Genomic DNA, 144,179 nt, shown 5'->3' with positions numbered 1-144,179 from the left:
TGTTCTAAGGGAATCATCAGCTGGCAAAGCTGGACTCCCTGAGGTGGAAGTACCTCTCTGTGGGATAACTAACATTGGTGAGAAAAACAGCACCATTTTAGTTAACATGGAGCATCCCTCCAACCCTTCCAGAGAAACTTTAGTGCAGAAACCCTGCACTACCTCACAACACTTAGGACAGCATCCCTGCCCTAGTGTGGAGCTCATAGGACAGCATCCCTGCCCTGCTCCAACTCAAGAGAAACAGCATCCCTGTTCTCTCTTCCAGCCAGATGGACAAAGTTTTTGCCCAGCTATGGCTTTTCTGAGACAGCATCCCTGTCTGGCATTTCCATCACTACAAATAGGTTCAGTGGACAATTCCCACTGCTCTAAACTAAAACTTACTGATAGAAACTCTGAAAATACATCTTCACATTGTTGCTTAGCTAAAAAACTTCAAACAGGGTGGTTTACATCCCCACAGGGAAGTAACCATATAGTGGATGATAAAGGGAGTAACCAGTCTATTGCAGAGCTACTCTCTACTTATCACCACTTAGACAATAAAGTCTCAACTGGCCAAGGTTAGCCTTATTGTCCTTCGTTTGGGGGGGGGTTGTGTGAGAAGGTAGCCTCTTTCTAGCCTTGTTACCCCCACTTTTGGCCTGTTTGTGAGTGTATGTCAGGGTGTTTGTCACTGTTTTCACTGTCTCACTGGGATCCTGATAGCCAGGCCTCAGTGCTCATAGTGAAAACACCATGTTTTCAGTATGGTTGTTATGTGTCACTGGGATCCTGCTGGTCAGGACCCCAGTGCTCATAGGTTTGTGGCCTATATGTATGTGTCACTGGGACCCTGTCACACAGGGCCCCAGTGCTCATAGGTGTGCATGTGTATGTTCCCTGTGTGGTGCCTAACTGTCTCACTGAGGCTCTGCTAACCAGAACCTCAGTGGTTATGCTCTCTCATTACTTTCAAATTGTCACTAACAGGCTAGTGACCATTTTTACCAATTTACATTGGCTTACTGGAACACCCTTATAATTCCCTAGTATATGGTACTGAGGTACCCAGGGTATTGGGGTTCCAGGAGATCCCTATGGGCTGCAGCATTTCTTTTGCCACCCATAGGGAGCTCTGACAATTCTTACACAGGCCTGCCACTGCAGCCTGAGTGAAATAACGTCCACGTTATTTCACAGCCATTTTACACTGCACTTAAGTAACTTATAAGTCACCTATATGTCTAACCTTTACCTGGTAAAGGTTAGGTGCAAAGTTACTTAGTGTGAGGGCACCCTGGCACTAGCCAAGGTGCCCCCACATTGTTCAGAGCCAATTCACTGAACTTTGTGAGTGCGGGGACACCATTACACGCGTGCACTACATATAGGTCACTACCTATATGTAGCTTCACCATGGTAACTCCGAATATGGCCATGTAACATGTCTATGATCATGGAATTGCCCCCTCTATGCCATCCTGGCATTGTTGGTACAATTCCATGATCCCAGTGGTCTGTAGCACAGACCCTGGTACTGCCAGACTGCCCTTCCTGGGGTTTCACTGCAGCTGCTGCTGCCAACCCCTCAGACAGGCAGCTGCCCTCCTGGGGTCCAGCCAGGCCTGGCCCAGGATGGCAGAACAAAGAACTTCCTCTGAGAGAGGGTGTGACACCCTCTCCCTTTGGAAAATGGTGTGAAGGCAGGGGAGGAGTAGCCTCCCCCAGCCTCTGGAAATGCTTTGTTGGGCACAGAGGTGCCCAATTCTGCATAAGCCAGTCTACACCGGTTCAGGGACCCCTTAGCCCCTGCTCTGGCGCGAAACTGGACAAAGGAAAGGGGAGTGACCACTCCCCTGACCTGCACCTCCCCTGGGAGGTGTCCAGAGCTCCTCCAGTGTGCTCCAGACCTCTGCCATCTTGGAAACAGAGGTGCTGCTGGCACACTGGACTGCTCTGAGTGGCCAGTGCCACCAGGTGACGTCAGAGACTCCTGCTGATAGGCTCCTTCAGGTGTTAGTAGCCTTTCCTCTCTCCTAGGTAGCCAAACCCTCTTTTCTGGCTATTTAGGGTCTCTGTCTCTGGGGAAACTTTAGATAACGAATGCATGAGCTCAGCCGAGTTCCTCTGCATCTCCCTCTTCACCTTCTGATAAGGAATCGACCGCTGACCGCGCTGGAAGCCTGCAAACCTGCAACATAGTAGCAAAGACGACTACTGCAACTCTGTAACGCTGATCCTGCCGCCTTCTCGACTGTTTTCCTGCTTGTGCATGCTGTGGGGGTAGTCTGCCTCCTCTCTGCACCAGAAGCTCCGAAGAAATCTCCCGTGGGTCGACGGAATCTTCCCCCTGCAACCGCAGGCACCAAAAAGCTGCATCTCCGGTCCCTTGGGTCTCCTCTCAGCACGACGAGCGAGGTCCCTCGAATCCAGCGACACCGTCCAAGTGACCCCCACAGTCCAGTGACTCTTCAGCCCAAGTTTGGTGGAGGTAAGTCCTTGCCTCACCTCGCTGGGCTGCATTGCTGGGAACCGCGACTTTGCAAGCTTCTCCGGCCCCTGTGCACTTCCGGCGGAAATCCTGTGTGCACAGCCAAGCCTGGGTCCACGGCACTCTAACCTGCATTGCACGACTTTCTAAGTTGGTCTCCGGCGACGTGGGACTCCTTTGTGCAACTTCGGCGAGCACTGTTTCACGCATCCTCGTAGTGCCTGTTTCTGGCACTTCTCCGGGTGCTACCTGCTTCAGTGAGGGCTCTTTGTCTTGCTCGACGTCCCCTCTCTCTGCAGGTCCAATTTGCGACCTTCTGGTCCCTCCTGGGCCCCAGCAGCGTCCAAAAACGCCAAACGCACGATTTGCGTGTAGCAAGGCTTGTTGGCGTCCATCCGGCGGGAAAACACTTCTGCACGACTCTCCAAGGCGTGGGGGATCCATCCTCCAAAGGGGAAGTCTCTAGCCCTTGTCGTTCCTGCAGTATTCACAGTTCTTCAGCCTAGAAAGAGCTTCTTTGCACCAACCGCTGGCATTTCTTGGGCATCTGCCCATCTCCGAGCTGCTTGTGACTTTTGGACTTGGTCCCCTTGTTCCACAGGTACCTTCAGACAGGAATCCATCGTTGTTGCATTGCTGATTTGTGTTTTCCTTGCATTCTCCCTCTAACACGACTATTTTGTCCTTAGGGGAACTTTGGTGCACTTTGCACTCACTTTTCAGGGTCTTGGGGTGGGTTATTTTGCTAACTCTCACTATTTTCTAATAGTCCCAGCGACCCTCTACAAGGTCACACAGGTTTGGGGTCCATTCGTGGTTCGCATTCCACTTCTGGAGTATATGGTTTGTGTTGCCCCTATCCCTATGTTTCCCCATTGCATCCTATTGTAACTATACATTGTTTGCACTGTTTTCTAAGACTATACTGCATATTTTTGCTATTGTGTATATATATCTTGTGTATATTTCCTATCCTCTCACTGAGGGTACACTCTAAGATACTTTGGCATATTGTCATAAAAATAAAGTACCTTTATTTTTAGTATAACTGTGTATTGTGTTTTCTTATGATATTGTGCATATGACACTAAGTGGTACTGTAGTAGCTTCACACGTCTCCTAGTTCAGCCTAAGCTGCTCTGCTAAGCTACCATTATCTATCAGCCTAAGCTGCTAGACACCCTATACACTAATAAGGGATAACTGGGCCTGGTGCAAGGTGCAAGTACCCCTTGGTACTCACTACAAGCCAGTCCAGCCTCCTACACCAAGGCAGAGAGAGAACACTACCCACAATGAGATTATCTTCTGAGTAATGCGTCCTCCCTCAGAATGAGTTCCTTCTAGCCCTGGTTGCCAAGCCCCTCCCATCAAGTGAGTTGTTGTTCAAATGATGGCCGTACCAGGTAAGATGTTGAAAAGAACACACGAGAGACTGGCCAACTCTCACAGTGTTTTTCCAAGACTGAGCTGTTCCCTGCTTTACCATAAACATTCTCAGCCTGGTACATTTTATCATCTCTTCTCCCCCATGTTATGTACCCTTCCTTAGTGAGAAAGAGCAAAAACACGTTGCACAAGCTGTGCGTGGAAAAATACCTGTGCCACCAATGTGACGGTGTGTGCAGCTAAGCTGAGAACCAAAATGGAGTCCGAGGTCAAGATGGAGCTGGTGGTTAAATACAGGTATTATTACACCCACTCCCAAATGATTGAGAATAACAACCTCAAATAGCGTATGTGGTTAGCTTGGCTAGGAAAACAAGGGTGCTCCCGCAACTGAGAGGTGGTAGTAACCACAGCAAACCCAAACCATGGTAATGCTCACTCAAAATCATTGTTGTTGTTGGCCTCATTGGCTAAACAGTTGGAAAAAAATATATCTCCACCACACATGATAATGATGACGTGCAGCCACTCTGTAATAGGCCTGGTTGAAAAACTGTCTGTAAAGCCCAAAGATGGGCATCACACATAAATGTAGTGACGCGCAGACACTCACACTTTTGCCTCAGCTTTAGCAGTGTTTATCATTGCCGTAGTGACATGCAGACACTTCCACACTGACTGCAGCAGAAGACTTAGGGCCAGATGAATGTGGTGATGTTCACCTTCCAGGATGCTTGTTTTTGGTCCAGGGAGGACCTAGCCTGGCAGTTCAGGCTGGAGTGTTCACATTGGGGAACAGGGTCAAGACTGATTTGCATATGGCTGGGTTCAAAGTGGGGTGACATGGTGAGCAAAAGAACCTTGGATTAAACCCAGATCTGTGAATGGGGGTGAGTGTTTGAAAAGTTTCAACACTTCATCCATCATCCTTTTGTGTTCACCTTCTCACCTGAAGTCTGCAAAAAATGAGAGTGATCCTGTTGTCAGAGCAATGGACGCACAGGAAACTGACTTCAAATCTTTGAGGTAACAGCAATGTGCTGGTAAAACAAGTCAACAGAAGTTCAGATATTCTGAAATTGTCGCTACAACCCACCACTCCTCCAATGCTAGTACTCGGGTACTCAGCAACTATGAGATCAAGGAACCAGCATGCATTAATATGTCAGGAAAACATAATTACCATCTGTGAAAAAGCAGATTATTAGTTGTGGTGGATGGTAGTCCGCCACAAATAACAATGTCAGTATGCTTGATCGGTCCAATAAACCTTTCAGTAAATCAAACCCGAGCTCAAGTTCTGGTCACTATGGCACAGACCAGACAGGCATAACTTAAGAAAATGTGTAAGGCATTAGGAGCTACCTAAACTGTTAACAAAGTTGAAAACAACACCAAGAAAAATACAACTCTAATGTTTACAAATAGAGAATATTTTAATGAACAAAATGACACCAAAATGGCAAAATAAATAAGGTGAACCAGCAATAAGAATTTTTGAGGTTTTAAATAAAAATAGCAACGAAAAGCTACAGCTGCTGGTCACGTTTAACTGTGGCAATGCAAAAAGTTAATGCCAACAGTCATTGATCACCATTCAGATACAGGTGCTGGGCTGATCCTTGTCAAAGAGTTACCTTCTTTTTGTAGAAACAGTTCTAGAGGGATCGTTGATGGGTTCATTGGGTATAAGGTAGCAGGCTGAAAATAATGCAGGACTCAATGACAATGGGTATCAGGAGAACTGGGCCCTAATACAGTCATAAATGAAAGCGGAAAGGTTGTGAGTGGGAGATGTTCACAATTCACACCCAAAATTACCTCAGCATCGATAAGTTGTCGGTGAGGGTTGGTTCCTGTGAAGATATCAGTGTTCAGTCTTCGACCCTTCTCTGGAGCTCAGGGTTCCTTCAGCGGAACAAGGCTGCAGGCTGGAGCAGGCAAAGGATCAACATCCTTGGATGCAGCTTTGACTTTGGTCCCAGTAAAGAATGTAGTAGGAAATGTGAGAAGTTCAATCCCATCAGTGAAGCACCATTCGGCAGATCGTCTGGCATGTAGGTCCTGGTTGTACATTGGTTCTCTTGAAGAAAAATAACCAAAAACATTATAAGTCCTAACTTTTAGGCTCAGGGAGAAGGAGTGCATGCTAGCACAAGCCAAGGGTTCCAGGGCTTCAGGAAAAGCACTTGGGGGTCAGGACTCACTCCAGGGGAAATTACCAGCAGGGTCCAGGGGCAGGTCCAGTTGGAGCTGGTCAGCTGGGCTCTTCAGGAAAGTGAGCTTCTTGCAGCTTTTGTGTCTCTGAAGCTTACCAAGATGACATCAGAACCCTCCATGATCGAGGAGAAATGGCATCCCTGATCCTCCTAGACCTCTCAGCAGCTTTCAACCCCATATCCCACCAAATCCTTTTCAAGAGGCTTCATCACTTTGAACTCTAAGGGGATGCCCCCAAATGGATGTCCTCCTTCCTCACTTGAAGAAGCCAGAGAATTTTCCCATTGCCTTTCACTTTGGAACCCAAGAACACCATCTGCAATGTCCCTCAAGGGTGGTTCCACAGTCCTACACTGATCAATATCCACTTGACCCCCTTAGCCAAGATCATCAGAACCCACTGAATTAATATCATACCTATGCTGATCAAGCTCATCCTCTCACTATAAGAAGACCCGATCTATCACCAGGTCCAACTTCCACAGATGGTTGACAGGCATCACCGACTGGATGAAAAACAACTGCCTAAAACTCAATGCAGACAAAACAGAAGTGCTGATTTATGAGGAACAATACCTCCCTGTGGAACAACTCCTGGTGGGCTTCCAAACTTGGACCTGCACACACTCTGACGGGCCATGTTCTCAACTTTGGCATCATCCTGGAAAATAAGCTCACCATGAAAACCAGATCAATGCAGTCTCTTTCGCATACTTCCTCAATCTTTGCATGCTCTGTAAGTTCTTCAAATGGCTCCTTATCAACTCCAGATGACCATCACCCAAGACCTGGTCACCAGCTGGCTGCACTACAGCAACACATTCTACGTAAAAATCTCCATGCACCTCTTGAACAGACTACAGATCATACAGAATTCAGCAGCTGGACTCACCCTCAACATGGACATCATTTAGGGTTCACCAGAGGTTGCAGTTGCAACCCCTGGGTTCTTCCTTACAGCCCCTGGCATTGTTCTTGTGGCCCCTGGCCTCTGTAGTGACCAAGATGCACCAGGAAATAAATAATCTATTTCCAGGGTGCAGTTCTCTTTTTGAAAGAAGAGCAGACTGGCTTAAATTACTCTAAACAGTGGCATTTCAACTGTCACAATTTGCCCGGTGACAGAGAAACCCACTTTCCAAGCCCGGGTGCATAGAAAGCTTAAGTGCAGTGTAGACATTTGGGACGATATTGTACACAATATGTCTACTGAACAGAAATCAACTATGAGCAAAACAGCTTCATGTAACAGGCAATGCTAAAATAGGGAGTCTTTGTAGTTAAACATTTAAATATGTTGTTACATTTTCTGATTCTCTGCTTGTCTGTGAGTGTTTAAGAGGGAGTGAGAAAGATTATGGTGGTCATTACAACCTCGGCGGTCTTTTTACAAGACCGCTGAGGGACCGCCGTGCGGAAGACCGCCAGTAGTGGCGGTTTGCCGCTCGGCATATTATGACTGTTGGCTGCTCTCCGTCCTTTTTCCGACAGAGAGCCGCCAACAGCCATACTGGCGGGCGGCGGGGAAGTGGAGGTTGCTCCACCTTCACCGCCATGCCAACAGAACACCGCCCACCGAATCACGTCCTGTGATTCGGCGTGGCGGTGTTCTGTTGGCGGTGTGGTGTAGGCGGAGCAGCCGCCATGGCTCCCGTCCCCTCCCGGAGGATCAACGGAACAGGTAAGTCGATCGTCAGTTAGGGGAGGGGGGTGTTGTGTGGGTGCATGGGGGTGTGCGTCTGTGTATGTAGAGGGGGTGTGTGAGTGCGTGTATGCTTGCGGGGCTGTTGCGTGTTTTGGGAATGAGTGCGTGTATGTCTGTGGGTATGTCTGTATGGATGTGTGCGTTTATGTTTGCATGTGGGTGTGCATGTCTGACTGTGTGTGTGGATGTAGGCATGTATGTCAGTGTGTGTGCGTGTGTGTGTTGGTGGTGCCTGCGTGCGTGTCGTGTGTGTGTGAGTTCTGTGATGTTGGGGGTCGGGGTGTGGAGGGGGGCCCTGCCACCTTTGGGGCTGGCAGGGGTGGTGGGGGGTGTAGGGGAGGGAGTCGGGGTGGGGGAGCCCCCCATCAGTGCCAGGGAAGGAATTCCCTGTAGTGCTTACCGCCATGGGTTTCATGGCGGTTCCAACCACAGGAAATCCACGGCGGTAAGCTGGGTCAAAATACTGCCGGCGGTATAGTGACGGCCGCCGGGCTGGAGACCCAGGTCTCCAGCCCGGCGGGCGGAACGGAGAACCGGCGGATGACCATGGCGGTAACCGCCATGGTCATAATACAAAAAAAAAGACCGCCAGCCTGTTGGTGGTCTTACCGCCGCTTCTCCGCCTTCCACCAGGGTCATAATGACCCCCAATGTGTGCAAGCGTGTGAGTGAAAATTATAATTCTGCCACTGGTATATTACATGTAATTCTTGGCAAATGTCTGGCACTGGCATGCTGTATGCAATTCTTGGCATGAGGGAGTATACCCATTTTATATGGAGCCTAGCCATTGAAAATCAGGGGCAACCAATGTCAATTTCGCAACAAATAGAGTAAACTCCAAAGCAGCATCAGGCTACATTGATTTGGCACACCAGTAGCTGTTGAGGCAATTTGTGTGATATTTGACCACCTTTCTTTCAACACTTTCTCAGGGGAGAATCCCTGAGCCCTCCTGGCAGAAGTCCTCAAATTTGATTGAAGCCTAAACTACTACAGCTTTGTGCTTTCAGTCATAGTTGTTCTTTTTCATGTGGTGCTGTGGCAGGCATTGTGGGCAGCAATTGGACACTTGGGGCTTTAATTATGCAGCAAAGACAGCCCTATGGTAAATGATGACTGCTACTGGTACGAGTTGGCTTCATCCCTGATATGATTGCAGTGCTGCTTTAATTTTACTCTGGTGAATATGGTGTTGGCGCTACCTATGAAATCAACAGGAGCACAAGCCACATGACTTCACTTCCTGTAATGCTACCAGGGGTGATATGTGATGTCACTAACTACCATGTGGACACAGGTCAAAGGGCATGGGATGTCACTTCCAATACCCCTGGCACTTTCATGAATTGACATTCATGATCCTGGACTTCCGCAAACGGACCCACACCACCCCCCACATCAAAAAACTCCACTGGCTCCCCACCCAGAAGAGATGCCAATTCGAGATTCTGATCGACATCTACATAGCTCTTTACAATCAAGGACCTGCACACATCAACCACAGCCTGCGCTTCCACCAACCCTCCAGACACCTGTCCTCTGCCTCCCTCACACACACCCCAAGCATCCGCCCAAGCAACAGTGGAAGACGCTACTTCTTCAACCTCATGGCAAAATCCTGAAATGCCCTCCACCAACGAACCTCATCCTCTCTTCTGGAATTCAGAAAACAACTCAAAACATGGGTGTTCAACTAATCCCACTTAGAAGCTATGTTCTCAGCAACTGGTTATTCTCGCGGGTGATTTGCTGTACTCTATAAATCAAGATTGATTGACTGATTTACCAGAAGGTCATTTAACTGACCCTTGTCCTAGGTACAAGTGGAAGCAATGCAGTCCTTCTGTCTCCCACAGTTCCAGTAGTGTTTTGAAGAGGGTGCCCAGGGGTGTTACATTTATGCCTGGTACTAGCCTGTGGCTGGGAGTGACCTCTAACCCCTTCCTAACAATAAGGAAAAAGTTCCAACCCTACCCACTTTTGCAGCAGTTCCTGCAGTGTGCCCCTTGGCAAAAACTACCACAGTGCTCCTGTGTACCTAAACTCAAGATGGCAGAACCTTTCTTCCCCTGTGCAAAGGTCCTGTGCCCACCATGGAGAAGTTGCCGGTGAAATGAGCAACCCTCCTCAGTGGTCACTCAAAATTGGTTCTGGGGGCAGCTCCTTTGCCATTGGGATTGGTGTGTGGCTGGCTAGGAGGGCAAATGAGGCAGCAGATTCAGGTGTTAACTATAGCAGCCTTTGACAGGGTAGGCCTCTTCCAGTATAATTAAGATCCTGGGCACTGCAGAGATGGCCATCCTGTCAGAGGAACAGAACACTTCCCAATACCCAAGGCCTTTGTCTCAGCTCTGGGATCAAGTTTACCCATGATCAAGGGGCTATTCGTCTCCTTGGTGATAGTTAGAAATGGGCTTCTAGGGGCTTTTGGAAGGTTAAAGGTGACGTCAAAAGTAAAGTTTGCAAAATATGCATTTCAAATGCAACCATGCCAATAAATCGACATGTAATGCCTATTTTACAAAGCCCAGCTTTGCAATTGGTTTCTAGGGGGCGGTAACATAAGAGAACTGCTCTAACAACTCATAGCAGTCTCCTCTCTGGTCTAGAGTCAGGGAGTCAGGGAGAATGACACCCTCCACTGACCCATCACCTTTTGTGGCAGAGAGGGATGTCTTATATGTAGAAAATAGGGGGGGGTTTAGGCTTGGCAAGTATTTTTAAATGCCAAGTCGAGGTGGCAGTGAAACTGCACACACAGGCCTTGCAATGGCAGGCTTGAGACAAGGTTAAGGGGCTACTTAAGTGGGTGGCACAATCAATGCTGCAGGCCCACTAGTAGCATTTAATCTACAGGCCCTGGGCACAGATAGTGCACTCTACGAGGGACTCATAAGTAAATTAAACAGTCCAATTGGGTATGATCCAATGTTACCATGCTTAAAGGGAGAGAGCATATGCACTTTAGCACTGGTTAGCGGTGGTAAAGTGCACAGAGTCTTAAAACCAGCAAAAACTGTATCTAAAAAGTGGAGGGAGGCAGGCAAACAGTTAGGGGTGACCACCCTAAGGCTGCCAGGTCTAACAAGATTTCTAACAGAGTGCTTTCCTACGAAACAGGTAACCCTGCTACAGTGAAAATAGCTTTTGGGGCATTGTCACTGTAAGCACATGTTTACATTATACTTTTACATGTCCTTTTAAATGTCATGTACCCTGTCTTATGCACATTTGAAGCTTACTTTTGGGTGACGTATGCATATTTAAAAGTAAAGTTTAGACCTGACAAAGGGGTTATTTTGACAGGTTGAATTTGCAGTTCACACCTGCTTAGCCAGGTTATTGGTGGCAGAGGTGCAGCCATGTTTTGCACGGTCACTACAGTGGTGGTACAATGTGTGCTGCAGTCCACTAGTGACATTTGACTTACATGCCATTGGCACATTTTGTACCATGTACTAGTAATGAATAAGTAACTTAAATATGTTAATTAGCAGGGTAGCAAATTTCAACACATTTTAGGGGTCAAAGCACATACACTGGGGGCTGTTTAGCGGTGTCCCGGTGCATGGAGTTAAACAAAACAATAGAAGCCACTAATTGCCAAAATTAAGATTAGGAACAACAGATGTTCAAATAAAGGATATCTGTTTATTGAGGTAACAGTGAAATTGCATAGCCCTGATATCTAGAACTCAGTCTCAACTCTCACATAGTTTTCATTTGTACACATTCCTTAGAACACTAATATATTCCGTACAGCATAACAATTAAAATACCACATTCAAAGACATATTTACACGTATGGCCAATATTATGAAAGAGCTACTTTTCATTACATAGGGGGTCATTACAACCCTGGCGGACGGCGGAGAACCGGCGGTAAGACCGCCAACAGGCTGGCGGTCTTACCCCAGCGTATTATGACCATGGCGGTTACCGCCATGGTCATCCGCCGGTTCTCCGTTCCGCCCGTCGGGCTGGAGACCTGGGTCTCCAGCCCGGCGTCCGTCACTATACCGCAGGCGGTATTTTGACCCGGCTTACCGCCGGGGTTTTCCAGCGGTCTGAACCGCCATGAAAACCATGGCGGTAAGCACTATCAGTGCCACGGAATTCCTTCCCTGGCACTGATAGGGGTCTCCAACCACCCCCCACCCCCACCCATCACTCCTTCCCCTAAACCCCCCACCACCCCTGCAACCCCCCAAAGGTGGCAGGGCCACCCTCCCCACCCGGACCCCCAACATCACTTCACCCATACCCACACGACACGCACGCAGGCACCACCTACACACTCACACGCACACACGCCAACATACATGCCTACATACACACACACAGGCAGACACGCACACCCACATTCAAACATACACGCACACATCCATACAGACATACCCACATACATACACGCACTCATTCCCATACACAGAACACCCCCGCAAGCATCCATGCACTCACACATCCCCTCTACATACACAGACGCACACCCCCATGCACCCACACAACACACAAGCCCCCCCACCCCCCTCCCCTCATGGACGATCGACTTACCTGGTCCGATGATCCTCCGGGAGGGGACGGGAGCCATGGGGGCTGCTCCACCAACACCACACCACCAACAGAACACCGCCACGCCGAATCACAGGACGTGATTCGGTGGGCGGTGTTCTGTTGGCGTGGCGGTGAAGGTGGAGCAACCTCCACTTCCCCGCCGCCCGCCAGTATGGCTGTTGGCGGCTCTCTGTTGGAAAAAGGACGGAGAGCAGCCAACAGTCATAATACGCCGAGCGGCAAACCGCCACTACTGGCGGTCTTCTGCACGGCGGTCCCTCGGCAGTCTTGTAAAAAGACCGCCGAGGTTGTAATGACCCCCATAATAGAATTCTTCAGCTAGTGGGGAGTAAAGACCATCATAGGTTTAGAATTCAGAAATATATTTGATATAAAAATCACAATTAGTATTTCCTTCCTCCATTGTTCTTTTGTGAATTCCGGCAGTTTTTTTCTAGGTGTTTCCCAATATGTAAAATTCAGCATTTATCAGTGTTTGGCAAAATAAAAATTAACACTAGAGTGTAGTGGTTTCCAGTGCAACGCATTTAGATAACATTTGAGTAGAATTAGGTATACTCCTGTTTTAAAACATTTCTTTGAAGAGCATCATTCTACCTTGGACACTAAGGGCCTCATTATGACCCTGGCGGTACAGAACCGCCAGGGCCAACGGGGGCGGGAGCACCGCCGACAGGCCGGCGGTGCTCCCTTGGGCATTCCGACCGCGGCGGTAACGCCGCGGTCGGACCGGGACAACTGCCGGGCTCCCGCCAGTTTCCTGCTGCCCAAATGAATCCTCCAAGGCGGCGCAGCATGCTGCGCCGCCTTGGGGATTCTGACACCCCCTACCGCCATCCTGTTCCTGGCGGTTCGCCCGCCAGGAACAGGATGGCGGTAGGGGGTGTCGCGGGGCCCCTGGGGGCCCCTGCAGTGCCCATGCCAATGGCATGGCACTGCAGGGGCCCCCGTAAGAGGGCCCCGCTAGTATTTCACTGTCTGCATAGCAGACAGTGAAATACGCGACGGGTGCAGTAGCACCCGTCGCACCTTCCCACTCTGCCGGCTCGATTACGAGCCGGCTTCATGGTGGGAAGGTCGTTTTCCCCTGGGCTGGCGGGCGGCCTTTCGGCGGCCGCCCGTCAGCCCAGGGGAAAAGTCAAAATACCCGCAGCGGTCTTGCGACCGCGGTACGGTATTTTGACGGCGGGACTTTGGCGGGCGGCCTCCGCCGCCCGCCAAGGTCCGAATGAGGGCCTAAATTGTTGGCAAATGAAGTACTGCCATGACCACACAGAGGAAGAGACATTTTAGCATGATTTACATTCAAATCATTCACAGAAATTCACTACATAAATATATCATCTCGCTACTCCACAAAAACAAAACATACACATACACAACTTCATTATATATTCCATAACAAAGTAGAAACAAGCACCCACTCCCACCCTCATGACTACACAAATAATGCAGATTCCAAACCATCTTTACCCCCAAATATTCTTTCTTCACCAACACCTACCACAAACACCCCAACAAAATAACACTCCGCCATTGCACACTTTAGAGCCTTAAAACATGATGCACATGCACCACCACCATCCCTAACCCATACACCTTCCAAACTAAACAGATGCAAACAAACTAAACAAAATGTTACTCTTCACATATTTACATCTCCATGTCTATTACACAACAGGGCTACCTTACATAAACAACACAGCTTACCAACTCACTCTCAAGCACCATCTCCAACGCCTACACAAGCAGACCAAACATAAATGCCTTCTAAACCTCCTGGATGAGATTGCAATACAGACAAACATTATGGTTATCTTCATACAGCTACTACGAACACTAAAAACGTACTTGCTACAAGTTCAAAGAATACTACTCACTCCTCTAGCAAACAAAGTCACACCACCACCAAAACACAATCTCTTGAATGCCAACCAATAAATTCTCAATCACTCTCTGAAAACAAGTACTACATCTGCGACGTGTTCACTGGCATACAACATGACTTACTCTTCATAACTGAATTATGGTTGAGAGATGACATGACTCCAGTGTTCCATGAAGTTGTTCATCCAGGCTAACAACCTGTCACACAAAGTGCATATGCAAAAGAGGAGATGGACTAGCTTTTAAATTCAAGGAAACAAAAAATCTCACCAAAGCTGACAACATTTCGACACAAGGTTGTGAGGTTCTTATGACCAGATCTAACCCCATGTCAACTTCCTCTTGTAACTTTCTCTTTCTTTACAGACCACCTAACAATCTAACTTCCCCAGACAGGTTTCTTAACACAGTTTCAAACCTTATGACACTAAACACCGACCTATGCATCCTTGTGACCAAAAAATATGGTTTGACAAACCCAATATACCGCATCCAAGAAATATCATCAGTGGACCTACACCAGATTGTCCAAAAACCCATACACATCACTGGATGCATCCAAGATATCATTTCCACAATCCAGAATTAGTTACCTTTAAAGAAATTACTCCAGTCACATGATCAGACCACCATCAGGTCGCTTTCTAACTTAAGACATCACAAATCAACATACCTAAGGCCACCATACATGCATCCACCTATCAATCATGGAAAAAGCTAAATTTTGAACACTTAGACACACAACTAACTTCCACATTTATGAGTGGCTTCAGGAAGCATTTAATATCCTAACAACACTAAAAACAACTAAACAGGACAAAAGAAAACAAGCAACTAGAGGAATGCAGAACAAAAAAAGATAAAACAACAAATTACAAAGATGCAACACACCTATCTCAAAACAAATAGCAATCAAGACAAACTTCACCGAAATAAGCTTATCCTAATATACAAGTAAACAGTCAAAAAAGCAAAAAAAGGTACTATGCAGACAGAATTAAAAATGCTAAATGTATAAAAAAATAATGTTATAATATTCTCACTGAATTTCGTAAACCTAAGTGCATAGAAGAAACTCATCCCATGACTCAAGATTTTACTAACAAACTGGAAAAACATTAGCCAACCAAAGCAGGCGTGATGGACTCCTATTTAAAACATTGGAAAATCACCATCACCAACCCATTTGCAACAATCTCCTCCTCCTCCGGCCTCTGAATTTTTTCAAACAACTATCACAAAGCTAATTTATGGACCTTAGCAAAACAAGCAGACCAGCTGGCTGCCCTTCTGATCCATGTCCACCACAAGTATTCAAGAACATTCTTCTAACTACCTCTGCTGCCAGACCAGTAAGAAGAATCATCAATAACTAATGGGGTCACTAGTTGGCAGAGGCATGTACCCTGTCCAAGTAGGGATGACAATCCTAGTCAGGGAAAGTCAGATATACACCTTAAATTAACCTTTGCTCATCCTCTGGTAGCTTGGAACAGAGCAGTCAGGCTTAACTTATGAGGTAATGTATAAAGTATTTGTGCAGCACTTAATACAGTAAAACAGTGAAAACACCACACACAATTAAGCCACAGCAAGATAGAAAAATCTAATGAACAAAATAAGACCTAAACAACAAAAATTAAATAAGTAGCATTCAAGATACACATTTTTAAAGAATCCATGCAAATGTAGTGCTTAAAAGCTTAAAACACCAACAGGGACAATCTTGTTGGGCTGGGTGGGGTAAATCCAAAGTTCAGGCTGACCGCAATGGAGTGCAAGCTGGCTACAGGGATCAACCTTCCTGCTGAAAGAGTGCCTTGTACTGAGGGTTGTTTCGACATCGAAGATCCGATGCATGAAGCGCCAGAGCCGATGCAAAAACAATGCGTTGGTTCCAAGCCAGGCAGTTGGGGGAGCCATCATTGGCAAGATGCGCAGTTTTTGATACAATGTCCCCTGTGCGGTGTTAAGCGTTTTGCAACGAAGGCGAAGCGCCATGGTTCAGCCATGCCACCGGCGATGCAAAAGTGAGGTGCTGGGGCCAATGGCAATGCGTCGACCCTGAGCCCCGTAATCGTCGATGTGATGTCATCATTCTAAGCAGCAGCTGCGATGTGCAGAGGAGCGATGTGATGGTTGCGAATGGCACAGTGATAGCAATGCTTGGATTTTCTCATGACATAGCTGCATAACTCACTTCCAATGGCCCAGGAGTGGATTGGCCCCACTTGGCAGGGCAGGACTCACAGATGGTAGATTTCTGGTGTTGTTGGAGGGTTCCAGGCAGAATTTAATGTCCCCGAAACAACAGAAGAATAGGAGGAAAGCAAGCAAGCCCTTAGAGTCACTTGGTTTTGGGGATGTGGAGATTCAGGTCCAGTATTTCTCACTACCAGGCAAAAAGAGCAGCAGGGCAGGCACAGCAAAGCAGGAGTCCAGCAAATCCAGAAGAGTACAGCAGAGTGACAGTCCTTTCAGCAGTACAACAGTTCTTCTTTATGGCAGAATGTCCTCAGGTCCAGAAATGTACTGATTTGGTGGGGTTTCGGTTCCAGTATGTATACCCTGTTATGCCTTTGAAGTGGGGGAGCCTTCAAGGAGTAACCGTTGAAGTGCACAACTTCCCTGCCCTTCCTTTCTTTCCTGGCTCCAGACACACTACATGGAGTTATGACGCTCTTTTTGTGGGGACAGGGGCAGCCCTATTTAGGTGCAAGTGTCAGCTCCTCCCTCCCATCTAGCTCAGGAAGACCCATCATCCTGGTGATGAGACATCAGCATGTGAACAACACACCTCAGCTTCCTTTGTGTTTGGCAGTCTAGAGGGAATGCGCAAGGCCACTGTCACCTACCACAGACATTTATTCAGGGACAGGCAGAAGGCACAGAATGGTTAATGTAAGAAACCTAAAATCAGACTTTACCATAAGTTGTGATTCTAAATTGTGAGTCCGGAGAACACCAAACTCGAAATAGCTATCTTGTACCATTTGGAAATGACACCGACGGGACAGATAGTTTTTCACTACCTGGACATGGAAAACCTACAAGTATCTGTCCAACATTTTAAATACACTGCATGCTTAATTTGGGGCTGTCCACGACCTACTTTATGGGTGACTTATATGTATTAAGAAGGATGGTTTGGGCCTGGCAATGGCACGCTTGCGACATGTGTAAAGGGCTACTGAAGTTGGTGGCACAATCAGTGCTGCACACCCACTAAGAGCATTTCATTTATAGGCCCTGGGCACAGGCAGTTCACTTTACTAAGAGCTTACAAGTAAATTAAATATGCCCATTGTGGATAGGCCAATGTTACCATGTTTTAGGAAAAGCACTTTTTTAATGAGATCATTTCACTGTCAGTAATTTAGCCACATTAGTTATGTCGTCTATCTGGATGCACCCCACGAGACTGATATATGTATTACTGAACGGATGTTACTACCCTCAGTGCTACAATGGTGTAATCATTTTATATTGGTGCACATTTCCAACTCACTAGGCTCGCCCAGAGAGTTTCTGCCCTCCTCTAACTAACTTCAAAGTACATCTGGGGGACCTGTGTTACTGCTCTAACCCAAAGGGCCCCACGCGTAGGATCAGCTCTCCTCCAACTAAAATCCACGCTAATCTGAAAGACCTTTTTTACTGCTCTAACGCAGAGAGCCCCACAGAAGGAACTGGCAATACCCATTTTTTTACAGATTTCCCTGAGTGCTAGAAAGATCAGGTAAAACTGCAGCTGCTTCTCTGTTTTATTTAGTCTCCCACCAAGCTCAGGATCAATGCCAACTAGGATTAGGGTATCCGTTACCTCCACCACGCTGCTTGAAGACCTCAGACAAAAAATTACTTAAATAGTTCCAGAATAAAGAGAGCTTTGGTCATGTGCTAAAAGATGCTTATCATCCTCCTCAGGAATCTCACACTTTGAACATACTCATGATTGTTTTACAATACCAGTGTGCTACTTCTTTCCTGAGTGATAACTTGGAAATAATCTTATCTTCAATTTTCTCACTCCTCTGTCCTCACCATACTTGAACTCGTTAGCAGTCATAAAGTGCCCAAAAAGCACCCAGAAACCTAAAGCCAGCAAAAACGAAGTCAGCAAAACAAGAGGTCAGTAAACAAAAGGCCAGGGGGGAACTACACCAAGGATGCCAGGTCTAACACTCTTTAACTACAAACATTGTTCCAGAAGACTTTAAAAAAAGGCATATATATGCCCACTATTAAAGAAAACAAACCTGTACCCACTTGAACCCCAACAACTACAGAACGATTACAAATGGACCTTTCCTGGGGAAACTGATAAAGAGCAGGATTTGCCCAGATGTCACAGTTCAATGAAGATAACTCTATACTTTCCGACTTGCAAACAGGAATCCGTCCAGGAAGAAGCACAAAATCTACCCTCATCGCCATCTGGGATGACCTTAAAAATACAGTAGACAGTAACTGGGTCACTGCACTACTTCTCTTTGATCTTTCAGTTGCCTTTGACACAGTTGACCATGACATCCTAATCCAAAGACTCTATTAAGCCGGCATATAGGGGACTGCTCTCAAATGGATCAGATCCTACCTTCAAAACAGGACAAATGTCATTCACACTTCTCCTTTCTCATCTCACAAAAGCAGGGGTCCCTCAAGGCTCTATCATCTCACCCGTGCTTTTCCACATCTACATGAAGTCATTACCAGAAATTATCAATGAATTTCAGCTTTCGTGCTATAACTATGCAGACGACACAGAACTACTTCTTAAATTAGAAATCCCCAAAGACATTGGAAATCAAAAAGTCTTCAGTTGCCTCATAGCTACTGATCAGTGAATGACATGGGGCTACCTCAAATTGTATGCTTCAAAACAGAAATTCTGACATGATGACTGAAAAAATTGTGGCCCACCCTGAGCCTGGCAGTGCCTAAGGAAGTAAGAAACCTTGGAATTATAATACAGTACAAATTATCAATGAATGCCCAAGTTAGCTAGATCAAGCTTCATTACTATGAAAACTCTGTGAAGCATCTTCCCCCACTTAGGATTTCCACACAAGATCCAAACTTCTATCTCTCTTGTACTGTCTATAGGCCAATGGACTCTACCATGCATCATCTTTATCAACTATGAAAAGACTACAATGGATTCAGAACTCTACTGTCAGACGACTCTTACATGTAAAGCCACAAACACACATCTTCCTTAGGGCCCTACAATGGCTGCCAGTTGCCAGAAGATCCCCTTTCAAGCTGCTTTGTATCATCCACAAAGCAGTGTATGGAACAGGACCACTTTCTATCAGTAATACAATCACAAAATATATACAAAAAATTATTCTCTACTCAAGACTGGCACCTTGATTCAAAATCCAAACATATAAGAAAAAAACAGGGGTAGTACATCTTTCTCTGTATTCAAGTAGCCACACTATGGAATTCATTAGTCCCAAACATAAGAGCCTCATAACTATATTTTCTTCAGAAGACTACTCCGAATTGTCTCTTTCCTGCATGACCACCACACTCAAACACAAATGTAGAGCATGTTCCTATGCATGTAAATGTGTATAATTACATGTATGTATTTAGATATGTAGCATTTCTTTGTACAAATACATATCAAATGCATATACTACTTATGGGTAATGTATATAAATATATATGTGTGTGTGTGTGTGTGTGTGTGTGTACGTACATTATTTTGTGCCCAACATTTATATAGGTCACTCATAGTTCTCATGTAAGTTTTTTATTGCTTTTACATACAGCAACACCTGAAAGTCTGAATTTCTAACGGTCTATCCACACTTGAACATATGGAACTTTATGTAGAACAATTTCATATCTCTTTATTATTTTCCTTATAAATGTACACCCTTTCTATGTAGGTATACATCTATATATTTATTACTTTATTCCTACTGTAGAAAGAAAGGAACAAAAATCTATCAACTCCCTCCCATGTACTACTCCACGTCTCATCATATACCTCACCCAATATATCCTCTACCTCCACTCTTTGACTCATCCCAAACCTTATTCTATTACTATGATCTCCCTAAGACCCTTCCTTGACTTCCCTCCTCTATCCCTTCCTGACTCACCCAAATGCCGTCCTACCACTATCATCGTCCATATAACCCTTTCTAGATCTTCTCTCCTCTAGCCCTTCTTGACCCACCCCAACCCTCAATTTACTCCAATAACCCTAATAACCCTTTCTAAACTCATGAATTCAATCTACAACCTGAACCACTTTACATTCAAGCAAACACAGGTCTTGCACAAACCATGGATGCCTCTACTTGCAACCTCTGTGGCTTTGTCTTTAAGACAAAAGGCCTGATTTAGATCTTGGTCATAATGGTCTTGCCGCAGGTTTTCCACTAGAAAAACCATCTGCCGCCTTAGTGGTCCATCCACCCTATTTAGATGGTAATGGAACCATAAGCGAAACACTGTCTGAGACTTGCCGACTCCATGAAGTATCTTCAGCTGTTGCCACAGAAGCATTGGGAATAAGGGCTGATGGTGGGACTCCACCCACCTTCACCTCCGATCAGATTTGGATGTGCCTTACCACCAAGCTAACTGTGGCAGTCCAACCTCCACACCTGAGTTGGTGGATTGGAAAGGAAAAGGACACAAACCTTACCTTTTCTATGTTTCTGCTTCCATTTTGGAATGGAACCCGACTGGTCATCACCTGCCATTGCTGCTGTAACTGGACAATGGAGGACACATAACCCTGCCATCGCCGGACTAAAACGTAGGGGCACAGCATGTACTTTGTACATTGTGTGGGCAGTACAAAAGAGCTCTGAACCTCTGCAGAAATATACGTGCCAGAGGTCTATTTTGAAAATACCTCTGACATGCATATGTCAGGACCACATTTGTGTCAGTGATTGATGGGGACACACTGGTACAGGACACAGGACACATATCACAAATATACACAATTGATATTGTGGAGTCAGTATGCATTGCCAAATTAATGCTGGCATCACAATAACAATGGTATCACACTTGTCAACATGTCTACGTGTGCACATTGCAATTGATTCTGTACCTGAGAGATTGTGAGTCCAGTTGTGTATGTGAGTCAGGACGTGTATGTGAGATAGGATTGGCTTGTTGAGGTGGAGGGAGCTGAAGTGGGCAATGTGGTTGTGTCTATATTTGTGCATGTGCATTCAATGTTGTTGTGTATTTTTGGGTGTGTGTTGTGTTGCTGTGTGCAACATTCAGGTGATTGTTGTGTAGTGGTCAATGTTGTGATTGGTGTAGTTGTGCTTGTGTGAGTCTGTTTGTGCAGCTTAGTGTGCAGTTGTGCTGGTTGTTGAGGTTGTGTCATGTGTGGATGCAGTGTCAATAATGTGTGTGTGTTGTGTCATGGGTGTATGGCATTGTGTGTTTTTGGCATTTCCGTGTTGAGTGGTATGGAATGGCAATGGATTATTGTGTGTATGTGGTGTGTTGGCCAAGATACAGTGTGTTTGTGTGTGTGACTTACCCCTATTCCATTGCCCCTGCCATTGTACAATGTCCATGGGCCAGCGATGGGTTCCCTCCATCAGCAAATCCTTGTCAGTACACTGCCTGTGACCTGTAACATCTAAATATGGTCGACGGGAACCAGCCAGCCTAACGACTAAGAAGAGCACTCTATCGTGTGGTGTACGGCTCAACCACAATACATCTAAATAAGGTGGTCGGAACTTAGTCGACTTGAAGGTTATTCCAGTCCGTCCACTGCAGTGGATTGGCAGTAATACCGCCACGATCTAAGTCAGGCCTAAAGTCACTTACTACAATAGAAGACTCACTTTAAATCCCCCCTACTAAGGGTAAAGGACATATTAAATCAGTTCTTATTAACATGCGCTTCCTTCAAAAGCACGCAGTTGTTATGCATGTCCTCCTTAGTGATGAGAGACCGGATTTGCTATTTATTACAAAGGTGGTCATTATGACATTGGTGGTGACTGTTAAAGAGGCAGTAATACCGCCAACAGGCTGGCGGTAATCACCATGGTGGTGATAACTCCCATAGACAGCCAATGTACCACACCAAGTGCCAGGGTGCTCACACCACTGACCACGGCGGTAGCCATCCACAGCCAGGCGGAAGACAAGGTACTGCCCCCCATATTAAGACATAGCAAACTGCCCGGATTTCCGGGGCACTACTAACGCCATCAAAAGCCTGGCGGAAACAGAACACAGAAGACAAAAGACTTACCATCAGAGACACAGAGAAGACCATCACCGCCATGGAACCAGAACTTCAAGTCTTCCTGATGCAATTCCACGCCATGCTCCACCTGGAAGACGACGAAGACGATGACGGTGAATATAGCCGCCTAGCATACAAGGGAGGGAGGGAGGAAAAGGAGAGTGACAAACACATGCACAACACACACCATTCACACACACACCATACACACAACCAGCTGCAGAGGAAATCCAGTCTCACAGGACACACGTCATAATAATGCAAGGACAACATTTTGCCAGAACTGATAGTGTAATTTGATGCTAACAGCCACCATATTGTCCACGTGACAAGAAATGTATGAGTCACTGTTCAGAAAGGGCCAATGGCCAGTCCAAAGTGCAAAAGGGCCACATTGCTACAGGGCACAGTCCAAGACCCAACTCCTTCCCTGATGTAATCCGCACTACACTGTGCAGGGGAATCATGTTGGGAATGGCCAGGCACCTCAGGGTGAAGGGGGGTAGGGGCACCTCAGATGAACTGGGAACTTGCCCACTGGTTCTGGGGGGAGGCATGCCCATTTCATATTGCTGTGGAGTGCAAGCTCACAGTCTCTGAGGTGGGGAACTTGCCCACTGGTTATGGAGGGGGTTCCATGCCCATTTCACATTGCTGGGGAGTGCAAGGTCACAGTCTCTGAGGTGGGGAACTTGCTCACTGGTTCTGAAGGGGGCTCCTTGTAGAACAGTCCCTGGAGGGTGGACTACATGCCCTCTGTTGGAGGTGAGGGCTGCTGTGTTCTAACTGGAGGTGAGGGCTGCTGTGTCCCAGGTGGAGGTGAGGGCTGATGTGTCCCAGCTGGAGGTGAGGGCTCTTTGCCCACTGCTGTTGGAGGGGAAACCCTGCTAACCTCTGCTGAAATTCCCTGCAGTTTCCTCAACCATCACCCCATTTCATTATATTTTTCAGTCAATTATTTGCACTACAATAAATACCCTTGAACACAACCTGAGTGAAAGTCTTTTATGTGATAAAAATTTGCATATATGGAAATAGTCACATCATGTGCAAATGATCGGAACACTGTGATAGCATACATTTAATGACCTGTATGTGTCTGCAGTCATCACATCAGTACACAGTTGTTATATCACCATCTGCAAAATGAGAAGCCATAGGTGACAGTAAGTAGAGATGCAAAGGAAGTGAATGCCATCCTGTTACAGCCACACAGAAAACATAAATAATCAGAGGAATGGTCAGTTCCACTGTCTCATCTGTGTGTCATTGGAAGTGTTGACGGATAACTGATGTTCTGTTGTCCACATCCTTATCCTCTGCCTCCTCATCCTCACTGTCCTTAGGGTCCACTGATGCCACTGGGTCCTTTCCAGTCTCCTCCTCCTGCAGCTAAGGCACATGTAGCCGGAGGACCAGGTTGTGCAACATGCAACATGCCACTATTCTTTGGCAGACCTCGGAGGCCGAAGGTCCTTTCAATAATTCTCCTGGTTCGCCCATGTGCATCATTATAATGATTCTCAGCCCCTGTCCTGGCATTCCTCACAAGGGTCATGAGCCATGATAGGTTTGGGTAGCCAGAGTCACCTGCAAGTATAGAGGGACAAACATTAGCCTTACACAATGGTATGGGTTTAACACCAGGAGGCATACACTGGCATACATTGGATGGGGAGTCAGGCTCACCTATTAGCAACACCCTGTGCCTCTGTAGTTGTGCCATCACATTTAGGATGCTGCTATTCCTCAGGACGAAGACGTCATGCACCGACCCAGGATACTTGACAGTGACGTGGGAGATATACTGCTCCGCTAGGCACACCATTTGCACATTGAGTGAGTGGAAACTCTTACGATTCCTGAACACCTGTTCATTCTGGCGGGAGAGGAGACAAACGGAACATGTGTGCCGTCAATCACCGAAATAATATTGGGTATATGTCCCATTGCATAGAATCCGGCCTTCACAGTGGCCAAATCTTCCACCTGGGGGAAAGCAATGTAGCTGCACATGTGTACACCAGGGCAGACAAAACCCTTGCCAGCACAATTGAGAACATTGGCTGTGACATTCCTGCTGCCAAGCCCACTCTCACTTGGAAAGAACCAGTTGCCAGGAAATGCAGCACTGATAGAACCTGCACAAGAGTGGGGATCCCAGTGGGATGACGGATAGATGAAATCATATCAGGCTCCAATTGAGCACACAGCTCTGTGATAGTGGCCCTGCCCAGTCTATAGGTCAGTATTGTGTGCCTGTGCTCCAGTGTAGCCAAGTCCACAAGGGGTCTGTACACGGGGTCTTGTCTCCTCTTATTCATCCGCAATGGTAGGTATCTAAGGAACACAAAAATGAGTAGGCTGTCACAATTTGAACAATGGAACCACCACCACAGTGTACATAGAGCAGTAATGTGATGGGACAATGGGAATGGCAACATATGTGCAAATTATTGAAATGACGCAGTTCTCGATTATCTGAATATTGTCCACCACCATAAAATGGCGACCACCTGTCCTGTATGTAGGGACAGGTGGAAGTGAGGTAACTCCACCGGCGTTGCGCGTCATGGCAGAAGACAGTCTTCCACCGCCATGCTATTCCTCATTGGATAACATGGGGCTCTCTGCAGTACAGTGGCCAATAAGGATCACTGCCGACGGTGACGGTGTACACCTCCGTGGACGTGACTACCATTTTCTGTCTATTACCTCACTTGGGGCCAGATGTAGCAAAGGGTTTGCGCCTCTCAAACGGCGAAAATCGCCGTTTGCGAGGCGCAAAAGCCTCTTTGCTATTCAGAAATGCATATTGCGAGTCGGGACCGACTCGCAATATGCATTTCAGAATCGCAAATAGGAAGGGGTGTTCCCTTCCTATTTGCGATTCGGAGTGGAATGCAATTCCATTTGCGACCACATATGCGGTCGCAAATGGAGTCGCAGTTACCATCCACTTGAAGTGGATGGTAACCCACTTGCAAATTGGAAGGGGTCCCCATGGGACCCCTTCCACTTTGTGAATGGACCCACAAATATTTTTTCAGGGCAGGGAGTGGTCCAAGGGACCACTCCCTGCCCTGAAAAAATACCAAAACTAAAGGTTTTTTTTTTTTTTTAAGTGCAGCTCGTTTTCCTTTAAGGAAAACGGGCTACACTTAAAACAAAAAAAACCTGCTTTATTTAAAGCAGTCACGAACATGGAGGTCTGCTGACGACAGCAGGCCTCCATGTTTGCGAGTGCCTAGACTCGCTATGGGGCCGCAATTAGCGACCCACCTCATGAATATTAATGAGGTGGGTCATTGCGACCCCATAGCGAGTCGCAGTCGGTGACACCGTACTGCATACCAATTTGCGAGTTGCAAATTGCGAGTCGCAGGGACTCGCAATTTACAAGTCGCAAATTGGCGTTTTGCTACATCTGGCCCCTAATTCCTGACTTTCCACAGGACAACACCTACCCTGTGTGTGCTGCTGTGACATTTGTCTGGACCAGCCATGGCCCGTGTGACTTCGGAGGAGTTGGAGCGTTTGGTGGATGGGGTCCTACCCCAGTATGAGTAGCTGTATGTGCCTCCAGACCAACAGGTGAGTGCAGCTTGGGCACAATGCATGTGACAAGGTTGCATGGAGATGTGTGTGCAAGCATTGTGTTTCTTTTGGGGGATCGTATGGCAGGTGGTAGTGTACATGGTGGGCCCTGGGTGATGTGTGTGCCAATGGGGATGGAAGGGAATTTGTGGGCCATATGTGTGACAGGCTGGATTGTATGCGTAATGGTGTCCTCCTGTCTGTGTTTCCTCTGCAGGTCAGTGCCCATCTGTTTAGCTTTCCTTATCTTATGACCGAGCTGACAAAACAATCTCTGGAATGCACTTCTTAGTTTAAAGAAGACATTTATTATTACTTCACCACGAGGTTCCTGAAAGACGAGATTAGTAGGTTGGAAGCACATGTTTAAAAGTAGTCACAGCAATAAAAGGAAAATATATCAAAGTACTTCTCAATTGCAATGTACACAGCAAACACATATGATTATATTATAGCATAACTTCAAAGCAAAGAATAAAAGCCAAAATTCATCACCGTAGGGCCTATCTCTGTTCATCATCTTTCTCATGCCTGCAAGTTGATGACTCCTGTTCAACTGCGAGAAAGAGATTTTCCACCCAAACGGGAGGTCAGGCAGCTGACATCCGCTCCTGACTGAAGTCTTGGAAAATTCCCCCTTGCTGCTGCCCAGGGAATATAATGAAAAAGCCTGCTAACCGGCCCTTTCCTTTAATAGTCAAAACATGCAGAGTTGGGAAGAAAACAAGCCATTGGAGATTGGCCAGATCTCCTAAACCTCGCTCCTTCCCAAGGCTGAGTAGAGAGGAAAACACAAAATATACACTCTCTTATCACGCTAGGGTTCGGTGTGAACACAATACGAAAAACACAGCTTGGTCTACTATGTGGAAAAACACAGCTCATCTGCAATGTCGAACTCCACGATAAAGCCAATAGGCAGCTAAACTGAATACAGAATGTAATGTCAAATGCCACGTTAAAGCCAATAAGCAGCTAACCTAAATACCAAATGTAATGTCTAATGCCACGTTAAAGCCAATAGGCAGCTAAACCGAATACAGAATGTAATGTCTAATGCCACGTTAAAGCCAACAGGCAGCTAAACTGAATACAACATGTAATGTGCTACAGATGAACATTGAACAACTAATATGCGCAGTGGTGAAACACAAAGTCAGTGGTCAAACACAATTAATAACATAACACCATCAGAAGAAAGGATTGTGGCATGCCATCGCCAAGGACGTGTGGACCTTGGAGGTCTACACCAGGCGGAGCACCCACTGTAGGAAGAGGTGGGAGGACCTGACACGCTGGGCCTGGAAGACGTTGGCGAACCAGCTGGGTATGGCCTCCCAATGAGGGCGGGGTGCCCATCAGAACCTGACCCCCCTGATGGCACTGCATACTGGCAGTCACCTACCCAGAGCTGGATGGGTGCTTGAGGGCATCACAGCAGCCACAAGGGGTGAGTACAGTGGGTGTTACATCTATATTTGGTAGGTGGCATGAGATCCTGGTGGTGGGTGTCAGTTAGTGGGTGCCCCTTAATGCCAGGTCAGAGATCACAGCATGATCCAGTTCGAGGTTAATGGTTGTATTGCTAAATCTGGTAACCTAGCTAGGTTGCATTCCATGTCAGAAAGGGCTTAGTGACTCCCAGGAGGGAGTCAGGAGGGGTGCAGTTGGCGGGGGTTGTCTCATATCTTGCTGTGGTACCTAGCCAATGGAATGCAAGTGCGATGCATGGTGCTCAATCCTGATCCCTGTGTGTGACAGTAATGTGTATGTCATCTGTGGTATTGGTGCTGCAATTGACCCAGTGCTCCCTTTCTCTCTCTCCCCTTGTTACAGACGCCACCACCTGTACCAGCACTGCCCTTCTTTACCGCAGCACCTCAGGCCCTGCCCCAGTGACCCCTTCTGCCCTCAGTGAGGAGGCTATGGGCCTTCTGAGATCCATCTTTGTAGGGCAGTCAACCATTGTGAATGCGATCCAGGGGCTGGCATCCCAGATGCAGCAATGCAAAGCATTCCTGGAGGGCATTCACTGTGTATTTGTGGCCCAACAGAGAATGTGCCAGGCTCTGGCCTCCTCTCTGATGGCAGCCATTATCCCTGTTCCTACCGCCCCCTCCAACTACCACTTCCCAGTCCTAATCTCCTCAACCCCAACCCATCCCATGCACACATACAGACAGGCATGCACACAAAACATAAGACAAAAGTGGCACAGACAAACACATGGAGCACACTTCAGGCCACAAGCACTCACACAAACAACAGACAGTTGCACACAACAACATTGACTGCCTCCACTGCCTCCCCCTCCTCCTCCTCCCTCACTGTCACATCTGCACTCAGACCCGCATGCACTGCATCAACAGCCACCACCACCATCACCACACCAAACAGCACAAACACCTTACTTGCAGACACCTCCACAACATCCATCCACGCGTCCCCTGTGTCCTCTCCCACCCTGTCTGCCCCCTCCTAAGAGACACCAACATATGCACTCAGACACCAAACAGCCATAGACCCCACATCAGCACACTGTCCATGCACCTGCACCCAAGTCCAGCAGATATACACCTACAACAACCACTCCCTCAACCTCCACTCCCATCCCTCCTCCCTCATCCCACCCCACCGTCCCTAAGAAGCTTTTCCGTGCCCAACTGGACCTCTTACCCTCCCTCCACCCCACCGACCTGCCCGTAAGAGCAGGTCACCGCAACCCAGCCCAGAACCTCAGCTAAACAGTCCACGGGGACAGTGGAGGCACCTCCTAGTCATGGAGGCAAGAAAGGAAAGGATCCCATTCCACCACCCAAAAGGGGGAAGAATCCTACTCCACCAACCAAGAGGGGGAAGGATCCCATTCCACCACCCAAGAGAGGGAAGGGTCTGACTCCACCACCCCACTCCACCACCCAAGAGGTGGAAGGATCCCACTCCACCACCCAAGAGAGGGAAGAAACCCACCCCACCATACAGGAGAGGGAAGGATCCCACTCCACCACCCAGGAAAGGGAAGGTTCCCACTCTACCAACTAAGAGAGGCAAGAGGCTCCCTCCAACAGCAGTGGGCAAGGATCCCTCACCTCCAGCAGAGGCTGGCAGGGTTTCCCCTCCAACAGCATTGGGCAAGGAGCCCTCACCTCTAGCTGAGACACAGCAGCCCTCACCTCCAGTTGGGATATGCAGCCCTCACCTCCAGCTGGGACACAGCAGCCCTCACCTCCAGTCGAAGGCATGTAGGCCACCTTCCAGGGACTGTTGTACAAAGAGCCACCTTAAGAACCAGTGGGCAAGTTCCTCACCTCAGAGACTGTGACCTTGCACTCCCCAGCAATGTGAAATGGGCATAGAGCCCCCTCCAGAACCAGTAAGCAAGTTCCTCAACTCAGAGATTGTAACCTTGCACTCCCCAGCAAAGGAAAATGGCATTGGAGTCCCCTCCAGAACCAGTGGGCAAGTTCCCCACTTCGGCTGAGGTGCCCCCCACCCCCCTTCTCCCTGAGGTGCCTTGCCATTCCCAACATGATGCCCCTGCACAGTGTAGTGTTGTAGGAAAGTACCATCTTGCCTGGCATGTTACCCCCATTTTTACTGTATGTATGTTTGTTTTTGCCTGTGTCACTGGGATCCTGCTAGCCAGGACCCCAGTGCTCATAAAGTGTGCCCTGTATGTGTTCCCTGTGTGGTGCTTATCTGTATCACTGAAGGTCTGCTAACCAGAACCTCAGTGTTTATGCTCTATCTGCTTTTAAAATTGTCACTGCAAGCCAGTGACTAATTTTACCAATTCTTATTGGCACACTGGAACACCCTTATATTTCCCTAGTATATGGTACCTAGGTACCCAGGCTATTGGGGTTCCAGGAGATCCCTATGGGCTGCAGCATTTCTTTTGCCACCCTTAGGGAGCTCAGACAATTCTTACACAGGACTGCCACTGCAGCCTGAGTAAAATAACGTCCACGTTATTTCACAGCCCTTATTCACTGCACTTAAGTAACTTATAAGTCACCTATATGTCGAACCCTCACTTAGTGAAGGATAGGTGCAAAGTTACTTAGTGTGAGGGCACTCTGGCACTAGCCAAGGTGCCCCCACATTGTTCAGGTCAATTTCCCCAGACTTTGTGAGTGCGGGGACACCATTACACGTGTGAACTACATATAGGTCAATACCTATATGTAGTGTCACCATGGTAACTCCGAACATGGCCATGTAACATGTCTAGGATCATGGAATTGTCCCCCAATACCATTCTAGAATTGGGGACAATTCCATGTATCCCCGGGTCTCCAGCATAGAGCCCGGGTACTGCCAAACTGACTTTCCAGGGTTTTCTCTGCAGCTACCGCTGCTGCCAACCCTCAGACAGGTTTCTGCCCCCCTGGAGCCTGGGCAGCCCAGTCCCAGGAAGGCAGAACAAAGGATTTCCTCTGAGAGAGGGTGTTACACCCTTGCCCTTTGGAAATAGGTGTGAAGGGCCTGAGAGGAGTAGCCCTCCTGGCCTCTGGAAATGCTTTGAAGGGCGCAGATGGTGCCCTCCTTGCATAAGCCAGCCTACACCAGTTCAGGGATCCCCCCCCCAGACCTGCTCTGGCGCGAAACTGGACAAAGGAAAGGGGAGTGATCACTCCCATGACCAGTACCTCCCAGGGGAGGTGTCCAGAGCCCCTCCAGTGTGTCCCAGACCTCTGCCATCTTGGATGCAGAGGTGTGAGGGCACAATGGACAGCTCTGAGTGGCCAGTGCTAGCAGGTGACGTCAGAGACCCCTCCTGATAGGTGCTTACCTTTCTCTGTAGCCAATCCTCCTCCGAGGGCTATTTAGGGTCTCTCCTGTGGGTATCTCACCAGATAACGAATGCAAGAGCTCACCAGAGTTCCTCTGCACTTCCCGCTTCAACTTCTGCCAAGGATCGACCGCTGACTGCTCCAGGACGCCTGCAAAACCACAACAAAGTGCAAGAAGACTACCAGCAACATTGTAGCGCCTCATCCTGCCGGCTTTCTCAACTGTTTCCTGGTGGTGCATGCTCTGAGGGCTGTCTGCCTTCACCCTGCACTAGAAGCCAAGAAGAAATCTCCTGTAGGTCGACGGACTCTTCCCCCTGCCAACGCAGGCACCAAACTTCTGCATCACCGGTCCTTTGGGTCCCCTCTCATCTTGACGAGCGTGGTCCCTGGAACACAGGAGCTGGATCCAAGTGTCCCCGACAGTCCAGTGGCCCTTCTGTCCAAATTTGGTGGAGGTAAGTCATTGCCTCCCCACACCAGACCAGTAATCCTGTGTACTGCATGAACTGCAGCTGCTCGGCTTCTGTGCACTTTTGCAAGACTTCCTTTGTGCACAGCTTAGCCCAGGTCCCCAGCTCTCTGTCCTGCATTGCCCAACTTGCTGAGTTGGACTCCAACTTCGTGGGACCTTCTTTTGTTGTGCTGAGTCAACCATCGTGCTCAGATCTTCTGAACGCCTGTTCAGGTGCTTCTGCGGGTGCTGCCTGCTTCTGCGTGCACTCTCCATGTGGCTGAGCTCCCTCTCTGTCTCCTCCTCCAACGGGCGACCTCCTGGTCCTTCCTGGGTCCTGGAAGCACCCATAACCTTCAACCACAACTCTTGCAGCTAGCAAGGCTTATTTGTGGTCTTTCTGCATGGAAACAACTCTGCATCCTCCAGCACACCGTGGGACATAGTCTGACCAAAGGAGAAGTTCCTGGCACCTTCTGTTGTTGCAGAATCTTTGGCTTCTTCCACCCGGAGGCAGCCCTTTTGCACCTTCATCCGGGGTTTAGTGGGCTCCTGCCCCCCTGGACACTTGCGTGACTCTTGGACTTGGTCCCCTTCCTTTGCACGTCCTCAGGCCCACGAATACATCTTCAGTGCTTTGCAGTCAGTTGTTGTCCTTGCAGAATTCCCTATCTCGACTTTACTGTCTTTCTGGGGTATTAGGGTAAATTTACTCCTACTTTTCAGGGTCTTGGGGTGGGGTATCTTGGACACCCTTAATGTTTTCTTACACTCCCAGAGACCCTCTACACACTACACTAGGCCTGGGGTCCATTCATGGTTCGCATTCCACTTTTGCAGTATATGGTTTGTGTTGCCCCTAGGCCTATTTTCGCCTATTGGATTCTATTGTGTTCTACAGTGTTTGCACTACTTTTCTAACTGTTTACTTACCTGATTTTGGTTGTGTGTGTATATTTTGTGTATATTACTTACCTCCTAAAGGAGTATATCCTCTGAGATACTTTTGGCATATTGTCACCAAAAATAAAGTACTCTGAGTATCGTGTTTTCTTGTGATATAGTACTAAGTGATATAAGTGGTATAGTAGGAGCTTTGCGTGTCTCCAAGTTCAGCCTAAGCTCCTCTGCTATAGCTACCTCTATCAGCCTAAGCTGCCAGAACACCTCTAATCTACTAATAAGGGATAACTGGACCTGGCACAAGGTGTAAGTACCACAAGGTACCCACTATAAGCAAGGCCAGCCTCTTGCAAGTGTGGATTACATCGGGGAATGAGTTGGGTCTTGGACTGTGCCCTGTGGCCATGTGGGCTTTTTGTACTTTGGACTTGCCATTTGCCTTTTTTGAACAGTGACTCATGTATTTTTTATCACATTGACAATATGGTAGCTGTTAGCATCAAATGACACTATCAGTTCTAGCTAAATGTTATCCTTGCACTATAATGAAGTGTGCCTTGTGAGACTGGTTTTCCTCTGCAGCAGGTTGTGTGTATGGTGTGTGTGTGAATGGTGTGTGTTGTGCTTGTGTATGTGTCACTCTTCTTTTCCTCTCTCCCTCTCTTGTGTGCTAGGCGGCTGTACTCACTGTTATCATCTTTGTCAGCGTTGGTGTTCCAGGTGGAGAATGGCGTGGAAGAGCATTGGGAAGATCTACCCCACTCTAACCTGCTCGCACTCCAAACTATTCCACTCAAGTCCAATCCAATCTTCCCCATTTTTGTCTGCCCCACTCCAGTCCAAATTAATCTGTTCCACTCCAGTCCACCCCACTCCAATCTGCCCCACTCCAATCCAAAACAATCTTCCCCATTCCAATCCATTTCAATCTGCCCCACTACAATCCACTTTAATACACAATAATCTGCTCCACTACAACCTGCCCCACTCCAGTCCCAAACAACCCACTCCAATCCGAAACAATCTGCCCTTCTCCAATTCCCCACACTCCAATCCAATCCACCTCGCCCCAATTCAATCCACTCCACAGCAGCCAAATTCACCACACTCCAGTCCATCCCAATCCACTCCACTACAATCCAGTCCATCCCACACCAATCCAATCCATCCCACAGGAGTACAATCCACCCCAATCCAATACCCCTCACTCCAATCCAATACACCCCACCCCAAGCAACTCCAGCCCAATCCACCCTGCTTCAGTCCAATCCACCCCACTCCAGTCCGATCCAATGCACTCCAATCCAACATGCCCCACTCCAATCCATCCCACCTCACTCCAATCCAGTACACCCACACCAACCCAATCCATCCCACTCCAGTACAATCCACTTTAATCTGACCAACTCCAGTCCACATTAATCCACCTCACTCCAATCCACCCCACATAATCCAATCTACCTCACACTAATCCAATCCACCCCACTCCAATATTGTTGCAGTTTTATATAGTACAAACTCGACCCAAAGATATTGGAGCTCTTTACATGAGTACCAGATAAATTATACAAGGACACACTCATTTTTGGTAGGCAAGGGGAGATTAAGGCCCTCATTACGACCCTGGCGGTCGATGATAAAAGTAACTACCACCAAATTATGAATATGGCGGAAAGATCTCCGAAAGACAGCCAATGTACCACAGCGACCCTCACCTTTTCTGGAGCGGTACCAATGCCATCAAATGCCTGGCGGAAACACTGTACAGAAGTGAAAGAACTCACCATTGGAGGCACAGAGAAGAACCATACTGACATGGAACCAGAACTACAAGTTTTCCCGATGATATTCTATGTCATGCGCCACCGCGAACACCAACGCGGGCGAAGAGTCCGACGGTGAGTTCAGCCGCCTAGCACACATGGGAGGGGGGGAGGAAAACAACAGTGACACACACACGCATCATACACACCCCAGACACACACACCATACACATAACCAGCTGCCCAAGAAAACAAGTTAATCCACATAAATAGGCTGAATAAGGCAACAACTACAGGAATTGACTAAAGTGATTGTAATAAGACCAACACAATATTAAAAATAATTTTGCCAATGCAACAGATATGCACAAATGCCCAGTCCTAAGTTCGCATGGGCCACATGGCCACAGGGAAAAGTCCAAGGCCCCACTTGTTACCTGCATCAATACAGAGATAACACTTCAGGGGCATCAGTTGACAAATACGCAGGCACCTCAGGGGGAGGGAGGGCTCCTCAGTCTGATGTGAAAACAAGACCACTGGTTCTGGAGGGAGCAACATGCCCTGCGCTTGGTCCTGGGGAGTGCAAGGCCACAGTCTCTCGGTGGGTGTCTTGCCCACTGGTTCTGGAGGGGGCAACATGCTCTGTACTTGGTCCTGGGGAGTGCAAGGCTGTTGTAGTTTGGACTCTTGCTCTAGGCAAGACTGCTGGTTTAAGGATGACAGTACTTTTGTTTGTAGGTGACAATGCCTATCCTACAACAAGTCGCAACTGTTGTCCCAACCTTACTGGCTGACTAGCAGCACCTCACCAGAAACACAGTAGTAAGGGGTGATTTTTGGCAGCCTTTACGCATGGACTCGAGAATAAGACATCACCAGGAGTGTCGTGGTTAAACGGAGATTACCCGTTTCTGACAGATATATCATGTCTCATACAAACACAGGCAATGACAAAGATGCAGTAAAGTTTCAATAGTATTTATTTAACACAACTGTAATTTGGGATATGTTGCAGGGGCTGCAATGATTAGGATAATGAATAGTGCAAGAAACAGAACAGTGAAGACGAGAGCCATTATTACAAAGACCCCCAACATCTTGCAATGCATGTAAAAGACATACGAGGTGTTATATGCCCTAATACCCTAATGTGATATGCCTAACCTCCTACCTAAAGGAGAGCTGGGTTTGTTAAACCTAATCTGCCAATGCCATGTTCATGAGAGGAGCCCCCAACCCTCGTTACCTTGGAATGAGGTCTCTTTCTCAGACTCCGCAGGGACACAAAGACTGGGTCAGCATCAAGACGATGTGCAGCATTGATATCAGCGATGTTGGCGATGCCCTCTGGTCGGAATCCCTCTGATTATCTGTCTAAAGTGCGGTGTATTTATACAGATCTACCAGGACCCCTGACGTAGGTGTGTTCCCAAACAATAGATAACAGACATGCTTGAGACGGCAATTATTATAAACAAATCCCTCGAAAGTATAGAGAGGGAAAATCCCTAAGGGCCCGATGTAGCAAAGGTTTTTACCCATTCTGTGTCTATGGGAAAAAGTGTTCGTACGTATGGCCCTAAGTGTGAACACCTACTGTTTGTTTTTCTTTGTCACTTGATCTTGACGCCTTAGCGCGGTGGCACTGATAATGCAAAGCATAACAAGTGGCCTAACTATAAACAAGGCAGCCATCTTAGATGAATTAAATAATTAAATGGGCTAAAACAGAGCAAGCTAAGTAGGTTAAAGGTCACTAGGTGACGGGGGCACAAGTCTGCAAGCCAGAGGCTAAGCTAACTCCTGCTATCCCATTAAAACAAACTAGGATTCACTACACCCTACCCATTGCCGTAACAGGTATGACGAAGGTACAGGAACCCAAATGCTAAAATTGCTCTGAACTAAAAAGCTAAAAGCATAAAAACTGGCTAAAAAACTCTTTAAAATGTGTTAAAAAAGGAATAAAAACAGTTCAGCTAAAATGCATACAGAGATGTTAATGTCAACCATGACAAGCACAGCGTGCCAAAGCAAGTTAATTTAAATGCATATTTTTAATCGGGAATGGCTAGCCAATTCATCAAATTTATTTGCTGTATGCATTGTCTCGAAGAGCGTCATCGAAGTCACCAACAAAGGACCTAAAAAATGAGTCAACATCATCTGATGTTAAATCGAGTCATGGGCGGACAAACGGATCCACAGAGCAGTAGTGAGCAGTAGTCTCTAGTGTAAAGTCATCCGTTGCAGTGCCGTCATCCATGGTAGATCTCAAAACGGAAGGCTCATAGGTAGCCTCGCGGAGCAACCTCAGTCTCAAGGGGCATGACCGTGTATGAACCCTCATCGGGGACATCAGCAATTCGTGGTCCACAGGAGATGTCGGTGCAACAGCAAGACAGATCATAGGCAGATGTTCAAAGAGGCACCATATGCAGTGGAAAACTGGTTGCATGCACCAGAGAAGGGGCCGAAATGACAACGACCAGTCATGCTCCAGTTCCACCAGCAAGGGTGCACCGAAGATCTGAACCATGCGTTCACAGCACAGCAGAGTTGGTGGGAGCGGCTCCATTGCTCTGCGTAGCTGGAAAGAAACAACCACTGCGAATCAGAAGAAATAGCAGTAGTAGTCCGCCAATCAAAGCCAAAATAATTGGAAAGCCACCAAACACACTTGAAAAGAGCCAATGGATAGTGGACAGGATGACTTCGAAGACAGTCTGGAAGATGGACACGAAACCAGACACGACAGCCTTAAAGAAATGGACAATCCCAGTAGTGCTCGAAGCATTGAATATTCTGGATACCAGTTCTCCAAAGCGCTTGGGGAAGTTGGTATTTAATAGGGATTGTATCTTGGCTGATGAGCTCGCAATCTTGAGAGCATACGTCTCCTTTGAGGATATCAAGACGACCTGTTTTTGAAACAATAGCGCCTTTAGCCTGCTCAGTTTGTCATAGTTCACATTAATAGTATCTATGTGAGGCCACATGTCAGATACTTTTATCTCTCATGTGGGGGGAATAAAACATGTCCACAACACGTAACGGCCTTCGAGACCGAGATTGCGTAGGCGATTCCTGGTCCCATGCCGCAACAACTTTGATCGTTCAGTACCACATAACTTCCATCGGAAAGTACATGAAATACCAGGCGAATCAAAGGGACAGGAGTACCCTTCAGCAAACAGGCCAAGTTTGCGACCCCCGCAATGCAAAGACCGTGAAGAGACACCTGCTTGCATATCATTGAATGTCTAACAGCAGTCTCACATTCGCTTCCTCTAAGAAAGACCTCTGTTTCGCTGTTCAGACATTTATAATCAAAGGGAAACTCCCACTCTTCCTTAATATAGCTATCTCCTAGTTGCTTGTACCTTCCCACTGCAAGATGTTTCAGGCAGCTTGAGAAACGAAAGGTCGAAATGGGTAAATTAATTATGCCATGTGTAGGAGGCTGGACTGGCTTGTAGTGAGTACCAAGGGGTACTTGCACCAGGCCCAGTTATCCCTTATTAGTGTATAGGGTGTCTAGCAGCTTAGGCTGATAGATAATGGTAGCTTAGCAGAGCAGCTTAGGCTGAACTAGGAGACGTGTGAAGCTACTACAGTACCACTTAGTGTCATATGCACAATATCATAAGAAAACACAATACACAGTTATACTAAAAATAAAGGTACTTTATTTTTATGACAATATGCCAAAGTATCTTAGAGTGTACCCTCAGTGAGAGGATAGGAAATATACACAAGATATATATACACAATAGCAAAAATATGCAGTATAGTCTTAGAAAACAGTGCAAACAATGTATAGTTACAATAGGATGCAATGGGGAAACATAGGGATAGGGGCAACACAAACCATATACTCCAAAAGTGGAATGCGAACCACGAATGGACCCCAAACCTATGTGACCTTGTAGAGGGTCGCTGGGACTATTAGAAAATAGTGAGAGTTAGAAAAATAACCCTCCCCAAGACCCTGAAAAGTGAGTGCAAAGTGCACTAAAGTTCCCCTAAGGACAAAATAGTTGTGTTAGAGGAATAATGCAGGAAAGACACAAACCAGCAATGCAACAACTGTGGATTTCCAATCTAGGGTACCTGTGGAACAAGGGGACCAAGTCCAAAAGTCACAAGCAAGTCGGAGATGGGCAGATGCCCAGGAAATGCCAGCTGCGGGTGCAAAGAAGCTTCGACTGGACAGAAGAAGCTGAGGTTTCTGCAGGAACGAAAAGGGCTAGAGACTTCCCCTTTGGTGGACGGATTCCTCTCGCCTTGGAGAGTCGTGCAGAAGTGTTTTCCCGCCGGAAGGACGCCAACAAGCCTTGCTAGTTGCAAATCGTGCGTTTGGCGGTTTTGGACGCTGCCGGGGCCCAAGAGGAACCAGGAGGTCGCAAATTGGACCTGAAGAGAGAGAGGACGTCGAGCAAGACAAAGAGTCCTCACTGAAGCAGGTAGCACCCGGACAAGTGCCAGAAACAGGCACTACGAGGATGCGTGAAATGGTGCTTGCCGAAGTTGCACAAAGGAGTCCCACGTCGCCGGAGACCAACGTAGAAAGTTGTGCAATGCAGGTTAGAGTGCCGTGGACCCAGGCTTAGCTGTGCACAAAGGATTTCCGCCGGAAGTGCACAGGGGCCGGAGTAGCTGCAAAGTCGCGGTTCCCAGCAATGCAGCCCAGCGAGGTGAGGCAAGGACTTACCTCCACCAAACTTGGACTGAAGAGTCACTGGACTGTGGGGGTCACTTGGACAGAGTCGCTGGATTCAAGGGACCTCGCTCGTCGTGCTGAGAGGAGACCCAAGGGACCGGTAATGCAGCTTTTTGGTGCCTGCGGTTGCAGGGGGAAGATTCCGTCGACCCACGGGAGATTTCTTCGGAGCTTCTGGTGCAGAGAGGAGGCAGACTACCCCCACAGCATGCACAAGCAGGAAAACAGTCGAGAAGGCGGCAGGATCAGCATTACAGAGTTGCAGTAGTCGTCTTTGCTACTATGTTGCAGGTTGGCAGGCTTCCAGCGCGGTCAGCAGTCGATTCCTTATCAGAAGGTGAAGAGAGAGATGCAGAGGAACTCGGCTGAGCTCATGCATTCGTTATCTAAAGTTTCCCCAGAGACAGAGACCCTAAATAGCCAGAAAAGAGGGTTTGGCTACTTAGGAGAGAGGATAGGCTACTAACACCTGAAGGAGCCTATCAGAAGGAGTCTCTGACGTCACCTGGTGGCACTGGCCACTCAGAGCAGTCCAGTGTGCCAGCAGCACCTCTGTTTCCAAGATGGCAGAGGTCTGGAGCACACTGGAGGAGCTCTGGACACCTCCCAGGGGAGGTGCAGGTCAGGGGAGTGGTCACTCCCCTTTCCTTTGTCCAGTTTCGCGCCAGAGCAGGGCTAAGGTGTCCCTGAACCAGTGTAGACTGGCTTATGCAGAATTGGGCACCTCTGTGCCCAACAAAGCATTTCCAGAGGCTGGGGGAGGCTACTCCTCCCCTGCCTTCACACCATTTTCCAAAGGGAGAGGGTGTCACACCCTCTCTCAGAGGAAGTTCTTTGTTCTGCCATCCTGGGCCAGGCCCAGGAGGGCAGCTGCCTGTCTGAGGGGTTGGCAGCAGCAGCAGCTGCAGTGAAACCCCAGGAAGGGCAGTTTGGCAGTACCAGGGTCTGTGCTACAGACCACTGGGATCATGGGATTGTGCCAACTATGCCAGGATGGCATAGAGGGGGCAATTCCATGATCATAGACATGTTACATGGCCATATTCGGAGTTACCATTGTGAAGCTACATATAGGTAGTGACCTATATGTAGTGCACGCGTGTAATGGTGTCCCCGCACTCACAAAGTTCAGGGAATTGGCTCTGAACAATGTGGGGGCACCTTGGCTAGTGCCAGGGTGCCCTCACACTAAGTAACTTTGCACCTAACCTTTACCAGGTAAAGGTTAGACATATAGGTGACTTATAAGTTACTTAAGTGCAGTGTAAAATGGCTGTGAAATAACGTGGACGTTATTTCACTCAGGCTGCAGTGGCAGGCCTGTGTAAGAATTGTCAGAGCTCCCTATGGGTGGCAAAAGAAATGCTGCAGCCCATAGGGATCTCCTGGAACCCCAATACCCTGGGTACCTCAGTACCATATACTAGGGAATTATAAGGGTGTTCCAGTAAGCCAATGTAAATTGGTAAAATTGGTCACTAGCCTGTTAGTGACAATTTGAAAGTAATGAGAGAGCATAACCACTGAGGTTCTGGTTAGCAGAGCCTCAGTGAGACAGTTAGGCACCACACAGGGAACATATACATGCACACCTATGAGCACTGGGGCCCTGTGTGACAGGGTCCCAGTGACACATACATATAGGCCACAAACCTATGAGCACTGGGGTCCTGACCAGCAGGATCCCAGTGACACATAACAAACATACTGAAAACATAGTGTTTTCACTATGAGCACTGAGGCCTGGCTATCAGGATCTCAGTGAGACAGTGAAAACAGTGACAAACACTCTGACATACACTCACAAACAGGCCAAAAGTGGGGGTAACAAGGCTAGAAAGAGGCTACCTTCTCACACAACCCCCCCCCCCAAACGAAGGACAATAAGGCTAACCTTGGCCAGTTGAGACTTTATTGTCTAAGTGGTGATAAGTAGAGAGTAGCTCTGCAATAGACTGGTTACTCCCTTTATCATCCACTATATGGTTACTTCCCTGTGGGGATGTAAACCACCCTGTTTGAAGTTTTTTAGCTAAGCAACAATGTGAAGATGTATTTTCAGAGTTTCTATCAGTAAGTTTTAGTTTAGAGCAGTGGGAATTGTCCACTGAACCTATTTGTAGTGATGGAAATGCCAGACAGGGATGCTGTCTCAGAAAAGCCATAGCTGGGCAAAAACTTTGTCCATATGGCTGGAAGAGAGAACAGGGATGCTGTTTCTCTTGGGTTGGAGCAGGGCAGGGATGCTGTCCTATCAGCTCCACTCTAGGGCAGGGATGCTGTCCTAAGTGTTGTGAGGCAGTGCAGAGTTTCTGCACTAAAGTTTCTCTGGGAGGGTTGGAGGGATGCTCCATGTTAACTAAAATGGTGCTCTTTTTCTCACCAATGTTAGTTATCCCACAGAGAGGTACTTCCACCTCAGGGAGTACAGTTTTGCCAACTGATGATTCCCTTGGAACAGGTGCCACCCCAGGAGAGGTTTCTCCCACCACAGGAATGGTATCCTGAATGGTAGGGTGGTTAGGGGATACTGTGATACCCTTTTTACCTGTTGATGGAGAGGGTTCCTGAGTTTTCAGGCCTTCTCTCCTTTGCTTTTTCATTTCAGTAGAAATGAGAGGGAACAATTCCTCAGGGATGCCCAGCATGGCTGCATGGGCATAAAACTCTACATCAGCCCAACCTGAGGCCTCTAGGTCATTACCTAAGAGACAGTCTACAGGTAAGCTAGGTGATACCACCACCTGCTTAGGGCCAGTAACTCCACCCCAACTAAACTGAATTATAGCTAAGGGAAGAAACTTAGTGGAGTTATGGACATCAATAATCTTATACTGTTGTCCAATGATGTGTTGATCAGGGTGCACTAGGTTTTCAGTCACCAAAGTGAAACTGGCACCTGTGTCCCTGTAGGCCAAGGCCTCAACACCATTTATTGAAACTGTCTGCCTGTACTTATCCATTGTAAGGGGACAAGCAGCCAGTGTGGCAAGGCCAATGCCACTAGGTGTGACAGAAACTGTCTTGGGACTGACTACCCCAGTTTCTACTATGGACCCAAAAGTGAACCCAACTACACCCTTAACTTGACTGTTGCCAGCAGTCCCACCACTAGTACCACTACTGCTAGGGGCACTAGAGCTTGATGTATTAGTGGTGGTAGGCTCAGGGGGTTTACCTGGACAGGACTTATCCCCTGGCCTATGGCCTCTGTTTTTACACACAAAGCACCAAGGCTTTTTAATGTGTGCAGGTTGGGAAGAAGAGGAAGAATTTGTTTTATCCCCACCCTCTGAAGAGTGTTTAAGATTTGAAGTGGGATCTTTGGTTTTACCCTCATCCCCATGCTTATCTTGAGATTTTCCACCATCTTTCTTCTTATTGCCATCGTTGTCACCCCCTGAATGAACTTTTCTGTTCACCCTTGTTCTGACCCATTTGTCTGCCTTCTTTCCCAATTCTTGGGGAGAGGTCAGATCAGAGTCTACCAGGTACTGGTGCAACAAATCAGACACACAATTATTAAGTATATGCTCTCTCAGGATTGTGTTATACAGGCTTTCATAATCAGTAACTTTACTGCCATGTAACCACCCCTCCAAGGCCTTCACTGAATGGTCAATGAAATCAACCCAGTCTTGTGAAGACTCCTTTTTGGTCTCTCTGAACTTTATCCTGTATTGTTCAGTGGTTAAGCCATAACCATCCAGGAGTGCATTCTTAAGAACTGTAAAATTATTGGCATCACTTTCTTTCATAGTAAGGAGCCTATCCCTACCTTTTCCACTAAATGATAGCCATAGGATAGCAGCCCACTGCCTTTGAGGGACATCCTGTACAACACAGGCCCTCTCAAGTGCAGCAAACCACTTGTTAATGTCATCACCCTCCTTATAAGGGGGAACTATCTTGTGCAGATTCCTGGAATCATGCTCTTTTGCAGGATGACTATGGGGAATACTGCTGCTGCCACCATGGGTATCTAAACCCAACTTCTGTCTTTCCTTCTCTAATTCAAAAGACTGTCTATCCAAATCCAGCTGTTGCTTTTTAAGCTTCAGTCTGGTTTGTTCCACCCTCAACTTATTGAGTTCCCTCTCTAACATTCTGTCATCAGGGTTGGTGAGAGGGACATTTCTAGAAACAGAGCTATGATGGGAATGAACAGAAGGAGACCTGTCCCTTACAGAAGCCAACTTAACAGCTTGGTTTACAGAAACATTACTACCAGTATGGTGAGAATAAATGCTTTTGCTATGATGTGAGACAACACTATTTATTTGGTGTGGCTCATCATCATTACCATCTATGCTAGATTGTCTAGTAATGGGCAGGCTAGGAAGTTTTTTTCCTGAATCTTTTCCTGGGGGAGTCCCTGAATCAGATTGGGAACTATTAGGTACTTTTTCAACAGATGGGGCACCTATGGCCTTATCCTGTTCTCTAAGCATGTTAAGTAACAGTTCCAAGGAAGGATTCTTCCCTACACTCAAACCTCTCTCTATACAGAGACTCCTTGCTCTTTTCCAGCTAAGGTTGTCATATGCAAGTTTGGACAGATCAACACTTTGGCCTGTGCCAGACATTTTTAAAGAGAGTTAAAGTGATAGAAAAAGAGAAAAAAGTTTTCAGAACTTTTTGGAAAGACAGAAAAAAACTTTTTAAACTTTTAAGAACTTTTTGAAAGTTTAGAGGTACTTTTCAGCACTTAGAAAAGAGTGAAAAGAGGAAATGCAAAACTTTTTGGCTATGTGTATATACACTGACCTTGTTTTGTATATTTTTCTCTTATGAAAAGTACAATGACAAGAGTGGTAAGTAGTCTCAAGCACTTATCCCACCACTGCACAACCAATGTAGGAGGCTGGACTGGCTTGTAGTGAGTACCAAGGGGTACTTGCACCTTGCACCAGGCCCAGTTATCCCTTATTAGTGTATAGGGTGTCTAGCAGCTTAGGCTGATAGATAATGGTAGCTTAGCAGAGCAGCTTAGGCTGAACTAGGAGACGTGTGAAGCTACTACAGTACCACTTAGTGTCATATGCACAATATCATAAGAAAACACAATACACAGTTATACTAAAAATAAAGGTACTTTATTTTTATGACAATATGCCAAAGTATCTTAGAGTGTACCCTCAGTGAGAGGATAGGAAATATACACAAGATATATATACACAATAGCAAAAATATGCAGTATAGTCTTAGAAAACAGTGCAAACAATGTATAGTTACAATAGGATGCAATGGGGAAACATAGGGATAGGGGCAACACAAATCATATACTCCAAAAGTGGAATGCGAACCACGAATGGACCCCAAACCTATGTGACCTTGTAGAGGGTCGCTGGGACTATTAGAAAATAGTGAGAGTTAGAAAAATAACCCTCCCCAAGACCCTGAAAAGTGAGTGCAAAGTGCACTAAAGTTCCACTAAGGACAAAATAGTCGTGTTAGAGGAATAATGCAGGAAAGACACAAACCAGCAATGCAACAACTGTGGATTTCCAATCTAGGGTACCTGTGGAACAAGGGGACCAAGTCCAAAAGTCACAAGCAAGTCGGAGATGGGCAGATGCCCAGGAAATGCCAGCTGCGGGTGCAAAGAAGCTTCGACTGGACAGAAGAAGCTGAGGTTTCTGCAGGAACGAAAAGGGCTAGAGACTTCCCCTTTGGTGGACGGATCCCTCTTGCCTTGGAGAGTCGTGCAGAAGTGTTTTCCCGCCGGAAGGATGCCAACAAGCCTTGCTAGTTGCAAATCGTACGTTTGGCGTTTTTGGACGCTGCCGGGGCCCAGGAGGGACCAGGAGGTCGCAAATTGGACCTGAAAAGAGAGGGGACGTCGAGCAAGACAAAGAGCCCTCATTGAAGCAGGTAGCACCCGGACAAGTGCCAGAAACAGGCACTACAAGGATGCATGAAACGGTGCTCGCCGAAGTTGCACAAAGGAGTCGCCGGAGACCAACTTAGAAAGTCGTGCAATGCAGGTTAGAGTGCCGTGGACCCAGGCTTGGCTGTGCACAAAGGATTTCCGCCGGAAGTGCACAGGGGCCAGAGTAGCTGCAAAGTCGCGGTTCCCAGCAATGCAGCCCAGCGAGGTGAGGCAAGGACTTACCTCCACCAAACTTGGACTGAAGAGTCACTGGACTGTGGGGGTCACTTGGACAGAGTCGCTGGATTCGAGGGACCTCGCTCATCGTGCTGAGAGGAGACCCAAGGGACCGGTAATGCAGCTTTTTGGTGCCTGCGGTTGCAGGGGGAAGATTCCGTCGACCCACGGGAGATTTCTTCGGCGCTTCTGGTGCAGAGAGGAGGCAGACTACCCCCACAGCATGCACAAGCAGGAAAACAGTCGAGAAGGCGGCAGGATCAGCGTTACAGAGTTGCAGTAGTCGTCTTTGCTACTATGTTGCAGGTTTGCAGGCTTCCAGCGCGGTCAGCAGTCGATTCCTTATCAGAAGGTGAAGAGAGAGATGCAGAGGAACTCGGCTGAGCTCATGCATTCGTTATCTAAAGTTTCCCCAGAGAGAGAGACCCTAAATAGCCAGAAAAGAGGGTTTGGCTACTTAGGAGAGAGGATAGGCTACTAACACCTGAAGGAGCCTATCAGAAGGAGTCTCTGACGTCACCTGGTGGCACTGGCCACTCAGAGCAGTCCAGTGTGCCAGCAGCACCTCTGTTTCCAAGATGGCAGAGGTCTGGAGCACACTGGAGGAGCTCTGGACACCTCCCAGGGGAGGTGCAGGTCAGGGGAGTGGTCACTCCCCTTTCCTTCGTCCAGTTTCGCGCCAGAGCAGGGCTAAGGGGTCCCTGAACCGGTGTAGACTGGCTTATGCAGAATTGGGCACCTCTGTGCCCAACAAAGCATTTCCAGAGGCTGGGGGAGGCTACTCCTCCCCTGCCTTCACACCATTTTCCAAAGGGAGAGGGTTTCACACCCTCTCTCAGAGAAAGTTCTTTGTTCTGCCATCCTGGGCCAGGCCTGGCTGGACCCCAGGAGGGCAGCTGCCTGTTTGAGGGGTTGGCAGCAGCAGCAGCTGCAGTGAAACCCCAGGAAGGGCAGTTTGGCAGTACCAGGGTCTGTGCTACAGACCACTGGGATCATGGGATTGTGCCAACTATGCCAGGATGGCATAGAGGGGGCAATTCCATGATCATAGACATGTTACATGGCCATATTCGGAGTTACCATTGTGAAGCTACATATAGGTAGGGACCTATATGTAGTGCACGCATGTAATGGTGTCCCCGCACTCACAAAGTTCAGGGAATTGGCTCTGAACAATGTGGGGGCACCTTGGCTAGTGCCAGGGTGCCCTCACACTAAGTAACTTTGCACCTAACCTTTACCAGGTAAAGGTTAGACATATAGGTGACTTATAAGTTACTTAAGTGCAGTGTAAAATGGCTGTGAAATAACGTGGACGTTATTTCACTCAGGCTGCAGTGGCAGGCCTGTGTAAGAATTGTCAGAGCTCCCTATGGGTGGCAAAAGAAATGCTGCAGCCCATAGGGATCTCCTGGAACCCCAATACCCTGGGTATCTCAGTACCATATAGTAGGGAATTATAAGGGTGTTCCAGTAAGCCAATGTAAATTGGTAAAATTGGTCACTAGCCTGTTAGTGACAATTTGAAAGTAATGAGAGAGCATAACCACAGAGGTTCTGGTTAGCAGAGCCTCAGTGAGACAGTTAGGCACCACACAGGGAACATATACATGCACACCTATGAGCACTGGGGCCCTGTGTGACAGGGTCCCAGTGACACATACATATAGGCCACAAACCTATGAGCACTGGGGTCCTGACCAGCAGGATCCCAGTGACACATAACAAACATACTGAAAACATAGTGTTTTCACTATGAGCACTGAGGCCTGGCTATCAGGATCTCAGTGAGACAGTGAAAACAGTGACAAACACCCTGACATACACTCACAAACAGGCCAAAAGTGGGGGTAACAAGGCTAGAAAGAGGCTACCTTCTCACACCATGTAAGAGCCAGATAGTTGAAGACCTCTTTGCTACTGTGAAGGGCAACTTATCAAATTTTTCTACATGAAGCATGGTGAAACTAGCCTCCCTTTTAGCCATTATCTGTTGTTCTCTGGAAAAATTAAAAGCAGTGCAGAATTCACTCCCGTTAATATACTTCCATGGAATAAGGCCATTTTTCAGTGTCTGCAGAGTCCAACCCAGCTGCATGATGGAATGTAGCTGTGTCTGTCCATGATATAACCGGGACAAGTCTGTCTGAGTGATATCAATAGCAGATGACACTATATTTGAATAAATCTTGTTGGACAGAGTATTCATGCCGTTGTCGACAACCTCTAAAGCCTTCTCTAAATTTTCCTTATCCAATTGCCTTAAACATGCAGCAGCCTCAATCTGTGAAAGTTTCCAAATTTCATTGTACATAGCATATAGGAACCTTTTCGAGCGCTGTTTTCTAGGATCTACATCTTCAGAAAGAGTGTTCAGATGTTTCCTTACTGCAGCTAATGTGTTAGTCTGTACCCATTGCTGGCACAGTTTACCCACACTGTATGTTGTAATTATACCTGTATGTTGACCCGATACAAAGCGAGGGACTGGCCTGTTAATTGAAAAAAACCCTGAAGAGTTCAAGAAACGAGCTTGACACTCATTACTGTCAGTGGGCCATATTAACCACCCGCCGGGACTGGAAAGTGAAGAATTATAGGTACCAGCCTTAACCATTGCATCTAGCTTTTCCCCGGTGATATTAAGGAAATATTGTCAATCTTTAAACCTTGCCGGAGTGGAGATACTGGGCGTGTTCATGTCTGAAATTTTTGCTAACCTCAGACATGACGTCTGCTGAATGGTGCCATTTAAGAAAATCATTTGCACAGGAATCAGATATGCTCGAAATATAGCTTCCCTACCCTGTATCTGCCAATTTTGTGTTCCCCATACACTTTTCAAGTCAATAGTGCTCTTCCAGTATTCGTAACCTTCAACTGCGAGCCGGGAAACAAAGGGATCTGAATAAATCAGTTTTGTGTCAGTTAGCTAAATTTTGCTAATTTGTGCTGGAGGTATTTTAAAATAATACGACTCTGCTTTTTTTGTATCATGCCCAGAGAAATATGTAAATTTATCACTCTAGTATTTTGGGCTCCCCACTGGTGGTGTAGAACAGTGTTCCCACTGTGTGTAGTTTAATAATGGTCTATATCTAGTGGCACGGTGTATCCCCAATTGTAATAGCAGAACATTTCCCCATAATTCTTTGTATGTTCATATACATCATCACTTTCAAAAGCGGAATAGTCCTTCATTTCGGTTAGCATGGAATCAACTGTTTGGACATCCCAATCATCAGAGACAACATCAGGTGTAATCACATCTGTCATAGATATTTTGAACACGTATGGTATTTGAATAATCTCTATCGGCCCTTATATATCAAAGGGAACCTTGTCCCACACAATCCCATCAGAAATCGGTATTGCTGTAACATTTACAAGGGACAAGTCTCTTCAGACCTTATGCGAGGAATGATATGGAGTTAAAACTTCATCAACAGGCTCAGCAGAGGAGCGATCAGGAATATAGTGACCATTTATGAGCAAAAAGAAAACAGTCACAAAACCAATCCATAAAAATAATGCTGAAAATGTCAAACAGAACCATAAATAGTTCCACGGGTATATCAAATAGTTCTTTTTAAGCCATTGATACAGCTTACTTCTTGTTGAAATGTTGTCAATTACAGTAGTGGATGAGTCTGAAGAAAAGTCATCAATGTCAATGAAATAGCTAGCTGCAGTCTCTGCAAACACGGGAGCCGGTGCATTATCTGTACTTTGGTCCACTTCACGTGGAGGCTCTTGGTAGACAGTGTCAATAGTCTGTGAGGTGTTTGTGTAAAAAAACAGCCAAATCTTGGGTAGGAGTGGTCATCGAAGTGGTGACTGGAACTAGCAAAAGTTCATTTTCCGCCCTCCCCATGGTCGAGGAGGTGTCTGGAACAAAGTTGGACATTATTGCATAGTCCGTAGTAGTGTTGTTCATCCTACTAGATGTATGTCCTGTTGGGTAGTGACAAAGGATCGGGAACCACCCAAGGGATCGCTTGGCCTACTGTGAAGGATCGGACACATGATGTAGTCTGATGTCATCAATGGAGATAAATCTGTTCGTTCGAGAGCCAGGCAGTGGTGGTAAGATGACAGTCCTGGTACCTTGAATTCCGAAGACCGGGACAGGTGCTCTGTATGATGGACCGAATTCCTTCTTCACAGCGATCGTCTCACGAACCAGATCCCCAACTTTAGGAATCCAGCCAGTCGAAGTTTTCGCTAAATCCCTTATTCCTAAGGTGGCAGCACTGGTAGATGATTTATCATCACGAAATTGCTGAAGCTCCTGTAAGACAGTGAGACGTTCATTTGTATCAAATAGTGTTTCTGCTGCCACCGTACCAGAGGCATCAAGATCTGGGACATACATAGGTATCCCAAAGAGAACCTCATAAGGAGTGCGTCCCCCCAAGGACCGTCTTGGCAGATTATTCAGTGCTCTCTGGACCCCATATAGATGATGTAACCAACGGCGGCCTGAACCTAATATTCAAGCTGTTAAGGACTGCTTTAGATCACGATTCTGTCTCTCCACGACCAAATTTCCCTTGGGATGGTATGGTGAGGAGTAATGGAGTTCAACACCCATCGTCCCCATAGAGTCCCTGAGTGCCTTAGAGGCAAATGCAGGGCCCTGGTCCGAGTGGAATGCTGCAACCGCATATCTACCGATAAAGATCAGCAAGTCTTTAATAACAGTCAGAGCGTCAGCCGACCGCTGTGGCCATACCCACAGGAATCTAGAATAAGAATCTACAGCGACTAGAATCTATTTGTATGCACCATCTGGCTGTAAGGGACCACAATGGTCCAGGTACACACACTGTAGTGGCCTGTTGGACACTAAGAGGGATGTCTGTGGTGGGCGTTTGATATTAGAGCCCTTTATCTGCTGGCAAATGTCACAGCAAAGGACATATTTCTTTGTCCGTCTGCACAGACCAGGCCAACAGGAAAGCGTTTCTGTAAGAGTGTTATCGTGGCCGATATACCAGCATGTGCAGAAGCGACACCCTCATGCGCTGCTTTTACTAGATCTAATCTCTGTTCTTCGTTGGGGATCACTCGATCTCCAAAACCAGGAATTGTTGCGTAGGCAACATTCTGTGCACTGATATGGTAAGTATAGTTTGTAGGGTATCCCTTTGGAAGGGGCGTGCCTGCAGCCGAACCTTTCAAGGCAGTCAATATTATCCAATCTCGTTTGTGAACGAGTCACTGCAGCCACAGAAGCCGTAGCTACTGCTGCTTTGTCCGCTTCATCAGCCAATTTGTTGCCAGTAACGTGTACTCCTACACGTTGGTGGCCCAATGTATGTACTACATGGACACACGGTAGCTTATCCTTAAGATCAGCCACCCTCCCCCACAATATTTTGTGTTTAATGGTGTTCCCTTTAGAATCTCTAAACCCGTTCAGCTTCCAATGATTAAGATAATCATTGTATGACTGAACGCATTAGTATGAGTCACAGACTATTAAAGTCAGGCTTCCTGGCTCAGAATGTTCGAGCGCTAGTATAAGAGCTTTAAGTTCAGCCAACTGGGCTGTGCAGTCCCCTAAGGTCTGCGTGTAGGTATTGTGAGGGTCCATCTTCCATCACTCCGCTGACGGCTGCGCAAGCTGCTGAGTATTGATGTTTAGTACCTACAGCTGGTTGTGCTGAACCATCAGTGTATATGACAGTATGGTACCTGTCTAGTGGCAAGGTATTTAGAGGAGCGGTGTACTCTTGTTTGTACTGGAGAAACTCTTGTGTCTGAAGTTTTGGATCAAAAATATAATCGACATCAGTGGCGGTCAGAGACGTTGCCCATTGAATCCAACGTGGATGTAATGCTTTAGCATTGGGAACGCTTGATTTGGTGACAGCCTCTAAGGCTGGCACAGGGGAGACAACAATAATAAGTTTCCCCTGGGCAAGTGGCCTCCCTTTTATGACGGCCATCTGAACTGCCGTCAGAATCTTTTCTGTAGGTGCAAAACGCTGTTCTGCATTACAGGATAAATGTGATTTATATGCTGTGGGTACTGTGTCACCCTCGTTCAAGGTGACATAAGTAAATCCAATGGCACCAGCAATTATTCTGATGACCAAATTTGTTTTATTATCACGTGTGTGTAAGTGTTTAGCTTCTAGCATGTCCTGTTGCATTTCCCTAAGGATGCGTGTGTGTTCAACTGTCCAGTGTCTGCTAGAAAAATTGGGCTGAACCAAGTCATAAAGTGGCTTGATACGTTGTGCATAATTTGGAATGTATGTTCTGCCAAAGTTAAAGAAACCTAGTAATGACTGTAGTTTCTTCAGTGTGTTAGGAGGGTGCAGTTAAGCACATTTCTCTAGAAAGTGCGTGGCCAGGCTCTTTCCCTCTTTTGATAGCTCATATCCCAGGAACAGTACACTGAGAAAGGCAATCTTAATTTTCTTAAAGTTAAATTTGTAACTGAGGTCTGCTCAAATACAAAAATGATCCGATCGACCCTTGCAAGATGAATGTCGAGGTCGTCGCCTGTGAAATATATGTCATCCACGTAGGATAACACCTCGGAATCAATATCATGTAATATTGATGTTACACGGGCTGAAAATAGCCCCAGGATGTTTTTATAGTCTTGAGGTAAACGACAAAAGCGTTTCTGAGAGCTAAATGAGAGTGCACTCAGGTCCCGACTTTCGTGTGCTAAGTTCTGACAGAAAAAGCCACTAGATATGTCTTATGTTGTTTTATATTTTTTACGCACTATGTTGTTTATTAGTACTGTGCTTTGTGAGTTTTGTATAGCATATGTGCGTGTATGACTATTTAAATGTCTATAATCAATGACTATTCTGTATGAATGGTCCGGCTTTGCAACAGGGAATAACGGGTTATTCATTGCAGATGTACAGGGCTCAATTACTCCCTGGCACTCGAGCTGGGTGAGGATCTCCCACACCAGAGCTTTCACTTCATGTTTGACAGGATATTGTGGCTGCGGTTGGGGTGTAGACCTAACGGGAATAACATGACAAGGAGACTCCTTGTCCCAACCTACATGATTGCGGTATAACGCAGGTGCCTGCGCCAAAGCCCATTCAGCAGCATAGACTTCTTTTTCTGCTTCCGGAACAAGATCGGAGAAAGAAGGCAAAATGACATCTTCCCCATGCGTGAGCTTACAGATGTGCTCAGGTGGCCAGTCTCTTTCGGCCAATAGGATGTCACTTGTGAGTTCACCCCAGAATATCACACTAATGGTGCGCTCCATGTCTCTCCCTATCTGAATTTTTAAAACATAAACCCTGTTGGATGGGAGAACGCGGCCGGCCGCAGTTTCAACTGCGATAAAATCGCTAGTTGCTGTCGCATCCAGATGATCTTTCAGACTCTGGTGACACATCGTGACCTCTGCTGTGCTGTCTAACAGAGTCACTGCCCAAGTCTTGTTCCTCAACAGTGTTCTCAAGTGTACTGGCATTTTTAGCTGTCAGTGCTGCCACGTTTTTAAACTGTGGCTTTTGCAGTGGAGTCTTTTCTTCTTTTTTAATGGTAGACTGCGGCCCGTCTTTCTTTTGATTCATGTATTCAGGACGTCGATCTGGATGGCCCCCTCTCTCTCGCTACATCTATCCAGTGCATCCTGAAAGGAACGAGAGGGACGTGAATCAGTATATCTGTCTGGAGTTTTAATGTTCTCCCCATTTCTGAGATTCTATCTCCTTTCGGAGTTCTCCGGGTGTGGAGAATCAGCTGTCTTATTTCTTCTATCTTTGAAATCTTTTTGTTTGTCCCAGCGCTTCTTAGGGCCCTCTTGTGCCTGCTTTGTACCCTCCTTATGGGTGGTACCTTGTAACTCCAATTTCTTTGGCTTGGCTCCCAAACTATCCCGCCCTATACTAGTATAGGTATCGGAAATACTTGTCAGTAGCTGTCTCTCTTGTTCCTGGTGTGGAGTTTTCCAGAGACGCTGGCGTATTGCCAGTGCTACCGCTTCCCCTTTAATATTACTGAGTATTATTGAGGAAACCGCGTCAAAATTACGCATTAATTTCATCCCCAAATGCAAGGCTGGTGCAGCCCGTGCTCATTTTGTATTTGTTTTAACACCTCCGGTAAAGTGGCAAGTGTCGGGGTACCATGTGTGGTAGTGTATATAGCAGCAAAGACTGTACCCCATGTGGCACAGTCATCCGTTGAGGGAACCATCCCAAAGGGCAAGCACATAGTGAGCAGTCTATGTTTTTCCTGTGGCCCCATATGGGAAAACACACCTTCCAGCTGATTAGTTTTCTGGGCACTCCAGAACTGTATTTCTTCCCATTTCTGTGGGTACTTTACCCATGATAGTATGCACTGTTTGTGGATTAATCCCAGTAGCCAATTGGTAACCACCAGGTGCTGGCGGTGCTGGACGCGCTGGTGTGGTGTTCAATGTCCGCATTACGAACTGAACTAATCGTCTATATAATGTCACTAATTCATTATATAAATCTTGCAGATCTACTATTGTCATATTTTGTATGTCTGGGTGAGGTGTGTATGTGGCAAACATATGCCACGTTGGTCCGTCATTACTTAAGGGACCTAGCCTCAAACTTTGTAGTACATGTTGTAGGGACCAGTTCTGGTGCTCTTGGTATGTGAGCGATATTTCATGATACTGGTATGCTCTGTACTGTGGAGGTACGTTTTCAATTTCATATGTGTGAAATGTATGTGTTCTTTGGTCCACCTCAGGAAAGGTGACCCAACAATAAAAGGTTTCTGTTTGGTATGCTTCATTAGCTTCTATTGTAAGAGTAACATCCTCACCCTCATCTGTAAGGCCATGCACTAATAAGTGTTGTGTTAGTGCTTGTCTAGCATTTTCAGAAATGTCAATGGCAGCAGCCATTTTTGTTTAGAAAAACGGAACACCAAAATGGGGAGTATAAGTCCTTTTATGAGTTCGAGCTCGAACAACCTACAGCTTAATCAGGTGTCACCTTTTCAGCTGATAATGAATTTCCCAAAGACCATGGACGTCTCTGTATAATTGTACCTAGGGTACCTGTTGTCTGTGAGACAATGATAGTTGGGGTATTCATAAATTAGTGCCTAAACACCATCGTTGGGGGCGCCATGTCGTAGTTTGAACTCTTGCTCTAGGCAAGACTGCTGGTTTAAGGATGACAGTACTTTTGTTTGTAGGCGACTATGCCTATCCTACAAAAAGTTGCAACTGTTGTCCCAACCTTACCGGCTCACTTCCAGCACCTCACCAGAATCACAGTAGTAAGAGGTGATTTGTGGCAGCCTTTACGCATGGACTCGAGAATAAAACATCTCAGGGAGTGTTGGGGTTAAACGGAGATTACCCCTTTCGCACAGATATATCATGTCTCATACAAACACAGGCAATGACAAAGATGCAGTAAAGTTTCAATAGTTTTTATTTAACACAACTGCAATTTGCGATATGTTGCATGGGATGCAATGATTAGGATAATGAATAGTGCAAGAAACAGAATAGTGAAGACGAGAGTCATTATTACAAAGACCCCCACCATCTTGCAATGCATATAAAAGACATACGAGGTGTAATATGCCCTAATACCCTAATGTGATAGGCCTAACCTCCTACCTAAAGGAGAGCTGGGTTTGTTAAACCTAATCTGCCAATGCCATGTCCATGAGAGGAGCCCCCAACCCTCGTTAGCTTGGAATGAGGTCTCTATCTCAGACTCCGCAGGGACACGAAGACTGGGTCAGCATCAAGACGACGTGCAGCATCGATATCAGCGATGGTGGCAATGCCCTCTGGTCAGAATCCCTCTGATTATCTGTCTAAAGTGCGATATATTTATACAGACCTACCAGGACCCCTGACGTAGGTGTGTTCCCAAACAATAGATAACAGACATGCTTGAGACGGCAATTATTATAAACAAATCCCTTGAAAGTATAGAGAGGGAAAATCCCTAAGTGTGAACCCCTACTGTTTGTTTGTCTTTGTCGCTTGAACTTGACACCTTGGCGCGGTGGCACTGACAATGCAAAGCATAACAGGTGGCCTAACTATAAGAAGGAAGCCATCTTAGATGAATTAAATAAGTAAATGGGCTAAGACAGAGCAAGCTAAGTAGGTTAAAAGTCACTAGGTGACGGGGGCATGGTTCTGCAAGCCAGAGGCTAAGCTAACTCCTGTTATCTCATTAAAGCAAACTAGGATTCACTACAAGGCCACAGTCTTACAAGTGGGTGTCTTGCCCAGTGGTTCTGGAGGGGACAGGCCGCACAGCAGCCCATGGAGGCTGGATCACTTTGCATCCGCCGGCGGTGATGGCTGCACTGTAGTGGTGGTGGAGGTAGTGGGAGGCTCCTGCTCAGCCACTTCACCCTGCGATGGCTGCATTGTGGTGGTGGTGGAGGTAGTGGGAGTCCTGCTGAGCCCCTGCACCCTGCGATGGCTGCACTGTGGTGGTGGTGGAGGTAGTGGGAGGCTCCTGCTCAGCCTCTGCTCCCTGCGATGGCTGCACTGTGGTGGTGCCTGTGGTAGTGAGAGGCTCCTGCTCAGCCCCTGCACCCTGTGATGGCTGCACTGTGGTGGTGCCTGTGGTAGTGGGAGGCTCCTGCTCAGCTCCTGCGATGGCTGTACTGTGGTGGTAGTGGAGGTAGTGGGAGGCTCCTGCTCAGCCCCTCCACCCTGCGATAGCTGCACTGTGGTGGTGATGGTGGTAGTGGGAGGCACCTGCTGAGCCCCTGCAACCTGCGATGGCTGCACTGTGGTGGTGGTAGTGGTAGTGGGAGGCTCCTGCTCAGCCCCTGCACCCTGCAATGGCTGCACTTTGGTGGTGGTGGTAGTGGGAGGCTCCAGCTCAGCCCCTGCACCCTGCGATAGCTGCACTGTGGTGGTGATGGTGGTAGTGGGAGGCACCTGCTGAGCCCCTGCAACCTGCGATGGCTGCACTGTGGTGGTGGTAGTGGTAGTGGGAGGCTCCTGCTCAGCCCCTGCACCCTGCAATGGCTGCACTTTGGTGGTGGTGGTAGTGGGAGGCTCCAGCTCAGCCCCTGCACCCTTCAATGGCTGCACAACCACAGTTGGTGGTGGGGGCTCTGTGACAGGTGCTGGTGCAGGCACCTTCCCCTTCTTGCTTGCTGGTGCAGGCTCCTTCAAATTTCTGCTGGCTGGTGCAGACTCTTTCCCCTTTCTGCTGGCTGGTGCAGACTTCTTCCCCTTTCCGCTGGCTGGTGCAGGTTCCTTCCCCTTCAGTATTTGTGGCCTGGAGTCCTTTCCACCACAAGTAGGTGCGGATGGAAGTGGCCCCGTGGATTGTGTGGCTGAGGTGCTTGGCTGGGTTCTTGGTACCCTGCCATACGTGCAGGAAGGAGGTAGGGAAGAGGTCAATAGTCACAAGAAAATGCTTTTTAGGGATATTGGGGTGGGAAGAGGGAGAGGTAATGGGAGTGGAGGATGAGGGAGTGGTTGTTGGTGGTGTTTGTCTGCTGGACTTGGGTGCAGGTGCATGTGCTGTATGCTGTTGTGAGGTAGATGGCTTTTGGGTGTCTGAGTGCTTGCGTTTGTGTACCTTAGGAGGGGGGACAGACAGGGTGGGAGAGGACATAGGAGGCGTGTGCTTGGCTGTTGTGGAGGTGTCTGCCAGTGAGGTGTGTGTTCTGCTTGGTGTGCTGATGATGCAGGTAGTGGATGATGATGTAGTGCATGCAGGTGTGAGTGTGGACGTAACTGGGTGGGAGGTGGAGGAGGAGGAAGAGGGGGAGGAAGTGGTAATAGAGGATGTTGTTGTGTCTGGAACTGGATGGTATTTGTGTGAGTGCCTGTGGGATGAAGTGAGGTGCTTGTGTTTGCCTGTGACACTCTTGGGTGTTCTCTTGTTTGCATGTTCGTCAGGCTGTGTGATTGGGATGGGATGGGGTTGATGACAATGGGACGGGGAAGTGGAAGTTGGAGGGGGGACTGTAGAAACAGGGACAATGGCTGCCATCAGAGAGGAGGCCAGAGCCTGAATCGATCTCTGTTGGGCTGCCAATCCAGTGTGAATGCCCTCCAGGAATGCATTAGATTGTTGCATCAGGGCTGCCAGCCCCTGGATGGCATTTACAATGGTTGACTGCCCTACAGAGATGGATCTCAGGAGGTCTATAGCTCCTCACTCAGGGCAGCAGGGCTCACTGGGGCAGGGCCTGAGGTGCCTGGGGCGAAGGAGATGTCCATCCTCCTGGGTGAGCGGGCACGGGTAACTCGCTGAGGGGCTGCTGGGAGGGCGGTGCTGGTACGGGGGTAGCGGCTGTACCTGCAGCTGGGGTGATCACAGAGGTGTCTTCCACCACCAGGGAGCTCCCATTGGAGGAGGTATCTGGGTCTGTTTTGTCCCCTCCAGTGTCCGCCGTGGTGCTCATCTCGCCCTCTGTCCCACTGGTGCCCTCAGCGTCGGTGGACTCTGCGTCCTGGGTCCTGTGGGATGCAGCTCCCTCCATCACCGGTGCCTCTGCTCCTCCGCCAGATGATGCTATTGCACAGAAGGACAGGATGACAAAACAAGAAAGGGGGAGAGAGACAAAGGATACACTGGGTGAATGACTGCACCAACACTACTGTTGGCGTACACAGCACCCTCACACACAGGGAACAGGCCTACTCACTATGCATTGCACTACCAGTGATATGCTAGGCACCAAGGCATGAGGAGGGGCACACACCGCCAACTGCAGCACACCGGGGGCCCGCACAGCCCTGGCCAGTAGTGAATGCTAACAAACTAGGTAGCCATTATTTTCCCTTCAGACCCCTACCCAGCAGAGGATCTATGCTGCTATGTCTTGCCTGGCCTAGGGGCCCCCACTGACACACAACCAACACCCAGATACCACCCCACCAGATGTAAGCTGTAATGATAACCACTGTATTCACCCCCTTGTGGCTGCTGTGTTGCCCTCAAGTGCCCATCCAGCTCTGGATAGGCCATCGCCAGTATGTGGGCCATCTGGGGGTCATGGTTCGACGGGCAACCCTTCTTCATTGGGAGGCCATCCCCAGGTGGGCGTCCGCGGTCTTCCATGCCCAGCGTCTCAGGTCCTCCCACCATTTGCAACAGTGGGTGATCCGCCTGCCATAGACCACCAGGGTCCGCACTTCTTTGGTGATGGCACGCCATATGCCCTTTTTTTGATGAGCGCTGACCTGCAGAGGTAAAACATACAGGAGAAGGCCATTAGACAAACAGTCCAGCCTGTCACACACATGGTCCACCATACCCCTTTCCATCACAATTGGCACATACATTGCCCAGCTCACAACATGTACACCGCCAAAAGAGAATCTCCCCCTAACACAATGCCTTCACACACATCTCCATGCATCCACGCTACATGCATCGTGCCCACAGTGTACTCACCTGTTGGTCTGGGGTGCGGGGTGGTTCACCTTGTGCAGGAGGAGGGGTGCTGGTGGCCTGTGAGTCCTGTGGAGGGACCTCCTGGCCACTAGTGGCAGCGGAAGTGGATGGCTGTTCAGATGACTGGCTAGTGGCAGGAGCCCGCTGGTGTGAGACTGCCTCCCTCATTATGTTGGCCATGTCTGCCAGCACCCCTGCTTTGGAGATCAGGGAGTTGTTGATGGCCTGCAAGTCCTCCCTGATCCGCTGGTATTGTCCCTCCTGCGGACGCCTGTTCTTCTGCACATTGTCCAGGATGTGGCCCATCGTGTCGTGGGAATGTTGGTAGGCTCCCAGGATCTCGGAGAGTGCCTCCTGGAGAGTTGGCTCCCTAGGCCTGTTCTGCCTGGATTGCAGGGACCGTTTGCGGGGTGGTTCTCCTTCTGCAAGGGGTGGGGTGCTGGTGGCCTGTTGTTCCTGTGGCGGGGCCTCCTGTCCACTAGCGCCGGCGGAGGTCGAGGGCTGGGGCGGGGGCCCGTTGTTGTGCCACTGCCTCCCTCCAAGTGTTTCCCATGTCAGCCAGCACCCCTGCAATGGTGACCAGGATGGTGTAGATGTTTTTGAGGTGATGCCCTGATCCCCAGGTACTGTCCCTCCTGCAGCCGCTTGGTCTCCTGCAACTTGGCCAGTATCTGGCCCATCGTTTCCTGGGAATGGTGGTATGCTCCCAGGATGTTGGTGAGTGCCTCCTGGAGAGTGGGTTCCCTGGGCCTGTCCTCCCACTGGCACACAGCAGTCCTCCCAGTTTCCCTGTTGGCCTCTGCCTCTGCCCCTGAACCGTGTGCCCACTGCCACTGACCCCAGGTCCCTGATTGTCTTGGGTATGAGGTGTGGCCTGGGGTCCCTGTACAGGTGGACACACTGCTGATTGACGTGTCCTAGGAACAGAGGTGTGGGTACGCTGGGTGGGTGCTGTGGTGGTGTTTCCTGAATGGGGAGGCTCTGTGGTGGTCTGTGACTGTGCTTGGGTAACCGACTGTCCAGTGGTCCCTGATGGGCCAGGTGGATCAACCAGATCCTGAAGACCAGAGTTACTGCCATCACTGTGAGGCCCACAGTGATGACAGTAACTCTGGTCTTCAGCTGGGGGACTGGATAGTGCTGGCACCTCCTCTCCGGTGACATTGGCTGGGGTACCTGTGGGGATGTAAATTATGTGTTATGGTTGATGTGTATGACATATTGTACATCCCTGGCTTCCCCTCTATGGTTGGTTTTGCCCTGCCAGCTTTCACTTTTGTATGTTAGTGTATGGTGGGATTGTTGGTTCTCTATGTTGTGCATGCTTTAGTGATGAGTGTCCATGCATGGCTGTGAGGGGTGTTCATGCATTGGAACAGCATGCAGGGCTTGGCATTGGGATTAGTGAGATGTGATGGTGGAGTGTGTGGGATGGAATGGTGTGATGGGAGTGAGGGTATGTGATGGCATGCAGGTGGGGGGTAATAATAGTAGAGAGTTGACTTACCAGAGTCCAGTCCTCCTCCGACTCCGGCCAGGCCCTCAGGATGCAGTATTGTCAAGACTTGCTCCTCCCATGCTGTGAGTTGTGGGGGAGGAGGTGGGGTCCACCGCTTGTCCTCTGCATAGTGAGCCGGTGTCTTCCCCTGTAGGTCGTTCCACTTCTTCCTGATGTCGCCCCTTGTTCAGGGGTGCTGTCCCACGGCATTCACCCTGTCTACGTTCCTCTGCCATAGCTCCATCTTTCTAGCTATAGATATCTGCTGCACCTGTGCTCCAAATAGCTTTGACTCTGCCCTGACAATTTCCTCCACCATGGCCCTTAACTCCTCCTCTGTGAAACGGGGGTGTCTTTGTGGTGCCATGGGTGTTATGTGAGGGGTGTTGGTGAGAGTGTGTTGGGTAATGTGTTGAGGTGTGTGATGTGGAGTGCGTAAGTGGTGTATGGGTGTGAGTGGTGTGTGGCTCTGGTTCTCTCAGTGGCCTTGGTGTCTCTCTGGTGGCAATTATTTATATTTGTAAAGGGTTGTGGGGACTGTGGGTGTGTGTTTTATAGTGGTGTGGGTGTGTGGATGTGGTGTGTGTATGGGTGTCAGGTGTGTGTTGTTTGAATTGTCCAATGTGGTGTTGTTTTGTCTGTGGATGTCTATTGTGAGCGCAGTGGTATGTACCGCCAATGGTTTACCGTCGTTGAATGTCCGCCGTGGTGATTCATGGGTCATAATGTGGTGTGCGTTGTTATGTTGGCGTAACGATGTGGGTTTTGATTCCACCACTTTAGCATTGACCTTTGGTCTGGCAGATTTGTGTATGTGGCTGAATTCTGTCGGATATGTGTCATAATATGGTGAATGGATATCCACTGATGCGGCGGTAAGTTGGCGGCCGTCAGCGTGGCGGTAAGCAGCATTTACCGCCAATGTCATAATGAGGGCCTAAGTGTTGTGTTTCCTGGTCAGACAGAGCATAGATACAGCAACTTGGAACCGTAACAATTTGTCAGTCATACGGTCTATGGGGGGTCAACATTCTGCCTCTTTTTCATCATATACATCCTTGAATTTACTATACTGTGACAGGCAGTCTATGGTGGTCATTACAACCCTGGCGGTGGTAAAGCGGCGGTAAGACCGCCAACAGGCCGGCGGACAAAAAATTGAATTACGACGTGGCGGAAACCGCCAACAAAGACAGCCACTTTAACACTCAACAGACAGGCAGGAGACAATGTACCGCCCACAGTATCACAACCTACCAATCCGCCACCTTTTCCGGGGCGGATTCACCGTGAACAAAAACACGGCGGAAACAGGACTTCGAAGGGGAAATGCTCACCTCTGCACACCCCACGAGGAACCAGGACTCCATGGAACCAGAGCTCCACATTTTTCCAGGCATTATCTTCTTGCTCCTCTACCAGGAGCACGAACGGCGGCGGCGAAGACCACGGTGAGTACTGCACCTACGACACAGGGGAGGCGGGAGGGAAAAAAGAGTGGCACACACACACAACACGCAACACCCCTACCCCCATCCTCACCCACGACAACACACACACTAATATAGCATGATACGTTACAGTTACACCCCCAACCCCCCCGGAAGAATGCAAAGACAAAAGGAAATGAGCTGAACGATTGTAATATATTCAAATTCAGTAGTCAAATAATATACATACACTATTTACTAATATATACACCAAGAATATTAGTCCAGGGTATTCCACCCTTAAAGTCCGTGGACCACTGGGCCCACATTGCATGGGCGAGGCCCACACAAGATACCCGAACATGACGGAGAGAACACTGCAGGGGCATCAGATAGAAATAAAACAGGCACCTCAGGGGGAAGGAAAAGGGGGGGGCACCTCAGCCGGTTTAGTGCACGACGCCAAATCCACAAGGAGGCCCCATGCCCACTGTTCAATCCTGGGGAGTGCAAAGCCACAGTCTCACAAGTCTCTACAGTGGGTGGGTTGCCCACTGTTCAATCCTGGGGAGTGCAAAGCCACAGTCTCACAAATCTCTACAGTGGGTAGGTTGCCCACTGTTCAATCCTGGGGAGTGCAAAGCCACAGTCTCTCAAGTCTCTACAGTGGGTGGGTTGCCCACTGTTCAATCCTGGGGAGTGCAAAGCCACAATCTCACAAGCGGATAACATTCTCCACTGGTTTCTGGAGGGGGCTTGGTGCCCAGAGTGCTTCATCCTGCCAAGGACAGAGGTAGTGGATGTAAATCTCCACTGGTTCTGGAGGGGGCTTGGTGCCCAGAGTGCTTCATCCTGCCAAGGACTGAGGTAGTGGATGTAAATCTCCACTGGTTCTGGAGGGGGCTTGGTGCCCAGAGTGCTTCATCCTGCCAAGGACAGAGGTAGTGGATGCCTTTCTCCACTGGTTCTGGAGGGGGCTTAGTGCCCAGAGTGCTTCATCCTGCCAAGGACAGAGGTAGTGGATGTAAATCTCCACTGGTTCTGGAGGGGGCTTGGTGCCCAGAGTGCTTCATCCTGCTTGTGGCGGCCTCAGTAGCGTCAGTGCTTTTGGCGCTCATAGGCCTGCGGTGCTTGTGGCGGCGGTGTCTTTGGCAGCGGTGCATGTGGCGGCGGTGTCCTTGGCAGCGATGCTTGTGGCAGCGGTGTCTTTCGCAACGGCGCTTGTGGCGGCGATGTCCTTGCCAGCGGTGCTTGTGGCGGCGGTGTCCTTGGCAGCGGTGCTTGTGGCGGCGGTGTCCTTGGCAGCGCTTCAGCTGCTGGCGGTCCAGTCTTGGGCAGCGGGGCTGATGCTGGCGGTCCTGTCTGGGCCAGCGGGGCTGCTGGCGGTCGCCTCCTGGGCAGCGGTGCTGATGCTGGTGGGCTTGTCTGGGCCAGCGGGGCTGCTGCTGGCGGTCCTGTCTGGGCCAGCGGGGCTGCTGGCCGTCGCCTCCTGGGCAGTAGGGCTGATGCTGGTGGGTGTGTCTGGGCCAGCGGGGCTGCTGCTGGCGGTCCTGTCTGGGGCAGCGGGGCTGCTGCTGGCGGTCCTGTCTGGGCCAGCAGGGCTGCTGCCGGTCGCCTCCTGGGCAGCGGGGCTGATGCTGGCGGTCCTGTCTGGGGCAGTGGGGCTGCTGCTGGCGGTCCTGTCTGGGGCAGTGGGGCTGCTGGCGGTCGCCTCCTGTCCACTAGTGCTGGCGGAGGTGGTGGGCAGTTCATCATCCAGGCTAGTGTCAGGGGCCCCTTGTTGTGCCACAGTGCCCCTCCTGGTGTTGAGGACTTCCTTCAGCACCCCTACAATGGTGCCCAGGGTGGAATTGATGGATCTGAGTTCCTCCCTGAAGCCCAAATACTGTTCCTCCTGCAGCCGCTGGGTCTCCTGAAACTTGGCCAGTACCGTTGCCATCGTCTCGTGGGAATGATGGTTCGTTCCCATGATGTTGGAGAGGGCCTTGTGGAGAGTGGGTTCCCTGGGCCTGTCCTCCCCCTGTCGCACAGCAGCCCTCCCAGTTCCCCTGTTTCCCTGGGCCTCTGTCCCCTGAACGGTGTGCCCACTGCCACTGCCCCCAGGTCCCTGTTGTTTTTGGGGTGGTGGGTTAGCCTGGGCTCCCTGTAGTGGTGGACACACTGCTGATTGACGTGTCCTGAGGACAGAGGTATGGGCCCGCTGGGTGGGTGCTGTGCTGGTGTTTCCAGAGGGGGCAAGCTCTGTAGTGGCCTGTGGTTGTGTGAGGGGAACCGACTGTCCCGAGGTCCCAGATGGGCCGGGCTGGTCGTCTAGATCCAGTTGGACAGAGCTGCTGTCATCACTGTGGACCTCTTCTGTTGGTGGTGTGGACATGTGTGGACCCTCCTCTGCGGTGACGTTCGGTAGGCGTCCTGCAGGGGTGTAACAGCAGTATTATTGCATCTGGGAGTACCATGGTGTGCAATGGGTGGGTGACCGTGTACCCCAGTGCTTGCATTCCTGTGTGGGACCTTGTGTGATGATGGTTTAGGGGGGTGTATGGGTATGTGCAGTGGCCATGCATTGGTGATGGGTGTCCATGCTTTGTTGTTGCATGCAGGGCTTGGTGTTGGGATGTGTGGTTTGTGATATTGGGATATTTGTGAGGAGTAGGAGTGATGGGGGTGAGGTAGAGGGTGGGGGTATGTGATGGCATGCAGATAGGGTGGGGGATATAGTAGTTAAGGTTTGACTTACCAGAGTCCATTCCTCCAGCTACTCCTTCGAGGCCCTCAGGATGCAGAATAGCCAAGACTTGCTCCTCCCATGTTGTTAGTTGTGGGGAGGAGGTGGGAGTCCGCCGCCAGTCCTCTGAACCGCGATGTGGTGTCTTGAGACCACGAAACGCACCTTCCCCGTAGGTCATTCCACCTCTTCCTGATGTCATCCCTATTTCTTGGGTGCTGTCCCACTGCGTTGACCCTGTCCACTATTCTTCGCCATAACTCCATCTTCCTAGCTATGGAGGTGTGCTGCACCTGTGATCTGAATAGATGTGCTCTACCCGGATGATTTCCTCCACCATGAGAGGTTTATTCTTTGGTTTTATTGGACATTCCTTGACAAAGTGACCATTACGATCACAATATAAACATTGTCCGTTCTTAAAACGCTGATCTTTTTCATCCTTTGTCAATGGTTGCTGGTGAGCACCAATTTCTATAGGTTCCATTACATTATCCCTGAAGGTGTTTTGTGTCATTGGTCTCTCATACTGCTAAGTAGGTTTTTCAGGTTTTCTTTTGTCCCCTTTCCTTTCAGAGAAACAATGGTCTAATCCTAGTGTTAGATTAGTTAGTGCTGCATACAATGTCGGTTAGGGGTCAATTTGTGCCAAGATGTCTTTCAAGTCCTCTTTCAACCATTGATTAAAAAAGAGATGATCTCCTTTTCTCCAGCCATAAAGTTTCTGCTATGAGACGATTAAATTGTGCAAGGTATGAAACCAAGTCTTTGTTACCTTGTTGCAACTCTAATAGTTCACGATCAGCAGATAAAGTTATTGCCCGCCTGTCAAAAACATTCTTGAACTCTTGAATAAACTGTCTCCAGTTGTAAAGCAAAGGACTATCTTGGCGGACTAATGGTACAGCCCAGGTGGCAGCATTTCCTGATAAATACATTATTAAGAAAGCTATGCGAGATTGTGGGTCCAGGAAGGCACTAGGCCTTTATGTAAAATACAATTCAACCAGGGTAAGGAAAGTTTGCACCTTGCCTGGATCCCCTAAGTATCTTTCGGGAGCAGCTAAGGGAACTTTTGTAAGAAATGTCAGAGAAATATTGAGATGACACAGGCAGTAGCAGTCTTTTTCCACTAAGTCCTGCTGCATCAGAGTAACTACCTTCAAAAGGTTGTCTAAAGTGGCCATTATACAGAACCCTCGTGCAGAATGGAAAGATAAAAATTCTTGGGCTCACTATTTTGTCAAAATGGCCTTAAACTTGGGATCTGCACAAAGACTTCTCAAAAGACCCACCTCCAAGCAGCCCCCACTCAGAATGCTACTTAAGCACTGAGGATTAGAGTAGCCAGGTGAGGGGAAGGGAGTGGTAAGAGGACTACGGGGAAGGTGACCAGAAAGGAAGAAAGGTTAATACACCAAAAGAAACATAGACTGGTGACTGGAATCTCCAAATTACTTTTGTAGTTACTTTCTGATCTCTCAGAAGGTATTGTGATATGATATTGTATTGTGACGTGATGATATTCTCATATATGATGAAGTCTCAATCATCAGGACAAAGCCTTATGCTAGATACTCCTTGGTAAAAACTAAACAAAAAATAACAAGCACAAAACAAAAGATTTATTTTCACTTATTCTAATCTCGTTGTCACCATCAAACACTAAGAATCTCTTTATAACTTTCGCTCCTGCAAACTGCAGAGTTTAATATTACATAATCAACAAGCCCACGACCATTCTTATGAAATTAGAAATGGTTTTTCAAGATTGCGATATTCAGAATGCCGAAATCAAAGTGCCCCGTGAAGCTCAAGTAGAGGTTTCAACACACGCGTCGTCAACAAAATGGACAAATCTTATGGGAAGCCGTTCATGTCAAAATTACAGCTCCCTATATAGGACACCTTCTGGAATGCATAGCGTGTTGCAAAATGAATATGACATACACCAGAATGAATGTACTATGTGTCAAAATAAATATGATACCTGACAGAGTGAATCTGACTTGAACCAAAACAAATATGAAACCAGGCAAAGTGAATATGCTACTTAGTGATTATTATGAATAACTCACACTCAGAACTGAATAAGAGATATACTGAAATATATATTAATCATACTGAAATAAATATGGCCCTCACTGTAAATAATAAAGCAATCACTGAAAAGAATACAATATTTGCAAAAAGAATGAGACATTTCTTGAAATGACTGACATATGCCAAGAGGAATATGACACACATTGGAATTAATATGACAGCTTGAAATGAATATAAGGTACTGAAATGAAAATGCAGTATTCTGAAAGAAATATAATGTGCAATGGACATTACATTTATTAAAAAAAATTAATATGGTTTGCATTGAAAGTAATATGATACACATTGACATGATTATATTTGTTGCAATTGGTATGAGTCATGTTAAAATTAATATCATGCGTTAATATGAATGAGACATCTTTTGAAAGGAATATGACACATGCTAAGATGAATATGACATGCATTTAAATGAATTTCAGCCCTTTTGAAATTAATTCAACATGCCTTAAACTGAATATGACCAGTGCTGAAATTACAATGAAACTTGTCAGAATTAATGTTATGCTTTGAAATCAGTATGATACACATCGACATGAATATTGAATATATTGAAATGAATTTGACCTATGTTAAAATGGATATGACCCATACTGAAATTCTAATGTCAGGTGTTAAGATGAACATGACATCCACTGACATGAATATGCCATTCATTTAAAGCAATATGACACATGTTAAGATTTATATGAACTATTTTCAAATGAATATGACATCTGATGAAGTTGATATGACCCATATCAAAACTAATATGGCATTCATTAAAATTAATATGACACTTATTGAAATGGATATGAAACTATGTGAGATAAATATAACATGCTTTGAAATGAATAAAGCACATATCGAAATGAACACAAGCCATGTGTAAATTAAAATGCTCACTGTTTAACTAAATATGGCTTGCCTTGAATCAATGTTGATTTGCTCTAAAATTAACATTACATATTGAAATTAATAATACATATTCTGAAAGGATATGATATGAACACAAATTAACTAACTAAAATAAATATATGTTTTTGACTATGTGCTACACTTTTACACTGCTACACAGTTTTTGCCGGCTCTCGGACCCTGAGCACTTTACCACTGCTGGCCAGTGCTAAAGTGCAAGTGCTCTCTGTCTAAATTGACCTGATGATTTGCTTATCCATGATTGGCATATTTCTTTTACCATTAAGTCCCTAGTTTAGTGCAACATGTGTGCCCAGGACCTGTAGATCAAATGCTACTATTCGGCCTGCAGCACTGATTGTGCCACCCACACGAGTATCCCTGTAAACATGTTTCAGACCTGCTACTGCAATGTCTGTGTGTGCAGTTTAAACTGCCATTTCAACCTGGCAAGTGCACCCACTTGCCAGGACTAAACCGTCCCTTTTACTACATGTAAGGCACCCCTTAGGTAGGCCCAAGGCAGCCCCATGGGCAGGATGCAGTGTATTTAAAAGGTAGGACATATACTGGGGTATTTTACATGTCCTGATAATGAAATACTGCTGTAGGAAAGTACCATCTTCCTTGGCATGTTACCCCAATTTTTACCTGTATGTCAGTATGTTTTTGCCTGTCTCACTGGGATCCTGCTGTTCAGGACCCCAGTGCTCATAGTTTATGGCCTAATGTGTGTGTATTTATAGTGCTTGACTGTGTCACTGAGGCTCTGCTAATCAGAACCTCAGTGCTTATGCTCTCTCTGCTTTTAAATTTGTCACTGTAGACTAGTGACTTCATTTACCAATTTCAATTGGCACACTGGACCCCCCTTATAAGTCCCTAGAATATGGTACCTAGGTACCCAGGGCATTGAGGTTCCAGGAGATCCACATGGGCTGCAGCATTTCATTTGCCACCCCTAGGAAGCTCAAACAAACCTTTGCACAGGCCTGCCATTGCAGCCTAATTGAAATAGTGCACACACTATTTCACAGCCATTTTCGCTGCACTTAAGTACCTTATAAGTCACCAATATGTCTAACCTTCACTTGCTGAAGGTTAGGTGCAAAGTTACTAAGTATGAGGGCACCTTTGCACTAGCAAAGGTGCCTCCACACAGTTCAGAGCCATTTTCCGGGACTTTGTGAGTGCGGGGACGCCATTACACGTGTGCACGACATATAGGTCAATACCTATATGTAGCTTCACAATGGTAACTCCGAATATGGCCATGTAACATGTCTAAGATCATGGAATTGTCCCCCCATTCCAAATCCGGTATTGGGGAGCCAATTCCATGCATCGTGGAGGCTCCAGCATGGTCCCCCAGTATTGCCAAACCAGCTCTCTGAGGCTTGCACTGCAGCTACAGCTGCTGCCACCTCACAGACAGGGTTCTGCCCTCCTGGGGTCTGAGCAGCTCAGTCCCAGGAAGACAGAATAAAGCATTACCTCTGAGAGCAGGGTGGTATACCCTCTCCCTTTGGAAATAGGTGTTACAGTCTGGGGAGGGGTAGCCTCCCACAGCCTCTGGAAATGCTTTGAAGGGCACAGATAGTGCCCTCCTTGCATAAACCAGTCTACACCAGTTCAGGGACCTTTTGTCCCCTGTTCTGAGGTGAAACTAGACAAAGGAAAAGGGGAGTGACCACTCCCCTGTCCATCACCACCCTAGGGGTGGTGCCCAGAGCTCCTCCAGTATGTCCCAGACTTCAGTCATCTTGCTTAACAAGGTGGGGGGGCACTCTGGAGGGCTCTGAGTGGCCAGTGCCAGCAGGTGACATTAGGAGGCTGGCCTGGCTTGTAGTGGGTACCTTGGGTTCTTACACCTTATACCAGGTCCAGTTATCCCTTATTAGTGAAATGTAGCAGTGTTCTAGCAGCTTAGGCTGATAGAGGAAGCTATAGCAGAGCAGCTTAGGCTGAATAGGGGACATGCAAAGCTCCTGCAATACCACTTATAGTTACACAGTATTGATACACAGGTAAAGACAATACTCAGTGTTACCAAAAATAAAGGTATTTATTTGAGTGACACAGTACCCAAAAAATCTTAGAGACAATACACCTTCTGGAGGGAAGTATTATTCACAATCTATACACTAGACACCAAAATTAGACAAGTAAATGGTCATAGAACAATGAAAACAATAGGAAATGCTATAGATTGCAATGGGAGAAAATAGGTCTAGGGGCAACACAAACCATATACTAAGAAAGTAGAATGCGAATCACGAATTCCCCCCTAGACAAGTGTAGTGTGTGCAGAATCGCTGGAAGAGTAAGAATACAGTAAAGGTACGTAAATTACCCCCCCAAGCCCAGAAAAGCAGGAGTAAAGCACTGCAAGTTTCCTTAGAACACGCTACACCTTGTGATTGGGATTTTGCAGCAGCCAACCAAGTCTGCAAAGAACAACTGCTGGATTCCTGGACCTGAAGACCTGCAAAGGAAGGAGACCAAGTCCAGAAGTCGAAAGAAGTTCCAGGAAGGACAGGAGCCCCTGCCAACCCAGAAGAGGGTGCAAAAGAAGAGTCCATGGTTAGTCATAAGACTGTAGAAATTCACCCTAGGAAGATGCCAGCAGGTTCCTGCATGATGCAAAGGATGTTGCACGACGTGAAGATCGTTGCAGATGTGATTTCGTGTTAGAAGTCACAAACAGGCCTTGGCTACAACAAAAGTATGTTTTGTGTCACAATGGAGCTGGGTGGACCCAGGAGGGACCTGGGGGCCTCAACTCTGTGTGAGGAGGAAGAGGGGGCTCTCAGCACTTTAGAGAGCCCTCAGGATGCCAGCCAGCACCCCCGTAGATCCAAAGACACAGGGACAAAGGAGGTGCAAAATGCAGTTGATGCAGAACAACAAAGGAAGGTCCCACACCGCCAGAGAACAATTCAGTGAGTTGAGCGTTGCAGGATGGAGTGCCTGGGACCTGGGCCAGGCTGTGCATGAAGGAATTTTGCAAATAGTGCACAGAGGCCTCAGGAGGTGAAGAAGACACAGTACACAGGAGTACTGTCGCTCTCTGAGAAGGCAAGGTCTTACCTCCTCCAAATTGCGTCAGCAGGACCTCAGGACAGTCTATGTCGATGATGTCCACCCTCTGTGTCCTTAGGAGCATGCTTGTCACTGTGAGAGGAGTCCAAGGGTACCAGTCATCATCTTGGAAGGTGCCTGCTGGGGCAGGGGAGTGACTCCGTCACCCCACAGGAGATTTCTTTGGTCCTTCTGGTGCAGGATGAAGACAGGGAGTCCTCAGAGCGTGCACACCATGGAAACTGTTGCAGTTGATGACTTGGGGCTGAGGTTACTGACGAAGAGGATCTCTGGTGGATACTTTGTTGCAGTTACAGCGTTTCTTAGAACAGGCTTTGATATTGCTGGCCCCCTTGACCCAACAACAGCTTCTGGCAATAGATTTATCCTTGTGGTGGTGGACCATGCTACAAGGTACCCAGAAGCTATCCCCTTAAGGACCACTACAGCTCCTGCAGTGGCAAAGACCCTCCTGGGAATCTTTTCCAGGGTGGGCTTCCCTAAGAAAGTGGTGTCAGACAGAGGTAGTAACTTCATGTCTGCATACCTAAAAGCAATGTGGAAGGAGTGTGGTGTTACCTACAAGTTCACCACCCCTTATCATCCACAAACTAATGGACTGGTTGAGAGGTTTATTAATACTCTCAAGGGTATGATTATGGGACTCTCTGAAAATCTCAGAAGGAGATGGGATGTCCTATTACTATGCCTCCTTTTCTCCTACAGGGAGATACCCCAAAAAGGAGTGGGCTACAGCCCCTTTGAAGTCCTAGTTGGTCACCCTGTTAGGGGTCCCCTTGCTCTTGTTAAGGAGGGTTGGGAACAACCTTTAAAAGCTCCAAACAATACATTGTGGACTGTGTACTTGGCCTGAGAAGTAGAAGGGCTGAGTACATGAAAAAGGCCAGCAAAAACCTTCAGGTCAGCCAGGAGCTCCAAGAGCAATAGTTTGACCAGAAGGCTGTCCTGACAGAGTACCACCCAGGAAAGAAGGTGTGGGTATTGGAGCCTGTGGCCCCAAGAGCATTCCAGGACAAATGCAGTGGACCACATCTAAATGTAGAAAAGAAAGGTGAGGTCACCTACCTGGTGGACCTGGGCACTGCTAGAAGCCCCGTTAGGGTACTTCATGTCAATCTCCTAAAGCCTTACTATGACAGGGTTTACCTAGCCCTAGTCATGGCTACAGATGAGGGACAGGAAGAAGACAGTGACCGTCTCCCACATCACGTCTCCAACACTGAGGATGATGGCTTAGTGGAAGGAGTGGTTCTGGCAGACTGCCTTACTGCTGAGCAGAAGGAAGACTGTAAAAATCTCCTTGATCAATTTTCTGAACTCTTCTCACTCACACCTAGTACAAATACTTGGTGTGAACATACAATTTTACCTGTCAAAAGTAAAATTTACAGGCAACCTGACCATGTCAGAGATTGCATAAAAGCTGAAGTTCAGAAAACGTTAGACCTTGGAGTTATTGAGCCCTCTGATAGCCCCTGGGCGAGCCCAGTGGTGCTTGTCCCCAAACCGCATAGCAGAGAAAGAAAGAGAAAAATGTGGGTTTCTATGGACTATAGGGGTCTCAATACAGTAACCAAAACAGATGTTCACCCTATACCCAGGGCAGATGAGCTAATAGATACATTGGCATCTGCCACATATCTAAGCACTTTTGATTTGACTGCAGGGTATCGGCAGATCAAAATGTCCGAAAAAGTTAAAGCAAAAACTGCATTTTCTACCATAGGAGGGCATTATCAATTCACAGTTATGCCCTTTGGTTTGAAAAATGCACCTGACACTTTTCAGAGGCTGATGAATACAGTCCTCTAAGGTTTGGAAGCTTTTAGTGCAGTATATTTGGATGATATTGCTGTCTTTAGCTCCACCTGGGATGATCACCTGGTCCACCTCTGGAAAGTTTTGGAGGCCCTGCAAAAGGCAGGCCTAACTATCAAGGCTTCAAAGTGCCAGATAGTGCAGGGGAAAGTGGTTTATCTGGGCCACCTGGTAGGTGGAGAACAGATTGCACCACTACAGGGGAAGATTCAGGCCATTATGGACTGTGCTCCCCCCTTACTACTCAGACCTATGTCAGAGCCTTCTTAGGTCTCACTCAGTATTACAGGAGGTTCATTAAGAACTATGGCTCCATTGAATCCCCTCTTCATGACCTCACCAGCAAAAAGATGCCTAAAAAGGTATTGTGAACAGCTAGCTGTCAGAAGGCTTTTGAGGAGCTCAAGCAGGCAATGTGCTCTGCATCTATCTTAAAGAGCCCAAACTACTCCAGAAAATTCATTGTTCAGACAGATGCTTGCGATTTAGGGGTAGGGGCAGTACTATCACAACTGAACTCAGAGGGCCAGGATCAACCTGTTGCTTTCATTAGCAGAAGGTTGATCCCTAGAGAAAAGCGCTGGTCTGCCATAGAGAGGGAGGCCTTTGCTGTGGTCTGAGCACTGAAGAAGCTGAGACCCTACTTGTTTGGGACTCACTTCATTGTTCAGACAGACCACAAACCTCTATTATGGCTTAAACAAATGAAAGGTGAAAACCCTAAATTGTTGAGGTGGTCCATTTCCCTACAGGGGATGGACTATACAGTGGAACATAGACCTGGGAGTACCCACTCCAATGCAGATGGACTCTCCAGACATTTCCACTTAGACAATGAAGACTCTGGGCAAGGTTAATCTTATTGTCCCTCGATTATGTGGGGGGGGGGGGTTGTGTAGGAAGGTACCATGTCAGTATGTTTTTACCTGTCTCAGTGCTCATAGTTTATGGCCTAATGTGTGTGTCTGTATAGTGTTTGACTGTGCTAATCAGAACCTCAGTGCTTATGCTCTCTCTGCTTTTAAATTTGTCACTGTAGGCCAGTGATATCATTTACCAATTTCAATTGGCACACTGGACCCCCCTAATAAGTCCCTAGTATATGGTACCTTGGTACCCAGTACATTGAGGTTCCAGGAGATCCATATGGGCTGCAGCATTTCTTTTGCCACCCATAAGGAGCTCAGACAAACTCTTGCACTGGCCTGTCATTGCAGCCTGCGTGAAATACAGCCATTTTCACTTCACATAAGTAACTTATAAGTCACCTATATGTCTAACCTTCACTTGCTGAAGGTTTGGTGCAAAGTTACTAAGTGTGAGGGCACCCTTGCACTAGTGAAGGTGCCCCCACATAGTTCAGGGCCATTTCCCGTGACTTTGTGAGTGCGGGAACGCCATTACACATGTGCACTACATATAGGTCAATACCTATATGTAGCTTCACATTGGTAACTCCGAATATGGCCATGTAACATGTCTAAGATCTTGGAATTGTCCCCCCCCATTCAAAATCTGGTATTGGGGAGCCAATTCCATGCATCCTGGGAGCTCCAGCCTGGACCCCCAGTACTGCCAAACCAGTTCTCTGAGGCTTGCACTGCAGCTACAGCTGCTGCCACCTCACAAACAGGGTTCTGCCCTCCTGGGATCTGTGCAGCTCAGTCCCAGGAAGGCAGAACAAACCATTTTCTCTGAGAGCAGGGTGCTACACCCATCCCTTTGGAAATAGGTGTTATAGGCTGAGTAGGGGAAGCCTCCCCCAGACTCTGGAAATGCTTTGAAGGGCACAGATGGTGCCCTCCTTGCATAAACCAGTCTACACTGGTTCGGAGAACCCTTGTCTCCTGCTCTGGCGTGAAACTGGACAAAGGAAAGGGGAGTGACCACTCCCTTGTCCATCACCACCCCAGGGGTGGTGCCCAGAGCTCCTCCAGTGTGTCCCTGACTCCAGCCATCTTGCTTTGCAAGGTGTTGGGGTACTCTGGAGGGCTATGCGTGGCCAGAGCCAGCAGGTGACATCAGAGACCCCTCCTGATAGGCCCTTACCTGATAAGGTAGCCAATCCCTCTCTCAGGGCTATTTAGGGTCTCTCCTGTGGGTTCTCTTCCGATTTTGCTTGCAAGTTTCCTTCAAGAATCCTCTGCAACTACTACTTCATCCTCTGACCTCGGATCATCCGCAGCCTGCTTCAGGAAACGCTGTAACAGCAACAAAATATCCACAAGGGATACTTTTCTTCTGCAACTTGAGCTCCAGCCAGCAACTGCAATAGTTTCCACAGTGTGCATGCTCTGGGGACTCCCTGTCTTCATCCTGCACCAGAAGGACCGAAGAAATCTCCCGTGGGGTGAAGGAGTCACTCCCCTGCTCACGCCGGCACCTTCCAAGATGATGACAGGTACCCTTGGACTCCTCTCACAGCGACGAGCTTGCTCCTAAGGACACAGAGGGTGGACCCCATCGACATAGGCTGTCCTGAGGTCCTGCTGATGCAATTTGGAGGAGGTAAGACCTTGCCTTCCCTGACAGCAACGGTACCCCTGTGTACTGCGTCTTCTTCACCTCCTGAGGCCTCTGTGCACTATGTGCAAAATTCCTTCGTGTACAGCCTGGCCCAGGTCACCAGCACTACATCTTGCGACGCTCAACTCACTGAGTTGTTCTCCGACAGCGTGGGATCTTCCTTTGTTGTGCTGCACCAACCATGTTTTGCACCTCCCTTGTCCCCATGTCCTGGCGCTTCCGTGGGTGCTGCCTGGCATCCTGAGGGCTTTTTAAAGTGCTGAGAGTGCCTTCTTCCTCCTCACATAGAGTTGAGGACTCCAGGTCCCTCCTGGGTCCAGCAAGCGCCATTTTGATGAAAAATGCATCTTTTTCATAATCAAAGCTTGTTGGCGACTTCCGACTCGAAATCACATCTGCATCCATCTTCACGTCGTGGGACATCCTTTCCATCATGCAGGAACCCTCTGGCATCTTCCTAGGGTGCATTCCTGCAGTCTTGTCCAACCAGGGACTCTTCTTTTGCACCCTCTTTTGGGTTGGCATGGGCTCCTGTCCGTCCTGGAACTTCTTTCGACTTCTGGTCTTGGTCCCCTTCTTTTGCAGGTCTTCAGGTCAAGGAATCCAGCAGTTGTTGTTTGCAGACTTGTTTGGTTACTGCAATAATCCATATCACGAGGTGTAGTGTGTCCTAAGGAAACTTGCAGTACTTTACTCCTGCTTTTCTGGGCTCTGGGGTGGGGTAATTTACTTACCATTACTGTATTCTTACTCCCCCTATGATTCTGCACACAGTATACTTGTCTAGGGGGAGTTTGTGATTCATATTCCAATTTCTTAGTATATGGTTTGTGTTGCCCCTAGTCCTATTTTCTCCCATTGCATTCTATAGCATTTCCTATTGTTTGCACTCTCCTATGTCTAGTTACTTACCTTATTTTGGTGTCTAGTGTATATATTGTGTATACTACTTACCTCCAGAAGGAGTATTGTCTCTAAGATATTTTTGGTACTGTGTCACCCAAATAAATACCCTTATTTTTTGTAACACAGAGTATTGTCTTTACTTGTGTATAAGTACTGTGTAACTATATGTGGTATTGCATGAGCTTTGCATGTCTCCTAGTTCAGCCTACGCTGCTCTGCTATAGCTACCTCTATCAGCCTAAGCTGCTAGAACACTACTACTTCACTAATAAGGGATAACTGGACCTGGTATAAGGTGTAAGTACCAAGGTACCCACTACAAACCAGGCCAGCCTCCTACAACTGATAAAATTGTTTTTCACTATTGCAAGGCCTATCTCTCCCATAGGGTAAAATGGGGATTGCCTTGAAATATATTTTAACTTTAATTTCCCCTTCGGAGCAGATAGAGCCATGGAGTTTGGGGTCCCTGAACTCACAATTTAAAACTACATATTTTTGTGGAGTTGGTTTTCAAACTGTAATTTTGAAAATGCCCCTTTTAGAAACTGAGCATTTTATTGCTTAACTATTCTTTGTCTCTGCCTGGCTGTGGAATACATGCCTGGGCCAGGATGACAGTTGGACTGTTTGTGAATTCACTCTAAACAGCCAAATAAAGGGATCAGAGGTGTGCCATGCATATCCTGATGGGTCTTCCTCAGCTAGAGTGGTGGGAGGAGCTGACACGTGCACCTGAATAGGGCTGTGACTGTCTTTACACAAAGCAGACTTCAACCCCATGAAGTGTGTCTGGAGCCAAGACAGGAAAGGCAGGGTCTTGTGCACTACATACACTTCTCTTTGAAGTTGTCCTACTTCAAGGGCAGAAATGGGTAGGAGTACTGGACCTCTGACCCCACAAATTTAGAATCCTTCTGGACTGAGGACATTCTGCAAGGAAGAAGAGCTGGATGCTGTAGGAGGGACTTCCACTCTAGCCGGTTGCTTTGCTGTGCTGCCCACTGCTTTCTGCTTCTGTCCTGGGATTGAAAGAACTGGGCTTTGCTTTCTACATCCTGCTTCCGAAGGTTCTCTAAGGGCTTGGACTGAGCTTTCCTCCTGTTAGGAAGTCTTGGGGATATCAAAGACTGCATCTGCCAGCACCTGGGCTCTCTTGCTGAGAGTCATGACTTGCTAAGTGGTGCGAAATCAAGTTCCTGGACCCTTGGGAGTGAGTTCTGGTGCAACCAAGATGAAACCATGTACATTGACTCCAGAGCGACTTCAGAACAGGTGACTCTGTCTGACTCCGCTCAGCTGCCGAGACCCGAGCTGTGGTCCCCTCTGAGGGCAACAATGGAGACTGATGCTGCAGGCCTGACGCCACCGCAGTAACTGTGAATTCCCATCCACAGCGTAAGTCCCGAGTGCAGTGTCACTGACACCTGTAACACCCAACTCCAATTCCACTGTATGGTGATTACGACACCATGAAGTCGATGCCTTGTGTCTTGACCTGCTGGATTCATCAACCCCACCTTGTTGAAAGGAACCAATGCCTCGCCACTGATGCCACATTACCTCCCCTGCGACCTTGAGGAACCAATGCTTCACCTCCGCTGCCTAGCAGTAAGGAACCAATGCCTCCCTTCCACGGTAGCAGTAAGAAACCAACACTGCACCGACTCCAGTGACGCCTCACCTCCCTGACTCTATGCAAAGTCTTTGTTTCCTAATTTTCCAAGGTACTGTACCTGGGGTCCGTGCGACTCCGTGACCAGCCACACTCCCACGCAAGTGGCATCGGACTGTTGTGAATGACTCCATCAAGATATCGTGGTAGCCCCAGTTGAAGCTATTGTGTTTCTAAGTGCTATACTAAGATTTAGGGCCTGATTACGAGTTTAGCAGTCGGGCCACCAGACTGCCATGTTGTCGGTCCCAAAAAGATCATGCGGTTCCCAGACCATCGTATTTTGATTCATACAGGTAGGACCGCCAGCTGCCAAGCAAAAAAGGCAGACTGCCAGCAGCGGCTTGGATTTAGGTGGTCTGACCTCCAGTGCAATCAGTGCAGCAACAAAACAGCAAGCCTATTACAAACACACAGTTGCTGCAAACAGTCAGCCAGTGGCGGTCGACGGCCGCGGTCTGGCTTCAGCAAAGTAACAGACAAGTGCACTCTGGATGAATTAAAAAACAACACAGCTGACACACATTGGCTAAGTGGATGCACCTGTAAAGGCCGCTATAAAATAAACCCCTTCACAGACCACAATCTTTTGCATTTCCACTGCAGCATAGCAAGACAGACCACACATAATTTCGTCAATTTTTTGTCAAAGACAGCCCTTTTTTCCCCATCCCATTTTACACCTTTCACACACATCTTCTTTCTTTTCTCCCATATTCACTTATCTTGTTCAGTTAGTCACTGTCACCCTCTTTAATTTCCAGGCATGTGACGGGCCAAAAACCCATGATTTTTAGAGGATGAGTTGAGAGTCATGGTGGATGAAATCATTATAGTAGAGCCACAATTGTTAGAAGCCCAAGTCCAGCACACTCCTCTCTGTAAGGACATGAAAATATGGGACAGGATAGTTGATAGAGAGAATGCTGTAGACACCACCGTGCGCACAAAGGAGGAGATTAGGAAGAGGTGGAACGACCTCAGGGGCAAGGTCAGTTGCATGGTCTCCAGGCAGCAGGTGGAGGCCAAGAAGACTACTGGTGGCCCTCCCATTGCCATGTTAGGACTCTTTCTCTGGGAGGCCACCCTGCATCCTCAGGGCTTGACAGGAATAACTGGGGGAGTAGAGTCTGGTGAGTCACACACAAATAATGTCACACAACTGCAATGCCATGCATGCTCACAGCTTAGTTGTTGCCACTGTCTTGTTCATGTACCCCAACAAAATTCAATGCCCAGAGTATCTGAGTTGTACCACTGTCAGTCTGTATAATTGATCCAACAGCACAGCTAACAAGGCCCATCCCATGCCATATGTCAGAATGGTGTTTGGAAATCTCACAAAAACGCATTCCAGGATTCATTGTATGTCCCAAAATGTAAACGTATGCTCATTCCTAAATACAGCCTCCATACAGATATGTAATACCAAACGTTTGTCAAGTTTTGGGGAGTAGAGAGAGTGACCTGACTTCAACTCCCAGGAGGCACTGTTTCAGTAACTCTAAACACCAGTCCAGTGGTCACTTGTCCAAATATCCTTGTTTGTGAACTCTCAATTGTAGTATACTCTCCAGGGAGGATACAATTTGTCAAGTGTGTGAAGTAGAGGGAGTGAACAGACTACAACTTCTAGGAGGTCCTGTTCCAGTAACTCCAAATACCAGCCCAGTGGTCCCTTGTCCAAAGTCCCTAGTTTGTAAACTCTCAATTAAAGTGTACTCACCTGTGAATATATCTGTCAAGTATATATATAGTAGGGGAGTGACCAGACTGCCTCTCCCAGGAGGCACTGTTTCAGTAACTCCAAACACCAGCCCAGTAGTTACTTGTAAAATTACCCCGTTTTGTGAACTCTCAATTGAAGTGTACTCATCTGGGAGGATACCATTTGTCAAGTGTGTGTAGTAGAGGGAGTGACCTGACTGCAACTCTCAGGAGTCACTGTTTCAGTAACAAGAATGATCTGACTGCAAAGCACAACAGGCCCTGTTCCAGTAACTCCAAACACCAGTCCAGTGGTCACTTGTCCAAATTAACCCATTTATGAACTCTCAATTGAAGTGTACTCACATAGGAGTGATCAAGATACAGATCATGCTTAAGTCAAAGTGTGTGTCTACCTAGATCCATCTTGACTTGCCAACCCAAGATGAAACTATAGAGGCCAGGAATGACACTTTACCCAGTGTGTACAACAAGTATTCCTAAGGCCTCAAGATGCGTCACCAGATTGGTATTGGCAGCAGACACATTGGCATAGCACTGTGTACAAGATGACTCCAGTCACATAACAAAGTCCTGGGTTTGCTTGCATCTCACTCAACTAGGCCTCACAATAGTCAAAGCCATATCTTGCCTCTCCACTGTGTTGGCTGCACTGGTGGTAAAATGTCAATTTCAGGCCATTTTCCAAAGTGCAAGTGATCTGCACATCTCGTCAGCTGCTTGTATCAAATTGTGCTGCCATGCTTCATACATGACATGTCAAATCACCCAATACCATGATTACTTGGCACAATTGGATTACTGTACTGCCATTTGATAAAGTTTGTTTTGACCAATGACTTTGTGTTTCACCACTGCGCATATTAGTTGCTCAATGTTCACCAGTAGCACATGGTATGTTTTGTTCAGTTGAGCCGCCTATGGGCTTTGACATGGCATTAGCCATTACTTTCTGTATTCAGTTTAGCCGCCTATGGGCTTTGACATTGCATTAGTCATTACATTCTGTATTCTGCCTATTGGCTTTGACATGGCATTAGCCATTACTTTCTGTATTCAGTTGAGCCGCCTATGGGCTTTGACATTGCATTAGTCATTACCTTCTGTATTCTGCCTATTGGCTTTGACATGCTGTATCCAGTCTAGCCGCCTATTGGCTTTGACATTGCATTACATTTTGTATTCAGCTCAGCTGCCTATTGGCTTTGACATGATATTATACATTGCATTTTATATTCAGCTTAGCTGCCTATGGGCTTTGACATGATATAAGACATTGCATTTTGTATTCAGCTTAGATGCTTATTGGCTTTGACATGACACTAGACATTGCATTTGATATCTAGGTTAGCTGCCTATTGCCTTTAACGTGGAGTTAGATCTTGCAGTTGAGAATCCAAGCTGTATTTTTCCAAGCTGTGTTTTTGCACAAGATGAACCAAGATGTTTTGTTCTCACAGTAGACTAGACCTGATAAGAGAGGGTACATGGTGTTGTTTTCTTCGCTTGAGCTTGGGAACAGGAGTAGTCTTGGAGACCTGGCCAGTCTCCAAAAGGCTTGCTCAGTTTCCCAGGTCTGAGAGGAGGGGGCACACCTTTGTAACAAATGTAACAGGCTGCAGAGAGTCAGATTTGAATCTGCCGGACCTCGTGCTGGAGCTTGGCGCCAGCTGCCAGCAATCCCGTGTGGGTAGATGAATCTCTTTCTCGCGGCTGACAGGGGTCATCAGCTTGCAGACCTTAGAAAGATGAAGCTGTAGATAGTTTCCCACACGGTGAAGTATTTGTTTTGCTTTGCATTCAATATCTTATAAATATAACCTGCTGTGTATATTGCAAACTGATATATTTTGTTTGATTAACGCAGACTTGAAAGCTACTAATTCGTCATACATAAAAATTGGGGTTGGGGAAGAATTAACAACAATAAAAGTCTTCTTTGACCTCAGAAGTGCATTTCTGGTGTGTTATGTTAGTGCTTAGAAACTAGCTAAGAGGAAAGCACTACAATTGGTACCAGAAGTGGGGTGTCGGTCATTAAGAGGTGATTAAGAGGGTGTTGACGAGTTGGTAGATTTCTAAGTGCACACTTTAAAAGTGTAATTGTTTTTTTTGTTGTTTGGAGAATTACAGAAATTGTTTTCTGTTTGGGGAATTACAGAAGCACTGCAGACCATGGTGGTCATTCTGACCCTGGCGGTCTTTGACCGCCAGGGCGGAGGACCGCGGGAGCACCGCCGACAGGCCGGCGGTGCTCCAATGGGGATTCCGACCGCGGCGGTAAAGCCGCGGTCGGACCGGCACCACTGGCGGGGTCCCGCCAGTGTACCGCGGCCCCATTGAATCCTCCGCGGCGGCGCAGCTTGCTGCACCGCCGCGGGGATTCCGACCCCCCCTACCGCCATCCAGATCCCGGCGGTCGGACCGCCGAGATCCGGATGGCGGTAGGGGGGGGTCGCGGGGCCCCTGGGGGCCCCTGCAGTGCCCATGCCACTGGCATGGGCATTGCAGGGGCCCCCGTAAGAGGGCCCCTACATGTATTTCACTGTCTGCTGCGCAGACAGTGAAATACGCGACGGGTGCAACTGCACCCGTCGCACAGCTTCCACTCCGCCGGCTCGATTCCGAGCCGGCTTCATCGTGGAAGCCTCTTTCCCGTTGGGCTGGCTGGCGGTCTGAAGGCGACCGCCCGCCAGCCCAGCGGGAAAGTCAGAATTACCGCCGCGGTCTTTCGACCGCGGAACGGTAACCTGACGGCGGGACTTTGGCGGGCGGCCTCCGCCGCCCGCCAAGGTCAGAATGAGGGCCCATGTCTGAAAATGCATGTGTAGCTAAAATGCCTGATAGTGTTTTGAGAAATAATTTCCATTGTACATATGTAGAAAAAGTATCTTTTGGAAGTAATGATGACAGAAAGGTCTGGATACCTTTATCTGCTTACAGAGAAATGCAGGAGAAATGTAGGAAGTTGGAACATGAAAATAGGAATTTACGTGAGCAAATTAGCCCGACTGAAAGTTATAAAAAGGCTGTTTTTGAAGAATCTTTCTCGTCCCATTCCAGTAATGAGGGGGTTAAGACAGCTCCGAGCTGCTTTGAGTTTTAGTGTGAGCCAGGGTTTTTGGCAGCCAAAATGCATTCCTTAACTGATAACACAGACGAGAGAGACCAGAATGTGATTTACGAGTTACCGTTGCAAAATGCACAAGTAAAACGAAGGATTTTAGAGAAAGAGCGGACTTTCATTAGCTTGTTTGATTTTTGGAAAAAGAATAGCCCTCATTTGAGAGAAATCCTAACACTTTTGTATATGGTCACTGTGAAAAATAATATGCAGCTGCGCGCTTGTGATTTGGCAAATGAAATAATGCAGACTTTAGGTTTCTGCGCAGTGCAAGAAGGAAATACTTATGTACATGTAATTCAAGAACAAGGGAAGAAAATAGTGCCCCTAGCTAGAATCATACAATGGATCTGGTACTTGCAAGACAGGGCTAGAGTACCACAGGTAAAAGAATTACCGGTGAAATTGTGTGCACCATTTGAATTCGTGTCCACTGAAGATAAAAAGCATGTTTGTTTTACTAATGATTCATTGACTGAAATGTTGTTTTCTGACACAGTAGAAGGAACAGAGTTGTATAATGTGTGTCAGATTTTAAAGCAAGAGCTACGTGAGATGTGTCATTTTTACGCTGAGTTTTGGTTCATTGCTAATGTTTTAGCACCTAACTGGTTCAATTACCTTGCAGATGTTTATGAGAAAAATTCAGAGAGAGAAGTGTACACCCAGAATTCTGCCTTAGCGGGGATGGCTAAGTGGGTGCCCCAGAAATGTGAACAGCTGAGAGAAAAAGCCACTTACAGGTGGGCAGAGATGAGAGAGATGCACATTCCCCTAGATTTGATCAAAACTGTGCAGCACGCACAAAAGCAATCTGTCATGCAAGCAGTCACAGAGCAGTTGGGGAGAGGAAAGTTACCAGAACAGAAATGGCAAATTGATCAGGTTTTAGGGAGAGTGATTGTTGCAAATTACCAAGGAAAAATCGAAATTATGCTGATACCTAGAAAAGAATCTGATTCATTCATACAAATTGGAGACAGAATGGCCCAAATTGGCAAAAGTGCAGTGAATGGAGGTTTGTTAAAGAAGGAGTCTGCCCCAGCCATTCTGACAGTTCAAGAAAAGGGAAGCTGTGGTGCAGCAGATAAAAACCTCAGTGCTGATGTGTGGGCTGAAGTCCCAAGTGATCCTCCAGAACCTGCAGTAAATATAGCAAAGGGCCTCAAAAACGTCCTGCTGATTATAAAACAGGGAAAGAAAGAGAATGGGTGCAGTTTAAATGAAAAATGTTATTTGCAAGAAAAGTCATACTTGTTTCTTTTGCAGATCCTACCACGTTTCGCCACTGTCCCTGAGTGTGCTGTGTGGTCCCCCTTCCGGTGTGTGCGGTCGGGGAAGGGACCGAACCCCCAACCTGAACCTGGCTGAGTAAAGTGCCAGCACCATGGATCCATTTTGCGCAAACTGCGCCTTCAGTTCAAGTTCAACTTGTTTGATTGCATTCTTCCACTGGAACTAAGCTGTGATTTTTTTTTTTCCCCTCTCGTATGGAACTCTGACTTTTGCTTATCTTCCAGCAAATCTTTCAGGTGGACCGTGCACCTTTACATGAGTAGAACTCATGCCACATCAAATTGCTAACACTGTTGAATTAGAGACTCATTCAGAGTATAAAAATTGCCCAGTCTTTTCTGTATAGATGTATCTGATGTGAAAGGTTATGAGATCAATGTGTTAATTCACTTCTATTGCTTTACAGGGATTGCTTTGGACATTCAAATGTGACTTGCTGATAATGTGTTTTTTTTGTGCTGATGTTTTTTTTGTTTTTTGTTTTTGTTTGAAACAAGAGAACTGTGAAACAAAAATTCATTGGTCAAAGGGCGGAATGTACTGCCATTTGATAAAGTTTGTTTTGACCAATGACTTTGTGTTTCACCACTGCGCATATTAGTTGCTCAATGTTCACCAGTAGCACATGGTATGTTTTGTTCAGTTGAGCCGCCTATGGGCTTTGACATGGCATTAGCCATTACTTTCTGTATTCAGTTTAGCCGCCTATGGGCTTTGACATTGCATTAGTCATTACATTCTGTATTCTGCCTATTGGCTTTGACATGGCATTAGCCATTACTTTCTGTATTCAGTTGAGCCGCCTATGGGCTTTGACATTGCATTAGTCATTACCTTCTGTATTCTGCCTATTGGCTTTGACATGCTGTATCCAGTCTAGCCGCCTATTGGCTTTGACATTGCATTACATTTTGTATTCAGCTCAGCTGCCTATTGGCTTTGACATGATATTATACATTGCATTTTATATTCAGCTTAGCTGCCTATGGGCTTTGACATGATATAAGACATTGCATTTTGTATTCAGCTTAGATGCTTATTGGCTTTGACATGACACTAGACATTGCATTTGATATCTAGGTTAGCTGCCTATTGCCTTTAACGTGGAGTTAGATCTTGCAGTTGAGAATCCAAGCTGTATTTTTCCAAGCTGTGTTTTTGCACAAGATGAACCAAGATGTTTTGTTCTCACAGTAGACTAGACCTGATAAGAGAGGGTACATGGTGTTGTTTTCTTCGCTTGAGCTTGGGAACAGGAGTAGTCTTGGAGACCTGGCCAGTCTCCAAAAGGCTTGCTCAGTTTCCCAGGTCTGAGAGGAGGGGGCACACCTTTGTAACAAATGTAACAGGCTGCAGAGAGTCAGATTCGAATCTGCCGGACCTCGTGCTGGAGCTTGGCGCCAGCTGCCAGCAATCCCGTGTGGGTAGATGAATCTCTTTCTCGCGGCTGACAGGGGTCATCAGCTTGCAGACCTTAGAAAGATGAAGCTGTAGATAGTTTCTCACACGGTGAAGTATTTGTTTTGCTTTGCATTCAATATCTTATAAATATAACCTGCTGTGTATATTGCAAACTGATATATTTTGTTTGATTAACGCGGACTTGAAAGCTACTAATTCGTCATACATAAAAATTGGGGTTGGGGAAGAATTAACAACAATAAAAGTCTTCTTTGACCTCAGAAGTGCATTTCTGGTGTGTTATGTTAGTGCTTAGAAACTAGCTAAGAGGAAAGCACTACAATTACCTACAACTTAACTTTGTCCTAGGTCTATGCTTACTGTAACACAAAAACTTTGGAGGTAAATGTCCTGATTCAACAAGTAACAACGACTACTCCCTCCCCTAGATGAAGCCCTGAGTGATGCCAACACTCCTGGACTTGTGGACGTGCAGGATGGTTCTGGCCCATCTGGGTAACCTGGTCAGACGGCAACAGTGAGTCTCACTGTGCCCACAACGTCACCTCCCAGCCCTGTTCCTTCAACATCACAGGAAACCATTTCCCCCCACCAACCTGTGTAACTAGCACAGTTTTCAGCATCTTGTGCCCCCCCAATCCTGGATCCTGAGTTGCAGCGGATGATGAGGGTCCATTAACAAGTTGGAGAGGTCACCCTGTGGCAAGGGCACATGCCCTTGGGAGTAGGGTACGTGGGAGGGATGCTGTGGGCCAGTGGGATGAGGCCACTAGGGCTGTTCTTGGCCAGGACAACTTCAGCCATTTCTTGGGGGTCTATCAGGAGTCCCAAGGAGTGATGGGGCAGGTGTTGACCGATCTCTGGGAAATCAAGCAGCTACGGAGGGACATGCATAGGGACGTGCGTGAACAGATGGATGCCCACAATTCCAACTTGGCCTCCCTAACAGGGGTGTTGAGGGACATGAACCCAACCCCAAGTTGTGCTTTTTAAAACCAATCATCTCCTGCCTTTGGCTCATCAACAACAGGCCCATCAACATCAGCGGCAGCCACAGGAAGGGAGGCCCTGCGAGAGGAACAACCAGTCACAGACACCCCTGCCTCTGTAGCAGCTGACCCCCTGCTGATTTTACTTTGATATTTAGCCATGTAGCTATGTCAGATCATGTGAGCCATACAATGATAATCCAAGGTACTTGTTTAATATGGGCTATGTTGCATGTACACAGTTTCCAGCTCAGGATTACAACCATGCCGCACAAACACTGACAGACAAGTGTGTGGTCAAACTAAAACATATATTACAGTGTTCAGCACATAGGCTGTCAATATATCTGAACTCTTGTAAATCATAAATGATTGTTTCATACTAAGAAAATGAACATATTTAGAGATACAGACCTCCAGACCACGACAGGAAGGGATTTGTTAGACATTGTCCTGTAGAATAGGCAAACATGAAGTGGTTGATGTCACCAGCTTGAGCCTTATCACATACCACACCAAAGTAATTGAATACCACATAATCCAAGATTCAGACAGATGGTAGTACAACAGTTCTGGATCACAGGGCCTTTATAATCCAACGCTCATGCATCTGGTGATATGACACAAACATATGTCAGTGTTTTTTCACAGGCACTGTGGCCTACAATGATGAAACACATCTACAGCTACATACAGGTCATACAAAAAGTGTTTAGTCAATGTGAGGGAACAATGACTTGGTCGTAAGCTAGGACTACATATCTGATCACCACATGATGACATACAAGATGCATCATGCCCACCACAGGACACAAAACAAGTGCAATGTGCACTTCTGAACGTCCACCCAAACACTGTGAAAACTGTCTTGGTATAGGTCTCATAAACCCAAATTCTGCGACCTACATTACCTGGAACAATCCATGCCTACTTTGTATGTCAGAACAGTATCAAATACCTGCCAATGTCACAACTCTGAAATGTCCACATGAAGATGTCATGATGAAGGTAGCTGTACAAAGAACAAAACAAGGAGTATAGGCTTAAAACCATACATATGTCACAAGTCACAAAGCAAGCATCAGGAAAACAAGTTACATTGCAAAGAAACTGACACAAAGTAACATCATCAAGGTGGGGACGTGCAAAAGCTATCTTATCAATCAGCCTTTGGCTGATTTTTGCGGAGTATCAGCTCCCTCACTGTTTCAAAAACAAAACACTAAACGCCACACATTCCCAAAACTACAGTTCATTTTACAGACACAGTCAATACATCACATGACATACTTACACTCACAAGAAGTAGTTGTGGATGAGATCTTCCCGCAAGTCAGCTCCTTTCTCTTTACCACTGTCATCTTCATTTGACATTTCAGGATTCTCACATGGTGGCACTGCAGACTCCCCCTCCTCTGGGGTGAAAAGGGATATTTCTCCGCAGGGCGATGTTCTGGAGCACTCAGCATGCCACACTGATCTGACACACTTTCCCGGGTGAGCAAAGGAGGGCTCCACCAGTCCTGTTCAGGTAACGGAATATAACCAAGGACAGTTTGGATATGCTAAGTCTCCTATTAAGGAAGGGGACAAAAGTGCAACAATGAGTCACTCACTTCATGATTGTAGCATCTGACATTGCTCACACACAATCAGTACAGATGTGACTTACCAACCAGCCAGGCTCTTTCTGGTAGCAATTGTAACATCATCTGGGGTATGGCACTGTTCTGCATTACCAAGGAATCATGGGCTGATCCAGGAAAACAGGCACACACATTTTAGATGTAGAGATACACCAACCAGACGACTTGCACGTTGATGGAATGGCCATTTTTTCTGCTGCAATGGACTTGTTCCATGACTTATGGTGGCAGCAGGTCAACATGTGTGCCATCAATGGCCCTCAGCACATGTGGGATGCGGGCAAAACCTTAGAAGTCAGCCTTCACATTGCTTAAATCTTCACATCAAGGGAACATGACATAGCTGTCTAAATGTTTCAAAATTGCTGATAGGAACTCTTTCTACACCAGACTGAACATAGATTGGGACATACCACCAGATAGGGCCACTGTATGTTGGAAGGCCACTATTTTAAGGAAGTGCAATACTGACATGACTTGTACAATGGGTGGCATGCAATTTGGATTACTGTTAGCTGGCATCAGTTCTGGCTCCAACTGATGCCATAAATCCACTATCATTTGCCTATTCAGGCGGTAGAGCTGGATGACGTGGCATTCCACCATGGTCTGAAGGTGTGGCAATGGACAGTAGGCAGGCGGTTGAAAAGACTGATTTTGTTTCTGTGATGCATATAACAGGGCCATATGCAGTCTTTCAGGCCGCCAAAATGGCAGATGCCTGACATACCCCACTGGACATCAGGAACCACCCACGGCTGGCGGTGAAAGTCATCTGCGCGGTAGGTGGTTTCAAACAGCGGCAGACACAGCCATAGGCTAACATTGTTGCCTGTGGTGGTAGCTGCCCAATGGCTATGTCTGTCGACGGTGATGACCACGTATGTGGCAAAAGTGTATGCCGCATTGTGCAAAATCAACCACTTGACTCCTGACACTGCTGCCAGCAACTCCTCCACCACTTCAGCTGCTGTGTGCCGCCTCCAGGACCAATCATGCCACGTCCACCAGGTGAAAGGACCACTACTTTCTCTCCAGAGGAGCTGGAGGGGCTTGTGAGCAAGGTTCTTCCCCTGTATGGTCCGCTCTACTGCTCACCCCAGAGGAACAACTTAAGTACCTCATAATTGACTCTGTTCAACACCTTCCTTTCCCTCCTCATAGGGTATAAAGTGCCCGTGTGTGCCAGTTAGACTTTTTGTGTGCCTGTTGTGGCAGTCTGTGTGGCACCAATGGGATGTAAATAGTGCTGGTGTTGGAGACCAGTATTATGGCCCTCATTACAACCCTGGAGGTAAAGGCCGCCTACCGCCGTGCTGAGGGCCACCAAGATACTGTGACCGCGGAGGTATACCGCTACGAGTATTATAACCCACACAGAGAAATCTGCCCCTATACAGACACCCACACAAGTCCGCCACATCAAAGGTCAGTTATAAATTGGTGGTACCAAAACCCACACCGTTACGCCAACAGTAATATGCCCACAGTATCAGGACCCTTTCAACCGCGGTAAACCATTGGCGGTACACACCGCCACACTCAAAATACACACACACTTCCAAAACACCACCACATTGGACAATTCAAACTACACACACCTGACACACATACACACACCACACCCACACACTCAGACCACTATAAAACACACACCCACATTACCCACAACCCTTTCAACAAAAAAAAAGATTGCCAACAGAGAGAGACACAAGCCAGGAGCACCTACTCAATCTGAGCCACAGAACACCATCACCCATACACCATCCACGCACCTCACAGCACACCCCACAACACATTACCCAACACATCCTCACACATACCACTCACACCATATCCATGGCACCCAAAAGACACCCCAGTTTTTCAGAGGAGGAGCTAAGGGTCATGGTGGAGGAAATTATCTGGGTAGAGCCACAGTTATTCGGATCACAGTGCAGCAGACGTCCATTGCTAGGAAGATGGAGCTATGGCGTAGAATCGTGGACAGGGTCAACGCCGTGGGAAAGCACCCCAGAACAAGGTATGACATCAGGAATAGGTGGATTGACCTATGGGGGAAGGTGCATTCCGTGGTTGCAAGACACCAGGTAGCTGTACAGAGGACTGGCGGTGGACCCCCACCTACTCCCCCACAACTAACAACATGGGAGGAGCAAGTCTTGGCGATCATGCATCTTGAGGGCCTCACAGGAGTAGCAGGAGGACTGGACTCTGGTAAGTCAAATCTTTACTACTATATCCCCCACACTGCCTGCATGCCACCACAAACTCCTGTCCCTACCCTCACCCCCATCACTCCACCACCTCACATATGCCCCACTATCACAACTCACCCATCCCAATACCAAGCCCTGCATGCCGCAATAATCCATGGACCCCCATCACAGACCTGCATGGACACCCATCACCACAGCATGCCCATTAGAGAGAATCACCTGGCCCACAAAATCACCACACACACAAGGCAACGTTGACAAGGCAATCACAACCATGCAGGGAAACACACCCATGCACAAGATGGCACACGCAGATGCAATAACACTGCATTTACATCCCCACAGGACCCCTACTCAACATCATCGGAGAGGAGTTGCCAGCAACATCCAGTCCCCCCCCCCAGAGGAGGCCCACAGTGAAGACAGCAGCTCTGCACGCCTGGAACACGATGACCAACCTGGCCCATCAGGGACCTCTGGAAAGTCAGTTACCCTACCACAGTCCGAACCCACCACAGACCATCTCACCCCCCAGGAAACACCAGCACAGCACCCACCCAGTGGGCCCATGCCACTGTCCCCAGGACACGTCAATCAGCAGTGTGTCCACCACTACAGAGACCCCAGGCAACCCCACAAACACAGGATGATCAGGGACCAGGGGTCAGTGGCAGTGGGCACAAAGTTCAGGGACAGAGACACCGGACAACAGGGAAGCTGGGAGGACTGCTGTGCGCCAGGGCGAGGACAGGCCCAGGGAACCCACTCTCCAGGAGGCACTCACCAACATCCTGGGAGCATATCACCATTCCCAGGAGACGATGGGCCAGATACTGGCCAAGTTGCAGGAGACCCAGCGGCTGCAGGAGGGACAGTACCTGGGGATCAGGGCATCACCTCAAAAACATCTACACCATCCTGGTCACCATTGCAGGGGTGCTGGCTGACATGGGCAACACCATGAGGGAGGCAGTGGCACAACAACGGGCCCCTGACAAAGCCCTCGACCTCTGCCAGTGCTAGTGGACAGGAGGCCCCGCCACAGGAACAACAGGCCACCAGCACCCCACCCCTTGCATAAGGAGAACCACCCGACAAACGGTCCCTGCAATCCAGGCAGAAGCCAGAGAACATTGCAGGACCCCCACCAGCAAATAGGACTCTCCTGATTGTCACCCTTCTGCCCCACTCTGTCACCCTGTCCACCTTGAACTGCCATTACTCCCCTTTCTATGCCCCATTGGACAATGCACCTGTGATACCAAGAGACTGGACTCTAACTGGACATTCCTCCGCCATCACACCAGCCCATTGCACATCCCCCTCTACGTATGAGCACTTAAATAAACACCCTTGGAACAAATACAAATATGGAGTCTGTCAAATGATTGAAATATGTATTAGTACAACAATCTGAAAACATTGCAAGTCACATGTACAGTTATATATACATTGGTATGACCTTTAGTGGGCAGCAGTAAACATACCAGGAGTCAGAGTGGGCCACGGATATCTGAAAATAGAGATGCCAAAGGGTACAGTAAGTGGCCATAGACATAGGGAAATCAGGCTGCCATGTACAATGTCCAACACAAAACTGAAAAGTAAAGTGAAGTTCCAGTGTCTTACCTGTGTGTCACTGGAAGTACTGCTGTATGATATTACTTCTGTTGTCCACATCTTCATCCTCTGCCTCCTCTTCCTCACTGTTCACAGGCTCCTCTGCTGCCACAAGACCATCTCCAGTCTCATCCTCCTGCAGAAAAGGCACCTGGCATCTCAAGGTCAGGTTGTGCAACATGCAACATGCAACGATGATCTGGCATACCTTCTTGGGTGAGTAGTACAGGGATCCACCTGTCAGATGGAGGCACTGGAACCTGGCCTTCAGGACCCCGAAGTTTCCTCCTTGTTCGCCCATGTGCCTCATTGTAACGTTCCTCTGCCCTTGTCCTGACATTCCTCACTGGGGTCAGTAGCCATGAGAGGTTGGGGTAACCAGAGTCACCTGAAAATATTGAGGGACAACTGGTAGACACACACTAACCCTTCGGGGCAACCCCATGCCCAGACACCAACATATCCTGGGTGGGGACCTTGGACTCACCTATTAACTACACCCGGTGCCTCTGGAGTTGGCCCACCCATCACATATGGGATGCTGCTATTCCTCAAGATAAAGGCATCATGCACAGAGCCAGGATACTTGGCATTCACATGGGAGAAGTACTGGTCCGCCAAACACAGCATCTGCACATTCGTAGAGTGATAGCTTTTTCTTTTCCTGAACACTTGTTCATTTCTCCAGGGGGGGGGGGGACAAATGCTACATGTGTACCATCTATGGCACCAATGATGTTGGGGATATTTCCAAGAGCATAAAAGTCAGCTTTCACTGTGGCCAGATCCTCCACTGGGGGAATACAATGTAGCGGCACATGTGTTTAACAGGGCTGACAAAACTGGTCAACACGTTGGAAAACATTGGCTGAGACATCCCTGATGCCATGGGCACTGTTGTTTGGAAGGAACCACTTGCTAGGAAATGGAGCACTGACAGGACCTGCACTAGAGGGGAGATACCAATGGGCTGGCTGATAGCTGACATTAGGTCTGGCTCCAATTGGGCACACAGTTCTTGGATTGTGGCCCGATCAAGTCTGTATGTTAGTATAATGTGTCTGTCCTCCATTGTCGCAAGGTCCACCAGGGGTCTGTACACTGGAGGATGTCTCCATCTCATATTCATCCTCAGCGGTTGGAGCCTAGGGAGAAAAACGGTGAGCAGAGGGTCATAATCACACATCTAGTGCCATAATGATGCATTTCTACATTTACAGAACCAGTATGTGAATCCCAGAGTCAGTTGCTGTGCCAATGTCTGCTGTGACGCAGTTAGGTGCCATGGCCTGTGCCCTCCTAAAATGGCAGCTGCCTGACCTGTGAGGAGGGACAATTGGAAATGAGGTAATTCCTCTGGCGTTGTGCGCCGTTGCGGTAGGCGGTCAATGACCGCAGCGCAACTTCGCATTGGTTATCATTGGACCCTATGGGTTCCAGGAGCCAATGGCGATGTACGCCGGCGGTGACGGTACGCACCGCTGCGGACGTGAACGCCATTTTCTATCTCTTCACTCACTTGCTACCTGACCTTCAACAGTAGAGGACCTACACTGAAAGTGCTGCTGTGACAGGTGTCTGGAAGCAACAATGGCTCATGTATCTGGGGAAAGGGCACCTACCTTCACCGCGGAGGAGTTGGAGAGACTGGTGGATGGGGTCCTACCCCAGTACACGTTACTCTACGGTCCTCCAGACAAACAGGTGAGTACACTGTGAGCATGATGGGTGGGCCATGAATGTATGGAGTGCTGTGTATGTAAGCCACATGTAGGGGGGGGCTGAGGCGTCCTGGCCAGAGTGCTGCATGTATGGTGGTCAACGCATGTGCATCAGGGGATAGGAGGGATATGGTGGGCCATGAGTGTGATGGTCCGGGCGGTTAACTTTCTGCTGTCTTTTTCCTGCAGGTCAGCGCCCATCAGAAAAAGGGTATTTGGCGTGCCATCGCCAAGGAGGTGTGGACCCTGGGGGTCTTTGACAGGCGGATCACCCACTGCCGCAAATGGTAGGAGGACCTGCACCGCTGGGCAAGGAAGATGGCGGAGGTCCAGCTGGGGCTAGCCTCCCAACGAGGAAGGGGTGCCTGTCGTACCCTGACCCCCCTAATGTTCCACATCCTGGCGGTGGCCTATCCGGAGTTGTATGGGCGCTTGAGGGCATCACAGCAGCCACACGGGGGTAAGTACAAATTCTGATTAATTACTTTGCGCGCGTTAAGCTTTTACCTGGGTGGGGATGTGGACTGAGGATGCCCCTATGCCAGGTCGAATATGGCAGGGTAGGTCCCTTGTTTGGCAGGCTCTGAAGCACTCCAAACCCAATAGTGTTAGTGGGCATCTACTACTGGTCAGGGCCTTGTTTGTTTCAGGTGTGCAGCTGATGGCGTTAGGCATTGTACTCCATGGGCTGGTGACTGGCATTGTAACTGGTAGTGCATGGAATAATGCATATGGCTGTTCCGTGTGAGTTGTGTACGCCAACGGTAGTGTTGTTGCTGGCATTGACCAAGTGTGTCCTCTGTCTCATCCCCCCCCCTTTTTGTTTTGTCACCCTGTCCTTGTGTGCATTAGCATCATCTGGAGGAGGAGCAGAGGCACCGGTGACGGAGGGAGCTGCATCCTACATGGGCCTGGAGGCCGAATCCACCGACGGTGAGGGCACCAGTGGGACGGAGGGTGAGGGGAGCACCACGACGGGGAGAGAAGGGGATACCACAGACAGCGACTCCTCCTCCGATGGAAGCTCCCTGGAAGTGGCAGACACCTCTGTGCCCACCCCAAAAACAGGTACAGCTGCCACCCCCCCTGCCAGCACCACTCTCCCAGCAGCCCCTCAGCATGTTTCCCATGCCAACATTCTGAATTCCATCCAGGGTGTCAAGAGGCATTTGCAACAAACAAATGCATACCTGGAGGGCATTCACTCTGGCGTGGCGGTCTAACAGAGAGCATTTCAGGCTTTGACCTCCACACTGATGGCAGCCATTATCCCTGTATCCAGCCTCCCCCCTACAACTTCCTCTACCCAGTCCCAATCCCCTCAATCCCAGTCTATCCCAAGCACACCTTCAGACCATCATGCACCCAAATCAACACACAGAAGTGGATCAGGCAAACACAAGCACCACACATCATCTCACAGGCACTCACACAAGCATGATCCCCATGCAGACACACCAACATCCACTGCCTCCACTGTGTCCCCTCCTCCTCCTCGTCCACCTCCCTCCCAGTAGCATCTCCACTCACACCTGCATGCGCTACATCCTCATCCACTACACTCACCAGCAGGCCCATCACTACACACCCCTCACTGGCAGTCACCACCCCCACATTCATGCACACATCCCCTGATTCCTCTCCCAGTGTTTCTGTGACCCCTCCTTCCAAAGTACACAAACGGAAGCTCCCACCCACCCAACAACCATCCACCTCACAACAGCATCCAGACCATGCACCTGCACCCAAACTCAGCAGACAGACACCTCCTACAACCACTCCCTCTTCCTCCACTCCCAGACCTTCTTCCTCTTCCCGCCCCAGTGTCCCTAAGAAGATTCCCGCCACCTGCACCGCAGCCAGCACCGCCAGCAGCACCACCGCAAGCACTGCCACCTGTACCGCCACCTGCACCCCCGCAAGCACCACTACTGTCAGCAGCAGCAGCCCCAGTGGGCAGTCGTCCGAGGCTGTAGGAGAAGGGCTGGAGCCTCCCCCCACCACTGGCAGCACCGGCACCTGCACCTCGTCCAACACCGCCACCTGCACCACCACAAGCACCGCCGCAAGCCCCACCGCAAGCACCGCCACCTGCACCGCTGACAATAGCAGCACCGCCAGCAGCACCGCCGCAAGCACTGCCACCTGTACCGCCACCTGCACCCCCGCAAGCACCACTACTGTCAGCAGCAGCAGCCCCAGTGGGCAGTCGTCCGAGGCTGCAGGAGACAGGCTGGAGCCTCCCTCCACCACTGGCAGCACCCCCAGCAGCACCGGCACTACCACCACTGTGCAGACGTAGCCGCCGCTGGATGGACTCTAGCCCTGCCTCCATGGACTATCATGCATCCTGGTCACTGCAAATCTTGTGGCTCAGACACCCAGATGAGGGACTGTGAACTGCCACACCACAAGTTTTGCATCACTGGGCACAGAGCCCCCAACAGAACCAGTGGAGAAATGCATCCACTCACCCTATCCTTGGCAGGATGAAGCACACTGGGCACAAAGCCCCCTCCAGAACCAGTGGAAGAAGGCATCCACTCACCCTATCCTTGGCAGGATGAAGCACACTGGGCACAAAGCCCCCTCCAGAACCAGTGGAGAAATGCATCCACTCACCCTATCCTTGGCAGGATGAAGCACACTGGGCACAAATCCCCCTCCAGAACCAGTGGAGAAAGGCATCCACTTGAGAGACTGTGGCTTTACACTCCCCAGGACCAGGCAGTGGGCAAACCACCCACTTGAGAGACTTGAGAGACTGTGGCTTTGAACTCCCCAGGACCAGGCAGTGGGCAAACCACCCACTTGAGAGACTGTGGCTTTGAACTCCCCAGAACATCGCTGTGGGCAAACCACCCACTTGAGAGACTTGAGAGACTGAGGCTTTGAACTCCACAAGACCAGGCAGTGGGCAAACCACCCACTTGAGAGACTGGGCCTTTGAACTTCCCAGGGCCAGGCAGTGGGCAAACCACCCACTTGAGAGACTTGAGAGACTGTGGCCTTGCACTCCCCAAGACATCGCTGTGGGCATGGAGCCCTCTCCAGGAGCAGTGGCGTTGTCCCATCTTCCGGCTGAGGTTCCCCCCATCCCCCATTTCCCTGAGGTGTATGTGTGTTTTCGACCTGATGCCCCTGCACTGTTCTCTCCGTATTGAGGCAGGAGTCAAGTGTGGGCTTGGCCTATGTGATATGGCCCTGTGGCCCACAGACATTATGAGTGGACAATGTACCGTCTTATGTACACATTGTATATATTGTAAATACTGTTTTTGAATTTGTTATGTATATCTGACTATTTCTAATATGACACTCATTTGACTCAATTCCTTTATCCTTGCGTTCTTCCAGAGAGTTATGGGGTATTTATGTAATGTTGATGCATGTGTTTGTGTGTATGGTGTTGGCGGTGAAGGTGGGGGTGTTGCGTGTTGCGTGTTGCGTGTGTATGTGTCACTCTCTTTTTCCTCCCTCCCTCCCTTGTGTGCTTGATGCAGTACTCACCGTGGATGGCGCCGCCGCCGTTCGTATTCCTGGTAGATGAGAAGATACACCAACATCAGTAACACCTGTAGTTCGGGCTCCATGGCGTCCTAGCTCTCTGTTGAGTGTCGAGAGGTGAGTGGTTTCCCTTCCAAGTACTGTTTCCACCGTGCTTTTGATGGCGTTGGTACTGTCCCGCAAAAGATGGCGGATGGGTGGTTTGTAATGTGGTGGGTGGTACATTGACTGCCGCCTGTCTGTTGGCGGTTACCGCCGCGGTGTTTGTTGCTACCGCCTTGGCGGTTGGAGTGTTAAAGTAACTGTCTGTGTTGGCGGTTTCCGCCATGGTCGTGATTCCATTGTTTTTACCGCCGGACTGTTGGTCTGTTAGCGGTATTACCGCGGCTTTAACACCCACAGCCAGGGTTGTAATGAGGGCATATATGTTGTGCTTATTCTCATTGTGTTGTGTGATTTGTTTTGGGGCCCTAGATCCTCCTTGTGGTAGATGCACATAGCTGACCTTTTTTGGTTTATGATGGCTACAAATGTTAGACAGTATGTATGTGCATGACAGCATGAGCCATGTATGCATCTTGTCTGAGTCATTGAGGATAGTTCAAGCAATGTGTATTGTGCCACAGCTCTTTCACCCCACATCTGGCCTTGCCAAACCATTGTCTGGAAGGCATATCATGACTCACTGTGCCCTTCATGTTGCCCCACAAGCCACATTGCTGATGGCCACATGATGTACTGTCATGCATGGAAGTGATGGAAATGTGAGTGTCAAGTTGGTTCTTAATGCTCAGCCTGAAGAGATCAGGGCCTGTCAAATGTATCTCCCAATATGAGACGTAGTCCAGGCTGTGAAAGAGTCACTGTGGTTATGCAACTGTGGCACTGTGCCTACTTCCTGTAGACATGCAGGTCCCGTCAGGTGGTCAATATGAGGCTGTAGTGGAAAAACCTGCCCTGAATGCCTCAGTCCGTTGACTAGATTAAGAATGGGTACTGAGGTAAATCCCTGAACTAGCCCATATGTGCATTTGCATAATTGTCAATGTGTGTCTTTGACTCATGATAGGTCCCTTACTACCGCAGCTCTGCTGTCACCTTCACAGAAGTCACATTTGTCCTGTACAGGCTTATTGTAAAAATGTCAGACCCACAGTGCAGACAGTGTGTAGATTCCTTTGGGAGCCATGACCTGTGACTCGTAGCTTGGTTACATAGCAGAAATTGTACAATGCATACCTTTGTATGTTGGATGCCGTCTCTTTAGGTTAGAAACATATGTTTAAAGGAGTGTTTTGTGGTACAGGTACATACCTCCGAAACCTACTCTGAAGTGACATGAGTCTGCATTTGGTAGGCCACATGTCCACACATGCACAGGGAAGATACTTTCAGTGCCCACCATACCAACCCTTTCATTGTCACTCAAGTGTAAGGGTAAAGTCTGTACTATGATAGTTGCCTGCAGGGACTGTATGCATTGAGTCAATGTCTGCAGAATGTAAATGTGCTTGTCCAGTCAGGCCTACAAGTTTACCCATCAGAAACCACATTGATGTGTGGTGTTTCAATGTGGCTCACATCATAGTACATGTTGCTGGAGCATCAAATACCTGATGTCATTAGGCTTGCTTAGTCATTGTAGGCCTTGAGCAGGGTAGTGGGTTAGTCTGCAAATAAATCCAAAAGTGTGTAGTCATGTCCCTGTACTTATTGCCATGTGCTTCACACTTGTGGTGTGTTGACAAATTGCCATCCAGGGGTTGGTAAGCCAACTTCAGACAAATGCCTCCCTGGAAGACATTCATAGTGACATGTCAATCAATCAATCAGGAATTTGTAAAGCGCACTACTCACCAGTGAGGGTCTCAAGGTGCTGAGGGGGGGGAAAGGGGGGTGTTCCTACTGCTCAGAAGTTTCCTGAAGGTAAGGAGGTCTTTGGTCTGGTGCAGGTGGGCGGGAAGAGTGTTCCACATTTTGGTGGCGAGGTGCGAGAATGATCTATCGCTGGTTGTAGTTCTGTGGACGCGTGGGACGGTTGCGAGGGTGAGGTCGGCGGATTGGAGATGCCGGGTCGGGTGTAGAAGTAGAGCCGTCTGTTGAGGTATTCTGGTCCAGTGTTGTGCAGTGCTTTGTGAGCATGGGTGGGGAGTTTGAAGGTGATTCTTTTGTTGACTGGGACCCAGTACAGGTTTCTCAGGTGGTCTGTGATGTGGCAGTGACGGGGGATGTCCAAGATGAGGCGTGCAGAGGCGTTCTAGGTGCGTTGCAGCCTCTTCTGGAGTTTGGCCGTGGTTCCTGCATAGAGGGCATTGCCGTAGTCCAGTTTGCTGCTTACGAGGGCTTGGGTGACTGTTCTTCTGCTTTCGGTGGGTATCCATTTGTAGATCTTTCGGAGCATGAGAAGGGTGTTGAAGCAGGAGGAGGAGATTGCGTTGACTTCCTTGGTCATGGATAATGGGGAGTCCAAGATGAATCCTAGGTTGCGTGCGTGGTTGGCGGGAGTCGGAGCAGCTCAGAGAGTGGCAGGCCACCAGGAGTCATCCCATGCGGAGGAGGTGGAGCTGAAGAGGAGGACTTCCGTCTTGTCGGAATTGAGTTTGAGGCAGCTGCTCTTCATCCATTCGGTGATGGCCTTCATTTCTTTGTGGAGGTTGGTCTTGTCGGAGTCCTTGGTGAGTGATAAGATCAGCTGGGTATCGTTGGTGTATGAGATGATGTTGAGGTTGGGGGATCGGACGATGTTAGCAAGCAGGGCCATGTAGACGTTGAAGAGGGTCGGGCTGAGGGACGAACCCTGGGGTACGCCGCAGATGATTTTGGTGGCCTCCGAGCAGAATCGGGGAGGCGGACTGTCTGGGTTCTGCTGGTGAGAAAGGAGGTGACCCAGTCCAGGGCTCTGTCGTGGATTCCTGCATTGCTGAGGTGTGAGCGTAGGGTGTGGTGGCAGACGGTGTCGAACGTGGCCGAGAGGTCCAGGAGGATGAGGGCCGTGGTTTTGCTGTTGTCCAATATGGTTCTGATTTTATCGGTGGCGGCGATGAGAGCGGTTTTGGTACTGTGGTTGCTGCGGAATCCGGATTGGAAAGGGTCCAGGGTGCAGTTCTCCTCGAGGAAATGGGTTAGTTGTCTGTTGACAGCCTTCTCGATGACTTTTGCCGAGAAGGGGAGCAGGGAGATAGGCCGGAAGTTCTTGAGGCCCTTTCAGTCCGCTTTGGATTTTTTGAGGAGGGCGTTCAACTTGGCGTGTTTACAGCTCTTCAGGAAGGTGGCACACTCAAAGGAGCTGTTGATGATCTTCTGTAGTTGGGGTGCGATGATGGAGGTTGCTTTGTTGAGGATATGGTGAGTGCAGGGGTCATATAGAAAGCCGGAGTGGATGGTGTTCATGATTTCAATGGTGTCTGGCCTACAGAGAACTTTTTAGGCTCTGGCCTCCTCAATGATGACAGAAATCCATCCCCAATACTCCCTCCCACCACCTCTCTCTCCCCTATCCAAATTTCCTATTCCACTACTTGTCCTAAGCACACAGACACATCCGTATGCACCAACCTCAACACACACAAGCAGCACACAGCGACACAAACTCTACCAAGCACACTGGCATGCAGGCACTCAACATTCACCCACAGACACCACATCAACCACCATTTCAACAGACTCCCCCACTGACCCACACACCACATCCACCGTTCCCACAGACACCACCACAACACCCAGTGACACATCCACCACACCCACCATACACTCAGACAACAGCTGTGAGAAAGCAGCCTCTTTCTAGCATGGTTACCCCCACTTTTGGCTTGTTTGTGAGTGTGTGTTAGTGTGTTTTTACTGTCTCACTGGGATCCTGCTAGCCAGGAACCCAGTGCTCATAGTGAAAACTCTATTTGTCAGTGTGTTTTGCCTGTCTCACTGGGATCCTGCTAGCCAAGACCCCAGTGCTCATAGTGTGTGGCCTAATGTGTGTGTTGTCAGTAGTACTTAACTGTGTCACTGAAGTTCTGCTAACCAGAACTTTATTGCTTATGCTTTCTCTGCTTCCAAATTAGTCACTATAGTTTAGTGACTTCATACTCCAATTCCAATTGCCACACTGGACCCCCCTTTTAAGTCCCTAGTATATGATACCTAGGTACCCAGGGCATTGGGGTTCCAGGAGATCCTTATGGGCAGCGGCATTTCTTTGGCCATCCATAAGGAGCTCGGACAACCCCTTTCACAGGACTGCCACTGCAGCCTGAGTGAAATAGTGCACACACTATTTCACAGCCATTTTCACTGCACTTAAGTAACTTATAAGTCACCTATATGTCTAACCTTCATTTATTGAAGGATAGGTGTAAAGTTACTAAGTGTGAGGGCACCCTTCCACTAGCAAAGGTGCCCCCATGCAGTCCAGGGCCAAATCTCCGGACTTCGTGAGTGCGGGGACACCATTACATGCGTGCGCTACATATAGGTCAATACCTATATGTAGCTTCACAATGGTAACTCCGAATATGGCCATGTAAGGTGTCTAGGATCATGGATTGTCCCCCATTCTAAATCTGGTATTAGGGGCCAATCCCATGCATCCTGTGGGCTCCACCATGGACCCCCAGTACTGCCAAACCAGCTCTCTGAGACTTGTACTACAGCTACACCTGCTGCCACCTGACAGACAGGGTTCTGCCCTCCTGGGGTCTGAGCAGCCCAGGAAGGCAGAACAAAGCATTTCCTTTGGGAGGAGGGTGTTACACCCTCTCCCTTTGGAAATAGGTGTTACAGGCTGGAGAGGGGTTGCCTCCCAGAGCCTGTGGAAATGCTTTACAGGTCGCAGATGGTTCCCTCCTTGCATAAGCCAGTCTACACCGGTTCAGGGACCCCCAGTCCCTGCTCTGGCGTGAAACTGAACAAAGGGGAGGGGAGTGAACACTCCCCTGTTCATCACTACTCTAGGGGTGGTGCCCAGGGCTCCTTCAGTGTATCCCTGGCATTAGCCATCTTGTTTTCCAAGGTGTGGGGACACTCTGGAGATCTCGGAGTGGCCAGTGCCAACAGGTGACGTCAGAGACTCCTCCTGATAGGTGCATACCTGGGTAGGTAGCCAATCCCCCTCTCAGGGATATTTAGGGTCTCTCCTGTGGGTTCCTCTTCAGATGTGGCTTGCACGTTTCCACCAGGAATCCTCTGCAACTCCTGCTTCATCCTCTGACCTCGGATCAACCGCAGACTGCTCCAGGAACCGCTGTAACTGCAACAAAGTATCCAGAAAGGCTACTGTGACTCTGCAACTTCAGCTCCAGCCAGCAACTGCAATAGTTTCCACAGTGGGCACACTCTGGGGGCTCCCTGTCTTCATCCTGCACCAGAAGGACCAAAGAAATCTCCCGTGGAGTGACAGAGTCACTTCCGTGTTCCCGCAGGCACCTTTTAAGACAATGACCGGTTCTCTGGGACTCCTCTCCTGATGATGAGCATGCTTCTTGGAACACAGGTGGTGGACCCCTTCGACACAGAGTTTCCTAAGGTCCATCTGTCCAAATTTGGAGGGGGTAAGAGCTTGCCTTCCCCGTTGACGACAGTACCCCTGTGCACTGCGTGATCTTCACCTCCTGAGGCCTCTGTGCACTATTTGCAAGAATCCTTCATGCACAGCCTGGCCCAGGTCCCCAGCACTCTATCCTGTGATGATCAACTCACTGAGTTGTTCTCTGGTGGCATGGGACCTTCTTTTGTAGTGCTGCAGCAACCAGAATTTGCACCTTCTTTGTCCCCATGTCCTGGGACCTCTGTGGATGCTGCCTGGTCATCTGTGGGTTCCCTCCAGTGTTGGGAGCCCCCTGTTCCTCCTCAGTCCGAGCTGAGGCCCCCAGGTCCCTCCTGGGTCCAGGCAGTGCCATTTTGATGCAATCTGCGACATTGCTTGAACCAAGGCTTGTTCGGCTAATCCAGCGCTACAACTTGCCTGCATTCAACATATCCACGTGGGACATTCTTTGCATCACGCAGGGACCTGCAGCCATCTTCTTTGGTGTTCTTCTGCAGACTTCTTCCAACCGGAGAATCCTCTTTTGCACAATCTTCTAGGTTGGCAGGGGCTTCTGTCCTTCCTGGAATCTTCTGCGACTTCTGGACTTGGTCTCCTCTCTTTGCAGGTCCAGGAATCCACCATTTGTTGCTTTCAGTCTTGCTTGGTTCTTGCAATAACTCTATTCACGACTTTTAGTGTCCTGAGGAAACTTGCAGTACTTTACTCCTACTTTCCTGGGCTCTGGGGTGGGGTATTTTACCAACCTTTGTGGTTTTCTTACACTCCCAGCACCCATCTACACACTACACTTGCCTAGGGGGGAATTTGTGATTGCATTCCACTTTCTTAGTATATGGTTTGTGTTGTCCCAAGGCCTATTTCTTCCTATTGCCATCTATGGTATTTTCTATTGTTTGCGCTATCCTATGACTATTTACTTACCTGATGTTGGTGTCTCGTGTATATATTGTGTATAATACTTACCTCCAGAAGGAGTATTGCCTCTAAGATATTTTTGGCCTTGTGTCGCTAAAATAAAGTGCCTTTATTTTTGGTAACACTGAGTATTGTCTTTTATTGTGTATAAGTACTGTATAACTATAAGTGGTATTGCAGGAGCTTTACATGTCTCCTAGTTCAGCCTAAACTGCTCTGCTACAGCTACCTCTATCAGCCTAAGCTGCTAGAACACTACTACATTTCACTAATAAGGGGTAACTGGACCTGGTAGAAGGTGTAAGTACCTAAGGTACCCACTACAAGCCAGGTAAGCCTCTGACAACAGCTCACAACCCACATCCCCACACACCTCAGTCACCATACCCCCAGACACCACCACAACACCCACAGGCACATCCACCACATTTGCTGTTGTTTTTCAGTATCTGACTTTGTGGGAAGTGTTGGTCACCCAAGACAAGGGTAGATGTTCACTGTATGGATCTGTGGGTGTTGATCTAATTGGGGAGTCATAGCATTGTGTTATGCTTGCTAGGGTAAGTATTTCATCTTGTGTTGGCCAATGTCAGCATGTATGGTGTAGATTTGTCCCCTGATCTAGATTATACTTTCGTCTCATGTGCGGGAGCTAGAGTTTTGTTTATCCACACATGGAGGGTGTTCAATTGTAGCTTCCTTTGGATTTGACTGACCATGTGTTCATTTTGATGTGTGTTCTTTACAGCTAGATCATCTAGATGTCTGAACCATGCTGTTGCCGTTGTATGTGCTTTCTTGACTTGCACTTACACATTTGGCAGCTAGGCATATCATTTGGCTGAAATATTGTTTGTCCCTGAGATACACGAAGGGTCAGTTCCTATGCAAATGCTGTTTTAGGGGCATGTGCAAAGTGAAATGTGTCCTTGAATGCTCCTGATGTCGCCATTACTATTATGCAGGTATTGTTTGCATTGTGAGCTTTGGATATTTGTTTCACAACCTATTGTGCATCCTGTTAACCTTCCATTGTGTTGCAATGTGGGTGCTGTGTGGGTCCATCGATGAGCAGCACCTGTGGCAGGACGTGTGTGTGATGGGCTCCATGGCGGCACAGGTCATGTAACACTGCCTGCAGGTGAGTTGCTTCCTTTATGCTTTCTGTTTCCACCTGCTGGGATGTGGTGGTTGGACTGCCATGGTCACGCTGGCGGTAGGCAACATCATAATGTTTCCATCTGAAACACTGTCTCCACCGTCATGGTGGTGCACAAACCGGCAAACTCGTAATGCGACCCTTTGAGAATATGTAACATCAATTTCAATATGTAATATTAATTTTAAAGCGAATCAACATAAGTTCAGAGCAAGCCATATTCATTTAGAGAGAGCTCGTATTTGTTTCAATGCATGTCATAGTCATCTTAGCATGTGTCATATTTCTTTCAATGGATGTTTCATTCATATTAACACATCTTAATTTTAAGATGATTCATATCCATTGCAACGTATATCATAATCATGTCAATGTATATCATGTCACTTTCAATGCAAGCCATAATCATTGTGATAAATTTCATGATCATTTTAAAGTTACTTGTATTAATTTTAAAACATGTCAAATTAATTTCAATGAAAGTCATATTCATTTCAACTAATGTCATATTCATTTTAACATGTGTTATATTCTTTTCAATCAATGTTAAGTTTATTTCAATTGATGTCATATTCAAATTAACACTTGTCATATTCATTTTAAGATGCAAGTTATCAATTTTAACATATATCATATTAATTTGAATAAGTATCCTATTAATTTGAATTATGTGTCATATTAATTTCAAGGCGTACCATATTTATTTTAACAAATCTCATGTGAATTTCAGCTGTGGTCATACTCATTTGAAGTCATGTCAACTTCAATTCAATGGGATTGCATTAATTTTAATACAAGCCATATTCATTTTCAATCATCTATTCATTTCTGTGTGTCTCATATTCATTGCCATCTCAGTAATATTCATTTCAACACAATTCAAATTCATTGCAACATGTCTAATGTTCATTTCAATGTACATTGTATTAGTTTCAATGTGCATTGTTTTCTTTTCAGAATAAAATGTATTCATTTCAGTACTTTATATTATTTTCAATCTGCCATATTAATTTCTATGTATGAAATATTTCTCTTGGCATAAGTCAATCATTTTAAGAAATGCCCCATTCTGTTTGGTGAATATTGTATTTGTTTCAGTGATTGCTTTATTGTTTACAGTGAGGGCCATATTAATTTCAGTATGATTTATATATATTTCAGTATATTTCTTATTCAATTTGGTGTGTGTGTTATTCATATTAATCACTAAGTAGCATATTCATTCTTTCAGGTTTCATATTTGTTTTGGTTCAATTCAGATTCACTCTGCCAGGTATCATAATTATTTTGACACATAGTACATTCATTCTGGTGTGTGTCATATTCATTTTGCAGCACGCTATGAATTTCAGCAGGTGTCCAATATGGGGAGCTGTAATTTTGATATGAACGGCTTCCCATACAAATCTAGCATGAATCTAAAATGCACTGTGAAACTCAAACAGAATGCTTAACTTACGTGTTTTTCAAATAAGTATTCAAATCAGCTGGTTAAGAGATGCATCCGCCGTCTTAGAATAATAAAATTGACTTTTGGAAGCCTGCAGCTTACTGTTCAGACAACAACCTTTCTGTATTTAAAAGAGCATTGATTGGGAGGTAACAGCTGCAGGAGCCAGCCTGGGAGAATTGGAGGTGACTGAGGAAATGCACACTGAGCGCAACACTGAAGAGCCCCTTTGTCAGCCGAGAACTGCCAAAATGCCTCGGGGATGGCTGGAGCTGCTGACTTGCTCTGCATGCCGGAATAGTAAGCGGTTCCCAAGGGTGGAGATGCTCTTTTATGCACAGGGACACACCCAAGATAGCTGTCACTGGGGGAGGCAGGGAATTGAAGTCTCCTTCCAATAGTACTGTAATGAGAAAGGAGGAGACAAATAAACATTGGTGACCCTCTCTCATTATGATAAAACTTGAGATAGTGCTACAACTAAAAGGTGCTGCCATGGCAGTGCAACAACCAACGTGCCATGCATGTAACATGACTCTTCCCACAGGGAGTAGCACTGCTTTGGTGATGGCATGAAATCAATCAGAAAGGGGTACGCGGGTACATCTGTATGGTTGGGGCGGGCTCTAGAAAATGCACTGCTGTGATGCGGACAAAGACAGAGGTTGCATAAGGCTAACTATTTGCATTAAAATATCACGTGGTGCAACACAAGAATTAAGTCAACTTATCTTTGCATCAATGGACGTTACACATGTGACCTGGTTTGTGTACAGCTACACGTGACAGCTCTCACTGTGGCATTGAGGTGTTCAATGCAGATGTACAGCACAAAAGCAAACTCACCAGTTCCAACTACAGCTCTGTGTGGTTTTGAGATGCCCTATGATGTCAGCTGATGGACCTGACTCCTTGAGTGTAGAGCAGAAGATATGGTCCTTGATCCAGCAGCTTTTGAAGGAAGTGGCACCATAGTTAATGTTATGCATGATTTATATGTGAATATGCACACTTGAAACACAAATCACTGATTATGTTGGGGCCATTTTACACACCAACTTCAGATTCAATGAAAAAGTGGCTATATCGTTTAATGGCCTTTCACAAGGATTTGGTCATTGTGCATGAGTAGGGTATCAATGGTCTGCAACACTATCTGGTACGCTTACCTGACAGACAGATGACAACGGGTTTGACTGCTGCAGCTAGCATGTCTCCCAAGCTCCTGGATAGTGTCATCTGTATCACTGAGGTAGTCCTGACAGCAGCTGTATCGTATCATACATATCCATGTCTGAGTGCAAAGGATGATGGCGACGATTCTTCATATATACGTCATAGGTACAGACCAGTGATCTACAAGTTACAGGCGGGTGGCCACATGTGTGCCTCCTGACCCTTACATGCAGCTCCCTGGCCAACAGCAACACTGGTCAGCTGTTAATTCAACACAGCCCTCACATCAACCAGGTATCACACTTACAGGAAAACTTGTATTTGGAGGTTACATGATGGAAATAACTAGGGTGTTCTGCACTGCCTACCTTTGGACACATCTTCATTTTTAGGGGCATCATGCATCATAAGTATGATGTGGTTTCTTCAAATCTGTAAAGTACTTTTCCACAACATGCAGAGCTTGTTCATCTTTGCACATCAGATCATGTCACTGCATTGCAGAGCACATGTATGATGGGCACAATTATCAACCAAGGTTTGGCTAACATTCATTCTACAACCCACCCTTCCCCAGAACAACATTGTGGACTAGGAGGTCAACCAATCCTGCTGTGCACTCTTTTTCTGGCCTGTGTTCCCAATGTACATAAACAAAATCATGGTCTATTTTACCTGACACTGGATATGGTTATGTACTGCACATATCCTGAAGTCCTGTATTTCAAGGTTAACTCATACGTGATTATAGTGGAAGAGGAGGAAAATAGAAAAAGCATTGGTCTAGGACCACACAATTTGGTCAATAGGAGAAGCTGGGCCGATCCCCACCTTAACTGGTTTTACTTTGTGCAGTTCAACCACTAGATGTATATGCTTTGTCTCCTCTACACCCAACATACCAGCCACAACCCTCCTCCCCAAAAGCCTGCTCACATCAATACACCCCTCATCCACATCATTACTTTAACTTTTGGGCTCTGGGATTTTGTCAGCAAGTATCTGTGTCATGGACTTACAAACCAATTGTGACTACTCTTTTCCATGGGAGACTTTGGGGCACTTTTATGAGCCCCTCAAGCCACTGGAGCATCACTTTTTGTGTAACCTTGGCTGCACGCACTACTAAATCATATCTATGAGGCCACGCCAAGCCACTTACCCATGAACCCTTTAAGGGATTTACATATCAATCACCTCGAACCCCAGTTCGAGAGGTCTGAGTTAACCATGCTCTTGGTCAGGGATGATGAGATGGAAGAGGAGAAGGAATCTGTCCCTGACCTCCTTTCTTCGAAGGAGGAGAATGGGTCAGTGGAGGGTGTCAGCCTCTCCCCCACCCTGACCTCAGACAACAGATAGACTGCCAACAGTTGTTGGGGCAGTTGCCTCTCTGTTTTAATTTATCCCAGAGCTCACTACATGGTATACCCATAAGATTGAAAATGGGAACAGCATACTGGTAAAAAGTAAAATCTACCGGTTTTCTGATCAAGTGAAAATCAGCAGTAAGGAGGAGGACTCATAGATGCTGGAGATAGGAATAATGGAGTCCTAAAAACAGTCCTTAGTCCAGCGCATTGGTGTTGGTCACCAATGCTGCTTCTCGAGGTACCACCACAGAACTTTGTTTCTTACACACACCCCATCCCCAGAACGGATGAGCTCATAGATCAGTTGGGAGCTGCCAAGTTTCTCAGCACATTTGACTTAACATCTGAGTACTGGCAGATAGCCTTAGCTGGAGGGCTAAAGAGAGATCTGTTTTCTATACCCCAGAAGAACACTTCCCTTCCCCTTAGGAGTAATGCCCTTCGTGTTGAAGAACACTCCTGCCTTTCAGAGGTTGGTCAACCAGGTCCCAGCTGGGTTTGATAAATTCAGAGCCACTTGCTTAGACACATTTTCAGTCTTCAGAGCCAGCTCAGATGATCACTTTTGCCACTTCAAGGAAGTGCTCCAGGCTCTGCAGAAGGCAGGCTTGACCATCAAGATCAGTAAATGCCAGTTAGGGTAGGGTTCGGTGGTGTACATGGGACACCAAGTGGGAAGAGGCAGGGTGCAGCCAAGATCCAAACCAATCTAGCTTGGGAACCACCCCTCCAAGAATCGGACAGAGGTGAGAGCCTTCTCAGGCCTCACTGGGTATTACAAGAGATTCCTCAAGGAGTATGGCACCATTGTTGTACCCTTGACACAGCTGACTTCTAACAAGCAGCCCAGACAAGTGATCTGGACGGAAACATGCCAGAGCGCTTTTGACACCCTTAAGGAGGCCATTTGCACATCACCTGTGCTCAATGCCCCTGACTTTTCCAAAGTGTTCATTGTGCAGACAGACACCTCAGACCATGGTATAGCGACTGTGATTTCACAGTTGAATGAAGAGGGTCTGGATCAACCTGTAATCTTCATCAGTAGGAGGTTACTTCCCTGGGAACAGAGGTAGACTGTTATAGAGAGGGAAGCTTTTACAGTGGTCCAGGCACTGAAGAAGCTAGGAACATACTTGTTTGGTGCTCACTTCCAGTTCAGACACACCACATACCCCTCGGATGGCTAATGCAGTTGAAGGATGAGAATTCCAAACTGTTGAGGTGGTCCATCTCCCTATAGGGAATGGACTTTAAAGTGGAACACTCTTCTGGAACAGACTACACCAATGCTGATGGTCTCTCCAGGTACTTCAGCCTTAGTGAAAAGAACTCCCAAGGCATTGGGTAATTCTGCCCACTTTCAGGTGGAGGGCATATAATAAACCTGGCATGGTTTTCCCCCTAACTCTTTGCCTTCAAACCTACTTTTGCTGACTTCATTTATGCTGACTTTTTGTACTTTACACACTTCACCACTGCTAACCAGTGCTAAAGTGCTCTCTCCTTAAACCAGGTTAGATTGTTTTATATCCAATTGGCAAATTTAATTTACTTGTGAGTCCCTAGTAAAGAGGCACTACCTGTGCACAAGGCCTGTAAATTAAATGTTGCTAGTGGGCCTGCAGCACTAATTGTGCCACCCATGAAAGTTGCACTTTAAACATGTCTCAGGCCTGCCATTGTACCATGTGTGTGCAGTTCTGAACTGCCATTTCAACTTGCCATGACCAAACCTTCCTTCTATAATACATATGTGAGCCCTAGGGTAGGTCATGGGCAGCCCAGAAAGTGGGGTACAATGTATTTAAATGTAGGAAATGTACTTTTAACTTTGACATGTTCTGGTAGTTAAATACTCCTAAATGTGTTTTTCTTTACTGCAAGGCCTCCCTCTCCGATAGAATACCATTGGAGTTTCTGTTTTACATTGAATGAGTGTAATAGCCAAATGGGAACAGATCACCTGTTCAAATTTGGTGCCTTTGGAATTATAATGACAAATCCTAACTCTTGGTGATCCGATTTCAAAATACAGTTTTGAAAATGCCACTCTTAGAAAGTTGGCATTTTCCTGCCTTAGCCATTTAATGGCTGTAGCCAGTCCCTGGGCCACATGACTTGGGGAAGCTAACAGTTGGGCTTTCTCTATTCCTCCTAGACTGCCATGCACAATGGAGAGCTTAGGTGTGCCTTGATGGGTCATCACTGGTATGATGGGAGGGGATACTGGACACAGCCCTATTTTCACTTGAATAGGCACAGTCCTGCCTCCACTGAAAGGGCTGCATACCCCCTTTAGTTAGATTACAGCCAGAACAGGGAAGGTAGGATGCCTGGTGACTTCAAAGGGAAATCTGTAGAAGCTTCTCCCACTTTAAAGGCGGAACTGGGCATAAATATTGGACCTCAGACACCAACCCTTCTGTACACTTCTGGACATGTGGACTTTCTGCCTTACTCATTTGGTGCCTGCAGCCTGTCTCTGTGTCACATGGCTGCGTGTTATTTGACAGTTGGGCTTTGAGTATACCTCCTAGACAGCCACACACAGAATAGGGATCATAGGTGTGACTAAAAAGGCCATCACTGGCAGAATGAGAAGGAATAGCTGAGCCCAGCCCCACTTACACCGGAATAGGCTGCATCCTGCCTCCACATAGAGGGCTACATAAGTCCTGTAGTTAATCTGGAGCCAGTGCCAGGAAGACAGGACACCTGTGCATTTCATAGGCATGCTTGTAGAAGCTTTGTGACGCACTTCAAAGTCACAAATGGGTATAAATACTGGACCTCAAACACCAACTCTTCAGTATACTTCTAGACCTGTGATATTCTGCCAGTCCGTGCTCCAGCAAGGACTGCCACTATGCTGGACTGCTGTCCTCTTGCCTGGATGAGAAGGACTGGACCTGCATCTCTTGAACCCAGAACCTCAGAGTGACTCCAAGGGCTAGCTGGCTGGCCTCTAAAACTGAAGCCTCAAGGACAAAACAGGCTTCCAATAACCTCACACCTTCACCTGGACTCTGCCATCAGTGAGTCCACCCTGCCAACTAGGGCCACCACAGTCCTGTACCCGTGGAAGTAGCTTAAGGGACTCTTCCAATCTCTGTGGATCTAGCAGGACTGATGCATCTTTTGTGCTGCACGGCGCAAACCAGAGCAGAACAGACATATTGCCTCTGCTGCATGAATTAGACATGTCCTAAAGAATTGCATCCTCTTCGCAGCCCATCAAAATTGCTGCTGCATAAGGCATATTCAGCTCAGGCCCTCACATCCCTCTGCAACAGTAGCCTTGATGACACCACAGGACACAGCATCACAGCCTCGCAGATCCTCGGGACCAATTCATCACCCGACTGCGTACTGCATCCTCGACGCCAGACTTTGCATCACAAGCCCTGTTTATGTGATCCTCAACGACAATGCAGGCCCTCACATTGCAGTCTCATCCCATCTCAGAACAATGTATCACTTCAGCTGTGCAAAGCATATTCAACCAACAAGGATCCTAACAACGCTCTGCAGACCAGGCTTTAGGTTACTTTGTTCAGCAGGTCTAACAGGGTACCTGTAGCGACCCACATTCCGTTTCAATTGGCCTGAACTTGTGAATTTGTCCTGGTCTAGCAGGACCAGATATCTATAGTTAGCACTTTATGCTTTTTGGTGCTATTTTCACTAAAATCTTTGAAATTGCATATCTCCAGTTCTACTCATTGGATTTCTGTTGCTTGAGTCTTGTTTTATTAATTAAAGAAAGTTATATTTTTCTAACTTGAATTGAGATCCTTTTTCTGTGGTGTTTACACTTTATTACTGTTTGAAGTGTTGCACAACTACTTTACACATTGCGTCTAAGTTAGGCCTGATTGTTCTGCGCCAAGTTGTCAAAGGGTTGTATACAGGTTAATTTAGGGCTGGCTTGTGCCCTACTATGAAAAGGATTGTGGTTGCTGCTTGACCATGGCTCACATCCCTTTCAATCAACAACCCAGTCTCTTACACACTGCATTAAGGAGATACCAGGAGGTAAGATTGTCCTCTCAGTTCCATATAACATTTATAACTGCCAGGAATACTGGTGCCAAGATTCCCCAAAAAACGTTTGCGGTTCTGTTGGTATGATGTCTTCTCAAGGTACTTCACAGTTCAAACTATTCAGTAATTTGAGTCACACCGCTAACTACCATTGATCCCTTCTAATTTGTTTAATACAGTTGACAGCAATGTTTTCTTTGAACTTATAGGCTAGCATACATCCAACAGATTTGTTGCAGGCATATATGTGTCAATGATTCTGGTTATATGTTGTTGTAGCTTTTTTCTTCAGCCATCTTAAGGTATTGCATTTATAATTTCTTACTAGAGAAATCTATTATGAGATAGCTGAATTTGTGGTTATTGCATTTACATGCTCACAGGGTAGCAGATTTATTTGTTGTTTTTGCTTAAATAAATATAGCTATTTAATACCTAAAAAATAGAACTATCCCCACTGCCTCCTGAAGGGTAATTCTTACCCACTATTTTGGTAAGTGGCCAGGAACCATAGCATGCCCACCTATATGTTTTAGATTGTTTCTGCACCCCAAGGCCTGTTGGCCTTTTGTCATGTAGTTGTGTTTTTTTAGGTATTAAATGGTGGTTAAAACCAGTTGTATGTTGAATATATTGTGTGTACTTAAATTTATTGGTCTGCATTTTAGACACAGAGATACAGCATCACAAATGTTGGCTCAAAAGAGTTTGCTAAGCACAGCTGGTGCAATGTATGTGACTATACTAAAGATGAGTGTGACACCTTACATTTGACTAGCACAAGAGTCACCGAAACCTTGGGGCTGAATGAGGAATTTAATCTAGTTAACCCCTCCCTCTTTATGGAAATATTGAAAGAGCTCCCTGGAACATGGCTGAGCCAACCCTGAACTTTAGGAGTCAGGGTGAACCCGATGATGAAGCAGGCTACTATTAGAGTGGGTGAGGGTTACTTAAAAAAGGGTTTACCCTTTTTCCCACCTTTAAGTGAGGTGGTGTTTAGGAGCAGCTTGGTTGTTCCTTCTTGAGAGAGTTTTTTCTCTCTTTCAAGAGAGGGATACTTTAGTGGTTATTATATCTATAGCAGGGAGTACGTATCAAATATACGATGGAACAACGCATGCTGGAACCATGCATGCCTGAACAACGCAGTCGGAACAATCACTGCGTTGTTTCCATGAATGCCTTAACCACGAATGCCTTTACAACGATTTTTTGTTGCAAAGACATGCCTGGTAAAGGCATGTGTGGAACGGCATGCGTGGTTCCAGCATGCGACCCCCACAACTCCACCCCGCCGCTAAAAGAAAACAGATGTTGTTCCAGAGTCATGGTTCAGGCTGTTTCCCATACGTACCCCTTCATCTTTTGAGACACAAAAGGATCTTCGCACACTTCCTCATTCAAGAGTTCTTTCGACCTCCTGCACCAATAGTTTTGAGTTAGCTGAATATATAGTCCTGCACATGGGCCTTTAAGCAGCTGTTTTCTTTTAGCAGTTCCGTCTGTTCTAGCACTTTTGCCTACATCTGTATTTGACTGCTGCCTTGGCTCTTGTAAAGCTACATCCTTTGTTTCTGTACATACTAGAGATGTGAAGACACAACAGGAGTGTTGTGTGTCTGTACAGTATCCCTCACCTTGTTACCTAAAGAAGATAAACTTTTTACCAAGGTTACGATTACTTTAATTGTGCCCAGTCTTGTTTTCTCTGGATAGTTTGGGAAACAAGGCACAGGCAAAGTCTTTTGTAAAGGCCTTTTTAAGGTGGCCTCTTTGACATCATTCATCAATTTTTCCCTCCATCGCCCTTTGCCTTTTCCCTTTTTAAAGTCTCATCATTCTTTATTGCTACCTTCAATATGTTTTTTTCTCACACGTCTCCCACCTTTTTTCAGACTAGGACCACATATCACTATATCTGTCCATCTCACTTAATATCAAAGCTGTATTACCTTACCTCAAACCAATGCAGCATTTCATCAGGTGATTGGTGTCACGGTTCCACTCACTATTCTATTCCCAGCACTAGTAGCACCAATCGCTCTGTTCACCTCCTGTTTTTGCAGCTTCAAATGCTTGCTCTTGCTAATACTGCCCCCTAGCTCATCACCCAAGTGTGCCTGGGACAGAGTAATCTGACTACTTTATCACTGTTCATCTGTGCTAAAGTGCAGGTGTTCTCCCTTCTAATGTTGGTATGATTGGCTTAACCATAATTGGCATATTTAATTTACAGGGATGTGGAATTCCTATCGCCCGACGCCCGGGACATCTTGTTTGGGGTCAAGGGCAACAAGTTTTTATGTTTACTTTGTCCTTGGGACAAGTAGGCCCAACCCTCTGCAGCACAAACCCTTTGGCTGCCTGTTTATAGGGTGTGGAACTCTCTGCAGTTGAGGTAATGTGTTTCCAAAAGATAATGCTGTTCAAACTTGTATTTATGGTTCATTATTTGAAAGTCTTCATTATTAGGGTGAGTGCTGTAAATAAACGTTTCAAGGCCACACTTCACTACTGACGTTGGTTCCAGTACAAAAAAAAAAACGTGTATACACATGTTTGAAAAGTTTAGGCTATGAGGCTAAGTATAGTGCTCCCAGAATGCTCTCTGATTAGATGCAAATGAAGTGTCATTTAGTAAAATGTGTTGACGCATGCTAGTATTTCCCAAAAATATTTCTAATGGAAAATCAGTGTAACCATTTTCAACACGATTATGGGAAGCATGAAAATAAACAAACACTGACAAAGCCAACTGATCTGACATATTTCTATAAGTCTTTTAGTTTCATCAATGCGTGTCTTGTTTTGACATGGCTTTTGTAACACTTTATTGTTGTGGGAGCTACCAGGCCCTCAACATTGTAACAAACACTGGCCAAAAAAACCCAAAACATTTTTAACTCTAAAAGCTCACGTTGCCACCAGTGGCATAACAAAGGCCCCGCAGCAGCCCTCCAGGGGGCCCCTTCAGCACAGCACCTGCCCTGTGTGAGTCTGGAGAGGGGGCTCCTCCATGTTCTTTGGAAAGGGGCAACCTCCAGTTTCGTTACGTCACTGATTGCCACTGTAGTTCCTGACACTGAACAAAACTACTTTGTGTGCCATTATGCTCCTTGTGGAAGAGCAGAATGCGATCACTCACAGTAAAGCCAGCCGAAAGAGAGAGAAATAGAAGTTTAATAAAAACAAAATGTCTTTGTTAACACCAGACTTAATTAGGGACCAAGACCCACATGTAGGTAGCTTTTTGCATGTCGCAAGCAGAGAATTTCGCTGTTTGCGACGTGCAAAAAGCACATTGCTATGCACAAACCCAGTTTTGCGATTCGGTAACCTGGTTACCGAATCGCAAAACGGGTTTGCGACTCGCAATTAGGAAGGGGTGTTCCCTTCCTAATTGCGATTCGCAGTGCAATGTAGGATTGTTTTGTGACCGCGAACGCGGGCGCAAACCAATCGCAGTTTGCACCCATTTCAAATGGGTGCTAACACTTTCGCAAAAGGGAAGGGGTCCCCATGGGACCCCTTCCCCATTATGAATATCACTGTAAACATTTTTTTCAGAGTAGGCAGTGGTCCTGTGGACCACTGCCTGCTCGGAAAAAATTAAATGAAAACGTTTCATTTTTCGTTTAAGGAAAACGGGCTGCATTACAAAAAAAAAAAAAACTGCTTTATTGAAAAGCAGTCACAGACATGGTGGTCTGCTGTCTCCAGCAGGCCACCATCCCTGTGAGGGCCGCCATTCGCAAGGGGGTCGCAAATTGCGACCCACCTCATGATTATTCATGAGGTGGGCATTTGCGAAGCCCTTGCGAATCACAGATGGTGCCAGGGACACATCCTACATTCGGATTTGCGACTCGCAAATTGCGAGTCGCTCCGACTCGCAATTTGCGGGTTGCAAATCTGAACCTACCTACATGTGGCCCTAAATTTTTAAAGAAAGTCACAAAAGTGCACCCATGGTATATGTCGTACCCCTATAAAATATTTGTGAACTGTATTTTAGCATGGGTAAATACGATGTGTAGATTTGCTCATGTGAAACTCTATTGAGCATTTGCAAGTTCATTTTCCCTCCAGCCACTTTCTTCCCAACCTTGGAAGAAGTTCTAATTCTGCCACTGTCAGGAGTAAATGTCCAACCTTTCTTATTATGGGAAAATATTATAGAGAAGCTGGTGAAAATCTTTAAAACATGTAGGTTTGCAGACTCAAAGGCATTCCAGCCCTGGAACTATTGCTTACTGCTTCCTCCAGCCCCAGTATGCAGATCTGCAGAAAGGTGGCAAAATAAGGAAATTGCTACAGTAGGGATTGAAACTGCAAGTATTCAAGCCCTACTATGGTAGTAGCCCTGGCATAATCAGAGAGGCTATTATCAGAGCTCTTACATAATGAGGTTGCTGCCATAATTTGTTGCCACACTACATGGCACCAAAGGGACAAGTAGAACTTTTTACAGGACAAGTAGATTTGAGAAGCAACCTGTCCCTTGGACAAGTAGATATTTTAATAAATTCCACACCCCTGAATTTACATGTAAGCCCCTTGTACAGTGGTATCTCTATACCCAGGGCCTGTAAAATAAATGCTACTAGTGGGCCTGCAGAGTAGCTTGCGCCACCCATTGAAGTAGCCTTTCAAACCTGTCTCAGTGTGCACAGTTTTCTGCCACAGGGACCTGGCATCTAAATTTACTTGCCAGGCCCAGAACTCCCCTTTTACTACATGTAAGTCACCCCTAAGTTAGGCCCTAGCTAGCACTATGGGCAGGGTGCTATGTATGTAGAAGGCAGGACAAGTGCCAGGTTGCGTGGCCTATCCTGGTAGTGACAAACAGCCTAACTTGGTGTCTCACTGCTGTGAGTGCTGCCTTCTCATAGGATTGCATTAGAAATGCCCTGCCTTATATGTAGGGGGTATTGTCTGATTTACGAGGGGTAGCGTAGGCATGTGTGGTATGGTTGTAATGGTGGTGGGAAATGCTGAGTACTGGTGTAAGTTGATTTTTTATTACTATTACAGAAATGCCACTTCTAGTAATTGAGCATTTCTCTGTGCTTATGAATCTGGTGTTTTGCAGCTTGACTCCAATCCACGTCTGGGCAGAGTGACAGTTGGGCTTTGTGCATATTTTTCAGACAGCCTGTACACATGGAGGGTGGAGGTGTCACAGAGGTGCCTCTGCATGCTGAATAGTCTTCCTGGGCTGAGAGAAGGGAGAGGCGGGGCACACCTGCATTTGTAAAGGCTTTGCCCTGGCCTCACATAATAGGGTTGTTTACCCCCAACTGATGTTTGGAGCCTGTGCTGGAGGAGAGAGGGGGCACTCCCAGAACCATTTGGAATTGGTTGGAACCTCCTCTCTCCTTCCTTTGTAACACACTGTAAAAATGAGTATAAGTACAGGGTAATTTTACCCACAATTTGGTGACATTTTGGAACTTACCTGAAACTGGGCACAGACTGCTGGAGGGACTTCCCAGGAACCACCATGGACTGCTGCTGCTGTGCTGACCTGTGACCTGCTGGGTCACTAGGAGGAACTGCCACTGACTGCAACCCTTTGTACTGGCCTGCTGCTGGGCCCTGCCACCTGTGCTCCTTTTTCTTGGACTGTTGTCCCCCTGGGGTAGGGTGCTGTGGCCCCTGACCCCTGCAACTGTTGGAGGCGCAGGAGGAGCGCTTCATTTTTGCAGCTGGTAGCGCTTTGGAACTACTGCCCCTGGGTTTGGGCATCGCGCTCTGAAAGCACGTGTTTGAATTGCCCCCCAGCGCTCGAAAGCGCTTTCCTGCTGCAGAGCTCACCGCCGCGACCCGGGCTAATGAAAATGCCCCAGCGCTTTGAAAAGCGTGTTTTTGTGGAATTCACCCCACCACCCGGGCTTTCTTTTCTTCAAGTGCGCCGGAGTCGTGCTATACCCGGTGCTCCCGGGGCACCACGAGAAGTAAGGATGGGAGCGAGCGTGCTCCTATCATGCCCCTGGGGCAAAGCACGCTGCAAGGAGCGCCACTGGGGCACAAGCAGGCACCTACTATGGTGCCTGCCCATCGCTGCAGCTCGAGCTGGCTGCAGCGTGCAGTGTGAAGGAAGCCTCATCGGAGGCTCCCCGCCCCATTGGGCCCCTCAGCTGCTGTGAGGACATGCAGGAGAGAAGGGGGGAAGGAGGCCTCATCAGAGGCTCCACCCTGCCCCCGCGGAGCCCCAAATCCCTTGAAGAGGACACGGGCGGGGTGGAAGCCTCGCTGGAGGCTCCCTGCCCAGCACAGTCCTTCTGTGTTGTTGTGGGGCCCCCATGAGAGGCAGGTGAGCCCCACTGTGGCCCCTGTTGTTTCATGGGCATTGTTGTGGGCCCCCACTGGTTCGAGGGCCAATGGAGGCCCAGTGGGGCCCCCAGAGATCACGGGCCCAGGAGGGTCCCGTTATAAACCAGAGAGGGCGGTGGCGCCTCCCTTCTCCCCCAATCGTGATGCTGGCTTTGGCCCCACCTCTAGAGGGCCAGTTGAGGCCACCGGGGGCCCTCTGAGATTGCAGGCCCCAGGAGGTGCATGCCCTCCTCCCCCCTGACATAAACGGACGCCGTTTTTGACCATAGGAGCACTGGGGATTCCCTTTTGACCCTCATGGCACTAGAAGTGCTGTTCTCATCGTAAAACAGGTACTTTAAAGGACATATAGATGACATATATTCCTTATATGGACATTATTGATTTATATGTTGCCTACCTATTTTTATGATGTGCTACATATATGTGCTGATGTTCCTGTTATGGGCATGACCTGCTAAGATGTGATTTTTCACTTGACATATGTTTTATAATGTTCCTGATATGGGCGTTTATGATATTTCTATGACAAGTGCATTTGTGTAGTAATGTGATTCTTGACTACTGCTTATGTTGCAGAATACTAAGTAACCTGTGTGTTATATGTGACTACTGCTGGTTCCACAGAGTAACTAATGTGTAACATTCTGACAACTGCTAAGGTAACAGGATATTACTGACATGTTGTGTTTGGTCTAATAATTGTGTTGTGTACAATACAGTATATTTTCATAGAACTTTGTGTTGTGTTTCCTTTGTTGTGGAGATAGTGCGTCATGTGTGTTGTGTGTGTTGTGCAAACGCTTTACACATTGCCTCTGGGATAGGCCTGACTGTTCGTGCCAAGCTACCAAGGGGGTGAGCAGGGGTTATCTTGGACGTGTAACTCCCTTGTCCTGACTAGAGTGGGTGGGTTCTGCCTGGCTTAGGTGCATACCCTACCCAACCAGAAACCCCATTTCTAACACTTAGTCACATGAATAAGTGTAGTTGGCAGGTGGCCTTTGGGTATTCTTCCTAGACAGTATACAAAGGAGGGTCTGGGTGTTGGCAGGATGGGCCAACTCTGACTAGATAGGGGGACAGAGCTGTAACCTACCACACTTGCACTTCAATGGCACTGCCCCAGCTCACACACAAAGGAATTTAACTGATCTATTGTGCCCCCAGACAGACTGGGACCAGGGCAGGCAGGTCAAACATTCCAGACAACCTCCATAGGAAAAAACTCCAAAAGCTTCTCCCACTTCAAAGTGGGCACCAGGTATAAAATTAGGACACTCAGACCCACTCTTCAGTACGCTCCTGGCCCTGTGGGTACTACTGAAGAAGGGCAGAATGGACTCACATGCATAATTTTTGTTACAGTATGTCACACCAAGAGTCATCCATCTGATTAAAAGTACAGAATATACCAGCACTCTGCAGAGATTAGGAGGTTCTTGGAGAAATTATAGCAGATGTCTAACAGCTGTTCTCCAGACTGGATTTAATTGTTGAGACAGCTAGGGAGGTAGTGGTCATTCTTAACAAAAAGATCTTGGAACTCGAAGAGAAACTGTCAAGTTTGAATGTAGTAGAAGAGGCAAAGAAAACATTTGAGGATGCTAATCTGGAGTTAAAAGGTTTTGAGGAATACCTTAAAAAATTAAAAGCCGTAAATTGAAGAAAGATGTGAAATACAGTATTCAGGAAAAGATGTATACATATTTAACAAAGAATCATTACCAGATTATGAATCAGGAAAATGCAGGAGCTGGATGAATTTTTTTTAGCTGGAGCAACATTATTACCTTCTCCGATACTTGTTTATCATAGTTGGAGGGACAAAGGTCTGGAAACCAGCAGTCCTAGACCCAAGGAGAGGTCAGAGGCCTAATAGATCTGGTTATGGAGAGGTTCACAAATATTATTCACCTTTTTGGACTTTGGGGGATAGGCAGAGGATGGAACAGATTTCAGAGAGAAGCTAGAGGGAGATTTTACAAACAGGATCAACAACAGCTTTATCTAAAGACATGCATGCAACAGTATTGGAGACTGTAGTACATATAAGAAGTCGCATTCAGGTTGAAAACATTATCACAGTCTTCAACCTATCCTCAAAGTGTATCAGTGCAGATGATAATTGTCATTTATCTAGAGGTATTTCATTTGTTCCTAGCCAACGTAGTATTATCTTCCACTTTAATGAAGATGTGCACGCTATTTTTAGGAAGATTGGATAAAAAAAAAAATCAGCACAGAGATTGAGTAAATCAAGAAAAACCAAACAGTTCAGAGTGCAAACCCAGGTTGATATTTACACCTACATTAGATATGTCGGGACCGAGGCAGGTATCTTTGAGAGAGCCGTTGTTGGGATCCGTTGGGGGTGTAGGCAAGGACTGGTGGCAGGGAAAACCAAGGTAGGCAGAATTCCAGGTACAGAGAGAGTCAGAGGAGAGAGGGGGGCCCGAAAGGGAAGCCCTATTCAAGGGAATAAGAGAGATAAGGCTCAGAAGGAACAGGCATTCAAGCTAACTAACACCCCAGGATGGATGCGCAAGACATATATCTATATCTATATAAATATATATATACATATATATATAACATTAACAATAAAGGGAATGTTTAGTAAAGCACTCGGGAACACCACACAGTAGATTTGAAGCTCAGTAAGTTCCTCACCCACAATTGCAGTTACAGATTTTAACTGTGAATACCCTGTCACTGGGTAAGTCAGTGAGGACACGAAGGCAGCGGGGTGTGAGTTCATGTGAGTTTTATTATTTATTTTTGTGGAGGTTTGGCGTACAAGTTACATATGCTGTACTGTTCAATCGGCTTCTGGCATCGGCTGGACTTCAGTTCTCCTTTCTTTTCCCTCCTTCTTACAGGGCTCCCAGGAGGCGCATGTGGGGAAACACAAGATAAAGCATTGGTAAGTTCCTTTCCTACTTTTCTACTTCTTCCCTGTTCTCTGTTTTACTCCTTTTCCCTATTTTCTATCTCGGTTGTCTGGTTGGTTTTCTTTATTTTCTTTTCCCCTCTGTCTCCTATTTCTCTCATCTGTTTTTCGCTGCTGGTTCCTGGGATAACTGTCTGTCTTTCTATCTCTCTCTTCACAACTTCCTGCTGTACTGGTTTGTTTGTTTTCCTTAAACCTCTTTGGATATCCTTCTTCTCTATCTTTCTTAGTCTCTTGGTTCTTTCTCTCTCTCTAACCTCTTTTTATTGCTTTCTGTCTCTTGTATGCTCTTCCTCTTTTCTGTTGGCTTCTTTTCTATTCTCTTGTTGACCCTTTTCTATGGTTGTGTCGTCCTCCTTTATTCTCTCCCACCCCCCTCTTGCTTCCCCTTTCTTTCCTCCCCGCTTCCCCTCCCAGCCACCCTTGTTTTTCCCTTAATCCGTAATATGGACGCACCTGGGTTGGCCACGTTTATCCTGAAGCGTGGCTGGAAACTTCGCGGTGCGCCTCCCTTCGCCGGTGTTGGAGCTGTGGATCCCTCCGGGGCACTTTCCATCCGTTTCCCGCAGCCGCTTGATTCCTGGATCTTCACCGGTCACTGAAGCAGCCGTCTTCTTCTCCCGTCACTCCTGCTTCTTCCGCTCTCTCTCTCCTACCAGCCAAGGTATCCTCTTCTTCTTGTTTCCCGGGTGCGCGAACCGTCTGCCCTGTTATCCCCGGGATGCCACTCTTTCTCTTTCCGGGTTGGAGGCGGCAGCCCATGCCGCCTCCTCGGACGGGCCTGATAGCATCGGCCCATCAAATACCCATATATTGAATATACATGCAAAGGCAGAGTCTGTAAAGCTGACACCTGTGATGATGTTATAAAAGTAATTAAAAAACAATACTCACAGTGGACACCTAGGTTGTCAGCGGAGCCCACGGATTCTGGTGATCAGACAGGAACATGCAAGGCAGTAACAGCAAGTGCTTAAAACTAAATACACAACAACGATAAACAATGAGCTAGCAAGGAAGAGTGCTTAACTGAAAAGAAGTGAAATCAAAGGGAGCAGTTGGCAGAAGGCAAGTAAGAAACATACAAGGAAACTAGAAGCAAGATAGCAGGAAGACAGCAAACTAAGAACTGGAACAGTGGAAATGAGAAGAAAGGCAAGGACTGGAAAAGGTAAATACAGAGGGAGAGGATTCAAGGGAGCATTAGAAGTGCTGGTTCAGGAAAAAAGGAATCAAGGTAGCACTGCGGGCAGAGCTAGTTCAAGGAACAAGGACTAACTAAGGCTCTGGAACAGGAACAAGGAACAAATATGGCTCAGAAACTCATAAAAATAAGAATAGCAAATGCTCGGGAAAAAAGGGAGTAATAACTAAGGGCCAGATGTAGCAAGTCGCAAATTGCTATGCAGTACGGTGTCTCAGACACCGACTGCGACTCGCAATGGGGTCGCAATGACCCACCTCATGAATATTCATGAGGTGGGTCGCAAATTGCGGCCCCATTGCGAGTATAGGCACTCGCTAACATGGAGGCCTGCTGACGTCAGCAGGCCTCCATGTTAGCGACCTGCTTTTCAATAAAGCAGTTTTTTTTTTTTGAAGTGTAGCCCGTTTTCCTAACAGGAAAACGAGCTGCACTTCAAAAACACCGAAACCTTTAGTTTCGGTTTTTTTTTCAGGGCAGGGAGTGGTCCCATGGACCACTCCCTGCCCTGAAAAATAATTTGGGGTCCAGTCACAAACTGGAAGGGGTCCCATGGGGACCCCTTCCAATTTGCGAGTGGGTTACCATCCACTTGAAGTGGATGGTAACTGCGACTCCATTTGCGACCGCGTACGCGGTCGCAAATGGAATTGCATCCCACTGCGAGTCGCAAATAGGAAGGGAACACCCCTTCCTATTTGCGAGTCGGAAATGCATTTTGCGAGTCGGAGCCGACTCGCAAAATGCATTTCTGAATGGCAAAGTGGCTTTTGCGCCTCGCAAACGGCGATTTTCACCGTTTGCGAGGCGCAAACACTTTGCTACATCTGGCCCTAAGGCTCTTGATCAGGAACATGAAATACTATGGCTCAGAAACGTCAGGAAACAAGGGTCGTCCCATCAAAACACAGCTACAATGACCAACCCTGGACTGAAAGGAGCTGAGACTTACAAGAGTTCTCAGTAATCACATAATCAGGTGTGAGCAGGCTAGCAACTGCCAGCCACAAGCGTGCTGAATTCCCCTACCCATCCTTGGCTTGCAGCTGTGGAGACAAAGCAGTGAGCAGGGGATTGTAGGTTTTGGAGTTCCGAGCATGAGCAGACTGCCTTCAACAAATCCTATCATGGATTGTGAATGGATGGCAACTTCCAAATAGCACCCAAATGGCTGGAAGTCAGGATATGTATACAGGGAAAGATCTGTGAAATGGTCCCAGCTGTGAGCAAGGCTAGTCATGCCTTATGCCCCCCTTATGAGTGATATCAGAGAGGTTGTTATTTTCTTTTCATCACAGTACCTGTTTGAATCATGTTATGCCTTGGAAGCCTTGTGTAACTTGGCAACTCAGTTATTGACATAATGGAATGTTGAAAGCAGATCTAGACCAATGCCTGATGTCAAGATAACTTCTGAATACCTAGGCCTCACCCAGGGTAATCCAGGAAGCACATGTCAACTGGCGACAAATGCTGGTTCTTTAATTGATCCTCTTAATGAAAAAAGACAGTTGAGCAACATGTGCAATTACAATAATGACTAACAAGTTCCTCTGTTTTCCCGTTAGAAGCTGGCGTTTCAGACTAAATTCTGCTTAGCCTTGTATAACTTGGAAGCGACTCTTACCTTCCCTCCATACTGGCAGGCCTCTCTTCACAGCAGCATCCATACCTTCAGAGTGACAGGCCTCTCATCGCAATGACGTGCTTCTCGAGTTCCAGCCTTATATTTTCAATCTTCTCCACGGTTACCACAGTACCTGTAAACGGTGGACAGTTTGCAGTTCCTCTCTCACATCGTGCTTTCTTTCGCTGGCAAAGGATACAAGTCATACCAAATAAGGTAACACAAGGTTTTCTGTTTAATTTGGGATCTTGCTCAGCGCCGATTATTAAACCTTATCCAAAGCGAGCAATAATATTCAGCTCAAACTCGTGACTGAAAGGACATTAAAGAAAAATTGCATTTCTTGTAATAGCTGCCCCATCCTGGATCTTGTGCTCATAGTTGGTTTTCAAACCATGTTTTCTTGATCAGAATCAGATGCTGGGACAATTGAGAACTATAATCTGTTTGTCATTGCATATTTGCATATGTACTTTGAACTCCTGATACTGTTGAACTACTGAAGAATTTGAAGTTGTTTTGTTAGGATTAACCCAGTTATTTTCTCTCAGTGTAAATCCAGTGGATTCTCAGTGGAAATCCTTGTACATTATAATTCCAGTTCATGGTAATTCCTAGTTAAGTCTTGAAACTCACTGGGGAATGTTTCTAGTGTGCATGATTGGTATGTTGATTTGACGTTAGTTAAGGCCAAAGATCTGTTTAGTTTTTTTTCTGTTTTAAAGTGTGGTTTCATTACAGGGAAATCCAAGTCCAGACCCTTGTATCTGAATAATCCTGATTGTCAGTAGCCTGAATCCGGAACCAGAATTCAGATATTCTTGAGCCCAGCAGTACCCGGAGTTGAGAACTCTGAATATGCAGAAGTCCTGATATTTATCTTTAACTCTCATCCAAAGCCCCCTTCCCCTTGGAAACTTCTAGGGTTGTAGTGTGTCCTTCATTGCAACCCTGTCAGTTCTAATTGGGATTTGGGGATTATCATCCCCCCATTGGAACCACCTGGAGTTCAGGTGTGTGGCTCACAACAGTAGAGAAGCTTATTAGAGCATTGGAAAGTCCCACAATTCGGCCCCCTGGTAGTGGGAACGAGACTGCAGGGAGAGAATCATAACAGCAGTACTTAGAGATTTAGACACAATTACGAGCTTCATATCTCAAGTCACCCTTAGTCTATCAGAAGAAGAAATAATTCCCCTTCAGAGACTACAGGAGAATTTAGAGATCACAGTGAATTCCTGTGACATGGGTGTAGGAATAGTTTTGATGGATACAGAGGACTATGTACAGAAAATTAACTGTATGCTGGCAGTACCTGAGCATTGTAAAAAGATGAACTGGGCAGTACTTGGGAAATTGAAAAACAAATAGAAATGCCACTTCTATGGGCTTGGAAACAGTTGGATATCCTGGAAAGAATTTTACTATCTCAACAAAAGTGACCCTGTCATCCCTGCTTTTTCTGGGGTCTCGTAGACTCCTAAAAATAATAAAGATCCTCCTTTGTGATCCATTTTTTCAACCATTAACTCCATTAAGGAACCTCTCTCCAAATTTATTGATACTTTCCTACGCCCTCTTGTGAAGACTTTGAAGTCTTCCATCAAAAATGCAGGGGATTTGATAATAAAGATTGAAAATGTATTTTTCTCTATGGATCATGGGATACTAGTGACACTAGATATCGAAGTACTTTATATGAATATACAGCAGAAGGAAGCAAATGAGGTCACTGGCAAAGTATTGGCCAGGGCAACTGGAGAAGGACGAAACTAATGTATTTTGGAATGTTTGGAGATTGTACTTTTCAACAATTCTTTTGGGTTTAATGGGGAACTGTTTCAACACAACAAAGGTACAAGTATGGGGGCATCTTGCACCCAGAGTATAGAAAATATTTTAATGAATGTTTTTGAAGAGAGAAATATCTACAATGAGGTTACCCCATTTTTTGAGAATGTGACAAAATTGAGTTTGTTTCATAGACAATGGCCCTCATTACAACCCCGGCGGTCGGTGTTGAAGCGGCGGTAATACCAGCAACAAGCCGGCGGTAACAAAAATGGAATCATGATCATGGTGGAAACCGCCAACACAGACAGCCACTTTAACACTCCGACCGCCACGGCGGTAGCAACAAACACTGCGACGGTAACCGCCAACAGCCAGACGGAAGACAATGTACCGACCACAGAATTACAACCCGCCCATCCGCCAGCTTTTCTGGGGCGGTACCATCGCCATCAAAAGCACGGCGGAAACAGTACTTTGAAGGGAAACCATTCACCTCTCGACACTCAAGGAAGAACCAGGACGCCATGGAGCCCGAGCTGCAGGTCCTGCCCATGCTGGTGTATCTGCTCATATACCAGGAGCACCAACGCCAGCGACGACGACCCCACTGTGAGTACTGCACCTAGCACACAAGGGAGGGGGGGAGGAAAAAGAGAGTTACACACACACACAACACACAGACCCCCCACCCACCAGCCCAACACCATAGACACAAACACATGCAACAACATTACATATACACCCCGTAACCCTCAGGAATAATGCAAGGACAAAAGAAATTGAGTCAAATGAGTGTAATATTAGAAATACTTAGAAATAAGTACATAAATAAATGAACAGTATGGGCAATATATACAATATATACAAAGGGCCATATTTATACTTTTTGACGCAAAACTGCGCTAATGCAGTTTTGCGCCAAAAAAATTAGCGCCGGCTAACGCCATTCTGAAGCGCCATGCGGGCGCCGTATTTATTCAATGACGTTAGCTGGCGTTAGCCGCCGGCCCTGTCTGGTGTGCGTTAAAAAAACGACGTACACCAGGCAGCGCCGGCGTAGGGGGAAAATGGCGTATGGGCGTCCACAAATGGTGCAAGTCAGGCTGATGCAAAAAAATCACCTCAACACGATTTGCGCCATTTTTTTACGACGCCCAACCCCCATTGAAATGACTCCTGTCTTAGCAAAGACAGGAGTCATGCCCCCTTGCCCAATGGCCATGCCCAGGGGACTCCTGTCCCCTGGGCATGGTCATTGGGCATAGTGGCATGTAGGGGGGCACAAATCAGGCCCCCCTGTGCCACAAAAAAAATAAAAACAAAATACTTACCTGAACTTACCTTAATGTCCCTGGGGTGGGTCCCTCCATCCTTGGGTGTCCTCCTGGGGTGGGCAAGGGTGGCAGGGGGTGTCCCTGGGGGCAGGGGAGGGCACCTCTGGGCTCATTCTGAGCCCACAGGTCCCTTAACGCCTGCCCTGACCCAGGCGCTAAAATCCGGCACTAATGCGGGTTTTTTAGACCCGCCCACTCCCGGGCGTCATTTTTGCCCGGGAGTATAAATAAGACGCATATGCATCGGAGTCACTTTTTAAGACGGGAACGCCTACCTTGCATATCATTAACGCAAGGAAGGTGTTCACGCAAAAAAATGACGCTAACTCCATGAACTTTGGCGCTAGACGCGTCTAGCGCCAAAGTATAAATATGGAGTTAGTTTTGCGTCGAAAAAAACGACGCAAATTCGGCGCAAACGGAGTATAAATATGCCCCAAAGTCTCTCAAGTGGGTGGTTTGCCCACTGCTTGGTCCTAGGGAGATCAAAGCCACAGTCTCTTAAGTGGGTGGTTTGCCCACTGCTTGGTCCTGGGGAGTGCAAGGCCACAGTCTCTCAAGTGGGTGGTTTGCCCACTGCTTGGTCCTGGGGAGTTCAAAGCCACAGTCTCTCAAGTGGGTGGTTTGCCCACTGCTTGGTCCTGGGGAGTTCAAAGCCACAGTCTCTCAAGTGGGTGGTTTGCCTCTGCTTGGTCCTGGGGAGTTCAAAGCCACAGTCTCTCAAGTGGGTGGTTTGCCCACTGCTTGGTCCTGGGGAGTGCAAAGCCACAGTCTGTCTAGCGGATGTTTTCTTCCACTGGTTCCGGAAGGGGCCTTGTGCCCAGGGTGCTTTATCCTGGCAATGAGGGGGTGAGTGGATGGCTTCTTCCACTGGTCTGGAGGGGGCCTTGTGCCCAGTGTGCTTCATCCTGCCAAGGATAGGGTGAGTGGATGCCTTCTTCTACTGGTTCTGGAGGGGGCTTTGTGCACAGTGATGCAGCACTTGGGCAGTGCCAGGTCACAGTCCCTCACCTGGGTGTCAGAGCCACAAGATTTGCAGTAACCAGGATGCATGATACTCCATGGAGGCAGGACTACAGTCCATCCTCCGGCGGCTACGGCTGCAGAGCGGTGGTAGTGCTGGTGCTGGTGGGGGTGCTGCCAGTGGTGGGGGAGGCTCCAGCTCTTCCCCTGCAGCCTCGGATGGGTGCCCACTGGGGCTGCTGCAGCTGGCAGTGGTGGTACTTCAGCTGTGCAGGTGGCAGTGCTTGTGGCGGTGCTGCCCGCGGTGCAGGTGCCGGTGCTGCCAGTGGTGGGGGGAGGCTTCAGCCCTTCCCCTGCAGCCTCGGACAGCTGCCTACTGGGCCTGCTGCTGACAGTAGTGGTGCTTGTGGCGGTGCAGGTGGCAGTGCTTGCGGCGGTGCTTGAGGCGGTGCAGGTGGCAATGCTGCCCGCGATGCAGGTGGCAGCACTGGCGGTTGTGCTGGTAGCCACCAGGCCTTCACCTGCAGGCTCGGATGGCTGAAGTGCCTTGGCTGGTGTTCTGTGCCCCTTCCTGCCCTTGGCAGATGGTGGTGTCACCTTGGGTCTGCAAGCTGGAGTCTTTGACGTGGCCTTGCTGAGTGGTTGTGGCTCCTTCTCCTTGCTGGATGCTGTCCCCTTCTTGACCTTGTCAGGTGGCGGAATCTTCTTGGCCTTGGCAGGGGTTGGTGGCACACTGGCTGGGCTGATGGGTGCCCTCTTAGTGCCTCTGACAGCTGCAGAAACCACAGCGGACGTGCACTTGGTGGCTGAGGTGCTGGGCTGGGTTCTGGCCACCCTGGCCCGAGGTGAAGGACGGGGGGGAGGAGGAGTAGGGAAGAGGTCAATGTTGGCTAGGAAAAGCTTCTTAGGGACATTGGGGCAGGAAGAGGGTGAAGGTTTGGGAGTGGTGGTAGAGGGAGTGGTTGTGGGAGGTGTCAGTCTGCTGTGTTTGGGTGCAGGTACATGAGCTGGATGCTGTTATGAGGTGGATGGCTGTTGGGTGGGTGTGTGCTTGCATTTGTGTACTTTGGGAGGAGGGGTCACAGACACAATGGGAGAGGACACAGGGGACGTGTGCATGGACGTGGGGGTGGTGACTGCCAGTGAGAGGTGTGAAGTGATAGGCGTGATGGTGATGGAGGTAGTGGATGAGGATGTAGTGCATGAAGCTGTGAGTGGAGACGCTACTGGGAGGGAGGTGGATGAGGAGGAGGAGGGACACACAGTGGAGGCAGTGGATGTTGCTGTGTCTGAATGGGGATGGTGCTTGTGTGAGTGCCTGTGAGATGAAGTGTGGTGCTTGTGTTTGCCAGAGCCACTTCTGCGTGTTGATTTGGGTGAATGCTGTTCTGCAGGTGTGCTAGGGATAGACTGGGGTTGAGGGGATTGGGACTGGGTAGAGGAAGTTGGAGGGGGGAGGCTGGAGACAGGGACAATGGCTGCCATCAGTGCGGAGGCCAGAGCCTGAAATGCTCTCTGTTGAGCCACCACGCCAGAGTGAATGCCCTCCAAGTACGCATTTGTTTGTGGCAAATGCCTTTCGACACCCTGGATGGCATTCAGTATGGTTGACTGCCAACAGTGAGGGATCTCAGGAGGTCAATAGCCTCCTCACTGAGGGCAGCAGGGCTGACTGGGGCAGGGCCTGAGGCGCCTGGGGCGAAGGAGATGCCCACCCTCCTGGGTGAGCGGGCATGGGAAACACGCTGAGGGGCTGCTGGGAGGGCGGTGCTGGTATGGGGGTGGCGGCTGTTCCTGTTATTGGGGTGGGCACGGAGGTGTCCGCCACCGTCACGGAGCTTCCATCGGAGGAGGAGTCGCTGTCTGTAGTGTACCCTCCTGTCTCCGTCGCAGTGCTCCCCTCGCCCTCCGTCCCACTGGGGCCCTCGCCGTCGGTGGATTCGGCCTCCAGGCCCATGTGGGATGCAGCTCCCTCCGTCACCGGTGCCTCTGCTCCTCCGCCAGATGATGCTAATGCACACAAGGACAGGGTGACAAAACAAAAAGGGGGGGAGAGACAGAGGATACACTTGGTCAATTCCGGCAACAACACTACCGTGGGTGTACACAAAACACAGGGTGCAGCCCTATGCACTAGGCCATGCACTACCAGATACACAGCTAGTCACCAGCCCACGGGGTACAATGCCTAACGCCATTAGCTGCACACCTGAAACCCACAGGACCCTGCCCAGTAGTAGGTGCCTATTAACACTATTGGGGTTGGAGTGCTTCAGAGCCTGACCAACAAGGAACCTACCCTGCCATGTTTGCCCTGGCCCAGGGGCACCCACAGCCCACATCCCCCACCCAGGTAAAACCTTAATGCGCGCAAAGTCATGAATCTGAATCTGTACTCACCCCCTTGTGGCTGCTGTGATGCCTTCAAGCGCCCATCCAACTCCGGATAGGCCACCGCCAGGATGCAGAACATCAGGGGGGTGAGGGTACGATGGGCAACCCTTCCTCGTTGGGAAGCCAGCCCCAGCTGGGCCTCCGCCATCTTCCTTGCCCAGCGGCACAGGTCCTACCATTGTTTGCGGCAGTGGGTGCTCTGCCTGTCAAAGTCCCCCAGGGTCCGCACCTCCTTGACGATGGCATGCCAAATACCCTTTTTCTGATGGGCGCTGACCTGCAGGGAAAAGACAGCAGAAAAAGGATTAGTCATACCGTCCGGACTGTGATACTCATGGCCCACCATATCCCTCCCATCCCCTTATGCACATACATTGACCACCATACCTGCAGCACTCTTCCCAGGGCTGACACACAGAGCACTTCATACATTCATGGCCCACGTATCATGCTCACAGTGTACTCACCTGTTTGTCTGGAGGACCATAGAGTAAAGTGTACTGGGGTAGGACCCCATACCCCAGTCTCTCCAACTCCTCTGAAGTGAAGGCAGGGGCACTTCCCCGAGACACTTGAGCCATTGTCTCTTCCAGACACACGTCACAGCAGGACTTGCAGTGTAGGTCCTCTCCTGTTGAAGGTCAGGTAACAAGTGAGTGAACAGATAGAAAATGGCAGTCACGTCTGTGGCGGTGCGTACCATCACCACCGGCGTACATCGCCATTGGCTCCTGGAACCCATAGGGCCTAAAGTTAACCAATGGGAAGTTGCATGGCGGGCATCGACGGCCGACCGCTATGGCACACAACGCCAGCGGAATTGCCTCATTTCCACTTGTCTCTCCTCAGGGGTCAAGCAGCCACCATTTCAGGGGGGCACAGGCCATGGCACCTAACTGCATCACAGCAGACATTGGCACATCAACTGACTCTCGAAATCACATACTGTTTCTGTAAAGGAAGAGATGCATCATTATTTCAACAGATGTTTGAATAAGACCCTCTGCTCACCGTTTCGCTCTCTAGACTTCAACAGCTGAGGATGAATATGAGATGGAGACATCCTCCCGTGTACAGACCCCTGGTGGACCTGGCAACAATGGAGGACAGACACATTATCCCAACCTACATACTCGATAGGGCCACAATCCAAGAACTGTGTGCCCAATTAGAGCCAGACCTGATTTCAGCTATCTGCGAGCCCACAGGTATCCCCCCTCTTGTGTAAGTCCTGTCAGTGCTACATTTCCTGGCAAGTGGTTCCTTCCAAGCGACAGTGGTCATGGCATCAGGGATGTCACAGCCTATGTTCTCAAGGCATCAGGTATGTCACAGCCTATGTTCTCAAACGTGTTGACCAGAGTGTTGTCTGCTCTGATGAAACACATGCACAGCTACATCGTATTCCCCCAGGTAGAGGATTTGGCCACAGTGAAAGCTGACTTCTATGCCCTGGGACATATCCCCAACATCATTGGTGCCATTAATGGTACACATGTGGCATTTGTTCCCCCCCGGAGAAATGAACAAGTGTTCAGGAATAGTAAAAGCTATCACTCTCTAAATGTGCAGATGGTGTGTTTGGCAGACCAGTACATCTCCCATGTGAATGCCAAGTATCCTGGCTCTGTGCAGGATGCCTTCATCTTGAGGAATAGCAGCATTGCATATGTAATGTCTCAACTCCAGAGGCACCGGGTGTGGCTAATAGGTGAGCCCATGGTCCCCACCCAGTTGATGTAGGTATATGGGTGTGGGGTTGTCCCTAAGGGTGAGTGTATGTCTAACAGGTATCCCTCGAATAATTGCAGGTGACTCTGGTTACCCCAACCTCTCCTGGCTACTGACCCCAGGGAGGAATGCCAGGACAAGGGCAGAGGAACGTTACAATGAGGCACATGGGCGAACAAGGAGGATCATTGAAAGAACCTTTGGCCTCCTGAAGGCCAGGTTCCAGTGCCTCCATCTGACAGGTGGATCCCTGTACTACTCACCCAAGAAGGTGTGCCAAATCATCGCTGCATGTTGCACAACCTGGCCTTGAGACGCCAGGTACCTTTTCTGCAGGAAGATGAGCCTAGAGATGGTCCAGTGGCAGCGGTGGAGCCTGTGGACAGAGGAGGAGGAGGCAGAGGAAGAAGATGTGGACAACAGAAGATCACTCATGCAACAGTACTTCCAGTGACACACAGGTAAGACACTGTCACTTCACTTTCCATTGCAGTTTTGTGTTAGACATTGTACATGGCAGCCTGTTTTCCCATATTGTATGGCCACTTACTGTACCCTTTGGCATCTCTATTTTCAGATCTCTGTGCCCCACTCTGGCTCCTGGTGTGTTGCTTGCTGCCCACTACAGGTCATACCTATGTATACATGCGTGTACAGTTGACTTGCAATGTTTACAGCTTGTTAAACGAATACATATTTGAATCAATTGACAGACTCCATACTTGTATTAGTTCTAAGGGTGTTCATTTATGTGCAAATAAGTGGAGGGGGTATTGCAATGGGCTGGGTTGATGATGGCAGAAAGCCCAGGGTAGAGTCCAGTCTATTGGTATCACAGGTGCATTGTCCAATGGAGCATAGGAAGGGGAGCAATGGCAGTTCAAGGTGGACAGGGTAACAGAGTGGGACAGAAGGGTGACAATCAGGAGAGTCTTATTTCCTGTTGGGGGTCCTGACAATGTTCTCTGGCTTCTGCCTGGATAGCAGGGACAGTTTGCAGGGTGGTTCTCTTTCTGCAGGGGGTGGGGTGCTGGTGGCCTGTTGGTCCTGTGGCGGGGCCTCCTGTCTACTAGCGCCAGTGTAGGTGGAGGGCTGTTTATCGTTGTGGCTAGTGTCAGAGACCTGTTGGTGTGCCACTGCCTCTCTCATGGTGTTGGCCATGTCAGCCAGCACCCCTGCAATGGTGACCAGGATGGTGTGGATGTGTTTGAGGACCTCTCTGATCCCCAGGTACTGTCTCTCCTGCAACCTCTGGGTCTCCTGCAATGTGTAAAGAATCTGGCCCAAGGTCTCCTGGGAGTGTTGGTATGCTCCCAGGATCCCTGCAAGTGCCTTGTGGAGAGTGGGTTCCCTGGGCCTGTCCTCCCCCTGTCGCACAGCAGTCCTCCCAGCTTCCCTGTGGTCCTGTGCCTCTGTCCCCTGAACTGTGTGCCTACTGCTACTGACCCCAGTTCCCTGATCATCCTGTGTTTGTGGGGTTGCCTGGGGTCCCTGAAGGGGTGGACACACTGCTGATTGAAGTGTCCTGGGGACAGGAGTATGGGCCCGCTGGGTGGGTGCTGTGGTGGCATTTCCTGAGGGGTGAGGCTCTGTGGTGGTATGGGACTGTGGCAGGGTAACAGACTGTCCAGAAGTCCCTGATGGGCCAGTTTGGTCATCATGATCCAGGCGTGCAGATGTTGGTGGCACCTCCTCTCCTGTGACGTTGACTGGGGGTCCTGTGGGGATGAAATGCAGTGTTAGTGTATCTGCGTGTGCCATCTTGTGCATGGGTATGTTTCCCTCTATGGTTGTTATTGGCAAGGCAGCTTTGGCTTGTGTGAGTTGTGATTCGGTTGGCTGAGTGATGGTCACTAGTGTGCATGCTGTGGTGATGGGTGTCCATGCAGGTCTGTGATGGGTGTCCATGCATTGGTGTAGCATGCAGGGCTTAGTATTGGGATGTGTGGGTTGTGATGGTGGGGTATATGTGAGGTGATGGAAGGATGGGGTGAGGGCGAGGGTAGGGGTGGGAGTTAGTGATGGCATGCAGGTAGGTTGGGGGGATAAAGTAGTAAAGATTTGACTTACCAGAGTCCAGTCCTCCTGCTACTCCTGCCAGGCCCTCACGATGCATGATCGCCAGACTTGCTCCTCCCATGTTGTTAGTTGTGGGGGAGAAGATGGGGGTCCACCACCAGTCCTCTGTACCGCTACCTGGTGTCTTGCTACCACGGAATGCACCTTCCCCCGTAGGTCATTCCACCTCTTCCTGATGTCATCCCTTGTTCTGGGGTGCTGTCCCACGGCGTTGACCCTGTCCACGACTCTCCGCCATAGCTCCATTTTCCTTTCAATGGACGACTGCTGCACCTGTGATCCGAATAGTTGTGGCTTTTACACGGATGATTTCCTCCACCATGACCCTTAGCTCCTCTTCTAAGAACCTGAGGTGTCTTTGTGGTGCCATGGGTGTAGTGTGAGTGGTATGTGTGAGGGTGTGTGGGGTTATGTGTTGGAGTGTGTGGTGTGAGGTGCGTGGATGGTGTATGGGTGATGGTGTTATGTGGCTCAGATTGAGTGGGTGCTCCTGGCTTGTCTCTCACTTAGTTGGCAATATTAATTTTTTTCGTTGTAAGGGTTGTGGGTATTGTGGGTGTGTGTTTTATAGTGTTGTGGGTGTGTGTGTGGCGTGTGTATGTGTGTCAGGTGGGTGTAGTTTGAAGTGTCCAATGTGGTGTAGTTTTGTTAGTGTGTGTGTATTTTGAGCACGGCAGTGTTGTCCGCCAATGGTTTACTGCAGTTGAAAGACCGATGCAGTGATTCGTGGGTCCTGATGCTGTGGGCGTATTTCTGTTGGCGTAACGGTGTGGGTTTTGGTACCGCCGATTTATCACTGACCTTTGGGCTGGCAGACTTGTGTGGGTGTCTGTACAGTGGCGGATTTCTCTGTGTGGGTCATAATACGGGTAGCGGTATACCGCCACGGTCACAGTATCTAGGCTGCTGTCAGCACGGTGGTCGGCGGCATTTACCGCCAGGGTTGTAATGAGGGCCAATATGTTTTCTCACTTGGAGTGGTGAGGAGTACTTAATGAATTTCTTCTATGGCTTAAATCTAGTAATTTGAATTCGAAATTTATGAGTTCCATTATTGCCATGCCCACTGGGGTTCCAGTTATATTGTTTTTTATTTTTCTTTGTGATTCCACTAAAAGATGTAGTGACTGTATACAGTCTCAAGTACCCTACTGCAGGATTCTGAGGGTGATGCAGTTATTCATGGACTGGAAGAAACAAGCAAAATAGAAAGGAAGCACTACAGAAAATGTGAGTGTATAATCTGTATATACATATGCCTTTGGGTGTAATACTGGTTTGCTGTGGGAGATGCATGGAATAGAAGTGATATGACAGTTGGGTGTTGTAATGGTAAAGTTATGTAAATTACTCACATAATGATGTTTTTAATGCATGAATGAGATGGTATTCAAGTTGCTCTATAGGTATCCTAGCCAAGGAATTATAAAAAATTAGGTAGCTTACTGATTCAGTCTTTTTATGATACTGACCCTCTCATAGAATTTACCATATTTTTGTCATGTTTAGAACAAACATGTGTTTTGATGTGTAGTGGTAAATAGGTGAGTAAAGATCCTAAAGAAGGTGGGCCATATCAATTTATCCCATCGAAACGTGCATTGACTGTTACCTGAGACGCCTGGCTGGCACACATTGAAAGAAGACTATAAAATGTGGTCCTATTGCTGTGCTGTCACAAAACTTACTGAGGGTAGACAAATGGTCCTATTTTGGGTTTTATGTATGTAACTTTGAGTGTGAGGTGTGAATGTAAGAAAGAAATAGGGTTGGTATGTTGAAGTATTATATTTTTACTAAACTGATGAAATTGTGAAAATTACTGTTATAACTGTTATTGTGCAATTGATGAAGAATATTTAAAGGTAGTAATGATTTATGTTTGCAAGAAAATGAAAAACATTTTTGCAAAATGTGGCTTGGTCAGAGTCTATTCAGAATGAATTCCATGTAAGAATTATACAAGCTAAGCGGGAACTTTCATGAGTATTTGGTATGATATATCCCCCATCCCAAGCCTTCTATTATTATCATGGTGGTACTCTTCATTTGAGTGATACTACAGAAGAAGAACACCCTGCTGTTTGAGGTCTTCCCTGCTGACTGAGAAGACTGGACCTGAAGCCTTCATCTCAGGCTGACAAGACTCAAAGGTCAGCTGACTAATAACCTGTTGGACATAACTAGCTTCAGTGGCCTCCCTGCATCTGCCCAGCTGAACTGCTGCCTTGACCTGCAACTGGACCTGTCCGAACCCTTCTGGCCTCTGCTGGAGTGAGTTCCTGATCCCCAAGAAGCATCTCTCAGGTGCTACACCCTTGGTGTGGCAACAGTTGACCTCTTCCTTGATGAAAAGGTTAAATCCTGAAGTTTTGGGCTCTGTGACCATGAATGGTTGCCACCCAAAAAGACCAACAACACAAAGCTCTTTTAGAAGGTAAATCTTTCAGCACAACTAACTGTGTCCCTGTGTCCAGCGCATGCTCCATCACAGTTGACCTGAACTTTTGACTTTCTTCCGGACTCGCACGACCAGATAACCATGAGTGGCTCTTTGACACTATACTTACCTTACATCTTTGAAATTGCATACCTCCAGTTCTACTGATTCGATTTCTGTTGCTTTGCTGTCAAATCATTTAATAAATGTTACATTTATTTTTCTAAATTGGTGTGGGATTTTTCTTGTGTTGTGTTTTCACTTCATTAATGTTTGAGTGCTGCATAAATACTCTACACAGTGCCTCTAAGTTAAGCCTGACTGTTTTTTATGCCAAGCTACCACATGGTTAAGCACAGGTTAGCCTAGTGACTTTTTGTGGTTCACCCTGACAGGGATTGTTGACTTTGCTTGAGAAGGGCTCACATCCCCCTTAACCGAAAACCTACAACCCAATTTCTCACAATGCCGATATGTGGTCTGCACCCTCATTTCTAGTTGATGTTCGTGGAAGGTTAGAAGGCAACTGTGTCTAAAATTTGTCCATGCATTTCGTTGGCCATTGTCAGGCTTCTATGATTTTCAAACATGTGTAGTCAAGGTTTGCTTGTGGTTATCAGTAGTCATAACCAAATTTATGCAGCCGTTGTAGTCGGTGTGAAATGATGAATAAATAGATTGTACCCGGCAAAAGTGCAACTAACTGTTGACGACTGCTGACGACGTGACGCTTGCAACGTGACGCTGCAACGTCAAAGCGGAGGAGTGGGTAGCCAGGCAGGTAGCCGGCCCTCTATATTAAGGGAAAGGGGAAAAAGGCATCCCGCCGCCCCGTGAGGCCAGCGTAAGCCCCTCGCTCTGCCCCCCGGTACAGCTCCCATCCCGTCCCGTCAGGAGGCAAGGAGGCAAGAGACACAAGGAGATGCAGTAGCCGCAGTTTCCACAGTTGCCCTGGGACAGGAGGCCCCTGCTTTGGCGAGGGCTGCCGAAAGCTGCCGAGGACCCTCGCTCCTGCCCCTATTCCTGTTCCAGCAGGACAAGATCATCGCAAGCCAAGCGGCTCGGGAGTTTCAGGAGTCACGGGAGCCAGTAGGGTAGTGTCAGCACCTTGTTCCCGATCGTTCCCGCTTCTGTAACTGTTTTGCTTCTGCTCATACATAGGAGCCTGCTCTCTACTCGGTGTTAGATACGGGGGCTTGCTTCTTGCCCACTGCCCCACTCCTGCTCTCAGCAGGATATGGTCGTCGCAAGTTAAGAGGCACCGAGGGGAGCACAGGCCACGAGGAGCCTTCTCTTCACTCCTGTAAGGGGAAGGTGACGCTCCCGCCATAGGTGCAGTGCGGGTAAGACACCAGGAAAAGGGGTAGAGGAAAGAAAGCCTCCCCCAAAAGAATTAAGGAAGTGCTTGAACCACTGAATGCTGAATGCTGAGGAGCGCTGAGTCAACACTTAGAAGCACTTAAAAGCCAGCCGTACACCCTCACAGAGGATCAGAGGAATAGAGGAACAAGGATACAAGGCACAAGGAACAGAGGAACAGAGAAACAGAGGAACAAGGCCAGCAGGTGGTGAAGAACTGCGGGCCTGGTTGAAAGTTGGTTGAGTTGTGATAGAAAAGAGGGCCTGTCACCCGATATTAAGGTACAGTGATTGGTTGCTGGCCCCACTTTTATTATTTTGTTACCTCTGGCCTGGCCTGGCCTGGCCTTGAACTGCCCTTGCCCAGACTTATGCTACACTGCCTCGTTCTGTTGTGCTTTAGCCTGTCTGTAATTGTGTTAAAAGGGGTACTGATCGTGGGCCAAGTACCTTTGTGATTGAGAGTGTACCAGAGAGTGACCCCATACTCTCAGAGGGATTCAGAAGGGCGTAGTAGGAAATCAAAGCCAGAAACATACCAGACTCATACTAGGCCCTGGTGGATCGTTAACAACTTCTCTGAAAGGAAAATTGTTCTGCTGGAGGAAGAGGATCCAGGATTTTAGTACAAAGGGAGCAAAAGATCAGGAATTAATAGAATGACTTCTAAAAGTACGAGAAGGAGTAGATCATTCCATAGTCGGGCCTCCAAAAAAACGAAATCAAAGCCCCTAAGAAACAAGGGGGTGCAGCAACTAAACGTAAAAAGTTTGAACTCTATTCTCCAATTTCTTCTAAAGGATCCTTACGAGAATATAATGGTCAAGGCAGGAAATACATCCGGCGTCAATAATAATACTCTTCAAGGTCCCGTTCAGGGTAATGGCTTGAATATCATGAAGGATGATGGCACTACTGTTAGGGAGGGATCTACTGTTTCTCCCACCTCCCCCCTCTAGGGAGGGTCCAACCAGGACAAAGTTATGGAATTTACCCTTCCTGATATCGATCCGGATGAGGTGCTTGGCCGCAGAATTGTTCCTCTGTCTATACCATCAACGCCCGTAGTAGCACAATCTAATATCGATTCTCCCTTGCTAAAGTTATTCAGTAGTACTCCTTCAGACCACTTTCTTTCAGACATAAGTCCTTCAGAAACCCCAGACCTAGTGTGCTCACTAGAACAACATATAGGGGGTGATTCTAACATTGGCGGGCGGCAGAGGCCGCCCGCCAATGTTCCCCCGTCAAAATACCGCTCCGCGGTCACAAGACCGCTGAGGGTATTTTGAGATTTGCCCTGGGCTGGCGGGCGGCCGCCAAAAGGCCGCCCGCCAGCCCAGGGCAAATCTACCTTCCCACGAGGACGCCGGCTCCGAATGGAGCCGGCGTAGTGGGAAGGTGCGACGGGTGCAGTTGCACCCGTCGCGTATTTCAGTGTCTGCTTTGCAGACACTGAAATACTTTGTGGGGCCCTCTTACGGGGGCCCCTGCAGTGCCCATGCCATTGGCATGGGCACTGCAGGGGCCCCCAGGGGCCCCGCGGCACCCCCTACCGCCATCCTGTTCCTGGCGGGAGACCCGCCAGGAACAGGATGGCGGTAGGGGGTGTCAGAATCCTCATGGCGGCGGAGCGCGATTCTCAAGGGCAGTGGTAAACCGGTGGGAGACCGCTGGTTTACCCTTTCTGGCCGCGGCTGAACCGCCGCGGTCAGAATGCCCTTGGGAGCACCGCCAGCCTGTTGGCGGTGCTCCCGTGGCCGGTGACCCTGGCGGTCACCGGCCGCCAGGGTCAGAATGACCCCCATAGTCCTTTCTGAATCCTTTAAGTGCCTCAAAATAATTTTATCAACCATTTTGGAACTTCTTGAAAAATCTATAAAAAATTCTGATCACACTCAAGATATTCTCATTTCCATTCTAAAAGTCTTATTAGTAAATCAAAACATGTGCCACTCTCCTGACGAGTTGACCAAGACAATTAAAAAGGATGCAAGTAACAGTTTGGGTCTAAATACAAATGGTACTAGTCTGCAGTTCCCAATTGTTGAAGACTTGACAATCTTAGGTGATAAGCTGTCCCACTTCAATAAAGGAACCCAAGCAGGAAAACGACATTTGGATGAAGTAGTTACTACACCAGCGATCCTGGCCTCCGATGAGAACAAGATATATTCCCTCGACAACCTCTTTCCTAGTACAAATTCTCTGCACAATACTACCCCATTGGCTCATGATGTCCAGAAAAAGGAATACGCTCTAAATCCCAGAGCAGTTCCATTTCCAATCTTTTTTCCCAAAGATCAACTATCTATAAAGCTGATGGAACAAAATGAAATCGACATGGGACAGGCTAGTAAAGCAATTAAAACAAGAGGGAAAAAGACCGGGAAAAAAAGTAACCAGCGACTCTCAAAAAAAAAAAGCAAAGAAGGTTAGGTTTGAGGAAAGAGAGCAGGTGGAATCTACGGACATCTTGGATCAGGTCCCCTCACTCAAGAATTCTCAGAATAGGACTGAGTGGGCGTCTCTCGTTGTACTGCCGTGAGATCACGGACAGATGGATCTACAGGTGACTCCTAGTGCCAGATCTAATTCCATCAACGTAATTCCGCCTGATCCTGTGCCACTTAGAGCTATGGATATTTGTCCTAGATGAAGTACACAGAATGTGGGAGAAAAACTCAGAAGGGATAATGCCCTTGCTGGGCATATGGAGTTACCGGACTGCTTGGAGTTCTTGACTACATTTTACTCAAATATATGCTTAAATCGTTCCTTTCTATTGTCATGCTTTTTGGAAATAGAAGAACTCAATTTAATTGAAAGTACTGATATTGTGAGGGTCTTTCCTGCCAACAGTGTAGGTAGGTGCAAGGCAAAGGTATGGTTTTCCTCTAAAACTATTGTGAAATTAATTCTGGTTAACTGTGTCCAACTCCAATGCAGGGGTATAGATGTTATCCCAGTCCGTGAGAAGTCAATGTACTCAGGCGGGCTGTTTACTACTTAAGGTTTAGACTCCACAAACCCTGTTGTGAACTGGTGGGGAACACATTCTCACAACCCAGTCAAAATTGTGCACATTTCCCTATTCCAAGGTACAAGGGTAGTGAATGTTCTGGTAGGCCCCAAATGTCAGGGCTCCAGTCCCAATCAAGAAAACTGAAATTGGTTAGTGGGGGCCCTGAATAGATCTAAGCCAAAGGATAAGCTGATACAGACATGTTACTAGCACTGACCTCTCCTTGGTCTCTTGGAATGACGCAGGTCTAGGGAAAGATTGAGGTAAATTATATGTATTGTGTTCAATGAAGATCGACCTGATTTGCATTCAAGAGACCTGGGGGGTGATTCTGAGCTTGGCGGGCGGCGGGAGCTGCCCGGCAAGCGGGAACTGCCAGAATACCGCTGCACGGTCAAAAGACCGCCGCTGTTATTCTGAGTTTCCCGCTGGGCGGGCGGGCGACCGCCAGAAGGACACCCGCCCGCCCAGCGGGAAACCCCTTCCCATGAGGATGCCGGCTCCGAATGGAGCCGGCGGAGTGGGAAGGGTGCGACGGGTGCAGTTGCACCCGTCGCGATTTTCAGTGTCTGCTATGCAGACACTGAAAATCTTAGTGAGGCCCTGTTAGGGGGCCCCACGACACCCGTTACCGCCAGCCTGGTTCTGGCGGTCAAAACCGCCAGAACCAGGCTGGCGGTAAGGGGGTCGGAATCCCCATGGCGGCGCTGCCTGCAGCGCCGCCATGGAGGATTCCCCAGGGCAGCGGGAAACCGGCGGGACACCGCCGGTTTTCCGTTTCTGACTGCGGCTGTACCGCCGCGGTCAGAATGCCCATCGATGCACCGCCAGCCTGTTGGCGGTGCATCCTCCGACCCCGGCCCTGGCGGTCCTTGACCGCCAGGGTCGGAGTCAGGCCCCTGGTGTTTAAATGCCTTCTCATGCCCGGGTTACATGGTTTTAAGCCGAAAAGCACTCCCCTCAAAAAAAAGGGAGTGTTAAAGGGGGTATAGCGATGTTTTTAAGTGACAGAAATAACTGGGAATTTGACAGCCTCCCCGAAACTAAAAACTTTTTTCAAGTAGTACGAGTTCAAGTTAGGGGGGAGAAAGGTGGGAAACTTCCCCTGACTATTGCAAATGCATATATCCCCCTGAAAAGGAATTTGACTATATTTTACAACAACTGCTTACACAAGTTTGTGCTATAAGAAATTCTGTCAACTTAATTATAATGGGGGACTTAAACTGTAAAACTTCTAATTCTACGCTTCATTCCTTCGGTGACCCAGATAGGGAAAAAGCATTGAATATTCCATCTATCTTATTCCCTTTTAGAATTAGAACAGATAAAAGAGAATTATTTTTTTTGAAAGGTCTGATGTCCTGCAGCAGTATTATTCTGAATGGGCGCTTCAGTTCGGATTCACCCGCAGCCTTCACATATAAGTCCATTAAGAATAACTCCATTGTAGACTATATTTGTACTACGTACAACATCGCTCAAAGAGTTGAGGTTATGGTAATATTAGACACCCCATACAGTGACCACAAGATTCTAAAACTCACTTTAAAATTGCAGCTCTGGGCCACAGATTCATGGTCTATAAAACGCGCAAACCTTAGAATTAATGGAAAAAATAGGAGAATGTCTTGGACGACAGCTAAAATAATATCGATTAGGCCATTGCTGGAAAACATTGTGGGAAATATGGAGGTGTGGGGGAAAGATGTTTTAACACATTTTTTCAACTTACTAAGTTACATTACTTCACGTAAGCAGCTTGAGCGTAGTATAACTGGAGTCAAAAATGCTCCGCTGCCTATCTTAAACCTGAACAGAGAAATAAATAAGTTAGTAAGGTGACAATTGGAGTACAAGACCAAGGAAATGAATAGGAAAATAACAAAACGTAGGAGAAGAAGATTGAGGCAGAAACTGCCGATCCGAAGAAAAGAAGAGGATCACAAGTGGATCACATTGAGGGAAGCAGCCGCAATGAGAAATCCTAGGAAATTTTGGGCTATCATCTCAGAGGGGTGCGGAAACTGTAAACCTAATTCGCACCCCCCGTTAGCAGAGGAAGACTGGAAGTTGTATATTGAAGACCTTTACGCTGAAAACCAGTGTGCTGTCCCTGAGAGAGAGGTGATAGTATTAAACGGAGGGGGACCTACGGATAATAAGGGTGCTCCTACCGTGGCTGAATTAGAGAGGATTATAACTTCAATGCGCTCGTCGGGTGCTATTGGCCCCTACGAGGTTCCGATGACTATAATTAAAAGGGAGCCTTTGCTTTGGGCAAAACTTCTTCATCCAGTATTTGACACCTGCTATGCCCAAGGTACTATCCCGGAATCATGGACAGATAGTATCATTCTTCCTCTACATAAAAAGGGAGATAGAACAGTACCGTCAAAGTACTGACAAATTGCCTTATTAGATGCAACCGGAAAGATATTTGCGAAAAGCATCTTACTGCAATTAACTGATTGGGTTGAGGAAAATGGTATTCTTCCATTGGAACAGCCAGGCTTCAGAAAAGCTCATAATACTTTATATAACATTCTTATAATGCAAACTATAATTGATAAATATGTCCAGACTAAGGGGGGAGTATTGTATGCCGCATTTATTGATTATTCCACAGCATTTGACAGAGTGGATAGGAAAATACTGTAAAAGAAACTCCAAGAATTAGGGATCCCACCTTGTCTCCTGTGATTGGTGATTGCCCTGCACTCTTCGACCTGGTGTAAAATCCTAATGGGTGGAGAGCAGGGACTGTCTTCAAAATTTTCAACCAAAAATGGCTTGAAACAGGGCTATTTACTGCCCCCCTGCTTGTCTCCCTATATATTCATGACCTTCCTAAAAGTCTCAGGAGCACTTTTGTCTACGCCCCCTTGGTGAGGGGGCCAGCTAATTGTATGCTTATTATATGCAGATGACATAGTTGTGTACGATCTTAACCCAAAAGGCCTAAACCATCGCCTAGCTGCCCTTAATCTTTAGTCGGAGAAGCACTAATTAAGAATCAGTACATCACAGTCTCAGGTGGTATGCTTCTCTGAGAAAAGAATCAGAAGGAAAATCTGTACCCCT

This window comes from Pleurodeles waltl, chromosome 2_2 (genome assembly GCF_031143425.1).
Source record: "Pleurodeles waltl isolate 20211129_DDA chromosome 2_2, aPleWal1.hap1.20221129, whole genome shotgun sequence".
Taxonomy (NCBI): Eukaryota; Metazoa; Chordata; class Amphibia; order Caudata; family Salamandridae; genus Pleurodeles; species Pleurodeles waltl.
Note: the sequence above shows the minus strand (reverse complement) of the source record.